Below are 144,179 nucleotides of genomic sequence, written 5' to 3' on the forward strand. Positions count from 1 at the left end.
ACACCTTTGAAATAATTACATTTTATAGCACGGCTGGTAGTATGGTACTTAGATCTGCTGCCTTTATTCCCACAGGTTGCAGGTTCCAATCCCACCTCCAGGTGTATTACCCTTGAGCAAGGCACTTATCCTAAATTGCTCCAGTAAAATCACCTAGATGTATAAATGGGAAAATATTTTAAAGTACCTCAACATGGTAAGTTGCTTTAGAGAAAAGCATCAGGTAAATTAATACATGCAATTTTTTTCACTACTTTGGGCACGACTGCGATCTCCCGTTGTGCAGTCAGGAAACTGGTCCCTGAAGTGCACGTGATGAGCAGGGTTCGAGTTATGGAACCTCAGAATGCAGGTTCAGCGCAGTATTTCAGTGTCGAGGAGAAGGAGATGCTATTGTAAGCTGAGGCTGCTGAAGGCGGCTCCCTTTAAGAACACAACAACAACCTCTCCTGCCCTTTTCCTTCTTCCTCGGGTGTCCCTGAGTGTTAGGGGCAGCAGACAGCGTAATGAAATTACCCAGCTGTATAAAATGGTAAACAGCTGTAGGTACCTTAACGTTATAAGGTGCTTTGGAGAAACGCATTTGCTAAATGAATAAATGTAAATGTTCTCACCCATCCTGCCTTAATAGGATTATGCAAAGCTTTAGGTTGTAACAAAGCACCATCTTTCACCACACACACACACACACACACACACACACACAAACCACTTGTCCTGAGTGAGGTCGCAGTGAGCTGGAGCCTAACCCGGCAATACAGGGCACAAGGCTAGAAGAGGAGGGGACACACCCAGGATGGGACACCACTCCATCACAAGGCACCCCAAGGGGGACTCAAACCCCAGACCCCCCAATGAGCAGGCCCTGAGCAAACCCGCTGCACCACCATGCCCCTCCCCATTCTCCCCCTCACATCCAAATGTCTTTTACCTGAATACGGTATGTACCCCCTTTCAAAAGGCGCAATGCATGCCCTTGTGATCCTGCTATGAAGATCCCCAACCTCAAGTAGTCTCCTTTAGTGGCGCTATCTAGAGAACTGGTGCAGAGATTTAGGCCACATGGAACTGATACGTATGAAGGTTTGTTCGCGAATAACAGAAAAATATAGAACATAAGGAAGAAGCGACAAAAGCAGTGTTCTCTCGAACGCCGACTGTACCTCGATAGGCGTGGATAAGGTGATAAGAGCATAAATAGGATTATGGGTGTACATTCTTCCGCTCCCCTACGGAGACAGAGAGCTAATCTAAGAGAACAGATAAATAAAGGGACATGCGGAGCATGGGAAAAGGTACAATAAACATTGATTGGTTCTGAAAAACAAATTCTGCTGCAGTTTGCAACAAAGCTGATGTCACTTCTGCTGATAAGACCAGGCTCTCATTTTGAACGTGTGCCAGCAACTCCCAGTCCTCCTTTTAGTTTCTTCAAGAAAGTCCCATCCCGTTCTACTTGTGTAAACAATGACGGCCACCGTCATCTGACTTTATTAATGATGCTGCTCGGTACCTGCACGCAAAGAAGCATGGAGGCATGCTTTTTTTGAGCCAGACCTTGGCACCGATACTTGCCTGGATGTACTGGGGGGAGGTACAGCGTGATTCTGGGGGCAAAAGTAAGCCCTTGCCCCTTTCGAGCCGTTGCCACGGCACCGACTCTCCGCCCCTATGAGCAATTCCCATGTGAGCTGACGGAGAGCTTTCACGCGTTAACGATTCGTGCCACGTCCCGGCATTGCGTGCAGACGGTGTTTTCTCGGGCGGTGCCAAGGGTCATGGCCTGTGTGCTGAGGGGACAGAGGGGGGCATGGGCCAGCCATGCATACACCTGCTTTGTGAAATCCGTTGGCGGTTGCTGGAAGCACGCGACTGATAAGCACGGCAGAGCGCACTCACCGCTCACATATCCACAGTTTTCTCCCTTTTCGAGTTGAGAAAAAAAAGACAGCTCACATAGATCAGCATGGTGACATGTTATATCTTTTACATTTATGAGACACTTTTCTCCAAGCAACTTCCAATGAACTCTATGTAGTGTTACCAGCCCACACACCTTATCCACCAAGGTGACTTACACTGCTAGATACACTACTTAGAATGGTTCACTCAGCCATACATCAGTAAAACACACTCTCTCTGTCACTCACACTATGGGTGAACCTGAACAGCATGTCTTTGAAGTGTGGGAGGAAACCAGAGCACCCAAAGACTTACACTGCTAGATACACTACTTACACTGGGTCACTCATCCATACATCAGTGAAACACACTCTCTGTGTCAGTCACACTATGGGTGAACTTGAACAGCATGTCTTTGAACTGTGGGAGGAAACCAGAGCACCTGGAGGAAAGCCATACAGACATGGGGAGAAGATGCAAACTCCACACAGACTGAGCGGGGATCGAACCCACATCCTCTTGCCCCACCCAGGCGCTGTGACACAGCAGCACTACTCGCTGTGTTACTGTGTTGCCCTTTTTCTTTGGTATTAATTCAAAAGTCTCATTTCCTGGAAGTGTGTCTGTTAGGCGTCAAATCACCTATCTAAATTTAAATCCTTTAATTTAACACAGATTTTTTTCTGATGTCATGGTTATTAAGTGGTGGGCTTTCTCCTTGAAATATGGCTGGTTATATGTAGATTGGGTAGTCATTAATATTATTCACCTGATGCTGTTATCCAACGTAATTTTGATCCATTTATACAACTTGGCGTTTTAGTGGAGAAATTCACTGTAAATAACCTTGCTCAAGGGTACTAGGAAAGTAAGGGAACAGGGGGCGCAAACCATAATACAGATTTCAAGTAGGTGCAATTTTTTAGGTGCAATTCTACCTGCCGCTCCTTTTGTCTAATTTATCGCTTTATATACCTTTAGCCAGGTAAAAACAAGGTGAAAAGATGGTAAGACGGCTGCTATTTTGCCGTGCGTTGGCTCTCCTGGAAGCCAGCATGCTTTGAGAAGACAAACACCTGTTCCCTTTTGCGTGCACCTTGTTAAAGAAGAAGAAGCTTCTCCTCTCTGGACCTTGTTATGTATCGAAGTGACGAGGTTTTACCGAAACGAGGGCGGCTCGACTGAGCGAAAAGAAGTGTCCGGAAATGCGTGATTGTCGCGTTTGTGTGCGCAGGGATGTTTTCTCTCAGCTGGTCCCCCTTTGATCACCAAGGTAATGCTCTGAGTAGCCTTGTGTGGTATGACACCCCCTCCCCCAATGTGCACGACATCAGTCTACATGGAAACTTGGCCACGTCGGCGCCTGTCAATCGGCACTGGAATGTCCGCACCTATGTGCATGTCTTTGGGCATACATGTGCACATGTGACTGTGTTTCTGTCTACTTCCACATGCATGTTCGAGCACGCGTGTGTATGTCTGCGTGCTTCTGCCGAGTTCTCTCGTCTCCTCCTGCAGCAGCTCAACATGCCATCTGCCCCAGATAAACTGCTGTCCCCCAAGGTCAGTGCCGCTCCCCATCCATGCGCCCCAGCCCTTGCTTGGGGCAGCCGACACCTCTTCGGGGGGGGCTAATATACAAACCCTCAGCAGCCCTCCTGGTTGCCCTGGCACGGCTCTATGGCACATCGCTCTGACTTGTTCCTCTGCTACTGGGCTGTCTGCCTCTGCATTCCTCTTTGAAAGCATTTCCTTACCTGGCGTGGCTGTCAACATGTTGCATTAAATGTTACTTCAACTTATCATTATGTATATTCTTCGCAGACATCCTACGGTGGTTATGCAGCTCACCATTAACTTACACATTTCACTCCATGCAAAGCCAATCATTTAGATTCAGTGTCATGGACCAAGATAAAGTAGCTACTGCCCTTCTGAGGTTTAAATTTGCCACCTCTAATAGACAAGTTCAGTTTCTGAATGGTGCCGTTTATCCTTCAACCATCGGTCTGACAGTGACGCCAGCTCACTGTGTGCTGCCTCTTCTATGGGCAGTGTGTCTATACTCCTAATGATGGCTGTTTCAGTATTCGATAAGAAATCATTTTCAGGATGATGAGATACGTTAGTCCAGTTAGGAGGCTGGTGGAAGGAACCATACATTCAGGTGGAGCCTGATCATCTCCAGGAACTGGACTGGCTACGAGTGCAGAAGCATGAGGTTTGCAGTGCAGTCACGATATATTACATTCAAATTTATTTATTTAGCACACACTTTTCTCCAAAGCAACTTCCAATGAACTCTATTTAGTGTCATCAGCCCACACACCTTAGTCACTGTGGTGACTTACACTGCTAGATACACTACTTACACTGGGTCACTCATCCATACATCAGTGGAACACACTCTCTATCGCTCACATACTATGGGTGAACCTGAACAGAATGTCTTTGGACTGTGGGAGGAAACCAGAGCACCCAGAGGGCACTCACACAGATGTAGCAGAACATGCAAACTCCACATAGACTAAGTGAGGATCGAACCCAGGTCCTCTTGCACCACCCAGGCACTGTGAGACATCAGCGCTACATGCTGTACCACCGTGCCACCATATTGGAGGTGCACCGGCATACTTCAGCCTTGGTCATGTGGACCAGATCACTTCCCTGCAGCTCTTTCCAACACACTAGATTTGGGAAGAGACCAAGAGGACGCATCAAAGTACAGTAGACCCAATAATTTTGAGGCGTAAACTACCAAAGTCAGCTGCCTGCTGGCTATTAACGGTAACGATGATTACAACCCTGGAAGGACGTCACCGCTGAACTGAAATGACCCCTTTGGAGCTCCGGGAGATAGTGGCGACACTCCTCCCGCTTTTGATGCTTCCTTGATTTCCAGACGGAAGTTTACATTCTCAACATGTCTGAGACAGTTTCGGCACCAGCCCCCTCGGCCAGAGCAAAGACTACAGGTATAGGAATGAAGCCCAAGCGTCTTCAGACCTCCAGGTTCCCAAAATGCTGGAATTTGTCACCAGAGACTAATCTGAGACACTGCCGCCCTGCAGAATGTTTATCAGATTCTATGAAGACTGACCTTTTGAGGCCCAAGTTCTATTCCTTTCTTATTCTGTCCGGTTTATACGGTCACATCGCGCTCTTAATCATCACTGAAAACTATTTCGGAGTTTCCAGCGATCGGAGGTGTCGTCTCCAGCCTTGACAGCCGTGACCGGCACACTTTCCCAGACCTACAGCAGCTTCATGAGACAGAAAAAACAACATAGGCGACTTTTTTCCGCTCAGTGAACATCATGTCCTACTTTCCAGTATTGCTTGCATCAGAGAAAACGGTATTTTTTTAACTGTGTTTGTGATTTATAATAACTTCAAAGGGCCAATCCTGGCTAATAAACCGAGCAGACGCTCCCGGTGGCCGTGGGGAAAACTCCGAGATGTTTTCGTTTTGTGAACGACAGCGTTCCTACGGAGCGTCTTGCACAAGCTCCCTCCATCTCTCCATCTCCCCTGTGTGCAGGTGTCAGCAGCTAGCAGGCGCTGGATGGTGACGACACCCTGGGCCAATTCCTCAGCACCGCCTACAGCGGGGAAAGAGGAGCATCTTCCTCTCGCCTGATCGTTCACATTACCTGACTCCCACACGTAATTCACCGCGCTGTACGCTCGCTCGCTCGCTCGCTCGCTCATCCACCATGGACACATCAAGTGGTTTTCCTGACTTTTCTGGATCACCACTCACGCCAACGTGCCGAATCGTTGCAATGAACGTGTCAGCAGTAGCAAGGTTGGGACCAGGTGTGTTCAACGGCAACGTGAAACAAAACTGGGTGCTTGGAAAAATGATGCTCGCTTTTCTAGGAATGGCTGCTGGCATCTCCTGCAACTGCTATGCTGACGATACCCAGCTGTTCCTCTTTCCGCCAAGAGATAAAGAAATTTCCTTGCGCATCAGGACCTGCCTCTTGGACATCTCTGTATGGCTATCTGATCCCCACCTACAACTCAACCTCTCCAAAACAGAGATTCTTCATCTCCCAGCTGGCCCATCCTCCTGTCAGAATATATCGATCAAACTGAACAACTCACTCATTCAAGAGCCTGGGACCAGTGATTGACTCAAAGCCACAACTCAGACCTGCAGACACATCCTGCATAAGATTCGCAGCATCCATCCCTACCTCACAATAGACTCTACACAACTACTTGTCCAGACCAAGGTGATATCCCACCTGGATACCGCAACTCTCTCCTGTCTGGCCTCCCACCTACTGCCATCAGAGCTCTGCAGTAGATACAGAACGCTGCTGCACGAGTTGTGTTTGACTTGTCGAAGTATTCCCACGTATCTCCTCTCCTTGTCTCTCTGCATTGCCTTCCTGTATGGATGTGTAACACATATTATATGTATATACTGTATATTTTAATCTAATTCTTATTTATTTATTTTTAGTGTTCTTTCTGCCCCTCCCTGGGTGTGTCCCCTCCCTCTCCAGCCTTGCACCCTGTGTTGCCGGGTTAGGTTCCGGTTTGCTGTGACCCCGCTCGGGACAAGCGGTTTCAGACTGTGTGTGTGTGTGTGTGTGTGTGTGTGTGTGTGTGTGTGTGTGTGTGTGTGTGTGTGTGTGTTCTTTCTGCCGCTTTTTTCCAAGGCTGGCCATACAAAAATTTCAATGTATCGTATACAATGACAATAAAGTATCTTATCTGTAGCTGCCCGGATCAAATTTAAGACCATGGTTACAGCAAAACCATCAGATCCGCTCCTCAATATCTGCAACACCTGACCATTCGCTACACCCCAACCTCCACCTCTGCCCACTTGGTGGGCCCACACACAAATGGTCCAAAATAAAAAGTACAAAGGTCTTTGGCTTTGGCTCCGATTTGGTGGAATTACCTTCCCCTCTCACTCGGAATTGCTGAATCTCTGTATACATTTGAAAAGGGGCTCAGAACTCAACTCTTTCAGACTCACTTCTCCCCTGACCCCTTAATGCATTATAAACACATAAATATTTATGTTGAATAATTTCGTGATTAGAAATTGGAGAATAATGGATGAACCTTTATGCAGGTAAATGAATAAATGTAAATGTAATGTAAATACTGTCTGTACCTGCCACACCCACGCCATCACCATAATCAGATACACCTGGACCTGGCAGGATATAAGGCAGAAACAAACAGAGAAGGAGGTGGAACCTTGTTCGCTGACACAGCTCACTTGTTTGAGTCATCCTGCTCCTCGCTTCTCATCCTTGTTCCCAGTCCACCCACCCGAGTCCTTCTCCCGTGACCTCTACCTTCCTGTGTTCTGATCCGTGTTTTTGTGTTTGACCTGTTGCCTGTATTCACCGACCACGATTCTGGATTTCCTGGTTAACGACGTTTGCAGTACGAAGACCCACGCCTGTCCCCGACCATGGTTCCTGTCCTGTCCCTAAATAAACTCCTGTGTACTCTGCAATTGAGTCCGCCTTCTACTTCCGGACGAAAACATGGCAGAAAGTTCTGCGAACGGAACGGACTCAGCGGAGATCGATCGCGTCAAGAGGGCACTCGTTGCACAAGGTAACCGTTTAGGGTCGATGGAGCAAACCTTAAATAGCCTCGTGGAGGCTTTCCAGTCCGTAGTCGGAACAATGCAGGAGCAAGGTATGCTCGCTGCGGTGGAGACCGCCCCCGCAACCGCCTCCAGACCAGAGCAGCTGCCGGCAACACCACCGTCTCCGCTGTCCCAGCATCCACCGCCTCAAGACCCGCGTCTCCTGCCACCTGCCCGCTTCGAAGGTGACTCCACTCGCTGCGCGGGTTTTTTGATGCAATGTGAGCTGGTTTTTTCTAGCCTGCCTCAGGTGTACGGCACTAGCCTAAGCCGTATTACTTATATCATGTCTCTCCTTGCCAGCCGCGCATTAGACTGGGCCACGGCCACTTGGGGGTATAATTCACAGTCGACCTATGAAGACTTTAAGACCCGGTTTCAAGCCGTGTTTGGGCTACCCCGTCAGATGACAGCATAAGTGGAAAAACTGTTCGAGATCAGACAGGGGGAACGAATGGTGGCCGACTACCCCATCGAGTTCCGCACCTTAGCCGCCCGCAGTGATTGGGGCAAGTCAGCACTCCTGGCTAGTTTTCGCAGAGGTTTAGACCCTCGCATACGGAAAGAGATGGCGTTCCGAGGAGACAAATGGACCCTGGATCAGTTCATTGACACTGCAGTGGCCGTCGACAACGCCGTGCGCACCAAAGAACCACGGCACCGCGCCACCCCGGAGCAAACCAGCAACGAGTGCAGCACCGCGGAGCCCATGCAGCTAGGACGGGGACGCCTGTCTCCCACTGAATGAAGGCGGAGATTCCAAGAAGCCCTGTGCCTGTATTGCGGGGAACCCGGACACCGTCGTCTTCAGTGTCCCGTCCGTCCCCGAGCCCAGGTGAGTGGGATCCTCCACTGTGACCGTATGACTGTACCCATCACCTTGTCTTGGGGAGTGGGTAGCCTGTCCATACAGGCTTTGGTCGATTCTGGGGCAGCAGGCAGCTTTATAGACATTAATTTCGCCCAGTACCACAAGATTCCTGTAGAAAAATGTCCCCAGCGCCTTAAGATTAATGCGTTAGATGGACAACCCCTAGGTAAAGGGTTTGTACACTCCCAGACAGCCCCACTTCAGATGATCGGGGCTTGCCACCATGAAATAATAGTTTTATCTGATCTCCACCCCTGAGGTTCCGGTGATTCTGGGATTTCCCTGGTTAGCATGTCATAACCCCGTCTTTGATTGGAGCACCGGAGACCTCACTTCATGGGGAACTCAGTGTGAGGGGAAAATGCCTGAGGTTACCTTGCAGGGCCACCTCCATTGAGGGAAACAAATCTGCACGGCCTGCCCAGGTACCCCCCCCGAGTACCAAGATCTGGCTACAGTTTTCAGCCGCAGTCGTGCCGCCGAGCTACCTAGTCACCACCCGTGGGACTGTGCAATTGATCTGTTACCAGGTACCACACCACCCCGTAGTCGTGTTTATCCCCTGTCACGGCCTGAGCAGCAGGCGCTTCAACAATACATCACAGAGGCGCTCGCCTCCGGTATCATCCGACCCTCCACTTCTCCTGCCTCCGCCGGTTTCTTTTTTGTGGAGAAAAAGGACGGGGGTTTGCGACCATTCATAGACTATCGGGGCCTAAATTGCATCACTATCAGGTATCCTCATCCGATGCCATTGATCACAGCCGCTCTAGAACAAGTTCGTGATGCAAAATGGTTCACAAAACTAGACTTAAGGAGTGCATACAACCTGATACGTATCCGAGAAGGAGATGAGTGGAAGACCGCGTTTAGTACGACCATGGGGCATTATGAGTACCGGGTCATGCCTTTTGGGCTTGCCAATGCACCGAGTGTATTTCAGGCCTTTGTCAATCATGTGCTGGGGGACCTGGTACTTTGTGGGGTGCTCGTATACCTGGATGACATCTTGATTTTTTTTTCCAAGGATTTTAACAGTTATATTCAGTTGGTTAGACGGGTTTTACGGCGCCTGCTACAGAACCGATTGTATGTCAAGCTGGAAAAGTGCGAGTTCCACCGACAGAGAATCTCCTTCCTTGGTTTCATACTGACCCCGGATGGAGTCGCCATAGATCCGGGTAAGGTACGTGCATTGTTAGAATGGCCGTGTCCGACCACTACAAAGGCCTTACAACGATTCCTAGGGTTTGCCAACTTCAACCGCCGGTTCATAAGAAATTTCAGTTTGATTGCTGCCCCGCTAACTGCATTAACAGCAACGAAATCATACAGACTCCCATGGAACCCAGAGGCTCAACAGGCATTCGATGAGCTCAAACGCAGCTTCACCTCAGCGCCCATCTTACACCAACCAGATCCTGAACTCCCATTCATCGTGGAGGTGGATGCATCAGAGACTGGGGTAGGCGCTGTGCTTTCTCAACGCCAGGGTAAGCCGGAGAAAATGTACCCTTGCGTCTTCTTCTCTAGGAAATTGTCTCCTGCTGAACGCAACTATGACATCGGGAATCGGGAGCTGTTAGCCATGAAGTTGGCATTAGAAGAATGGCATCACTGGTTGGAAGGTGCAAAACATCCCTTTCTGATATTAACAGATCACAAGAACCTCGAGTACCTGCAGAGTGCCTGACGCGTAAACTCTCGGCAGTCCAGGTGGGTGCTCTTTTTTGCTCGGTTTAATTTCACAGTGACCTACAGGCCCGGGACGAAAAACACCAAAGCGGATGCTCTCTCGCACCCTGCATGAGGAAAGACCACCCCCTGGTGAACCTGACTACATCCTGCCCAGGACCTGTGTGGTGGGGCCCGTACTATGGGATGTCAGCCAAGGACAGCAACCAGATCTGTCCACTGTGCCTCCCAGAGGACTGGTGGGTAAGCAATATGTTCCCCCAGGGAGACGAAAGATGCTGCTCCAATGGGCACACAATCACGATTCTGGATTTCCTGGTTAACGACGTTTGCAGTACGAAGACCCACGCCGGTCCCTGACCACGGTTCCTGTCCTGTCCCTAAATAAACTCCTGTGTACTCCGCAATTGAGTCTGCCTTCTACTTCCAGATGAAAACATGACAGTACCTTTGGTAACCTTATGTCTTTGACTTTCAGACAGACTCTGTGGGAATGAAATCTACGTGAAGGGACTGAAAATTTGCTTTATTTCTAAAGAAATAACTAATTTTCGCTCACTGTGAGGTCAGAAACACGAATTAAAACGTTTTTTTCTGAATGTAAAATATATGAATATAAATGACATCCCATAAAAACACCGAAACAAAATTCGCAAACCCGAGTTCATGAAAACACGTACCTTCAATTTAACTTGATTCCATGCGCACATTGATGAAAGTACCGAGAGACTTGAAGACGTGTGCTGAAAATATTCTTGTGCTTAATTACATCCTGGGACTGGTGTCACAGCCCTATTTGAAAAGAGCAAATAATTTTGTCATCAATGTTGCGATTATTCCCTTTTCTTCACCTGCAAGTGTCTCATGATTTGCATGTCCCTGGATTCATTATGTGTTTTCTGCTCTCAGAATGATACAAATTTTTCCTGTATGTTTGGTTTCAAATTGCAACACCTTAACCCCAAAGCCAGCGGGTATCAGTGCGGTGGATCAGACCTCCTCTGCATTTCCATTTTTGGCCTCTCTGCTCTGTCTTCATTCTCTTCCACACAGATTTTTCAGCCACCACCCAGCCAGCTGGCACAGAACAAAAGTACAAGAAGAGAGCACTGACATTGACTTATGCTGTTTGTTTTACACTAACTACTCATCACGGGGGGAGAGGGGGAGCAGCGGGTTTGGCCAGGGCCTGCTCTCCAGTGGGGTTGGAGCTCGAGTCCCACTTGGGGTGCCTTGTGATGGACTGGCGTCTGCGGGTATGTCCTCCACCAGCCTTGCATCCTGTGTTGCCGGGTTAGACTCCGGCTCACTGCAACCCCGCTCGGGACAAGCGGCTTCAGACAATGTGTTTCCAACTACTCATCACTATTTCTCTGTGTCAAAACGATCTGTCATCTCACTGATGTTTCTTCTTCTTAATTTATTTAGTAGAAGCTGACAGACCTTTGTAATTTTAAGTGTGTTTTGCTAAATGCAATGCCGCGTTTGTTCTGCCGGCTAAATGAGATATTTTGTGGAATTCAATGAAAAACCAATGTTTTTTGAGCTGTAAAATGATCCCTTTTAAATGCGATTAGGGTTAAGTTGTATTATTGGGGGAGGATAGTAGTTAGTGCCATTGTCTTCCACTCATAGGTTCTGGGTTTGAATTTTTTGTTCCTTCTGTAATACCTTTAATCAAAGAACTTCACACACACACACACACACACACAGTGGCTGAAGTCACTCATCCCAAGCAGAGTCACGGTGAGCCAAAGCCTAACCCAGCAACACAGGGCAGAAGGGGGAAGGGACACACCCAGGACAGGGTGCCAGTCCATCACAAGGCACATTAAGCAGGACTTGAACCCCAGACCCACCAAAGAGCAGGACCCAGCCAAACCTGCTGTGCCACCATATCACCGCTCCCTTGGGCCCCCTCAAGGAACTTCAGCTACCCTCAATTGCTCCAGTATAAATCACCGAGCTGCATAAATGGGTAAATAACTGTCCGGTGGACAAAACTCACATTGTAAGTCACTTTGCAGAAAAGCATGAGTAAAATGAATAAAGAACAATTCATCTGAGACTCGTACTTTCTGAAAGCGGGAGCCTGTGTTTCACAGTGACTGCTCTGTTTGCACAAGGCTGCAGAGTTCCACAGATACCAGACGTTGAAAACAACCCAGTATTGCAACAGCCCAGAGCTGACAGCGTTGGCTGATGGGATACCAGACCCTAAGCCCTGCATCAGTTTGCTGGATGGAAGTAGACAATGGTGGAAGTGGTTGGGGGGGATGGGGTCACTCATCCCAGGTCTGAGACAGAGTCAGCACGAAGCTAGGGTCTGTGGAGGTGAGAGTAGGATAGAAAAAATGTGCCAGATGATACTGCTAGCAATGCGACAGAGAGGGTCCTAACTGGAGGACCCTACGCCATACCGCTCTGCCCTCCATCTGCTTACCTGCCAGCTGCTTTAACTCTACACCTGTCAACTGATGAGTGTGGCGGCCAGAATCAGACCAAATACTTGCATAGGTCTAAGAAAACAGCAGCACCCTGGTATAGAAGATCCTCAACCCCCCTCTTCATTTTGGTTATATCACTGAGTTTCTAATGAACATAACCATGCATGGCTTACCCTCTATGCTACAACCCACAGGGCCTTGCGAACAAACCCAAGCCTGGTTATTTGCACACACACACTGGCTGAAGCCATTTGTCCCAAGTGGGGTTGTGGTGAAGCGGCGCCTAACCCGGCAACAGAGGGCGTAAGGCCGGAGGGGGAGGGGACACAAGTCCATCGCAAGGCACCCCAAGCAGGACTCGAACCCCAGACCCACCAGGGAGCAGGACCCAGCCAAACCCATTGCGCCACGACACCCCCCCGAGCCTGTTTAGCCTAAGGAAAGTTATCTAAGCTAGATATCTTCCAGGAGACCGAGAGTGACATGGCCAGCACGCATCCTTTAGAACTGTAATTAATGCCAGTCGTGCTACTACATGTATCAAAAGAACCAAGCAGTACGACTGCACAGAATAAAAAGAACAACTAACCAACTATCCACCCCCCCCCGACTCACTGCCCACTGTTCTTTAGAAAAGAACCCGGTGCTGCTGGGGTTTCTCAGCTTTCCCCCCCAAGTGTTTCCCACATCAGGGTGGATCATGTTGCTTGGGAACAGCCCTCCCACATGTGCTTCATGTGGCTTGTGTCCAAAACACAGCTCCTATCGCTTTATATGACACTTAATTGGACCGCTGTGTGCCACGGATTACCTGTCGTTACAGGACAACTTACTGCAACTGCTACTGATTATACGGGTTTCGGCACGCCTGCGGAACTCGCGCCCGTCTGCAACGTTAAACTGCTTGTTTATATGGACAACATTATTAATTGAAATTTATGAATGTATTACTTTGATTATAGTTGTTTTGATTTTTGGATGGACCACAAGGCCTATCGTGAATGAATGTCCAAGGCTTTAGGTGAAATGCAATGGTAATTATGAAATCGGGGAAAAAAAACTTTAAAAATCCTCGCTTTCTAACCCATAATTTTACACAATGCATTCATGTGCTGTAGGTAGAAATGACTTTCATTTATTGGAAAACATGTAGCTGAGGGAAAAAACAGAAAAATAAAGATCATACAGCAAATATTGTTGCTCAACTCAGATATTGACAAATATCAGGTAATACTAAGAGACCAATAAATTATGCTGACAGATTATACTGGCAGTGGCTTAAATGCAAAATTTGCAAGAGTACAGAAAAGTAAAATGAGTTTTTACATGAAATAGCATAAAAAACTCATTTAAAACTGAAATGTATTGCAGAACCAATTTTTATCAGTGGTGCCAATGAAGAAAACAATCGTGAGAAGGATGCTCGCCAGGAGAAAGGTGGATGGAGGAGACAGATATCAGCAGAGATGTAAGAACCATCCTCACCCAAGCCAAGTGGCCTTCAGGTCTGCAGGCAATGCTCTTCCAAAAACGTGTGTGACACCTACTCCCTTGACCCGTACAGTGAGCAGCTTATAAAGTAGGGAAGCAAGGTGGCAGTGCAGAGGCTTCATGCCTAAGGCCTGGGGAGTTTACAGAATGCTTGAACCGTCCTTCTTCCGAGTGCTATCACGATACTTATAGAGCTCTGCTTAGACTTAGACTTAGATCCTCCCACGCTGTTCGGCGCATTGGGCAGAAAGCGCTCTCCATCGTACTCGATCAATTGCAGCAGCCTCGGCTTCATCCCATGACAGGTTGATGGCCGTAAGGTCTTCAACGAAGGTCTTTTTCCATATGATCTTTGGACGTCCTGGTTTTTGCTTCTTCTTATATGAAATCCAGTTCATGGCTGTCCTTGGGAGTCGGGTTAGTGGTTGGCGTAAGATATGACCGAGCTCTGCTAATCCAACATAAATTCCTGAAAGGTTGTTGGCTGACCTCCATTATTTTTATATGTCTGTTGTATAGCAGATGTAGTAGCCTATGAACGCACTGGTTTTTTTTGTTTGCCTGATATACGTAAATCAAAATGTAAACGTTCTGTTAGCTGACAATAGCTGATAACATATCCATAACGTATATAATGAGTAGGCTTTTTGTTTAATGCGAAGACTAATCAGCGACGAGACAAGTGAGCATATTCAGAAGACATGGCAGTACCATAGTTGGTCACATATTTTGTCCATTCTCTTGAAGATGCAGAAGGAAAAATGGTCCATGTCCACTTTTTTGAACAAATTTCAAAATTGGTGCCATCGAGTTAACGACACTGAAACACATATGAAGAATATTGCAAAATGGAAAAGCGATCAATGTCCATGCAATATAATTATAGTCAAAGATGACAGAGTAATTAAAGTCTGTAGGTTAAGAACAAAGTGATCAATTTGCTGGTGTTTTCAATATGGTGCACGGCCGTGAGGAAAGTTGCTTCGTTGTGATCGGTTGCTTAACTTCAATTTAGTAAGTGTTTAAATCTGAACCTTCTAGTACAGATGGACTATTTTGGTAGACTACCTAAACAGTCAATGACACATTTTTATTTATTTATTTATTTACCAGACACTTTTCTCCAAAGCGACTTCCAGTGAACTCTGTGTAGTGTTATCAGCCCACACACCTTAGTCACTGTGGTGACTTACACTGCTAGATACACTACTTACACTGGGTCACTCATCCATACATCAGTGCAACACACTCTCTCTGTCACTCACATACTATGGGGGAACCTCAACAGCATGTCTTTGGACTGTGGGAGGAAACCAGAGCACCTAGAGGTAACCCACACAGACACAGGGAGAACATGCAAACTCCACAGACTGAGCGAGGATTGAACCCAGACCATGCCAATCCAATATTCAGTTAAATTCAACTTATTTTTATAGCGTGCCCCTCTCACACAGTGACACAGAACGCTGAACAAAGGCGTAAAACAATGAAACAAATAAACCCATCGACTATACACTAGAGCACATTACCCATGCAGCTATTACAGCTATAAGTATGCTAAGCGAGAAAAAGAACCTCTGGGGGCCCAAGTGCCAGTGGTTGTACACACCTCCTGGGAATTCTAGATTAAAAAAGACTTTTAAGTCAATTTACAACTAATAACCTTGTAGCTGAGTGTTAACTTGATGCCCCAGTCCACATATGTACGTCTTTTCCATCATGGCAGGGAATCATCAGCTTCAGTCAGCATGGGGTGATGGTATGAGTATTGGCTGCCCTCCTCAAGTCTTATCATAGGAAAACAATGCTCAACAACATAAAAAATTATAAAATGATGATGTGCAGTTTCGTTGAACGCCCTTCACTCTCTTATTTGCCACATTCTAACTTCATAACACAAGTTGATTCGTGGAACCACGGTGAGTTTCTTATAGTTTGAATAAGTTTAGTTTTTGGTACAACCGCAGAATCTAAGGCGAATTTCTCCACTGAATTATATCCAAAAACCATGTGATCTGTATTTGTGCTCGTTCCAAAATCAGATTTGCTCATGCAATTGATAAATTTCGCAGTTCTGTTTTCGTCAATATGTTGGACGATTTTGGTCTTACTATTGGCAAGATTTTGGTCAAGCGACACCGGCACGTGATCAGGGGTGAAGAAGTAATGACTGGAAATAGTCTCGTCTAAAGGAATAATATTTATTTAATCAACATGTACACTCAGTGGCAGGTAAATACTTTCTGAAGGCACTGTATTTAGCTCCACAGTACACAGAATGCATTATTTCAAAAGATAAGGTTACTGTGTTTAAATTGTATGCTTTGACACACAGAGTTCAGAACAGACTCGATTTGTACAGATTGTGAGTGCTTATTTATTTTAGCTACTAATTTCTTGGATTGGATTGTTGCTGGATTGTTTTGTGTTCAGTCTCATGTGAAAGTCAATTTCTCCTTTCCCCTTGATGCCTAGGCATTTGCACATATGTGGTTTGGATTTGAAGTGGCTCTTTTGCTTTTGGATAGGTCTACTGGCCAAAGCAAATAGCAGCATATGACTGAAAAAAGAAACCTTTCTGATATGTCATATTTCTTCTTTCATGCATAGATGATGATTTCAGCTGGGTATGTACAATATTTATATGCACAGTACATACGTACAGTATTTGTGTGTGCGACTGACACTAACCTGACTGAACTACCACGATCTATGTGTTGTCATACATAGCAAAAGTAGAAAAGAGCAAAAAAATATCCGGTATGAGGAAACAGGGTTATCGATGACACCACAGCAGCCCTTTAATTGCCGGATTTGGCTCCTTGTTGCCAAGCAATATAACCATATTGGGCTTGGTACAAGGGAAGAAAGAGCTGCCAATGGACATATTGCTGATCCAGTGCAAAACATAAATTACGGAAGTTCTCGAAGGTCAGATTGATCAGGTTTTGCAATACTGACTGCTTTAATGTAGAGCATGCCAATGATTCTTTGATTAAAGACATACTTTCCAAGTGGAAAACCAAATTTTCACTTTTCATTCCATTTCATTTTCCATCCCATTTTCATAAACATAATAATCAGTATCAATTTCCTGGATACTGATTATAAGCTCGAGGAGGTCATGCGCAAAAGGACTCAGAATCTCCGCCCCAAGCTGTTGTCAACATTACATTTCTGTCATGGGTCTCAAATATGTACAGCCTTTGTTTCATTTTGAGCCTTCAGAAATCTTCACATTGGGCAGCAACACATGGTACTTACACTTTTGTACCACAGACCATGGGCAAAGCCATTATTTTTTTAGACACAGCTCTGAACACCAGCAAATAAATTGTGATGAAAGAGCCTCTGTCCTATTATGCTAAACAATCTTGGTGGGCCAAAGGACAATGGACTTAATTGTTACTTCAGAAAAACAAAATATAAAAAAATACAGTATGAAAGGCACTGTCTGTATGAAATGTGCAGAATAGCTCTGCATTTTGGTCTCCATGTCACATACCAACTGAAGGGTTGGGGGTCAGATGTCTACACACTCAAGTCAGAGTGTACATACCAAGGGTGTTATTAGGTGCAGAAGCTGCTTTATATATCAATATATAACGATATATCTTTGGCCACATCAAGCAAGGCTCTTAATCTTCTGGGGAAAGGGTAACAGCAGAACTTGAATAACCTACATGCAGAATCCAGGCCAAACAGCTGGTTATTCACTGATGAATTTGTTCTATGTTTTCATGTAGTTTTCAGTACATTTTTTCCATTTTTGGCATAAGCATTATATTAAGAATTTTTGTTTCTGATTAGCAGATGTTATTCCACAATACGGTCCAACGGCATCATAGCTTGACTTGGCTTGTTTTAATACCACGCTTGCAGGCATCCCTTGGAAGAACCCAAAAATGACAACACAAAGTTTTCATGAATATTTAGCATTACAAACAGCACATTTTTTTTTTCACTCCGAGCTCTGTAAATCACAGCGCAAAAAAGGCTTTGTGATTTACTAACTGCAAATGAATCCTGGTCCTTTGTACATTTATCCTTCTGGTGCTAACCCATTTTTTTGCCCTCACTTATTTTCAAGAGCCTGACATTGTATCATCAGATGAAAAGCGACAAATCACAATCGATTCATGGGAAACGCGAGCCATCCAAGCTTCAGAAGGGTCAGTGAGGAGCTGCTGAGACATCAGCAGATGCTTCTAAGGACACACTCATTGAGTGCCACTTAGACTAAAAAGAGAACCAGCACACTCAATGTACAAAGAGTTCTTAAGAAGTGTGAGATTCAGAGAATTGTCTTTATGTCCCTTGTCAGTATTGTTGGAACGTCTTAGGTCTGTGCAAACACACAATTAAAAAGCCTTCGGTATGTCGCTGACATAGAAAGAAAAAGCGGAGATGAACAATTTGGATTACAAGTGCTTTGTACTGAGGCTTTTGCTCAGTTTGTAATTCCAGGATGATCACAGAGACATGCCAATGTGCCTGGGACCCTGAGCAAAGACACACTGCTGAGTTGTGTGTTTAGAGGTGTTTTGTTAATGGTGATGAGGCGGCCCACAAGTGGACAGAGGGCACACGCTCACATAAGTTTACGAGAAGCTGTGCGTTCAAGGCGCTACCCCTGTCCTTTACAGCTCCTCTCTGTCAGCTATGGATGAAGAAACATAGCAACAGAAGGTTTCCTGGTCAGGAGCTGGACCTTCTTCCCATTTTAGAGATAATATTCTGCAAACAATAAATGCATTTAAGGATATGTGCAAGTCTTTTTTCTCTTTTGATGACAATCCATTTCTGTCAAGCACTGTGCATGTGCCTCCAAACATCAAGTGTTGAACATGAGCTCCTCTTGCCCCGACTCCCATTCCTCCAGATCAGTGTCCCCGTGAAGAGGGGGTGGAGCATCCAGCGAGATGTCACGATGTTTTCCAAACACGTGCTCCTGCAGCTCAATTATGTCGATGCGGATGTCTGCCATCAGCAGGAGCAGAAAGTCAAAGGAGCCAGGGGGTCCCTAGAGAGAGGAAGAGGATAAAATTAAGTGTGGAGTGGACTGCAGAAGCCAAGGACCCGGGGTCCTGGTGGTAATGCTTACCGGTGGGCCACTTGGTCCAGGAGGGCCCCGTTCTCCCTGTGGATGACAGATAGACAACATTAAAAACCCATGCAGAGGCTACACTGTCAGTTTCTTCTTTTGGAAGACCTAGGACAAGAGGTCCTTTGAGGACACCAAACATGAGGAATGGTCTACAGATACAAGTGCCGTCACCTTCTGCCCATCTCTCCCAGGTGCACCTGGAGGACCCTGTAGAGGAGAACAGCAGAAATCAGGGAGAACAGCAGAACGGCAAAAAACGCAACTCAGTTGCGAACTACAGCTGTACCCTCCAAGGTTGGATCACGTTGTACTCTTACCCTGAGGAGTCATTTACCCAGACTTACTGGTAACCTAAGAAAGAATGAGCTTCTTGCACCCTTGTACCTGGCACACACTGAAGCTTTTTCAGGGATTCTGTTGATGTACTGAGAGAGTAGAAATGTAAATAGAACGAGTTTGCAGCAATCTCACCACAGGACCCCTCCGGCCCCTCTTGACGTGATCCAGGTCCGGCATTGGCCCTATTGGGCCCATGATCCCTCGTGGGCCCTGAGGACCTGGAAGACCCCTGGGTCCAGGTTCTCCTTTCTCTCCTGGTGCCCCCTGGAGTCCTGTGAGGCACATAGGAGAGGTCAGAGAAAACCACGGAAATCTGTGGTGGGTAACATAGGCAGATGGACAGCAAAGGAAGCAGACATGTACCATGGAGCCCAGGCGGTCCAGGAGCACCAGGAGGGCCAGATATGGCAGAGGCCTCAGGCTCCTTCTGCACCCACCTGGGGTGCAGTTTGTCTCCACTGGCCCTGTCGGGTGACAGTGGCTGCAAAACAAAGAGATTGAGGGGAAATATCACCGCATTCACTGTATCTGCTGTAACAGAATGACCACATATTCTGCACCACATGCTGCTGTGCACTCTTGTCTAATAGTGAGGTCTTTTAGGTCAGTAACTATGGGAAATTTCAACGCTCTCCTTCAACATCGTTCATGCTTTCGTTGTGTTCTGATGTACTTTTATTTGCCTATTTCCAGAGGTGTCCCTCAGGTTACCTGCGACTTTTTTTAACCATCATTTTTGACACTCACGTCTTGTCTGCACCTAACTGTGGCCTGTGAAGTAACGCCCCACCTACACGTAGCACTGCAGTCTACTACTGCCAATGGTGCAGTCAGCCGCACCTGTCCTGGAGTTGAGGGGTTCTCTAGTTGCAACCGGAGCTGGACCAGGCTATCCCTCATGCTGGCAATGTCCTGGCACGTCAGTGAGCAGGATCCACCCGTCATTGTCCGCTCTGATTTCCCTGGGGAGCTAGATGAGGATACTGAGAAGACAGGATGGTGGTTAGACAGGGAAGCGGAGCAGTTCAACAAAGGATCTTGAAATTACAGGTGGTCAGTTTGACACCTGTTAATACAGAGCTAAAGCTTTCACATTTAACCATTTAAATTACACAGGGGCTCCTCACTGTTGTGATGGGGCACACATGAGCGCCGGTTAGGGGCCAGCATGTAACCACGGTGACAGTGACACTGGAAGCTGCCCGGCATGTTCTCGCAGCGCTGCTCGCACACGGCTCCGCCGGACTCCTCACACTCATCCACATCTGCGGGATCAACATGAGGCCAGGGAGCCCTCATCCGTGACGACAAACAGGGTAAAGTACAGCAGTGCGAACGATCACAGCACACAACCTGCAAGGAGTCTCTATGGAGGGCTTTGTGTTACCGGGCCCTGGAGGTAGGAGACAAGAACTGACCGATGCAGTAGGGGTGCCGGTGCTTCCGGTGTCTCTCCCTGTCAAAGCGGAACCCTGGGTAGCAGGTGCAGACAATGTGTCCGAAGTTGTCGGTGCACTGCTGCTCGCATGGGGATCCTGCGCACACATCCACACCTAGGGGACAGTCAGAGGGCTCTGCACAGTCGTGCCTCCTATCACTCGGCCTCGTATATCAGTTAATCAAAGATCGGTTTCTTCTTCATGCAAACTAGCTTCCCTCCTTCCTTCCAACCTCTCCACAATTATCTATGGGTCTGCAGAGTTTTACTTACACTGGATGGAAGGATTAATACTGGAATCTTTGAACCACATTGCAATAAAGTGTTTTTCAGTCACCAAGGTTTTCAAAATTGAAGACACTTTACTTCCACCCGTGAAATTATAACCAGAAAGAATAAATAGATTAACTGTATATAAACTGACAAGTCCCACAAGGCTAAATATGTTTCCTTCATCTATATCTCAGCCAAAGACAGTGGTGTGATAAATCGGGTGTATTTTTTACCTACTTTCGGGTATGCACTGGCCCATCACAAACCTGTACCCTTTACAGCATCTCCTCCTGGAAAAGACAGAGTTTCAGCTGTCAGATCAGTGTCAACCAACCAGTCACACCCAAGAGGCATGAAAACCAGCACACTGATGAGACTCAGACAGTTAGTCAGTCCACAGAACCAACAGATGCAGTGATGTGGGAGCAGCTGGTACAGTAGCAGTTAGAGCCGTTGCCTTCGGCTCCAAAGGCTGCATGTTCAAATCACTCCTCCATGGGTAGCACCCTTGAGGAAGGTACTTACCTTAAATTACTCCAGTAACATTACCAAGGTGTATAAATGGGTAAATAATGCTGAGTAGCTTAACACGATAAGTTTCTTTGGAGAAAAGTCTCAGCCAAATCTGAATTAATAAAGTGTCATTTTCTCCTGGCAGTGACTTTGCACTAATTTCTCAGACGTGTTGCAGCCAAAATCCCACAGCAGTAGCTCTACTCCTGATATGCGAAACCACAACCTGTCAGTCACATATTACACTTTTTCAGCGGTAGCCTGCCTGTTCCTTGCAGGGGGGGGGAACAGTGCCCCCTGTAGGCAGCTCTGGGGTGGTCCCACAACATCCTGGCTTGGCGGTCCACGACCATCCGCCGAGCTTATTAACAGCCAATGGCGCATAAAGCATGAAGTTCTTCAAAGCTGTCCAAGCACTGCAGGACATGCGAGTGCATTTCTTCACTTTTCACGTGCCAGTAAAAGCCGCCCCTTCTGGGCAGAAGTGAGGAATTTGTTTCTTGGGCTAATCCTAGGCATTTGTTTTTGTGTGGGGGAGGGAAGTGGACCCTTCAGGCCAGACGACCAGACAGGATTGTTTCTGCTGATCCGGCTCATGTGACATCCGATCGACTTTGTGCGCTCCCCTCCGCCGGTCTCAGGTGGCTCAACGCCACAGACAGCCCACCCCCATGCCCCGGTCAGCTCCCCCCTCCAAGGGCCTGTGCGTGGAGGCCTAGACTGCCAAACCGTGGCCAAGATCAGCACAGAAGTGGTCCAGCAAATGTCAGATGAGACATGAAGGCCCGAGCCAGAGCTCAGATCACCTTACAAGCTTATGTGTTTTTGCAGGGGTGCCCCACTGGGAGGGGCACTTCGGGGCTTTTCCCCCGTTATGGTTTCTTGCCTGTAGCTCTGTGACTTACCCGAACGTGAACTGCTGAAACGGAAAAGAGCGGTGGGGCATCAAGTGGAGCCCTCAGAGTCTGTTAGCGTATGCAACTGGGATTATTGGGGATGAAGTTCCACAAACAGACCTAAAGTTAGAGCTCTGAGCTCTTCATGCTAAAAAAATAAAACAGAGAAGTTGTAATGTCCTTCACTATAAAACTCAGAAATGCAGAATCTCTTCTATTTATGGGCGACATTTACATTTCTGTCATTACTGAGGAAGGCCAACTCTTTGCATTCCCATGCAAGCAAATATCAGGGTGGAGAAGTGAAATCAATCAATAGCCTTGTTTTGCCACACTTTTCATTTCTTCTTTTCTCACAGCACTTTCCATCATCTCCCACCGCTGTTGGTGCTATCTGGGTGTCACTGGACATCAGCTGGTTCCAGTCACATGAAGACTCCCAGTGCATCCTGGTTGGGGCCCTGGCCAACTGCAGAGCTGCATGGTTTCTAGAGCATTCCGTGTAAGTGAGACAGAGTGAACACAACAAAGATATAGCGGTCCGGGCTGGTGAGTGATAAATTCTCAGCCCAGGAAATGAGACAGAGGGTCGTTTAGATGGGATGTTTCAGTTCAGATCCCAGCCAACTACTGGTGCTTGAGGTAATGAGCTGAGAAAGGAGGAGGACTCCTGTCCAAAAGCTTGAAAGCTCTGTTTTCCAAAGAACATTTTAAAACTCAAGTTCTGGCAACAGCCTGTTTATGTATGACTGTTCATTTTTTTTTATTGATCTTTTTTCCACACACACACAAAAAAACAGAACGCATCTGGTCCTCCGCACTTCAAACAGCATGCCCATGAAAAATTAATTTTGTTAGATGTTGTTTGCTATCATTTTAAACTCTCGCTGTGCCAATAACAAAAAAGGAACAATTTAATTATGTCATGCCAAGAAAAATGAGAAGAAAATACTCACATGTGTATGTATAAATAGGAATTACTGGTTTTGAAGGGTCAAAATAGGTTTTAATTAGACTTTTACTCAACAGAAGGAAGCAACAGCCATACAAATAGTGTGCTTTTTTTTTTAAATGCTGGATACTAGTGGGATGGATGTTACGATCACCTTTTGTGCGGTAAATGACCAAGCTTATGACACAGCAGCTACCTCTGAAACACTCATGTCCTCATAGTCACTCGTTGGGTGTAAGAGTTGAGTCAGCTGGTACACGGCCATTCTGCACATCCTCCCTGAGTCATAAGGAAACACATGGTGTGGGGGAGTGTGTCCGTCTCGTCCAAGTGTTGTGGCTGCAGTGAAAAAAAAAAAATCCTGCACAGTATTCCTGACAGATGACACCATGATATGTTCCATATTTGTACTTGAATGTCACTTAGAGGCTAAACCACAAAGGAGCCCTGGAAGACCTAATACAGACACAGAGTCCTTGAATAATAAAAAATAAAATGGGACCCAAGCGTTTGGACCCTGTTACCCATCTTGCAGCCTAAGCGGTGAAATCAAAGCCAGCCCCCCACCTGCTTTTGAGCATTTTGTTCCCTAGATCTTCTAAAGTTATTAGAACGATCCAAAGACAATGAAAACTGTTGTATGACTCTGTGAGACCTGCTGGATGCCTTTGTCAACTTTTTCTATAAGTCATAGTTGTAATGTTGAAGCACCCCCCCCAAGTCCAAGGGTTATACACTAATTCCTGCCACTCAAATCAACCTGAACTGGAGCCACTTTGTTTGACCAAAACTGTGTGTCTCCTCCCGAGGGAAGGATATGAACGTCTTTTCCAGACAAGGTGAGCTTAGATCAAAAGATTCTCATGTGAAACTGCAGTCTGGAACCTCCCCAGTTTCCTTCTACCTCTCCTGTGCTCGGTGATGTGTACTTTACCATATACTGAGCCACTGACTGCTCATGCAGTGCTAATGAAAGAGGAGATCGAGACCCTGAGAACCCACGGAAACGTGATCAGGAAGAGGCACAGTTGGGGCAGACATCCTGGTCTCAACAGCGAAAGGTGCAAATTGCAGGTAGCAGGCATTCCGTTCACAGCCTTGAGTAATGGACAGGGAGCCAGAGTTACTGAACTTGGGACCAGGAGGTTTCAAGTTTAAAACCCATCAAACACACTGCCCTTTAGCATAAACTTGGGCCCTTTTAAACAGTACTGTTTCCAGAACCTTTTCCAGCAGGCTTCAATGGATTGTGTGCATGGCTGTCCAGTCTGAAGTAGCATAAAAACCATTTTCTTCAGCACCTGCTTTGCCCAGGTGAAATCTATCTTTGTAAAAAGACCAGGATAAGGAGCTCAGTATAGCATAGCTGATATATGAAAAGTTTTAGTTCCACTGTTGCTTATGACCAGACGTGCAGTTAGCATAATGCTGGAACCCTCAGCAGGTCTACTGGAAACAGGATTCTGAACAAAGGCTCTTTATTATAAACATACATGTCATTAGTAGCATCCTTGACAAAAAACACAACAGACAATACGAGAAAGGCTTCTCAAACACACGTCCGTCCCCCATGCTTCTCTGTACCTGTCTATTCCCTACAATGGTTGGAGACCCCTCACTGGGCTCCCCAGAATCCCTCAGGCGCAAACCCAGGACACATGGTGAGACAGCCAATCAGAGCAGAACGCACGACAGAACACACAACACCATGTACAGGCACAGACACTAAGACCACTATGTACACTAACTTACATAGGTCCTCCTCGCAGCCATTACAATAAAATGACAATGCATTGTCTGTATCTTCTACCAAGGTGCATCTCTGAGAATTTTCTGAGGATTTTTCTCGTTTGTGGGAAAATCTGGAGGGGTGATGCCAGATTCAACTCCCGCATGCATACATCCTCCAAAAAGTCCACCTCAGCAGACGATTCATCATGTCAAACAACAACAAACTGATGGGTGATGGCACTTTTTCGTGAGTGGTTGATGGCTATAAAGGCCCCAGCTGCATATATCCTGGGACAAAAATGGAGGGAAAAACAGATCTTGGAACATCTCAAGGAAATGAAGGTGAAAACCCTAAAAGTAGGAACATATTTTCTGTCTCAAAGGGTATGGAGATCTGCAACTCAGCTGACTCACACACTTGGGCCAGTATGTTGTTGCGTGGGGTATCAGCTGGGGAGAGGGGCTGTACCGTTCCTGGACCAGGGCCGCCTGGCTACCACTCTATTACAATAACAGTTTTGAAAGTCCGAGCGAAGGAAAGAAAGGTTTTCTCATTTTCTTCACAAAAATCTGAACTTAACGTCAGGTCTTTCCTCCCTCCAGAGGATCTGAAGACACTTGGACGCATTTGTGAGGCTGTCGCGCTTACTCATAACATGTGGATTTGAAACAAAACTTTTTTTTTTTTTTACCATTACTCAGCTAGCCACAGCAATCAGAGTCACAAGGAGTGTTTTTACTGACATAAGATTGTGTAACTCTAAAAAAGTGGAACCGGAGTCGATCCTCCTAAAATCTATATGTTACACCCTGGTCGCAAGTCATTCACCACTGCATTAGCTGCTTTCGACAGCTAGAAAATCAACAGAAAGAGGGACTTAGAAAAGACAATAAACCAGATAAAATGTTTGTAGTCATTGCTCCACCGACTTTTACAACCCCTCGAGCTCCTGATGTTTTTTGGCAGGATTATAAATTCCACCAAAATTAAACGGCGCTGAACCCGGCGAGAGAAACGAGAGACTGCGACGTGACACACACCTGCAGCCGGAACGATGTCCGATTCGGATTTTTACAACTCCCGTTTACAGTTCGCCGTGCTGCCATCGGTTAACGCACCGCCCTGTTTCTGATGGTACTTTGTGCGGTCCAAGCTGTATCCTGTGTTGTTTATCAGTTCTCTCTGTCTCCGGGTAACGGGACACGGGGCCTGTTTATAGCACAGAACCACAAACGAGGCCAAGCATCTGCAGCCTCGCGAAGGAGTTCACGGGTGTGTCGACGAGGCAGAACCCTTCGCAAACACAGCTGAAAGTGGTTGTGGTTATGGATCCACTGGCTCAGGAATCATTACATGCTTTTTGCCCCACGGTACCCAGTAGGATGTGGCCGCTCTGCGGTGAAAATACGATTCACACAAAATGCGAGAGACAAAACAATTGTGTGTGTGTGTGTGTGTGTGTGTGCTGGAATTATGGCAGCGAAAGCTGAAATGGAGATTGTGTGAACAGTTTCTCTGCCTTGAACAAAAAACCACAAATGAGGAATGAAAGCAGCGCTTGCAGTTTTCTTCCCAGAAGAAGAATGTGTGAAGGTCCCTCCTCTGTCTCCCTGTTGGACCCAGTGTCATCTGTGCCAGGCCAGAGGTTTGTGGAGGGAGGAACTTCTCTCACGGATGCACTTCCCCCATAATGACTCTCCCCCACTTCAAATTAGGTGTGATGCTTCGAGATACTCACTCACCGGACGTCGGGAAGTTAGTCGTTCACCAAAACGTGAACGTTTTCGATTCTGTAGGGGTCACATGTTCTCTTGACATGGAGGTAAAGAGTGCTGGTCCACAGTGTTCACTGGAGATAGTACTGGCAGGTCTGAAGACTGCTGCACGTTACCTGAGACAGGTGCCATTGTGACCCCCAGGCCTGGCACAGGAATACTCCTCCGTCACAATCTTGCTCTCCGGACACTCCTCCCCTTCGCTGTAAAATGAAATTCGGGGAAAATATCAAAATACACACACACAATGGAACTTCTGATACCACCGAACTCCACTGTCTACGTGTGTTTGATGCAAAAAAGACGAGCGCATGCGTCTTTGACAGGTTTCGCTTTTACGTCCACTGCGTTGTCCGTGCCGTTTTCCCCACGACCTGATTTGGATTGGAATCACAACTGTCCATCAACATTAATCCAGGAGTCATGTGCCTGATTCGCTGGACCACGAAAGGTGGAGCTTCCCAGATATTGAAAAGACGCCTCCCGGGGGCCATGGAGCAGCTTGCTCATGGTTGACGAAGAATTCTAGTTTGTTCTTCCTGTTCATCTTCTTGTTGGAATTTTGATATTTTTGCTTCTTTCTGTACTGCTTGTACACCTGTTTGGTTGTTTGTTGTGTTCTTTAGATAGTGTAAAAGTAGTGTAGTTAGGAAGGTGGCGGAAGAGTTTGTGTTGGGTTTTGACCTCTTTTTTTTGTCCGGGTTGGAGTTAGGAAATGGTTGGTCTACAAGGGTTAGGGTTAGTTGCATCCTGTCCACTTTAACTGCCCTTTCACCAGAACGTTAAACACACACTCCCGTTCATTCACCTTATTTGTTGTCTCGTCAATTCATAATTCGGTACGAAAACTGTGCGTTATACCCGTCCGCACCCTTAGACGACCTTGGGGTCGTAACATCACTTTCGCACGTTTCACAAGTTACAGCAGATATCTGTCTCAGGCATGATTTCGACAGCTCAATATTACGTCAATCAATGCCAGATAAACTCAGTTCAAAGCGCTGTAACGCAAAAAATTGAACCATTAAAATGAAATGCCCCCTCGGACACCTTTAAACAGATCATTTGGTTTGCTTATGTTCTGGCCCAGTGAAGTAAATGTATTTAATATGTTCCAGTAACACAGATTGCTGGAGGACATATGGTTATGTGAAACACTTCAGTTCCAGCATTGGTTTAGTAGCAGCCAATGCAGTTGTATGTAAAATGTTCTGTTTTATGCGGTGGTATATGGTAAAAGTACCCTGTATACTGTATAGACTGTACGACCCCAATGTTGTCTTCATGGCTCATTAGTAATCAGAAATATTCTCCACTTGTTTGGATTTTCAACTTCACATTCTCCCCAAATGCAGCTTACCAAAGTTTACGTGCAGAAACATACTTTGCTGGTTTATTTCTGGTAATTTTTATTTTAAAAAAAAAAAAAAAAGTTCATCCTTTCATTACCCAAATGGTAAACCTCAGCATAACAGCTTATGCAACTGTGCAAAATGCAATAAAATTGCTGTTCAGATTTCTTTTTTAACGATGCACAAAATTAAACACACATTTGTACTGCTTTGGTTTTAAGCAAACAGAGGATTTTTGTTGTCATGTGGATGTTTTTGTTTGTTTTTTTTTTAATTCTACTTGGAACAGGTTGGGTTTTTTTTCCACACTTGCATGTATAGTTCTGCGCTTCTAAGTACAGCAACACATGGCCACGTACAGGTAGCAGACAAAAGCAAACCCCAGGGCTCAGGGCCAGGTAACATACAGTCTGCATCTTAAGTACGGTATCAAACGTCATCTTTCGGACAGGTGGTGCAGTAGTCAGAGCTGTTGCTCTGCAATCTGGATATTCATGGTTTAAATCTCTCTGCCCTTGAACTGAAACAGTGCATTTGCATGGATTCATTTAGTTGATGCTTTTCATGAAAGCAACTTACACTGTTAAAGTACTTAACACTTATTCACCAATAGCTGGGTAATTTAGGGTAGGTACCTTGCTCAAGAGAATTGAAGTTGGAAGTGGGAGTCGAACCTGAGACCGATGAGTCCAAAGGCAGCAGCTGTAACCACTACACTACCACGTACCCCATAAAACAAAACACCCTGTAGTATAAACTGGTAAATCAATGTCTAACACTGCAAATTTATTTGGACAAAGACATCAGCTGTTAACAAAAATGTGAAAGACGATGTAGTAATGTAGTAATTTACTGGGATGCGATTTTCAGTCCGAGGGGAAAAATACATGATCATATGAGCAACGGGTGGAAAAGCATTACTCTTGGTTTTGCTGGTACACAAATGACTGTGTTTTACATGTGAACCATGTGCTGATGATGCAGCAGGACCGGTGTACAGATCTTCCACCTGAACTCACAGCCGTCCGAGTCCTTACGGTGCGGACTGCACACATGGATGGAAGCGCAGCCTTCGGCTGTACCACGTTTAACGTGCGGGCCTATGTTTGGAGCGGGAAAAAAAACTGTACGTCTGAAATACAGTTGTGGGCGGCGTGGTCTCACAGCGTCTGGGTGGTGCGAGAGGACGTGGGTTCGATACCCACTCAGTCTGTGTGGAGTTTGCATGTTCTTCCAGCATCTGTGGGGGTTTCCTCTGAGTGCTCTGGTTTCCTCCCACACTCCAAAGACATGCTGTTCAGGTTCTCCCATAGTGTGTAAGTGACAGAGAGAGTGTGTTCCACTGATGTATGGATGAGTAACCCACTGTAAGTAGTGTATTTAGCAGTGTAGGACTTTGGGTGCTCTGGTTTCCTCCCACAGTCCAAAGACATGCTGTGCAGGTTCACCTATATAGTGTGTGAGTGACAGTGTGCTCCACTGATGTATGGATGAGTGACCCAGTGTAAGTAGTGTATCTAGCAGTGTAAGTCACCATGGTGAAGGTGTGTGGGCTCATAACACTAGAGTTCATTGGAAGTAGTTGCTTTGAGAAAAGTGTCTGTTAAAAATTAAATGTAAATGCGGTATGTTTTGAAGTAAAACGGAGATTTCGGGAAAACTCTAAACTCCCCTTCGGAGAATCGGATTTTTCTAAGTGTCTGCTTTTGTATTTTCCCCGAACAGCTTTTATTAAAAACATGAGATTAGACATTAGTCACTTTTCAACATATCAGATCATCTCTTCGTTTCAGCCAGTGACCCCCGGGCCGAACACGGATAATGACATTATTATGTGTAATATTTCCGACTCACCTCCCGAGTTTCACTTCGTCCCAAGTTACCGCGGTAATCCGAGTGAAATCCGGGGCAAAAGAAAGATACGTTACGAACAGCTCCAAAAGCTTCGCGCTCCTCATGCCTCCTACCAGCCCAGGTTTCTCTGCTCTGTCGCCCAGGTCGTTCTTCCAGATAAAATCTGACTTGTCACGACACTTAAATCATGAGCCCCCCCCTCCTCCTCCTCCTCCTCCTCTTCCCTCCGCTGCTGGATTTTTTTGCGCGCAACCCCGCCACGCGCAGATCTCGCGCCACAGCCTCGCGCTGCCCAGCCAGGTGCCTTCTTCACGACATCTCACGCGGGGGAGCTGCGTCCGATTCCTGCAGATAGAAAGGGAAAAAAAAAAAAAACCCACGACAGCGTCAGAAAGCTTCAGCGCATCCCTCTGTGTCTCAGAATCAGAAGCCACGACGTTAAAACCGTGATTCTCGACGCGTCCATATCTGCACGTGCCTCCATCCGGCGCTTCTGGGAGAAGCTGCCTTCTGTTCAGTTTAGGACGCGTTCAGCTGGTGCACCTAAACGCACCGTTTCTCTGATGTCCTTATTGGACATTTCCACTAGTCCTCTTTCTCCTCCCCCTCTTGTTTTTCAAACCTTATGAAAAGCAAAATTCTCAGCTTTTGCTTTGAAAACTGCTCTTCTTAGTAACTGGACTCCACCTCAGTATATTTACATTTGTTTACCAGATGCTTTTTTCCAAACGGACTTCCAATGAACTCTATGTAGTGTTATGAGCCCACACACCTTATTCACCTTATTCACCAAGGTGACTTACACTGCTAGATACACTACTTACACTGGGTCACTCATCCATACATCAGCAGAACCCTAAAATGTATTTTACAATAAAATGCAAAATAAAACAATAAAAACAGCTCATATATAATAAAGACTACATGACAGAACACAGCTTCAGACCCCCTTCTTGCTTTTTTTTTTTTTTTTTTCTACCCACTCTTCTACCTGCACCTGAAGCCCACCTTCTCCCTCACAGGCTTTCTCTTGTCACTCTGAGCCTCCCCACTCCCCACAATGGTTAGGAAGTCACCCAATTACCTTCCCAGAATCCCCCAGTGGCAAACATAGCATCAGTAACATGACGACCAATCAGAACTGAACACAGGACTACATACGGGAATGGATATGAACTATTTACATTGGTTTACATCAGCTCCCCTCAGCACCATTACAATACCATGTACTCAACCCGCAATAATCTAAATTCATTCTGTAAAATACTTGTATTGTCTTCTTCCTCAGTAACAACGGTCAAATAACATGTTGATTTTGAGGGGAACAGTTACATAACCTTTATGTCAGCACATGACTCATGCAAGAAACGGACGGTTCTGATGCACTAAATATGCAAAATACAGAGGCATTTGTGAATTAAAGGTGTTTACAGGACAGGAGGGATGAACACAGATCATCCAATGTCCAATGTACCATTTACCAGTAAAAAGCTAGTAGAGATGGCCCTCGACTTACGATGGGGTTACGTTCCGATAAATCCATCGTAGGTCGAAAATTTTGTGAGTCAAAAATGTGTTTTATACACCTAACCTACCGAACATCATCATTTCTTATCCTTTAAGATGGTCGAGATCATCAGTTGCGAAAGTCCAAGTTCACCTGTGATGGCCATTACGGGCTTGCTGTCTTCAACAAAGTCAAAGTGGCTTTATTGTCATTTCAACCATATACAGCTGCTACAGTGTACAGAGAAATGAAACAACGTTCCTCCAGGGCCATGGTGCTACACAAAACAACACAAACCTACTTAGACAGGACTACATAAAGTGCATGTGTGCAAGACGTGCGCAAAACAGCACAAGACAGTACGGTCGTTACTAAACAATAAACACAGTAAAAAACAGAAGATATTACAAGATAATAATGAATATTATAGACAAGACATAAACATAGTAACTAGAGTTTCCCCTCAAGAGTAATTGCCTTCCTCTTCTTATTCTCGCCAGTAGCAGGAGACACAGATGGGCGTTTCTGTGACATTAAGGATGCACAAAACACAACGTTGATACAAGGGGGTATTATTATTATTATTATTATTATTTTTTATAGAGCGCTCTTCTCACGCAGTGACACAGAGCGCTTTAACACAGGCATAAAGCAAGAAAAATTGATACAAACAAAGAAGACCGTCAACCAATGGCTACCAAAATGAAGAATTTATTATAGAGCTATAAATATACCTACTGGCCACCGGGGAAAGGAACAAAAACTCCCAACTGAAGGTTGAGGGAGAAAAAAACCTCTGGGGGTCCACGGGCCAGTCGTTGCCCACCCCTCCTTTTTATCTATATAGCTACCGCGTGGCGGACTGGGAGATGCGGATCACTGCCGCTGCCCAGCATCGTGAGAGAGTATTGCACCGCACCTTGCTTCCCTGGGGAAAAAAAAAAATCAAAATTCAAAATTCAAAGTATGGTTTCTACTGAATGTCTATCGCCAACTCACCATCATAAAGTTGAAAAATTGTAATTTGAACAATTGCAAGTTGAGGAGCATCTGTACAATACTGCATTACTCTATTAGCTTATTAGCCTTAGCTGAGGCCTTTTTCACAAGCTAAACAGAGTAGCTATCTGATAACTAGCTGGCTATCAGGCTGGGTTTTCATGGTAATTCATGGTGAGCACCTTGCTCAAGAGTCGTTGGGGTTAGTTTTATTCCAAGAATCTTCAGGTTTTACAAGTCCATGTCCTTATCCTTATTATTACCGTACCTGCTGAGTAAAACCAAATCGCTGTAGCATTATGAGAAATACTGAGTTTTGGATTTACTTGGCAAAGTGACATTGCAAGCCGAAGCACAACAGTTCTGTGGTTGTGTTGCAGTTTTGGGTTGCTTGGCTTTTGTGACAAACGCATGTTTTCAATCATCCCTCCCCCCAACGGAGAGCATCGCCCTCTTTCCTGCTCGCTTTGTTTTTTCAGTCCCACAGAAACGAATAAATGCACTACATGGAGCCGTTATTGTGGAATCGCAGGGTAGTCCAATTGTTTCAAATGGTGGTATATCATTCTTTATTGTTGTTACCACATGATCCAGGACTCATTTTTAGAATTTTTAGAAGAGGTCTCACAGAATACACCTCGTCTTTTGGTTTTCTGTACATACAAATTATTCAGATTACTTCTGGAAGAAATGTTTCCTTGGAGGGCTGTAGTCACACATTGTTGTACAATCAGTTTACTTTTTCAGTTTCAGTTGCTTCAAGCTTGTCCAGGGTTCTTAACAAAATATTGTCTAATGTCTACACAGATGTTTATTTTTTATCATCACACTGATCTCTTGCAAGAGCCTGGTTTTAAACCACCTTAGCAATTCGAAGCTACAACTTGATCTATTATTCTGTACAGTAGGTAAGGAGGAAGAAGGCCCACAGTAAGTAAGTGAGACCGATTGAAAGCTCCACAGATTACTCACAATGGTAGTATGGTCACTTAACATATATATATTTTTTTGTTAGAAGACACTGACAAACACTGACAAAAGCCATTTATTACAAGGTCAATATTGCAGCTTTTTTGGGTTGAACGCACAAGTACATTTATTCATTCAGCTGATACTCTTCTTCGCAGTGACTTACGGTGTTAAGCTACTTACAGATATTTACCCATTTATACAGCTGAGTAATTTTAGTGGAGAAATTTATGGTAAGTACATTGCTCAAGGGTACTATAGTCAAAGGTGGGATTCAAACATGCAACCTTTGGGTTCAAAAGCAGCAACTCTAACCATTATGGCACCAGCTGTCCCATCTGTAAAAGTCAAAATGAAAGTGAAAGAGTGTACTCAATGACAGCTCATGTAGATGATTATTTTCTGGCATAGAACCTCTCTTTCTCCACCCAGTTTGTGATATTTAGACACACATTATTTACTGTAACACCATTATTTGGTGTCAGCGGTCTGAAATTTGGGCGCAGAGATGTGTCTGAAATGAGGGCATTTGTCAAACCTGGAGACCAGAGAGGCTATTAAATACAACCTGCACATTTCTATTATTTATAAGAAAATCAAAACAAATGCAATGTTTCCCTTGATGGATTTGTTTGATATAAGTGAATTCCAGAGAGTTTAAGCAGTTGTTTCATGAAGCCTGCAAATGGAACAGAATCTGAAGTGTGATTTAGACAGTTTTTGGCACGCCATGCTGCCGTTTTGCCTGTGGCCTCCAACTGGACCCCAAAGATTTGATGAGGCACATAGTGATTTATGGGCATTTATTGCCAGAAGGTGTATTGAGTTTGACAGCAAATCTGGCCACTGCACCAAGCAATGTTCTCTGGAATGGTCAGAAAGTGGAAGTAGTGGGTGCTTCATAATACAGTGTGGAGTCTTTGGTGATAACGCTGATACTTCTGATACTTTGCAAAAATGAGACTCAAAGTTCTCTTGAGGACAAACACCTCACAGAGTAAATTCCTCAAATCACAGAGGTAGAAATGTGGCACCATCCCATACCTAGCTCACTGAAACACATGTAAATGCTGTAGCCATTCTGTGAATGTGTAATATAAGGACCGGCGTTACTGAAGAGCATTCTGTTCGAGTGGGAACAGATAATCATTGTAAATACTTGGGGATTATGGGAGTTGTGGAAAAAATGTAAAATATTTCTTCAACCGCCATGTGGGTTTTCTGTAGCTTTCTATAGAATCTGAAGTTTTCTGACTACAGATTCAGATAAGTATATGAAATATTGACACTATTCAAAATTCTGAAGGTTTAAGTTTAGCCTGTATAGTCACAGATGTCACATGTTTCCGTCAGCGTTTCCATGTGTCTCTAAGACAGCACCTACTTTGTTGGACCTGCAGCATTGTCTTTTCCTCACTTTGAATGTGCTATGAAGGATACTACAGCTGAAGATCGATATTTTAAATATAAGAATGACACTGGATCGGGAGAGGGAGGCCTCCTCGAACACCTTGCTGCTCATCTAGACCCTTCCGAGTGCTCAGGGCGAAGTAGCAGGTTCAACGAGATCTACACTAGGAAAGTTAGCTCTCACAGAGAGTCTGGAAAGGGGGGAGTCTCTAGAGGGTGAGAAGGACCCAGAACTCAAACAGCTCCACTTGTTCGAGGAAGTTAGTGTTTCACTCGAGTCGCCCTCCTTCAACTCATTCCTCCCATCCCTTTCTGACATGGTTCATAATTCATATTCTCTATATTTTCCTCAAAGAGAGAAGAAGTGCAGATGATGTGGCCAAAAAAAGTCATCTTTCAGCATATGGAACATGTTTGATTGTGAACCTGGTATTCCTAGAAGAAGCTTTGTCTTGGAGATTTCATGTTGCTGACAGTGAAATGAACTGTGGATTATAAACACAACAAGCATTAAAGGACATTAAGGACAGTAACTTCCAGGAGAGTAAATGTAAACAGACTTCACGACTGAGACGTCCAGAGGATGTACAGATATTTTGAAAACAATATCTTCATCAGATCATTGCTTTTTGACGAGGAAAGGAGATTCCTGGCTGATATCAACGAGAATCTCAATATCCCAGCAGAGCGAATTGCACTACTAGATAAGTGAAAACAATTCAACGTAATTGAAACCAGTCTGCTGAAATGCTCTCTCCTCCTCCCCCACCACCACCCCCTGCAGTTCAGAGTTGGATAAGGACACGGAGGAGAGTAATGGGCTGCTTTTAGAGCTATGACACCCAGATCACCTTCTTTCTTAATACTCAAGTGATTCACACCCTGCAGAAAAATGTAATCGGACAAAACTGTGGACTCATCTCTCTGGTAGCACCATGAGCAGAGCAGCTCAAAACGTATCACTTATCACTCAAAACGTAGTTTGAACTTATCAGCCCCAACGTACCGCAGCAGTGCTGCAACCAAAGACCCCTGTGAGAGAAGGGGGAGACTGCTGAGCAGAGGAGTGAATGTGCTTGAGAACGCATTAATCACGGCATTGTCTCTCACAGGCATTGTTAACATCACACTTCATACAAAACACAACAGTGCAGGGGGGTGGAATGTATGACAGGGCAGGGCTAAACAATAGAGCTTGTTCTCCTCTACGGAGAAGCACAGCCAAGATGTGAAATGAGCTGTCGGCTGAAATGAACTGACAATTAAGCGCACTCCTGTCTGAAGTTTATGATGTAGCAACGATTTCTAAGCCATCATAAGATCTCATCTCAGGGAAACTATGATAGAGTAGAGAACTCAATAATTTACCAAAAAAGGAGAATATAATGTAAAAATTTCAGATTAATAAGCACAGCCACTGTTGTGTTGTACGGTTAGGAGTTCAGTTCTTTAATAATTACCATCCATCATCAACAACAGCAGCCGCTGCCACCACTTATCCCAATCAGGGTTGCGGTGAGCCAGAGACTACCTGGGCAACACAACGCGCAAGGCCAAGGAGAGGGGACACATGCAGGACGGGACAGGACGGGACACCAGTCTGTCGCAAGGCACCCTAAGCAGGGATCGAACCCCAGACCCACCACACAGCAGGCACCAGCTGAACCTGCCGAACCACCACGCCTCCCTTAATAATTACCATAGTTATTAAATAATTATCAAGTTCCAGCTGCTGCTGCTTCTCTGCCAGCCGTTGTTTAGCCTCTACACCTGCGGAGCCATTATTCTCCACTGAAGTCTGGCAGAGGGTCCTCGGCATTGCTGGTCAGAAGGAGGAGGAGGATTTTCCATTTGCTGTAGTCTGTAAACTACACATCCATATAACACCTTCCACTGCAAAACATTGCAGGAATCAGACTATAAATCCTAAAGAAACTTGCTAAGATACCAGTTTGACCTATCCATCATTTCCTCCCCCTTCTCAGCGTGTTCTTAAGTAAGTGCCGTCCTGCTTACTTTGACATAGATGGCTCTGCCTCACACAAGCCTGTCTGGTGGTGCTGACTGAGCTAAAGGAGCTGCACCAGGGGCTCAATGGGTCGACCCTTAGGCAACACAAGCTGAGTGAGGCCCACAGTCAAGCACAGCAAGCCAATCTGGTGAGCAGAAGGACAAGCAGACACAATGACAACTGGGGACTCTTGGCGTTTGACCTTTTAACCTTAACCGCTTTTTCAAATCGCCTTCCTCTCTGTCTGAGTGTTAGAGAGCCTTTAATCCTTTGTCCCCCCAGTAGAAAGACCTAATGTCCTTTGAAATGCTGAGGCTAGAGGAAAGACCTGAAGGTCAAGCTGTCAGGGGCTTCATCTGACAAGTAACACCTCCTACTCGTACCTTCAGCTTTGTATTTATGACGTGCATCTTGCAGATATGTCAGTTACAGTTAAACAGCATGAGAGCATAGATTTACACAGAAGGACATCTCACTGAAGCAATTTCAGGATGAGTACCAAGTACAAGGTCACAACATGGGACATGAACCTACACTGTATTGTTAACTGTGACAGAGTTGAGTGCAACTGCTCTGTCATCACAGGACAAGGTTGAGCTCCATCAGAGGGTCCAGGGCCTGGAGCTGCAGTTGGACTGAACCCTGTCCTGTTGGTGATGTATTTTATACTGGGTCATTCTTGGTTCATGTTTGAGCAGCTGATAAGCGTTCAATGTAAATTTACACCATCTGTGACATTTCTGTTTGGACACTTTTCTGGAATGAAAGGCTGACATTGGAACTCTGGGAGGTGCGAGAGAGGCTGGAGTTAGTGTCACCAAACCTGCACCAGTTGAAGGCGGAGAGAATCATCCATAACAGTCAGATTTCAGCCCTGGAGATGGAATTCATCAAGCTGATTAGAGAGGAGGAGGAGCTGCTGGCTGTTGCACAGCAGCACAGCTGAAGGAAATGTGCTAGGAACTCAGGTAAGAGCCAGAACAGCTGCCAGCAGGAGGAAGAAGAATGAAAGATGAAGTTGGATGAAGACATGGTGCAGGATCAGCTCTGTTTGTGCTGTTTGCAAATACAAGGCACCTAGAGATTTAACATAAGACACTGAACCATTTTCCAGTGATTAAACCAATTTTAAATGTTTGGCTTGAAAATCCACTAACTTTACAATTTCTCATGTTTCACCTTTTTATGAATTTGGCCCACTTCTGTGTCCCTTTAGTTCCTGATTTTCTGTATGGCACCATTTTATGGATTCAAAGGAGAGAGAGACAATACATAGCAAGTGGCCGCAATGCACAGTACCTCTCAGTATATCTGCCCAGTTCTCAAGGGCAGATAACAAAAGATCTGAATAACTGTGGGGTGTCGCCAAGGTGTTTTTGAAGGCTGTAATGCTTTATTGCCCTTGCTGAATGTGAACTGATTTCCTCTTCCTGAACTCTGCCAAGACCCATACACATGACTTCACTTTCGTTTGCATCTCAGTCTTTTTATCAGTTCATTTTGTAATTGTGTCAAGTATGATCAAATCATTTGGCAGAAGGTTAAAGCAGATGATGTGTGAGATGAGGACATCATGCCTTACAATGGTTTACTTGATGGATCTTTGAGGAGTTCAGAACCCTTGGGATTGTTTGGGAGGCCAATCAATCAATCACTCTCAGCTTTCTTCATTCTTCTGTTAACATTTTACTTTGTTCAGTATAATCCATACATATAACTAGTTAATCCATTGAATGTTAAGATTTAGTGCTGAACATGGTTAATTTCACATTATGACAAAGCCAAGGTCAAAGTATGCCTTTTGTGGATAATTTTTCTTCCTGTAGCATCTTTTGGTGACAAAACAGAAAACCATTGTTTAGCTGTTATCCTTTGTTTTCTAAAAGAATAGAGGAAAACTGTCATAAGTGTCTATGTTGTCTTGTCTCAGTGCAGACAGAAAATCCCAGAAGACCCTTCAACAAGAAAACCAAGCTCTCCAGACCAAGCACCAAACCCTGAAGGCGAGAATCATAGAGAAGGAAAAGGAGCTGCAGTTACACTGGAATGAGAGGTGACAGGAGATGACCATGGTATTGCAGTCCTCCCCAGAGGAGCTGGAGAATATCCAGCAGCAGCAGCCAACTGCCAACAAAGTATGGCCCATTTGTGTAGTAGAGCGGCAGTTCAGGAGAACTTCAGTACAAATGATCTTTTCTGTAAGCCTGCTGAGTGGTGGTGGAGTTATCTTTTCGTCCAGTTCATAAATTTGGCTGACATAATGCACTACAAGTACTGGGACTCTCCAGGATTTGGTTCAGTGTCTGATAATATACTCTGTTTGGTTCCAGAAGAAGTGCAACTGACTCAAGAGGTGGAGAAGAACAAGTGAGTGGATCCATCTAAAGTTTTTACATTCCTCTCACACAGATAAGACTAGTGGCATTTCCAGTTAGTAATATACTTGCAAAATATCTGCTGCTACGTTGACGCAGGTGAATGGGGATGATTTAAATCTCCCAAAATCAACCTGGAAAGAAGAGTTACATAAGGTGAGTTGTATTTTTTTACAGGATGGAGACCCAGATGCTGCTGCAGCAGAAGACGGATACAGATGCAGCACTAAATAGAAAAAAGGTGGGGTCACAGCCCTCTGTCCTTTCCCTCTTGATGGGCACAAAACAGAAAGACCAGAAAAAACTGTGAACTTCGGTAAAAGTCAGGTGCAAGGAGAAAATGAGACACTACCTCCTTTCTAGCTTTTCTGTATCCATACCTGAGTGGGTGTGTCCATGCAGAGGGAGGGTGGCACTCCGGACCGGGTGGCACTGGATGCCTGGAGGCAGCAGCTGCACTTAGAAAGAAGCAGACGCCAGATCCTTTTACGCAGACAGAGAAGGAGCTGTGTCTGGCTGACACTCTTGCACCACTGTGGTTACCATGGGCAAAGGTCAGGCCACTCAGTATTGTATGGTCCTATGAGATAAGACATCTTTGGGAGTCCAAAGCAATATAGTTGAAAATTGTTCAGCTTGTATTGGTGAAAGTCACTAGGGTGTTATTACAGTTCAATGCCAAGTGGTACATAAAGAATATTTATTCCTGAAATTTGTCCAGAGATTTAATTGTGGAGTTGAAGATGTTCTATCAGATGTAGACACATAAAACTGCATCTTTATTCCATCTAAATTGGTCATTTTCATTAATCTTAAAGGGTGGACTTTTGAGTCATTTCCATTTCTTCCATCACTATTAGATGTTCACACGCTGGATGGGGCAGTGTTATCCAGAAGAGACCTGCCTTCAGTCAGTTGCATTAGGCTTTCGTCTCAATTAACGCAGATGATTAAGTCCATTCATGTTGTTAATGGTGACATACCAAAAGGTACACAAGGCACAATATTACATTCACTCATTAGAGTCATTTTTTTTGGACCACTGCCCTTTTTGAATGAAGCGGGGAACTTGAATACATGGCACGGGAGCAGTGTGTTACTGCCAGGTGTAGACAGAATCAATATACCAATCAGTGATCTGATTAGCCTGAGAGGATTTGAAAACCAAATGCTTACTTCTTTAGCATCCTCCTGTCATGCGGAACCGAGGATGTGGGGGCAGCTGGACCCAAGTGCAGGATTGGTTGTCAGGAACGAAGGGATCAGGCAAGTTCTTGTTGTCGGGGACGGGCGAAGAGTCGTTTGATCGGCGGTCAGAGTGAGGATCCAAGGACGTGGTCAGGGGATGAACTGAAGGGTCGAAAGCCAGGAAGCAGAGACAGGAAGCAAGGGACGAGGAAGAACTAGACATAGCATAGGAGGGACGGTTGTCTCAGTGAGATTCCTCAATTGTACGGGAGCTGAGGAGGGTGTTTTAAAGGCAAGCGTTCAGTCAGGTGCTTGATTTGTGTCCAGTGCTGTCGATTGTGGTGCAGGTGTGGCCATGATACCTCCCTTGATTTAAAACAATTATTCAGTGAACAAAGGGGGGTGCGGTGGCGCAGTGGGTTGGACCACAGTCCTGCTCTCCGGTGGGTCTGGGGTTCAAGTCCTGCTTGGGGTGCCTTGCGATGGACTGGCGTCCCGTCCTGGGTGTGTCCCCTTCCCCCTCTGGCCTTACGCCCTGTGTTGCCGTGTAGGCTCCGGTTCCCCCGTGACCCTGTATGGGATGAGCGGTTCTGAAAATGTGTGTGTGTGTGTGTGTGTGTGTGTGTATTCAGTGAACAGCTATTTACTAGCAAAGGCTCTGAAGTATTTACCAGTACTCTTCTTGAAAGCTCTTTGCGAGGGACACTATGACTCTTAAATTCAGATCTTCCCTTGTACAGATTTTTGCCAAGCTCTTGTTTATCACTGGAATTTCAGCTCTGAAACATAACCAGTGTTTCAACAGTCATGTCTGGGGTTTTAGATTTAAGGTAAGTGAATAAGACCTTTAAAGTGTCAGAGCATCTGAGGTCCATCTCAAAAGTACGATGAATGTGGTTTGGCTGCAGATCTGAAACCGTGAAACCCATGAAATTTCCCCCTTTGAATGGCAGCACATTTCCTGTGAAATCATACCAACTTCATGTTTCTTTTTGTTCCTGAAACAATGTTAAATTGAACTTGAGGAACTAGTAAAACTAGTAGACAGAGCATGGAGCTTTATTGTTGGTCTCATCTCGTTTCAGATGTCACTGGAAGGATGGAGAAGTGATTTGGTGGTGGAGTCTTCCAGGTGAGTAAGGAGATGAAGACTTCTACATCTCAAGCTGCACTACAGAAGTGCTTCGACACCACGGACTGGACTATTTTCAGAGAAGCAGCAACCTATGACCATTACACAGACATTCAAGAGTTCGCCAAGACAGTGATTGCCTACATCAGGAAATGCATCGATGATGTCACTGTCACCAAAACCATCACCATGCAGGCTAATCAGAAACCATGGCTGACGGGAGGTCCACACACTGCTGAGAACCCGGGATGCTGCCTTCAGATCAGGGGACCGGGCAGCGCTAAGAACAGCCAAGACTAACCTGTCCAGCGGCATCAGGCGTAACCAAGCGCCGGTACACAAACAGGATCAACGAATACTTCAGCAACAATATACAACATAGACACATGGTGTCTGTGGCAGGGAATCCAGATCGTTACGAATTATGAGACCCCACCACAGGCCTGCGCCAGCAACAGCTCTCTGCCAGATCAACTCAACAAATTCTACACATGCTTTAACACGCTGAATACACTGGCACAGAATACACCACCAACAGCTGACGACCAGGTCCTGCATCTGTCCATAGTCAGTGTGAAGAGATGCCTAAGTAGGATCAAGCCCTGCGAGGCTGCTGGCCTGGACAACATACCTGGCCGTGTTCTGAAGGACTGTGCAGAAGCGCTTAAAGATGTCCTCACAAACATCTTCAACATTTCACTGGGTCAAGCAACCACTATAACACCAGTGCCAAAGAAGTCATCTGCGTCCTGTCTGAATGACTACCACCCCATCGCACTGACCCCCATCTCTGCTTAAACCTCACTTAAATTGGAGTCCATCCCAAGTACAGCTGATGTCTTTCTTTAATACATTCCTCATCAACCTACGTCAGGTCACATTAACCCTCTTTTCCAAACAATTATTACACAAAAACTCACTCTTTTGCTTTACGACTTGTAAATCTATTTACATTTCTATTTATTGTACATTTCTATTTATTGTTTTTATTTTAGTAGTTAGTATTGTGAATTGTACTGTAGTAGTAACAGCTATTCTGTGGCTAGGAAAATGATCCAGAATAGATTAAACATGATGCCCAAAAAAGACATAATAAAGCAGGAGTGAAAGTATGAGGTCATTTGGTTATGTCCCTCACGCAGTTGTACATTTACATTGATTCATTCAAACTTGGTCTAAGGCAGCTTACGTTTTATATCGCCGGTTAATTTGTACTGGAGTACTTTGGGATAAGAGCTCACTCAAGTGAACTACAGGAAGAGGTGCTCAAAAGCTCAAAGATTCTACAGGAAGAGATGTGAATTGGACCTGGGTGCTTTGGTCCAACGGCAGCAGCTCTTATCACTATGACATCCATCTTCAACACAGCTGTGTCATGTCATGTTTTATGAAAAAATGTTCGGCAATACTAATTCTTTTGTAAATCTTAACTCCTCTCACTTTCAATGTGTTGACAGAGAATATGATTATGATTCCCCAACGGTGGCCCAGGGGATGACACAAACTAGTAAGGATGGTTACTTATCTTTATGTGTTTCCATGGCTTATAGACATTATACGTATGTTAATTCCCTTAGCCAATTAATTCTCTTAGCCAATCCTCTTAACCTTTAGCAGACTTTCTAGTCATCAAGACAATGCACAAACAGCAGTATCTACTACCTTACCATTGTATCATAGTTGCGAATGAACATAAAGAAACTTAACATTATGCATTTCCCAGGCTCGGTCTTTCACACATTCACAACCCACTGCCTGGGGTCTGTGTGGGTTTCAAGCTCTATGTGGTTTCTGCCAGAGGGACGGTTCATCCGTCACCACCTCTCCTCCATCTCCCACAGTGCTGATAACCCCGTGAACCGGAGGGGACTGTTGCTTGTATCAACTTAGGAATGTCTTGTCATTGACATAGTTCCAAGCTGATGCTATAGTGCTTAAGAAAGGAGAGCAGGAAAAAAGAAAAAGATCCCATTCATTTTTCCACAACACTAAAAAGTATGACACCATTATAATCAGAGCCAGTGTTTAGTGCATAAAGAGAAATTCCGGGTAAATCTGACAGTGGAACTATGGGCACATATTAAGAGATATGCATCAACTCACAGGCAGGAAATTCAGACGGATGGGTAGCTTTTTTAAACAATGTATAACGCCCATTACACACCCTTGATCGATATGGACTTAAGTTGTGCAGGATTTTTGGTCCTCAGGGAGACACCAGATGCAGTTTTTTCACGCTTTTCATCAAGTTCCAGTATATAATTCATAGCTGTCACAAATCAATTTCGGGTACCTGTACCGTTCAGAAGATCGCCACTGGTCTGTTGGATTTTACCAAAGCATATGGCAGCTATCAGTCCTTTAGGTTACTCTGTTAAATAAGTAGGTTTAAAGCATGTGGGAACAACTATTTAATTTTTGAGAGCATCGGAAGCCTTTTCATCATGGCCAAAATTGTGTTACATTCTAGTTGAAACCAAGTTGGTCCAAATTCGGCCCCAGCACACAATGAATCTATAACACTTAGAGGTATTTTCTAATGAAGAAATGTAATTAACTAAAAAATAAGGTGGGGGCATGGTGGTGCAGCGGGTTTCACCTGTGCCTGCTCTCTGGTGGGTCTGGGGTTCGAGTCCCACTTCGGGTGGCCTCCGATGGACTGGTGTCCTGTTCTGGGTGTGTCCCTTCCCCTCCAGCCTCATGCCCTTTGTTGCAACGTTAGACTCTGGTTCGCCGTGACCCCTCTCGAGAAAAGCGGTTTCAACCTGTGTGTGTGTGTGTGTGTGTGAGAAAGTACAAACGGTGGCACCTGCCTCTTTCCTAATGTATCTAGATAGGCAGCCGAACCCTACGTGTTGGATATGTAGGACACGTGACGTGCTTATCTGTCTACTTTATTCCCCAAGACAACACAGTAAAGTCAATAAACAATGAATCTCACAACATTAATCCAAAGAAAAAATGGCTAAGAAATGTCAAGTAACAGAGTCAATGAGCCAAACACCAGCCAAGCACAAGCACCATGAAACTAAAGTCTGGGGTTCACTTGGTAAATGGTTGGGTTATTTATGGGGGCGGAGCCTGGAGGTGATTGGTCCAAATGACAACAGGACTGACAATAAGAATGATGATGGACAGGGAGGAAAACCAATGGCGGAGAACCGGTCTGTACAGGAAGCAAAAATACACAAACACAGGAAGGACTAACAAATCACACCGAAAGCCTGTACAGGGGCATAACACTGTAACTGTGGCTTTCTGGACCTTATTGTTGCTCCACTCCATTTTTCTTATCTTTCCATCATCTCATTCCTGCCTTCTGTCACTACTCCCACCCCATGGTCCATCACATTCATCACATTCTCTGCCAGAAGGAAAAATCTCTCCTGCTCTTTACCCCTCTATGCTGCTTTCCTGACCTCCCTCCAACCCACTGCAAATTCTCAGATTTGAATACAAATGACAGCACCAGCCTTCTCCTTTCAACCCCATCCTGCTCTCTTCACTCTTTATCCTTCCAGACAGGCATGTTGCACTTCCTGCCCTTGGTTATTGGATACATTTTGTACTGACAAAACCAAACACTGTGCTGGAGAATGGGAGAAGGGAAAATGTAAAAAATCACAGACTAAACAGTTTATAAGAAGCTGTTTACATACAGACGGTCCCCGATTTACAATGGGGTTATGTTCCGATAAACCCATCGTATGTCGAAAATATCATATGTTGAAAATGCATTTAATACACCTAACCTGCGGAACATCATAGCCTAGCATATGTGTGATGGCCATTACGGGCTTGCTACCTTCGTATTGGGCAATTATCTTGAGTTTCTCCTCTAGAGTAATTGCCCTTCTCTTCTTCTTCCCATCAGTAGCAGGAGACACAGATGGGCGTTTTGTAGACATGATGGATGCACAAAACGCAACGTAGACATCGGGGGGGATATCCAAAAAAAATACTGGCAACACTGAACACTGTAGAGTATCGACTGTATACACTAGTGAGCGTGTGGCAAACTGGGAGATGTGGATCGCTGCCGTTGCCCAGCATCATAAGAGAGTATTGTACTGCATATCGCTTTCCCGGGAAAAAATCAAAAATCAAAATTCAAAATTCGAAGTATGGTTTTCACTGAATGCGTATCGTTACCGCACCATCGTAAAGTCGAAAAATCATAAGCTGGGGACCCTCTGCACTTTCACTCAGTAAAGACTACTTCCATCCAAAGTAAAGAGATGGGCAACCCATTATCCCCACTTCGTTTTCACAGCTACATCTTTCCTACTCTGGACAACCCCCACCTCTTTTTTTAGAGAAAAAGTCAATTCTATCACTATCAAGTTTTTGCCATCCATCCATCCATCCCAGGACTCTAAAGAAGGCCTTATTCTCATTTCTTGCACAGTGAAGTCTCTGTTTTCCTTCTTTCACACTGAGCCACCACCTGCTCCCTTGATCCCATCCCTCGTCTCTGACAGTCCACTTCCCCACAGCTTATTTTATTTTCTCAATCTCCTCCAGTTGCTTCCCATCTGTCTTTAAAACTGCCCACATCTCACTGCTATGATATATCTTGCACCCAAACTCAGTCCAGCAATTCAGGCTAGTTTCTCTTTTCCATTTTCTCTCAGAAAATCTAGCGTGCAGCCTGCAACCAGCTCACCGTATTCCTTGCCCAGAATGCTCTCCTTGACAGCTATTTCTGAATTCAAGATCGACCATACCACCGAGAGTGGAATGGTGCCCCCCTTGCAGTGTCTGAAGCTCCCTAGCTGATCACAGATGTCCTACTTATTTTGGGGCATACTCCTTGACCTCTCTGAAGCATCTGGTACCATTAACCACCAAATCCTGCTTTCCTGTCTAGACCAACTTGGAATGAAAGGATCAGTACTGAAAGATCATCTATCAGTTAGATAAGTAGATGGTTTGGTGTGGCTCTCTGTCTTTTCCTCAGTTTCTCTTAAGTTATCTTCCTCAAGGCCCAGTACTGGCTCCTTTACTCTTCAGCATTCATCCAGCTTCCCTTCATTGCTATTAGTTTCCAAGAATTCTGCCATCACTGCTATGATGATGAAACTCATAGACTGAGATCTACTCTCCAAGACTCCAAGACTGGGACCTTCCATTTCCCAGTGGGTCCATTCACCTCTTGGCATCAGCGTAACTCCCAATACATTGTTGCCATAACCCAGTCCTACAGATACCTCCTCCAAGATGCACAGGATCTGCCCTCATCTCACAACACACTCCTCACAACTCCTGGTCCAGGCCATTGTGATATGCCACTGCAATGACCTATCTTTCTCTACTATCGAATCTCTTCCACCTTTCAAAAAGGGAATCAAAAACACAACTCTTTCAGACCCACTTCTCACTTGCTGTCATGTCTGCTCCAAAAACTTGAATCACACCTTCTGTCGTGATAATCTTTATATTTCTTATAAATTCTAAATGCGCCTACTGGGTACTGGACAAACTTTGCTTCGCCACCTTCGTAACTACACTACCTCTACACTGTCACAAACAAAGAAAAAAGCAAATATATCAAAGCACAAACAAGAAGGTAAACGGAAAGACCAAGAGCACCATCAAAATCACGCTGTAACAGGTTGTTAACCAACAAGCAACTCCCCAATGGCCTCCAGGAAGTATCCTTTCAATATCCGAGAAGTCCCGCCTTTCATGGACCAGCAAATCAAGTCCATCACTCCTGGACTGGACCTGATGGACAGGTGTGACTCCAATCCAAGTCAGGGAGTGCGGAAAACAAAAAAGAAAACAAGATGGACACCCGCTGTGGACATAACTCGGAAATTAAAAAAAATTCCCGTAATTCAGTTTGAGTATGAAACATGTAGATTGTATTTTGATGCTTTATACAAGTGTACGTGAAGGCGTTCTTTGACTAGTTGATGTAAACTGGAAGAGCAGCCTGCGTGTGTGTGTCCGCGACTTCCCTCGGCAGCGTGACCAACAAAGTTCCAAGATGAACGATGACTGTCAAAGATAACTCATTAATATTATTATTATTACAGCAACAACTGCGTTATCATCATCATTATTATTATAGTTTTATATAGGGGAGATTAACACATGTGTGTAAGTGCACCATTACAGAGGTTCACCCTCCTCTGAGACGTACGTCGCTTTGGAGAAAAGCAACTGCTAAATGAATAAATGTATATAAATATAAATGTAGCCGGGGATGAGTTATCATGGGCATTTAAAAACAGGACCAGTGTGAAACCACATGACTTTTCCCATTTTATACATGCTTTGTTGAAAATTTAGATTAATTGAAGTTTAAAACCACAATTGCTGTAAACATTCAGTAGAAGTCTCTTTGGAAGAATATATATAGTTCCACAGTGTGGTCTTCTCCAGCTGTGGTACTGTTTGTTTAATGCAATTTAATGTTATTTACACAGACACACACACACAACACTGTCTGTAGCCACTTGTCCCAAGTGGGGTCACAGCGAGCCGGAGCCTAACCCGGCAACACAGGGAGCAAGGCTGGAGGGGGAGGGGACACACTCAGGCCGGGACGCCAGTCCGTCACAAGGCAACCCAAGCAGGACTCAAACCCCAGACCCACCGGAGAGAAAGACCCAGCCAAACCCACTGCACCACTGTGCTCCCCTAATGCTATTTAATTGAATTTAATGTAAATCAGATTTCCTGCAGACATGGGGTCTCAAAAGGTTATCGTGGCTCTACACAAGGTCATACACATACTTAGTACGAGTCTAATGTGAGGAAGAGGATGCCAGTAGAAAGTAGGTCTGGGAGAGGATTTGAAGATGCAGAAGGAAGAATGCTCAAGCTCCATTAATATTAATTACAAGAAAGACACATTTTTTAAATTTAAGACTCAATGAATCATACTCATGTAAAAACCTTATGGCAAAGACCTAGAAATGGGTGTCAGACTATCATGAAATAACTGATATCCTCTTGATCCATGGTACTGGTGTCACTGGCTTTGTTCAAACATGGTCGTATAGGTTTGCTCAAAAACCTACATTTAATACTTCAAATTGAAGGCCACAGTGTGTGGGATGAAATCCATTTAATTGATAAGCTGAATAAGCTGAGGAATACTGCAGTTCTGATGCTTTAGAAAGAAACTCTCACAATTAGGTTTAAGCAGCTGGCTAGAGAGCTGGGAAGAATTAGTGGCATGGTGGCAAAGTGAGTAGTGCTGCTGTTTCTCAGCACCTGGGTGGTGTGTGAGGATGTGGGTTTGATCCCCACTCAGTCTGTATGGAGTCTGCATGTTCTCCCTGTGTCTGTGTGGGTTTTCTCCGGGTGCTCTGGTTTCCTCCCACAGTTGAAAGACATCAGGTTCCCCCATAGTGTGTGAGTGACAGATTGAGAGAGTGTGTTCCACTGATGTAGGGATGAGTGACCTAGTGTATCTAGCAGTGTAAGTTACCCTGGTGAATAAGGTGTGTGGGCTCATAACACTACATTGGAAGTTGCTTTGGAGAACAGTGTCTGCTAAATAAATGTAAATAAAGCCTGCAAGTGCATAAAATCCATCATGTTACACCTCAAAATGAAGGGTATAACCTGCAGAGTCATGAACAATTTCAACTTAAGCTGGGATGCCTCATTTATGAAGGGTTAATAATCATTTTGTGTAATTCTATGTATCTACATACCCCTGCTGAAAATAGATCATTTACACAACATTCTTCAGTTCTGACTATTCAGTAATGTGTTTCATTGTAGCCTTATTTACTTTTCTCTGAAACTAAGCAATACGATAAGGTCGAAGATTAGAAACACTGTTCTATCATTGTTTTATATGTTCTAGTGTCAATACACTGCAACTTTTTGAAACTGATGACTCGCAGCACATTTTAAATGTTGACTGTTCAATAAGGTGTTCAGTTGAAATATTCTGTGTTTTACAGGTATAACCTGTAGAGTCAAAAACTATCATAACGTCAGCTATTGAATTCCATGGCCTTTAGGAAAGATCATGGCAGAACCCTCAACACTTGGTTCCAGCTAGCAGTACACAAAGAACATTTATTTAAAGACCAAAACTGCTCCAAACCCTGCGTTTAGTACTTCAAACCGAAAGACTCAATCTCTAGATTAAAAAAAAATAAATAAAAAAATAAAAATTAAAAAATCTTGATCAGGAGGAATATTGCATTTATGAAATTTTAAGAAAACAGTTCTCGTGGTTAGCGTCCAACAGTTGGGAGCAGAGCTGCCATGAATTAAACCCGTTAAAAAACCCACCACCATAAAATTCCACGTTAAACCTCAAAATGAAAGGAACAACCTGTAAAGTCAAAAGCAATGTTGACGTAAGCTTTAGGATGCTGTATTTAGGAAAGATCGTCTCAGAACCCCCACCACTTGAACCCAGGTGGTGACACATAAAGAATATTTTACATTATTTTAATACTAATATTGCATCAGACCCTACAGTTAATGCTTGAAATCGAAGGTTACAATCTCTAGAATTAAATCCATTTCACTGATCAGCTGAGGACTACTGCAATGAATTTTTAGAGATAAACCGATGACAGTCAGGGTCCAGCAGTTGGCTACAGAGTTACAAAGAATGAAGCCTCTTTTTAAGCCTGCAACTGTATAAAATCCCACATATTATCAGAATCAGAATCAGAACGAGCTTTATTGCCAAGTATGTTTGCACATACAAGGAATTTATCTTGGTGACAGAAACTTCCACAGCACAGGCAGAATGACAGTGACAAGACAGATGAGAAGATAGAGTATGTGAATAAGGGATAAAAAATATATAAAAATATAAAGTACCCAATATACAAAAATAGTCACTAGATACAAATGCAAGGGAGTGTGAGAGATATGATGTGATAAATAGTTATAAATATAAATAGCGTTGTGTATTGCACTGGTTTACTCTCGGGGGGGGGGGGGATTTAGCTGTTCATGAGGTAGATGGCCTGAGGAAAGAAGCTTTTCTTGTGCCTGGCTGCCCTGGTGCTCGGTGCTCTGTAGCGTCGGCCAGATGGCAAAGGTTCGAAGAGGAAGTGACCTGGATGCGAGGGGTCTAGAATGATTTTGCTAGCCCTTTTACTGACTCTGGACGAGTGCAGTTCTTGGAGAGCTGGGGGGGTGTGCCGATTCTTCCAGCAGTCCGAACTATCTGCTGTAATCTTCTGATGTTCGATTTCATAGCTGAGCCGAACCAGACAGTTATAGAGGTGCGGAGGACAGACTCGATGACTGCGGAGTAGAATTGCATCAGTAGCTCCTGTGGCAGGTTGAACTTCCTCAGCTGGCGAAGGAAGTACAACCTCTGCTGGGCCTTCTTCACAATGGAGTCTATGTAGGGCTCCCACTTCAGGTCCTGTGAGATGGTGGTGCCCAGGAACCGGAATGACTCCACTGTTGCCACAGTGCTGTTCATGATGGTGAGTGGGGATAATGCTGAGGTGTTTCTCCTGAAGTCTACGATCATCTCCACTGTTTTGAGCGTGTTCAGCTCTAGGTTGTTATGACTGCACCAGACAGCCAGCTCTTGGACCTCCTGTCTGTAAGCAGACTCGTCACCATCCCGGATGAGGCCGACGAGCGTGGTGTCGTCTGCGAACTTCAGGAGTTTGACAGAGGGGTCTTTAGCGGTGCAGTCGTTGGTGTACAGGGAGAAGAGCAGTGGGGAGAGCACACATCCCTGGGGGGCGCCAGTACTGACTGTGCGAGTATTGGATGAGAATTTTCCCAGCCTCACTATCTGCTGCCTGTCTGTCAGGAAGTTGGTGATCCACCGACAGATGGAGGTGGGCACAGAGAGTTGGGTTAATTTGGACAGGAGGAGGTGTGGGATGATGGTGTTGAAGGCTGAGCTGAAGTCCACGAACAGGATTCTCGCATAAGTCCCTGGTTTGTCCAGATGTTGCAGGATGTAGTGCAGTCCCATGTTGACTGCATCATCCGCAGACCTGTTTGCTCGATAAGCAAACTGCAGGGGGTCCAGCAAGGGTCCAGTGATGTCCTTCAGGTAGGCCAACACCAGTCTTTCAAATGACTTCATGACCACAGACGTTAAGGCGACAGGTCTGTAGCCATTAAGTCCTGTGATTATTACACTCAAAATGATAGGTATAACACGTAGAGTCAAACGCAATTTTGACTAAAGCCGTGGGACACTTCATTTATGAAAGATCATTTCAGAACCCTCAAGACTTGGACAACAGTGGACTCTCCTTATACAATATTCTTTCCCCCCTTTTCCATAAAGGAATGCATTTCTGTTTATTTTATGCTTAATACATTACAGTTAATTTATTCATTTTTTTAAATAACATATTACATTTATTCATTTAGCTGAAACACTTAAATGCTTGTAATTCAGGATAAGCATCTTGCCCCATGGTACTGCAGCTAGAGGTGATATTCGAACCTCCGACACTGGGGTCCAAAGGCAGCAGCTCTAATCGCTATGCTACCAACTGCCCCCAGCCCTTAAAGGACTGGACTCTTCACAGGCAGTAGCTAATAGTGTTAGCATTTTTCTTCTGTTCACTCATGTGTGAATATTCATTAGAGGAACTGTACTACGGAAAGACCGCTATTAAGAAAGAATCACTGAAGCCAGCAGAAATCTTCTTTAAAACATCCTAAGACTGATGTCAGACCCCTGCGATGCTCCACTGGGTCAGGCCTGTGAACATCAGTCGCCCCCTTCTGGTCAGTTATTGACACTACCCCCCACATCTGGGTGGACCAAGTGTCCGGCTGCGAGGAGAAGGCCTACCACGTACATCTGCTCACTGCATCACTGTAAAGGTCGGAACCACTGGCAATGCTAACAGCTCCAATGCACAGATTTAAATAATATATTCATAATCCAGCTTCCTTAATATAACCAAGGCTCCTTTTCCGAGATTTCAGATTTATGGGCAAATCTAATTTGTACATTCAAGTTTGCATAACAGGCCATCAACTTGTATTTACAAGAAATATCCATCCATCCATCCATTGTCAAAATACCTTACGAGAACAAATTTCTATTCTTAATTTATACCTTGGTGATGGTGAGCACCGAACACGGTGAGCAACCTTCCCTCTGTGCTGGACGATGCTTCTCCCGATGTCTTGTTGGCGCATGCCTGCACACACCAGCAACTCAGAGTCTCCTGACTTATCATCATCTGTAATAATAAGAAACCCTAAAGAGAAACATTTTTTCCAATATTTTCCTCTGGGACAGGAAGGCATTTTTACTTGGAAGTGTTTTAAGTAGTCGAAACCACAACATAAAGCTTGAAACTTGAAGTGATGTAACAAAATTCTCATGAAAAGCAATATGAGTATGGATGTCTTTATGGGATTTAATTTACTGTTCTACTTTTGCAAATAATGCTTTCCTAATAGTTAAGCAGAAAGGGACTGCAAGCATAATAATAAATGCATTATAGTAATTACACTGAAATGCCTCATTAGGAGGGGTGGTGCAGTGGGTTAGACCGGGTCCTGCTCTCTGGTGGGTCTGGGGTTCAAATCCTGCTTGGAGTGCCTTGTGACAGAGTGGTGTCCTGTCCTGGGTGTGTCCCCTCCCCATCCAGCCTTATGCCCTGTGTTGCTGGGTTAGGCTCCAGTTCCCTGTGACCCCATACAGGACAAGTGACTCAGAAAGTGTGTGTGTCTTATTAGGTAGTTACATTGATAATAATCTTACAGCACAATTAAAAGCAGCGCCTCAAAGTGCTTCACGGTAAAGACGAAAGATTCATGGTTACTACTCTAAACCAATATAAAAAAAATCTGCATTTTAAGAAATACACCAGTACAACAGTGATAAAAAGAGCGCTGCTGCCTCACAGCACCTGGGTGGTGCAAGAGGACGTGGGTTCGATCCCCACTCAGTCTGCGTGGAGTTTGCATGTTCTCCCCATGTCTGTGTGGGTTTCCTCCCACAGTCCAAAGAGATGCTGTTCAGGTTCCCCATAGTGCGTGAGTGACAGACAGAGAGAGTGTGTTCCACTGATTTATGGATGAGTGACCCAGTGTAAGTAGTGTATCTAGCAGTGTAAGTCTTCAGGTGCTCTGGTTTCCTCCCACAGTCCGAAGACATGCTCTTCAGGTTCCCCATAGTGCGTGAGTGACAGACAGAGAGAGTGTGTTCCACTGATTTATGGATGAGTGACCCAGTGTAAGTAGTGTATCTAGCAGTGTAAGTCACTATAGTGAATAAGGTGTGTTGCCTGATAACATGACAGAGTTTTTTGGAAGTCGCTTTGGACAAAAGCATCTGCTAAATAAGTGTAAAAATAAAACTGAAATGAACTTCATTTAAAAAAAAATGCTGCAGTGAAAGAACAACACAATCCGTCCATTATTTATTACCCCTTGTGCAATTCAGTTTTGTGGTTGTCCAGGGGTCTATCCCAGTAACAGAGTGAGAGGCAGGGCGCAGCCTGGATAGATGTCTCTCCATCATATATGCACATAAAAAGGGAAACCTGGAGTCACCAATTCACATGAAACCGATCTCTGAACTGCGACAGGAAACCAGAGCACCTGGAGGAAACACAAATATGCGCAGAACATGCAAACTCCACTGTCAGCCTGTATGTGGTTTGTTCCCACATTTGAAAGATGGGAATTGAGCCATTTAAGTGGTTTTCCTTTGGGGATTTTGATGCTGACATTCTGGAGCTCCTTAGTGAATTGATAGTGAGCAGGTGACACAAAAGGGTGGTGCGAGAGGACTCGAGTTACTGCCACTTGTTTTCAATCTATGTGGACTTTGCACATCCTAAGATTCACAGCCTTTGCAGACAAAAAAAATGACAGCGCATGTGTAGCCAGTACTATTTAGGATGGACAACCCACACAGAACCAGACTGTTGTCTCCAATGAAATTCCTTATGCGGTATTCCATAAAGAGGAAGAGAATGAAAGTGGAAAAAAATTGGCCAGCTTTGGTATAAAAGAGTTCAGAGTCCTGAAGAAATTTCAATAAATGGCAAAACCATAACAGAACTAGAATTAAAACATGCAATGATAAAGAGAAAAATGAAAATGTTAAACTCAGAAAAATACATACAGCATATTTACACATATATCCATGTGCTATCATTGCTGACCATCACGCTGCCTTGTTTGCACAATGTTTTTAAACCGGCATTTTAAGGTATCAGTTAATATTAACATACATTTCTACGACAGCTCTACTGTTACATATTCATGTTTAACTCACCAATAGCGGTATGAATGAATACAAGGTAACTTCATTCCATTGTGACACATCATTGTTGAGCAGAGGGAAATTCTGCCCGGTCACAATCTAAGTGCTGCCTTAGTTGTAATGATGACCGTGGTCCCCGACAGCAGTGAAAGGCATATTTTTCCACTGCAAATGCTGGCAAGTCCATCACATTTATTGTGAGCAGGTGCAAAAAGTGTGCATGAAAAATGTCGACATTTCGTGGTAAATATGAAGCCTCTATTATTAAGGGCGTACAATATTAGGTAGTATTCAATTCAATTCAGTCCATTCTTATAGAGCACTTTAACAGAGGTATAAGGCAAGAAAAACAGATACAAACAAAGAAGACAGTCAACTAATGGCAACCATAATGAAGAACTTATTATAGAGCTTTAAGCATACCTACTGACCATCGGGGAAAGGAACAAAAACTCCCAAATGAAGGTTGAGGGAGGGGAGAAAAAAAAAAAAAAAAAAACCCCTGGGGGTCCATGGGCCTGTGGTTGCCCACCTCTCCTAGGCATTCTAGAAAGTAACAATTGTAAGCTAGTTTGTAACAAATAATAATGATAATGTTGCTAAATGGCATCTTGGATCCCCAGCCCGGCATGGAACGTCTCGTTCGTCATGGCAGATGAACATCATCCTCAGTATCGGAAAAAACAGGGTGACAAGACTGTGTTTGGGGGAAAAAAATATGACAACAATGATTGGAATATTTTATTGTTAACATTTCTGGAACATTCATATCCCAAGCAGGGTCACGGTGAGCCGGAGTCTAACCCAGCAACATAGGGCGCAAGGCTAGAGGGGGAGGAGACACAGCCAGGACGGGACACCAGTCCATCGCAAGGCACCCCCAGCGGGACTCGAACCCCAGACCCAGAGAGCGGGACCTGGCCAAACCTGCTGCGCTGCTGCACCCCCCACAGCATGTAGACATTTGCAGATAAATAGAAAAACTTGAGGCATTTGAGCCAAATAAAATTAGGTCACATTGTACATACAGTGACACGTTGGCTGGGAGCGTCAGGAAGAGAAGCACCTGTGGTTCATTAGCGAGCTTAACACTGTTCCTTTGGTGCCCCCACGTCACATGCATACAGCGTTTGAGGACATGAACCCAGTTTTGCGGGTATTTTTACAGTGTGGGATCGACGCAGACTGATGGAGGCATGGACGTGACGGTGCCAGGTTGAGTTTGCAGTTGCAGCAGGATCAAAGCCAAATTTGCAGCCAAAGCCTGGGTCAAAGGCTGGTTCGTGATCAAAGCAGGAGCAAAATGAAGTTTGTGGTTGAGGTCAAAACCAAGGATTGAGATAGGAGACCAGATCGTGGATCTGGTGCGGGAAGGGTGTGTTTTCTAACAAGATTCCGCAAGGTTAGCAGTTGGACCGCGCTCTTTTTATACCCTGATTTGGTGAATTGACTGGACACAGATGCTTGGGGCAGTTAGTCTCCAGCAAGTGCCACTGCTGGTCAGTCCAAGAGTTGTTCCCAGGGCTTGTGACACAAGGGAAGATATTTACACATTCATTTAGCTGATGCTTTTCTCCAAAGCAACTTGTTACTTTACAATTATTTACCCATTTATACAGCTGGGTGATTTTTACTGGAAAAATTTAGGGTAAGTACCATGCTCAAGGATACTACAGCTGGAGGTGGGTTTTGAACCTGCAACCTTTGGATCCAAAGGCAGCAGCTCTAACTAGTACCAGGTGCCCCGTAAGGCGATGTATGTATGCGAGGTCTAGCAGCGAGGTGGCGGAACTGGCCCCAGTGGCATCCAGGTGGGTACCGGGAGGGTTTTCTGATATTAAAATAACCTCAGATGTACTAGACTGTCAGCTGTACTTGGGGTAATTTTAAATTACAAGGACAAGTGGACAGAGATGCTGTTCAGATAACCGTAAAACCTGTTTTTTTCTTTCTTGGATGGTAGCGTCTGCCAAGCAAAGATTTACTTGTAATGGGATTCTGTGGACATTGTTCAGATTTACTTTACTGCCTCTGAGGAGGACTAAAACTCCCCAAGACGTAGAGTTGAAGAAAGCAAGAACTGTTACAACAGTTTAAATTAACCAATAAAATAAAGTTTATGAATGTCCAGCCAAAAGCACCCTGGGTGATAAGTAGCCCAAGTATCGCAGTGAGACACTACACCTGCGTCCCTTGTGTCACACGAGCCTCGACCCCAATTCAGTAGCGGTGCTGGTGTCCCGTCTCCACTGCATGCAAGATGGACAATGCAAAAATGTCTTTTCATGGGGTCACAATGACCAGCCTGTCTCTCTCTTTTTTTACATAATAGAATTTCATGTTAAAATACTGTATTTTGCTTCAATATTCCCACCTTCCCTGTAAAAAAAAATTATATCTATATTAGTGTACCCTTGCCACTGAGGAAGGGGTACTGGGCACTGGGTTGCAGGTTGGTCAAAGGCAGGCAGGTGAGACTGTGCAGACAGAAGGTGTTAAACTGGGAAAGGAAAAGTCATGGGGGGCAACAACCAAGGGTTAAGTGGCCAGCAGGTAGAGAAGCTGGGGTGAGGGATACGGTAGATAATGATTTGGTATTTTGAGTAAGTTGAAAGGGTCAAGGGAGAGTAAGTTGGATAGATTGGGGGAAGTTATTTACAGCTATGGGGTAGAGCGATTTGGGATAATGCAGGCAAGGAGGAAGGAGCAGATGGGCGTTGTGAAGTCAAGGCGGCAGGTAGAAATAGAGAGGCTTGTGCTGGAGAGGAGGCAGCTTAAAAGGAGATGGAGGCGAACTGAGGAGGTAGATAGGGAGGGTATTTGTGGCTTGCAGGCTGGTATAAAGAGTAGATTGGCTGTATTAAGAAGGGCAGAGACTCTTAGGAGGAGGAAGAAGAAAGAGTGGGCCAGGGTGGCGTTTTTCAGAGATCCATTCAAGTTTGTGAAGGCTCTGTTTGGTAAGGAGAAGTCTGGGATGTTAAGGGTAGAGAAGCAGGAGCTGGATGGTTATCTGCGCGAGGTGTACTCTAGCCCACCACCACCACCATGCTCTTCACCAGAGTTGCTGGTGGACATCCCTCCTGTAGGGGAGATAAAGTGGGAAATGGATGTGTGCCCTCCAAGGTAGGGAGAGGTGCAAGATGTAGTGCGGCGGGCAAGGGCCTCTTTGGCTCCTGGCACAAATAGGGTACCGTACCGGGTGTTTAAATGTGCTCCGGGTGTGCTAAAAATTCTGCGGAGACTGATGGCTGTTGTGTGGAAGAAGGGGGTAATTCCCAAGTCATGGCGGAGGGCAGGTGGAATTTTTATTCTTAAGAAAAAGGAGGCAGTTGGGGTAGGCCAGTTTAGGGCTATCAGCCTTTTGAATGTTGAAGGGAAGATTTTCTTTAGTGTTGTGGCAAGGAGGTTAGTAGCATACTCGAAAGCCAACAGGCTCACTGATACCTCCATACAGAAAGCAGGGCTTCCAGGATGCTTGGAGCACACCAGTATGATTTGGCATCAGATTCAGTCTGCCAAGAAGGAGAGAGATCTCCAGGTGGTGTTCTTGGATTTAGCAGACTTATGGGTTGGTTCCGCACAGTTTGTTGCGGGAGGCGATTAGGTTTTTTAAGGTTCCTGAAAGTGTTACGAGGATAGTGAAAGCCTACTTTGCGGATATTCAGTTTTGATTTAGTACGGAAACCTATACAACATTGGCTTTCACAATGGAAGTTATTATAAGGACTTCCAAATGGGTTGTTGGTGGTGAGAGGCTGTGGGATGGGACGTGCCTACCCCCATTAGAGAATTTATGGATGATGTGACAACCGTTACGGCTACAGCTCCTTGTACGTGTGTGTGTGTACTTACATTTACTTAGATGCTTTTCTCCAAAAGTCACTTCCAATGAACTATGTAGTGTAATCAGCCCACCCACCTTATTCACCAGGGTGACTTACACTGCTAGATACACTACTTGCAATGGGTCACTCATCCATACATCAGTGGAAAACAAACAAACACAAAACACACACACACACAATGGGTGAGCCTGAACAGCAAGTCTTTGGACTGTGGGAGAAAACCCACACAGACAGGGAGAAAACATGCAAACTCCACAGACCGAGCAGGGATCGAACCCACGTCCTCTCGCACCACCCAGGTGCTGTGGGACAGCAGCGCTACTTGCTGTGCCACCCATCCATCCTTGCAACTACTGACCCATTTACACAGCTGGGTAATTTTACTGGAGCACTTTAGGGTAAGTACCTTGCTCAACGTTACTACAGCTGGAGGTGGGATTCAAACCCACGACCACTGGGTGAAAACACAGCAGTTGTAACCACGATGCCAGCTGTCCTGCCTGCCACAAACCCAAAACACTAATCAAATTAAATTTACAAAAGTGTGCCTCAACTGAGGTGTGAAACCTTTAATCATGGCATGTTTTTCCATACACCCTGGACTAGATATCCATCATGATGACATACTGCTGTTGAGTTTCTGCTCTCAAGTGTCAGGCTAGAGAGAATATGGACTTTACTGTTGAGTCCGTCAGCGCAAAGTCCATCGCTTTGACATCTAGGTCTACACAGCACTATTCTGAAGTGCAGCTCAGCTGGGGCCACATCTCTACATCAGCACACGTTCAATTTCTGGGTAAACAGAACGCTCTCCGTGGGTTATTGTTGCTTTGATCTCACGATTTCGCCCGCTGCCGTTTTCCTTTCAGTTCTCCACCTGTTCTCCGAGCTTAGCTGTCATTACCTATTCACCTGCACAGGATGACATTATCACTTGTTTTGTAACCGAATACAATGAAAGCCATTGGCACAATGTTAACCACAAGACCACTTATGTTCTTTTGTAAAAATTGTTTATAGGAAACAAAACGTACACCCCCGAGAAAAAAAAGTACCGTTACACTCCCTCTTCGGGGTATTTTCCAGCTCTGCAGGTGGCCACGTTTCATAACAAATGTAGGCGCAATAGCCTCACAAATTCATCTGTGTAAATGTTTGACCCTGAAGCTGTTCATAAGAGCACAGGTTTCCAGATATGGAAACATTACCGGACGGTACATTTTAAATTTTTAAAAATAAAAGCGACCAGTGACCTTGCACCCTGGGCTGACATTCAGTATGCATGACCTCAATGGGTTGGGGCTGGATCTGGACATGAGCTCATGAAAATGTGAAGAACACAAAATGAGTACAAGACATTTCCTAACCCTAAGGGAAAACCTCACAAGTGTAAATGACCCCACAGAGAGCAGGTCAGAATTCAGTCAGGTCACCAGTGTTTACACTTGAGTATAATCAGAATCAGAATAATGTACCCTTGAGTATGATGACAGTGATATTTAGCAACAGTGAATGGCACATTTCACTGTTGGTGAGCGCATAAGTTTCCAGCAAGTGAAAAAAGCTGCAATACGAATGTAGAAATTTGACACCTCCATTACTATGGCGATACAATATTTAATAGGTAATTAGGTAGGACTGTAAATACGGGAAATGTAATAAGACAGGAAATGGCTTAGGGAAGAGCACCTTGTTCTGTTCAATCGCCAGCAGAAGATACGTGGGAGCTCTAGCAGTGAGGTGCAGCAGTGCCACTCAAGGTGGGAGGACGATTGAATTAGGGTGCAGGGGGTCTTCAAGGAAGTCTTTGTCCAAGGCCTGTCGTATGTCGGGAGCTACCCGCAGACGGAGGAAGGCTGTCAAAGTTGTTACTGAGGCTCCAGAGGGGGAGTCTAGAGGGCTGTGGATCAGAAGAGGTGAGTCGTGGACTCAAGGCAGTGCTACCTGGACACAGGATGGAGTCTGATCAACCCTGGCTGGGTCATCTGGGTGAGGATGCATGACTTCAAGACCTGCAACACCCAGTGACCCTAGATTATCTCACTGGCATTTCGCACAGGCGCTTCACAACATTTATGGTATGAGAGAATATAACAAAAAAGCAAGTTAGAAATCATTTTTGTTAAAACATATTGGCATTATCATTGTCACACAAATAAAAAACTTCGGAACTATATATAAACATGCACAAATGCGGGAGACTCCCACTACCTTCCTTTGGTTCTTGGTTTTGGAGCTGCATTTCACCACTGCAAGTCAGACCTGGGAAGCACGGGCAGTGCGATCCACATTCAGCAAATTTGGTGTGAGCGGAAATGATCTTTCACAGCAGGAATCTGCAACCTGTTGCCCAGTGCAGTCCAGACAGACCGTACACAAACATTAACACACACCACACAGGAGGAGAGTCTGATATAAAGCCAAACTTTATCATGACACACATGGTTATAACCCTGAGAACCACTTCCTCATACAACAAATGAACAAAAACTGAGTGTCAAAAGTGCTCCACTTTTAAATACACTTCACAATCAGCACAAACCGGTCAGACAAGCATCCGTACGTATCGGTTTTTGGATTTACATAAAGAGGTAATATTAATAATTATAATATAAAAATATCCACAGAGTCCAGACTGATTTCTGTAATGAAGCATTTTACACTAACACAGAACTATCTGATATGAGGTATTCAGTGAGGTATTTGACCATTTGCATATGTACCTGTTTCACAAGCATCAGGTTATATTGTTGTACTTAATAAAGCTATTCATAAAAATCAAAGCCATCACACACACACAAAGTTTCATAGAACATCATCAGCCTTTCTGTTACCTACATGTTGTCATTATGGGGGGGGGAAAAAAAAAAAAAAAAAAAAGCAAAAAAAGGAAACGGACAGAACCCAATAAAAGCCGAACCCACATAAAAAGCCGGTGACAGGCTGCCTTGGCACTGCGCTTGCTGTTCAAGAGCGCTGTGCTGCACAGCGTACGTCACCATTTCACATTCCACTGCATTAAAAATTTACCCGTCAGTCAATCCCGAGGACAAACTGCACTGATCTACGTGGTCCGATGGCTTTCGTGCCATGTGAGAGGAGGGGACAGTTGGCACCTGGCACTACCTGAGAAGTCCACATGGACACTGCAACCCCCCCACCCCTGCCTCAGCCGACCGCTCAAGAGCGGTGTGGCCCCAGTCAACATTGCTGCTGTTCCCTGAGAGTTAACCACCTTTAGAGAGAGAGAATCGTTTAGCCGCCAGTTATGAAAACAGGCTTCTTCACTGAAAGGTAAAAAGCCAAAAGTGGGCTTGAGTCTGCATTTGGCCACAGTTCCACTGAGCACAGGTGCTACAATACAAGTCAGCAATAGTTTTTAGCAGTCATCTCTCTTCCCAACATTTACACACTTTGCACAGATATTATGTTGACCCCAAACTCAAATCAGAAGTTAACCATCAGCCCCACAATTGACTGAGAACACTGTAGTAGCTTGATGGTTAATGTTTCTGGACACATTCTGCCCTTGCTGTTATTGCTATGACCTCGGCACTCCCCGCCCCCGACACACACAAAGACAAGAGAGCTCAGTGGCGACAGGCCCCCCAGGCTGTGCAATCACTAACAAAACTCTGAGATGAGCTGTTCTGGGACTGTGAAGAGCAAGGTAACAATACGTCAACTTCCTTATGCCTCAGTCTTGGAGGAAAAGGGGGAGAAAATTAACAACACACTTAACACCCTACTAACCACATGACAGGGAAACAAATACCAAAAAGCATGAATCATATAAAGAAGTGACATTTACTTTTTTTTAGCTTCATGTAACAAACTCTCCTATAATTCTTCCAGTATATACTATGCACTGCATGTTTCCAACATGATCACTGCAGGGTGGAAAATATCTTGCGAAAGGTGCACAAGAAATTAGGTTTGTGGCCTAAAGACCTCACCACAAACAGAATGACAGGCTCCACCCATCCTGACACATGTTCCAATCAATCCTGCAGATGAAGGCAGTTCTGCATACATGGCTGCAGAAAAACTAAACACACCAAGGGCCAAGAAGGGCTGCGCTGAGAAAACAAAGCTGTGACAACAAGTGGACAAATTGAGGCTTTTCTGCTGCCGAGCGCTTCAGTGCAGTGTCAGTCTCAAAGCCAAACATAGGTCCAGCACAGCAGCATGACCTAAGAACCCCATTTGGAAAGCACGGAAGCCCAACAACACTAAGGCATCAACACGCGTGAAACTGACCCAACAATAGAAAGAAAAAGGCTATTTGGTGGCCTACTTCAGAAAAATTAGCTTAACCCCAGTGCAGCAGATCTTTCCCCAACAAAAACAGTGACATGAGTGTAGACAAGAGACCTGAGGTGTAGAACTGGACTCATCTTTGGTCTTCACCTGTTCAACAGTGTTGACTTTGACATAGCTGATTGCAGAGTACAGACCCACATACAAGACAGAACATGGATATAAATGGAAATGGGGAAGGAAAGAGGAGAGAGAAAAAAAAAGAAAGACACCAGTGAAGAATTAGCAACACGTCCTTGACAATTACATCCAACGTGGAGTCCAGTACTCTGGATTTGAGTCCATACGAACAGTGGCTTAGAGAAAATCAAGTCCAGTTACACAAAGATAAGGAGGATTACAATATCTGCAGCAGGTTCCTTGCATTTCTTGGACAAAATATCCATTAGCGCAAAAAAAAAAAAAAAAAAAAAAAAAAAAAAAAAAAGCCTGCAGAGACTCTTTGGCAATTCCTGAGACTGAGACTTTTCCACTATGGGAAGGCCAGCGATACGTCAGAAAGGTATCGATAGTGGGTCACATAACCCTCCAGTCCTGCTTTGTGGACAACATGCAGAGGATGTTCTTTGTTTTGTTTCTGTTGAAAAACGATTTACACCGATTTGACACTGCAGGACAGGTTAACAGGATGTCTGGATCACTGTATAGTCCTGAGCTCCAAAGACAGACAGGTATCCCTTTTGCCACAACTGAAGTGGTGATGGACGACCCTTCCGCAAATCCCACAATGCCCCTCTACATCCATCCCTGTCACAATGACTGAACGAGGAAAACTGCTTATGTGCAGAACACATTTTGGCCCATCTTGGAACTTATGACACTTCCTTATTAACGTCTGACAATCCCAAGAGGGAGGTTACACTTGATGCGACAATAGTGCCGTTTGACCTCTAGTGAGAATAGAGCACACAGGCAGCTGCGGATCTCAATCAAGGCCAAACGCATCAAAAGAAATTCCTTAAACAGCCAAAACCATCCAATCAGAAGAATATGAGCATGAGGATGTTACACAGGCTTCCCTGGTATAAGAATAATTAGTTCCTGAAGATCTACTTTTAAAATTAACTCGCTAGTTCTTGGTTCTTGTTAAGTTAAATGGAGGAAAACATACAATCCTCAGCAACTTTCACCTGTACATTTACATTTATTCATTTAGCTGATGCTTTTCTCCAAAGCAACTTACAATGTTAAGGTTACAATTATTTACCCATTTATACAGCTGGGTAATTTTTACTGGAGCAATTCAGAGTAAGTACCTTGGCTCAAGGGTACTACAGCTGGAGTAAAACTCAAACCTGTGACCTTTGGGTCCAAAGGCAGTTCTAACCACTATGCTACCAGCTGTCCCACATGTAAGGTGGTAAAAAGTGCTGCAGCTCTGCTGTAGCAGCTATAACATGCGACGCTTGTCCCGATGACACCAAAGGAGCCTGGCTGCAGTTTGGATGGACAAGTCTGATGAGATTCATGCCGGGACAGTGTTTGTGTACACACAGCATGCAGCTAGTCTGCCTAGAGTGCTCATACGTCAAAATGTGCTGAACTGCTGTCTTATCTTTTAGACGTGGAGAAAAGATAACTGAAATCTAAGTCGAGATCATCAGAATGGCTCTGGAACAGCCAAATTCCGTACTTGGCCATTGAAAGTTACCTTAAGACCTATACTGTCATAAATACAGGGGGTGGGACTGTGGTGGACTGAAGCGTTGAGTTTATTTAAAGAAACACAAAACGGAGGGAAGGGATCACCGAGCACGAAGCTGTTGTATCACAAAGCTGGCAGTGTGTTACACACATTCTTGTGCATAACAAAATTGCTTTTGTTCATTATGTGCTTTGATTATCTGCTTTTTAATGCAATATGCACAGATTATTATTAGTAGTTGTAGTAGTAGACTACCTACCCAGGAAATTCTCAAAATTACTGAACAGCACTTGTTATCCCTCTCTGCCAGGCTATGTTTAAGGTATCATTTTCGATAAAATAGTGCAGCGTATCATACGTCATTCAGAATGATATTGTCTTTCAAGAGAATTCTATGCATCACATCAATATTTTTTTAAGCTCGTCTTCGCAACTGACATGTGCAGGAGAAGCCCAGCATTGTGCAGGGAGGGAACTCTCATCTGGTGCAAAGTAACCAAGGTGTGTATTTGGAATGGCTCCTACGTCATATCTTAATAAAACTGATGGGTCATTATGCAAATTTTGCATCCAGATTACTTTTGTCCATAACTTTGAACTCTTATAATACGTAACTGTTATACAAGGGAAACCTGTACTTTAAACTGAAATGTGAATTAGCATGCAGTGAAAACATTTCATCTTACTTGAATGCATGAGTTCAAGTTTCCAAAACAATGTATACATAAATGTCTGAGTACATCCTGTCAATTTTTTAATATAGTGGAGGTCTTATGCCGTACTTGACAGGGAACAGCAATAAAAGATTCCTCTCACCAACAAAACATAACTTAATATAAAAAGTAACCTAGTCATTCAATCACGACTACACTACAGCTCTTGAGGTATAGATAGTTGTATTTTCAAACCACTCTTGATTTCCTGACTTGAGGTAAAAGGTAAAGAATATACTAAATTGCAAATTCAAGTGAACAAATGGCAATAGACATAAGTAAAATTCACAATAAAAATCTTCAAGCTCAGCTTTGACTACCTGCCAGACCTAGCTGTACCATGAGACTGTAGTGGGTTTTTGCATGTCCTGTCTATTTGTGGATTGTTCAGGTGTCTGTCCATTTATACGTATGACAGCATGAACTACGAGAACGTCCCCCCCTCATGGGTATGAATTTGCACGTGCAGGTACAGCCAGTTGAACCCAGCAGGTGGTAATGAGGTATTTGTTGTGCAACAGTTTGGTTTTTCCATTGATCAAAAGTGATCAGTGAAAATGTCCTGCTTCCCTGCTGTAGCCCAGCAACTTGTGGCCAGGCTTAGGTGGGGCCAGAAGGCTAGCTGGTCCGCCATTACGGTGAGCCGCTGGTAGAGGGCTCAGCAGAACTGGGCCCCTTGGAGGAGGATGAGGAGAGGCTGGGGCTGTGGGTTGACGAGAGGACACCCAACCCTCCGCTGGGGACAGAAGGGGTAGCTGTGGCAGACATGTTAACAGCTGCTGCAGATCGCTGGGCAAAAAGCATTCCTACAGGAAGAACAGAGCAGGACTAGTAATGCACACACATTCAGAGCCAAAATTTACAGAAGAGCACAAATGCTGAGACAAAGGTCTGACTCAGCTGTAAAAACATTCCATCAAAAGAGGATCTCAGAGGGCCACAGAACAGACTGACAACTGAGAAAGGGAGAGGAAACACTTACTCCAGTAGAAATAATATCAGCTATGTGGGGTGGGTCGGGTCGTGATGTACGCTTACCTGAGTAAACTGTGCCATTGAGCTCGACAGACACGGTGATGCTGGACGCACTGCTGCAAGTGATGCTCAGAGCCAGGTCCTGCTTGTCCTCTAGAGGGAGACGACGAGACAGAGTGAGCTTTTGTTCGATGTGACACCACACTGGACAGGAGAAGGGGGTTGGGGAAGTGAGACGCAAAGGAAACGGTGTAGGATTCATGGGACTGACCGCGGCTGCTGCCCAGGTTGAGGCCCATGGGCACCTGCGATGCCATGGCTAGCAGATTACGCTGGAAGGCCTGCTGCATGAGCCGATGTTGCTCCTCAGCCAGCCGTGCCACCTTGCGCTCGGGCCCCTCACTCGCTTCCAGCTTCTCGCGCAGCTGGTCCAACGCAGCAGCCCTCGCTAATTGCGGCTGGCCTAATGCCATGGCCATTGGCAGCCGGCTGGGTAGCACAGAGGGGGAGACCTCCTCTGCCACAAGCAGGTACAAACACAGGCAACATATCATTTCCGGATGGGTAAATTGCTTTAGAGAAGTTAAGAATCACACATCTGCAACTATTTCGCTTTCTCCTAATGTAATAGACAAATTGTATTTCTCTGAGATGTACGTCGCTTTGGAGAAAAGAGTCTGCTAAATGAATAAACGTAACACAAACTGGTCAAGCGGAAATACAACTGCACGAAGAGGCAGCGCACAAGCCAGCTTTAGATGAGTTTAACATCTGACTGACCGTTACTAACCCTGTAGGGAGCAGGAAATGTTGGGCTTCCTGGACAAGCTTCCTGTTCAAGTTAAAGCCTCTGAGGCTACAAACCTCAAGAGCTAACAGAAGCCCACTTTTAATGAGGACGTGAACAAATGAACAGATACACCACCATGGGTTACTTTACCACACACAGGCTGAACGGGTGTGTAAGCAACTGGACGGATAACACGCTTTTCTACTTTACCATACACAGGACGGGTCAAATCTAGTCCTGGAATAAAGTGCACTTTCTTCTGTAATAGTTATCCTGGAAACATAGTAAAATGTCTAGCCCACATTTTTAAATTAGTCCAATGGGGGGCAATCTCTAAAAAGCAACACACAATGGCTCCTCCCTTTTATCATTACCAATTCATTCAGCTGAAGCTTTTCTCCAAGTCGGCTTCCAGTATTAAGATACTTGTACTTAAACATCATTTTTACAGGAGCAATTCCAGATAAGTACCCAGCTCAAGGGAACTACAGATGGAGCAAGCTTTGAACCTCTGAGGGTGGCAGTAAAAATAAGCAAGCGCATTCATCCGTTCATCCATAAATAGCTGTTTGCAAGGATGTATGGCAGGGTATTACCCTGGATGGAACACCAGAACAGTGAATTTTTATTAAAAAAAAAAAAAAAAAAAAAAAAAAAAAAAAAAAAAACACAACCTCTTACTAAATTAACAATTAAAGCTCCTCTACAATTATTTATAGGTTATGGTTAGGAAAAATCTTAAGATACAGATAAATAAAAACACTATTGTCATTTTTAACAACCGACATTACAATAAAAAAGCCTTCTCGCTACAAACTATTCAAAGTATAATATAGATGGATTAGTTCCAGAAAAACATGCAAGACTAGTCATTTTATTACTAATTATCAGTTAACAACAGCTGAGAACACCAGGCATGAGCTGTAAACACCATGGAAGGCAGACAGAATAAGGAGGTCCCACAATGCTATTCTGCCCCATCAACTAATGTTTGGGTCCAGAAACGCAGGACACTTTCACTCCAGAGAAATTTTACATAACAAAACAGTGAAGAAAATGCCATTTTAAAAAACTATATTTGAAAACTTGTAACGAACATTCGTGACACGAGGATCCAACATATTTTAAGCTGCATTAAAAAAAAATGTAACTATATCAAAAAAAGAGCAGAGATTAATTAATGAGTAAAACACTTAAGGAGGGAATATAGCCATTAGATAGACAAGTTCAGCATGTCCAACTCTGTTTAATACAGCTCATGACACTGGACATATATATCGTCCTGTTGAATGTCTGCTATGTGTTGGAGCGGCAATAACCTCAAAAACAGAAATGAACCTCCCCAAAGGCCACAATGTCATTTGCTGCGTGGTTCACTTGTGGACTTGAGCACAAGGCAAAAACACGAGCATGGTTTTGACTGCTACGGATTTCCTGAGAGAGCTGCTGACTGGAAAACCTTGCACTCACCTGCCGCTTTCTTAAGCGCAGGGCCTGGAGAGGCCTGCAGGCCATTGAGCCCGGTTGATGTCCCGCCACCCAGTGAAGACAGGTGCATTTTGGGCGATGAGAGGATGTGGGGTGCAGTGCTGGGGGAGGAAGAGAAGCGGTACAGGCTGGCACTGTAGCCCGGACGGCGACCCTCACGGCGATTACTGTCGATGGCAGCCTGCAGCTCCCCTGGAGAGCTGAGACCTTTCTTCTCACACTCATAGGGGTACAAGTACTTCATGTACCTGCACGCATAACAAAGGCAGATGTGCACATGCAGAGGCACCCAGGTACATGCACATACAGATACACACACAGGTCAAGTTCTATAAAATATGAACTCAAGGTATAACATGCTTGAGATGCACGTTCAGCATTTTAAAAACAACAAAAAAAAAAAAACAGCAGTCAAAGTCCTACAGTAAATGACTAATGACTACTGTGAAAACATCTACAGATTAGAGGGCATGTTGGTTTTACATGAAATCATCCTTACTGTGTGCGCAGTGTAAAGGCGGCACTGGTGATAGAGGTGGGCAAGTTGAGGCCTTTGGTAATCTCCCTCCAGATCTTCTTGTTGATGACCTCCACCAGACCACCCTTCTCTGTCACCAGCTTATAGAGCATGTAGAGGTCCAGAACCTGCTTGGCCATGATAGGGATACGGTTCACTGGGGTTCCTGGTGCAGAAAGATAAAATGGCTCCATTTACTCTCTGCAGAAGTCAGAGAAAGTGTCAGCACAAGCAATGCGGCTGGATATGAACCTTTACCAGAGTGCCATCCACTGTCAGTCCCAGGAGAAGCTGGAGTGTGCAGTTCCTCCGGGGAGATATGTACATGTACTTGAGCACTGACCTGCCTCGACAAGCGCAACAACCACTTTATTGCGGGAGCTCCCACGAAACAGAACCAAGATACTCCAACCTTACAGTGACAATGTATCTGCAGAAGTACAAGAGTCTACGCTGAAGCAAATCACACCAGAAGGACACTTGGGTGGTGTGAAATGCAGCAGGCTAGGCAATAGCGGGTGGAAAGAGTGGTCAGAATTAATAAGCACTCCATACAGCTTGCTACTCTGGCACTGGATTGCTAATCCCTTGGCAATTTAGGACGGGGTGGGATTTAAGGAGGCGGTAGGCCTATATAATGAAGTCCATATACAGGATTGACTGCAGTAAATCCACACAGCCCTACAACTCTGGCCAATATACATCTGCATGTGTTGAAATGTTTTTTTTTTCCCCCCCTCATAATGCCAGCCAATTCAATGTCAACCTCACATGGGTTGCCCCTAACCTGGAATAAAACCAATGAATGTGTTTTTCAAATAGCGGTAAAGTCAGGTTGAGATTCACCCAAATCATAGGTGTTAATTTAGTGCTGACCCATGCCCTGCTGCCTACAATTACGACCGTTTATTTTATGTACAGCTACCCACCAGGCTTCTCTGGACTCCCATCAGTATCCTTATGTAGAAGAGTTGTGATTTACTAGTAACAAAAATAATATGGACAGCAAATACATATGACAAATCCATCTCTACCTACTGTCAACTTGTGTCCTAAGCAACACGGTCACCTGACACAGCACCAGCTATTCATTCCCTTTGATGGTACTTCATAACACACGTCCATATTTCACTCATTAACTATGTTTGCATTAGTGGCATCGAAACGACGGGGGGGCGAACCACACACACACACACACACACACACACACACACACAACAGATGTTACTGCATCAGGCTGAAACACAAAAGAACACAAATCAAGCGAGAAAGTTTTAACCAAATCAGGCTTTAAGTCAGAGGTGGAAATGTCTGCAGCACTAAAGACCTCAGCAACGTTGAAAAAGAGCTGTCATTATCTTGTTTGCAAAGCAAAACCCTTTCGTCTTGTTAACAAATAAGGAGAGAACCAAATGAGGAGATAAGTGATTATTCTAATTCTTGGAAATGGTTTACCGGAACTCCCAGTCCAGCTCCGGTACATTCCTAACTTGAGCGCTTGAACACGGAGACAAGCTCCGTATTCTCTGCCGCACAGGATAAAGTCAGTAAGTAGCTGATGGCACCAGGAAAAACACAATTCAGACAGATTGTCAGTCGCCATGAACGTCCATTAGTGCAAAGATGTGAAATGTGATCAGGACAGTTACACTATTTGACACCAATGAGAGCAAAAGGTGACGACACACAGCAATGGCACAAGCCTGTTAAACGCAGCAGATGGGTTTAAATAGGAGAACTACGTGGGATTTCCGGAAGGCCAAACAGATCCCGAACACACCGGGAGGCTGAGGAAAGGACTGCCTTGAGAAACTATGGTTATTTAATGCGGTGCTGGACATCCGTTGCACATCAAACAATTAGAATGAGTGGTGAGGGCAGGGGTCAGCTCTGGGTTATTGATGTATGAATTAAAGTGCGGGTCAGCAGGAAGCACAGCACAGAGACGCGTTCAAAAAAGAAGCACTCGTCCCTCGGCACAAAGGGGGGAAGCGTACCCACAAACGGGGAAAGCAAACTATCCTGAATGTTATCTTTGAGTGGAACTGCAGGCTGAGAACGAGTGCTGTCGATCTCCATTTGAACGAGCATCTCATGGAGTAGAGAGAAATTGCTTTAATAATAATAATAAAAAAAACTCAGCCGTTTACTGCAGAATGGAGAAAGCAGATCGCTGATAATGATCCATTGATCAGTTAAAACCACTAAGTGGCCCCTGGCAGAGGAGATGGTTTATTGCACCTCATGTGCAGTCGGTTCAAAGGAGTATTACAGTTACAAATCTAATGCAAACTACCCTTATTACTGTTATGTAAGACAATACCCAAACTGCTGTGACAGGGTAAGATCTGGCTATATTTGCCACTCAACCCAGTCACTAGCGTTAGCTTAGCTCAAGATGTGACAATGTATACAAAGATGTGACGGCTGCTCCGTGACCTGGCAGCACCGGCACCTCAGCTGGTTCTAATAACACGGTTCCACATAAACTTGCAATGGCATTGGCTCTCTAAGTTCAGAACTCGCGCCATTGGCCACTGTCATGCTGCTGAAATGGACTAATTGGCCATATCCCCTGCGGGACGAGGCCATTTCAGGCAAAGTGATTAATGGTCCGGTGGGTCAGAGGTCACGAGGGTGGGCAGTGGTTCTAGTGAGGCCATCTGAGCCACTCCCACAGTCCCAACTGAAGTTGGAAGGAGGAACGGTCTGCCGCCGGCAGCCTGACTGGAAGACGGGCGTCAGTCTCGTCTCCACACGTTGGGAGCGGTGCATCGCAGCTCCAGCAGCCATCAGACTGTACTTTCAGAGCTGCTCCAGGAGCTTAGAAAGGAACTAAACAGCGAGCGGAAGAAGCAGGACCAACGCAACAGGAACACTACAGCCTGGCATCTTCAAACTCTACATTGCTTCACCCCTCGCCCCACCCCCGCTGCGATTCCAAAATACTCTTCCTCCCTGTAAAAAAAAAAAAAAAAACAAAAGGGGGGGGGGGGGGTCATTACATCTGACCCCTGACCTATTTTTAGAGCAAAACAGCTGCCCACATTAAAGCATTCTCTAATAAATCAATGGTGCTGGCCCTGATGCTTGGGGGGGAGCAAATTAAATATTGCTGATTTCACATTACTGGCATTCTTTGCATAATTACAAGCCGGAGAATACGAGTGCTGGATGGATGTCGTATGGCCAGCGTGTAAGGAGCAGAAGCAGGAAACGAAAGGCTGCGCATACAGTGGCACCCTGTGCAGATAAGGCTCTGCAGCAAACCCCACCCAGAAAACTGGGGCATCACGATGACTTAACCCTATAGCAGTCAGGACCAATAAATAACCACGCAAATGACGACACCATAGTATGAGGCAAAAACAAAACCCTACAAGATTGCTCAGTTTAACAGCATAATGCTAGAAAGCAGGGCTTTTCAATGACTCATTACGGACAGGGAGCAGTCGCTATTGGGAAACGCAACGGAGGTCCAACTGCACAGCCAAACTGCTCAGCTGCTGGTGCAACATCCTGCGCCGACCAGAGCAAATAGTCCCATGTTAACTTGAGGTCATGGCTATAAACCAGCCTCTGACCTCAAACTACACAGCTTGTAAAGCCTTCTGTGCGTGTTGCTCTGTGCTCCTCTCATCTTCATACGAGGACATATTCACATAAATGGCTTCTACGTTCACTCTCATCCCGGCTGTGGGTTTTCTGTGTGGCATTTCCACGGACTGGCAACTCATCTGAGGTGTACCCCAAGTGGCCTTGCGCCCGGTGTCTCTAGGATAGGCTCCTGATTGCCACGACCCTGCATTGCACAAGTGATTAATGAAAGTGATCCAGTGAATAAATTGAGAAACCTTTCCATTGCTGCACTTTTCTGATTGCTTTACTACACAAAGCAGCCAGATGCTGAAGAATGCTTCACAATATTATATAATGAATCTTTCAGCTCTATATAGAAGGTTGTGGCGATGACACATTCTTCTGTCCCACCTGTGTCCATAAGTCAAAAACCTAGTGTATAAAAATACTCTATCCCTCAGATGACAAGGTCCCGCAAAACAAAACCGTATGCCTTTTTACATACAAAGGGTTTTTTTAATTCAGTACAATGCGCATCTTTATCTGTCGTTTTACTTTCACAAGTTATTTTTATTCAGCACAGAGGCTTGCTTATATCAAACATTCCGGGGCAGACACACACACTTAGAGGAGCTGTGAGAACCATGGGTTTCAAAATGAAGAACTAAAGTTCGAACCCCTGAGCTGTACTCATGAGAAAGGTATCTACCCTCCATGTCCCAGAAACATTATACAGCTTTATCCTTAAGTACATCATTTTAAATAGCTTAGTGTACAATCCTCACATTGTAAGGAACTTGGAGAAATCTAAATAAATGATTTGGAGGGGGATACAGACAGACAGACAGACAGACAGACAGACAGACCAAGGCGTTATGACTGCAGCTCACAGTAGTCACTGCAGTTCTCTTAACATGGAAGATTAACCTTCATAAATTGTCAATATTTGGTTAAACATACCATGTATGCAACTACAGGTTATTCTTGTGTGGAAATCACACATGTTCACCCACATATTACTGGTGCCTTCTTACAGATGCTTGGTTTTTAATATCACGCCAAATAAAACCCACAGAAAACTGAATGATATGCAAAAGTTATGCTGACACAGTAATAAAAACACACTAGCAGTCTGGTACCCAAGGGGAGGGGGCGGGGGTACGAAGGAGTTGTGTGTCCTTTACAAGCTGACACGCACAAGACTGATGCGCAGTGGCTGTTGAAGCTCCTGATCTAGTTCTAGACACCAGACATCAGCCGGAAGGTAAAGGGCAGTTGCTGCTTTTGGGAGGTATCTGCCTACATCCAAGTGTAACAGAGCACTTCCGCTGAACACCCGAGTGCTTTTTACCTCGACTCCTGCTTGATTAATTGAGTAAAAGAGATGGTGAAAAGAGAATGAAATGGAACACCACCCTGCTGCGAGAGGGGTCACCTGAATAAAGAAGGGGGGTGAAGGAAAAGGGAGGAGCTAGCAAAAACTGAGAGACCCCCCCCCCCCCCCCCCCCGCGCCCCCACCAGTAACCCAAGCTGGCTGTCCCCAGAGGTTAAACAGGTCCTGACTAATCTGACCCTAATCACCACCCTGTCCATCAGACAGAGGGACAAACTGAGGCCACAGGAGAGGTCTGAAGAGGCGGAAGTGCAAAGTGGACGGGAAAATCCGGGGACCTCTGCTCTCCAAACGGCAATTTCCACTAGAGTTCAGTTCTGCTCTTCCCAACCTGCCCCCTCACCCTCCAACGAGTGGCACCCCTTTCAGCTCCAGGAAACCACTTCCCTCTTTCACTTCTTATTCGCCTTTAGATTAGACTGCAGGGACAAGCAGGTGAGCAGCCGATGTGTTGGACAGACCAGACGAAGACTGGAAAAACCATCGGATGTGTATGGGTGTGGACGCGGTATTTGGAAATACAGTTACAAATCAGAATTACTCCCCATCATCAGTAATGTTCCAGCTGAAATTATGGTGGTATAAAACTGTCAATTTGTTTTGCAAAAAAGAACACTTAGTGCTGGACGGAATCCAGATTTACTCTTTGTGAGCTTCGTGCAGTTTCTTCACCGTATTACTGCAATCACAAATTAATGACGCTCAAAAACACTGAGAAAGTGTACGATCCGTTTGTTTGAAGGGATTTGTCTTCAAGACTGAAAACATCATTCGTGGCACAGAGCTCTTTGAAAGAGGGAAATTCACTTATTTCAAAATGCACAACCAGGTGCAGCCAACATAGCCGTTTACAAACAACGGTCTCTACCCCATCCAAGACATTCAGAGAAAGAAAGCCAAACTTGATTAATCAAACCACACACACACACCATCTGAACCGCTTGTCCCATACGGGGTTGTGGGGAACTGGAGCCTAACCTGGCAACACAAGGCTGGAGGGGGAGGGAACACACCCAGGACAGGACGCCAGTCTGTCACAAGGCACCCCAAGCGGGACTTGAACCCCAGACCCACTGGAGAGCAGGACCTGGTCCAGCCCACTGTGCCACCACACCTCCTTAAACTAAAGGACCCCCCCCCCAAAAAAAAAAAAAAAAAAAAAAAAAAATGTAAGTGCCTTGGTGGATTATCCATGTGTTCTTATTGCTTACAAAAGGAAATTAAAGTAAAACGTCCAATTTGGCTCCACCTTCGCTATTTAGAAACAAGTCATGACTTATTTAATTGCTTCATTTAGTATTTTAACAAAGGAGAATTCCTGGGTCTGGAAAGCCTATACACTGACTTGCCTAAAATAGTCCGGCCATGTTGACCAAGGACTTCAATAAAAGCTGGAACGTTCATCATCACGTTCGCACTGAATGGTGGCAGGATCCTGTGTCAGTGACCATGGGCAGCTGGACTAAGTCTGAAATGAGTTCCAAACAGAATTAACACTAATGTACTGTCGTTGAAAGCAAGGCAATTCTGTGCTGACTGTCTTATTCTAATGTTTTAACAAGCAACTGTAACTGCTGGTATTAGACCTGCTGACCATACTTTAACCTGGCAGATCTGTCCTGATTGAACTCCCCCATTTGCATTTCATTCGCAGCTTTACAGAGGAACGAGTTTCAACCTGGTAGTGACTGCATCATGGGGATGGGCTAAGTGTCACCGAGAGGGTAAATATAGACTTCTCCCCTCCAGGCGCAGAAAGTGCCTCATTGACAGGGTGTCTGGGGGGGTGGGGGGGAGAGGGGAATCTTCCCCTGGGCTCAAGCACCTACACCCCCCACCGCTTCCTTCAGGATTGCTCCATGCAGAAATCAATACACCCACAGATCGACAGATACAGTCATCAGCTCACGAGCGTGGTTTTTCGGTCCTTCTGGGCTAATCAATAAGCCAATGGAAAACTGCTCTGTGGGACAGCAGCTCAGGGTACAGCCACAGAAGGTGGGCTCCCGGAGGGCAGAAACCCTAGTGTGCAGTTTGCAGACCCTCAAAGGGCAAAAAAAAATCGTTGGTAAGAAACCTTGAAACAAAGCTCTAAGTCAAGCAAAAGTTCCCATCACTTCTGTGATGATTTTGCGTGAATCCAGTGACAGACAAGATAAGCAAAAACATTCACGGAAAAACTCGGAAGCATTTTCACTTAAATATACGGCACGTTCCTGGAATGAGTTTCTTTGCAGATTCCTATGAGATTACAAGCACAACATTGATCCTGGGAACGAGACTGCTAACCTATACTTACCAACTTCACATAGTGTCACCAGTGAAAAATGGATTCAAAGAAAATTTCCAAGCTCTAGATCAACCCCTCATCTTCTGAGCACAGACTTAATACGTGATGATTAAGGTCTTCGCTGCTTTGCAAGAAAGCAAATCCCTTCATAGTACATCTGTAATTAAGGTGAAAACAAAACCCACTAATCACAAAATCTGGAAGACTAAGGTAGTTATGTTGACAGTTATTTAGAAATGGAAATAATGTATGTGACATAGAGCACACCACCAAAATGCAAAATAAAAAGTCCAGCGTAAGAAACTTAAAATGAATTATCCCTAAGAGCTGGGGAAAAAACTATGAAAAACACTAAGCCAAGTCTCCCTTAGGCAAATTACAAGCCAGCTGCTTAGTACCCTCTGCCTGTGATGAAAAGGAGCAGAGGTGACATGTCCACACAAAAGAATGGTTCAAAATTTAGAGTGGCAAGTAATTTTCAAGCCAAAGGATAAAAGTTGCAGTCTTGGTTCAAGTCCACAAATCAAGAAGTACTTAAAGGCTGGTCTTGTATATTCAAGTGTGGAAGTAAAGGCCTTTTCCTGCCCAACCCTCCACATCTCCATCAGGTTCCACTGTTGACGGAGCACCACTTTTCAGGGGGATGGGAGCACCAGCAGAGCATTTCCTCCAGCTCATCACCCCCAACCAACAACTCCTGTCTTTTCATCTCAGCTGCCTCAAACCTCTCCCCCTATTCACAGACATGCAGTGGTATCCATCTCCATGTCTGCTGTCCATCAAGCTTCCCATATCAAAGGCTGGGCCCTGAGTTTAGGGGCTCATTAATCTTCCTCAGAAAAACAGGAGGCCCTAACCCTGCTCTACAGCCACACCCCCCCCCAAATTCTCCACCTTGCCCCATGTTTTAAGGTGTGTGTCAGCTCCTCAGCCCCTATCCTCTTACTGCTATCGAGTTTCAATGCCAGTCACTGCGTGACATTAAAGTGGGGAAAGCTGCTCAGGGAGTGTCATTGCTTTTGCTGCAACTACAAAATACAACCCAAGTAATTATATTAAAGTGCTGAGTATTGGTCTTTTATCAACATAAATAAAAAGGCAGCCAGAAGCACAAACATATGAACTGATGCAGAGTGCTCTAATATAAAAGACCCAGATTATAATCATTAAAAAATTGAACATGAAATAAAACGGCAATCTAATTCACTATTCTAGTCTTTGAAGAGAATCTGCAGTCAATCTCCAAAGGCCACAAGAGAGAAGAGAGCAGTCAACCTGTCTTGACTATAGCAAGGGTGCCATGTGGTCTTGTTTATGATACAGCAACACATCAGTGTCCCCAGGCCCTCCAGCAGCCCTGGGTTCATTGATCCTACAAACACCATCTTGGTTACCCCAGGGTGCCTGGGGCATCTCAGCGGTGCAGCCCTCTTCTGGAACCTCACGCAAGCCATGGCTTCCCAATAGCTTGAAGACACAGAGCCTGTTAATGACTATTGCAAAACCATCCAAGCAAGCTACTTATAGTACATCTGAGGTACAGGAAATAAGTAACTATACATGCATGTGAATACTGAGAAATGGCCTGTACACTGTGATTAGAAACTTTACAACATGCTTCCATGATTGAAATGTCACATGCACACACAATATGCAAATTAGCAGTACCAGCAGGCCTTTTAACTAGTGTCATTTCCTAGTCAGATGTTCCTGAAAAGTCAGCAGCCCAGCCCCCCCCCGCCAAACTACTGCTCAGCTTCATCTACAGAAAAGAAAGATGGTACTACCGACAAACTGTGGGATTGGCCAAACTCCCTGAGATGACTCCCCTTGAGTCTGAACTAGCATCACTGCTGAGGACAGGGAGAGACTGATTTAAAGGGATAATCCAATGACTCCAAGAAATGTGAGGTTCCTCTCTGCCCCAATTCATCCTACCCAGCTCCATTTTCAACATCACACTCAGCAAGTCCATCACATGAGAAGCAGTAATTACTACCAGTAGGCAGTGCTGACAGGCATTTGGCCATTCCTGTTTTTTTTAAGAGGCTCTAATAGAGTGTCCGTGGGATGCGGTGGCACAGAGGGTTGGTCCGGGTCCTGCTCTTCAGTGGATCTGAGGGTTCGAGTCCCGCTTGGGGTGCCTTGCGACGGACTGGCGTCCTGTTCTGGGTGTGTCCACCCCCCCTCCGGCCTTACACCCTGCGTACCGGGTTAGGCTCCGGTTCCTTGTGCCCCGCCTGGGGGCGAGCAGTTCGGACAGACGGAATAGCGTGTCCGTAGTCTTGCTTTCAGCCCTCCCATGCCAACGCTGCTGCTGTCTCGGGGGAAACTAAAGGACATTGAAGGTAGGGCTCCACGAGATAAATATGAACCCATCTACTGATCTCAACTTCTGGAGAAGATGAATAGCTTTAATAAACATGTGTTCAGAGTGTCACTTGGTATCAGACACTTGAAATGTCAAAGACTTTACAGGGAGTGCCATTTTTAATTTATATAAGTGCAACATTTCAATCTTATTTTCCATTAGTGTTGCTATTGGATGTGTGTGGAAAATGATAAACCTCAGTTGCATATTTCTCACATTTTGATATGACCCATAACTGGCACCTTTATAGAAAGGGCTTGTGTTGGTGTGTTGTCCCAAACAGCTGGGGAAATTCCTCAGGGCTGAGTGCGCTTACTCACATATTAACGCAGCGTTTGCCAGCTGTTAAGAACACAAAGGATGAAACCGGTTTCTCTGTCCTGGAATCATGTACACATGCTGGAGGACGGAGGCTTAGTTTGTGCTGAGCCTCAGCATCATGTCATCTCAGACATGATAGCCTGTGGAAGTTTGTGGAGTCAAATCCTATGTTTCTGCGATTAAGGCCTTGATTAAGAAGACGGCAGAGGTCAGCTTGGTGGCATTTAGTAGTGACAGGAGGAGGGAAGGCAACACTGTCTTTGGACTGGATCTTAATTGGGAGGGATGTTTACTGTGACAGAGCACAGCCAGGTAGCCCAGGATGGTCTGGAATGAGAATTAAAGAGGATTACGCCACTGAGCCAAATGTCTTGATCTGTGGAGGTTTAACCTGTGTTTCAACCTGCGGTTCTTAGCTAAGCAGCACCTGGCCTCTCCACTCTGACAGTACAAATGTTTCTTAAAGTTCACTTTTAAAAATAATCTCTCATTCAGACCCTGCCCATTCAGTCCTCTTCTAGACTCACACTTCAAACAAGGAAAGTTTGAATGAAGAATCACTATCAGATCGTGAAATATACAGTATACACCGTTTATACCAAGGGCCTACTTATTAATCTGCTTATACTTGCTGTTTATTTGGAGATTAAATATACATGAGGCAAGAACCTCTACAAAATGCCAAAACAAAGTTTAAATAATAAATTAAATAAAGAAAGCAAGAGGACTGACGAAAGACACTTAGTAAACAAAAATAAACTAAACAAAAACAGTAAACCAAGTAACTGAAAGGAGTCGTGGAAAGCAGCAGTTAGCCCAGCAGCTAAAAGCCCAAAAGACCCATCTGTAGGGCCTCCGACGTAAGACCAGTAGATGATCTGCCGACATGTGTCTTCCAGATGTCGAGGAGCAGGACAGGGTGTGCCGGTGAGGGGGCCGACCCAAATCACAGGGGTCCCATCGTTAACAGGCCTCAATGAGTAATGAGAGACCTAGCAGAACGTAGGCCGAACCCTGCTGCCTGTCACTGCCATGCAGCTCATTGCTGCTGTGACCAAACACCTCACAGTCTTAACAGCAAAGCACTACGTCCGTCAACAGTCGTACCGGTTGTGTTTTTGCAGCAGTTCCAACCCAACACATTTACCCACAAGACTCCCTTCGTTTCAGAGGGAGCTCAAAGGAACAGATTTTTTTTATAGCACATCTGTCCAGTAGACTGTTTGAACAACTACACAATGACATTTTCCAACATGGTAACTCACATACTCCTCCAATTCAAAAACCCAACCTTTATTTCTGGCCAACAGTAAACCGAGGGGGGGGTTAGTGCTATGCTAGGGTAATCAATGTAAATCATCATACATTTCAGTGTGAGAGAGGAACTTTGAGGCACACGACCACTTCTGTAACCGCTGTGCTACCTGATTCTTACATGTTTAGCGGGTGACTCAACACGCTAGTAAACTATTGTCACAGCAGGATGTGGTTTTTTTTTTTACTACATGTATTACAGAACAAATTGGGGCAAAAGGAATTTGTACTCTCACATGGAGCAGCAAGCAATGATTCATTAGCTCAACTGGGAACCCGGACAGCGTGCTGCAGGTTCACAGGTCTGAGAATTTAAATTAGAGTCACACAAAAGTCCAGAGTAGTCACACCACGAGTATCTGTCATGTTACTGATGCACCGCAACTGATTGGTTTACCAGCCTTTGTCATGGTTAATGCCGTGGAACACTTTAAAGAGGACTGACAAGGCAACTATATCCTTCTGAGCTCAGATCTCTTCAATTTTAAAATGGGGAAGAAAAAAAAAAAACCCTTGTACTCAAACCCTGGTCAAACATATCCCCATAATAAGAACTTTAGTCAATTTCTCCAGTTCTTTCTCTCAAGAACAGTTTGCCAGGATTTACCCTATTAGTTATTTTTACAAAGCGACTCAGAATGACGGCTGGAACCAATCATATGGCAGCGGGATTCCGAACGGTCCTCTGATTAGAAGACAAGGATAGTCAAACAGGAAGCCGCACTCTCGCCCTGTTTGCATCTGAGGGGTTGTGGTCTGAACAGGATCGTTGTGCTTGCTGATGAGAACCAGGAGTGCTGTTATGCCACACTTACCTCTTTTCTGCATGTAGCTGAACAGGTCATCCAGAAACTCTTTGCGTTTTGGATCATTGTCAAGCTCATACAACTGTGGAGAAAGCATGAGGGGAAGGAGTAACTTTTTATATCCAGCATTTGTTCGCAAACAATTTATATTTTTATGCCTTTTTCAATAATGTTATTTTCTGTAAACGATTTTAAAGCAGTTCATCTAGCAAAGTCCATAACTAACTTCAAGCATACGGGGTATAACAGAACAGTGCAGTTGCAATTGCTTTGTGTCCATCATGTCCCCTATAATGCCTTCTTGAAGGCAAAAATTCAAAATGAAAATCTGACCTAGGTTAAACTTTGTTGCACTAAATGTATTTTTTTATTTTTTTTTTTTAAATACAGGGAATGCATTGGTGCTACACATATGTAACATTAGGCACTCGATTAGACCCCCCCGGTTCATCGCATGCATCTACTCTGTGCAGGATGCCCACCTTTGCAAAGTCTCTGGATGCTTCTCCTCTTCCTCTAACCCCATCCACTTCGTCTGTCCAGGCTCCGCTGTCGCTCTGAAAGGGGAGGGATGGAAGGAGGATACAGGGTAAACTGGAGCTAAATCACACGTACCACACCTGTTCTTTGACAGATTCCCCCCCCCAGAGGTTGTCGACCGGGTCTCTAACCCTAACCCAACACAAATACAAGACCAGCCAACTGCACTGGGAACACATGGCAGACTTAATACTATGTGTACATGCTCGTGTGTACACTTGCATGTCTACGAGTTGCAATGATCTACATACCAAAGACAGCTGCTGGCTACACAGTCAGCAGAGTTGAGTAGTACAAACCTGTCCATAGCCAAATCTAAACTTGCAGCAAGTACACATAGCCTGTGCTCATGCTGCAGCCTCCCCACCCCATGTTCAGTCCCTCTTAACGACATCGCCGGGAACTCTGGGTTTCAGTTGTGTCAGGCCTCTAGAGCTGCTCAGAGTCAAATCACAGGACTTTACACTGGATGCAGGTGGTAGGGATCAGAGTATGAAGTACAGCGGCCACATTTGCACACCTATTGCCATTAGCTCAGAGTTCACCTCAGCTCCCTCTGGTCGCCAATCGTACTTTCTACTGGTCTAATCCTTAAAAGGATCAGTTATGAACAGGAAGACATCCTGTTGCAGAAAGCATTATTTTCTTCTTTCACAACTTATGACATTAACACATGTGGTGCTTGTGGGTGCCAATGTGCCAAATTAGTTGAGATGCGGTACACATGCTTGCCTTGCACCCCCCCCCGAAAAGGAGGGAAAGAAAAAAAAAAAAAAAAAAAAAAAAAGCCACCTTCATTCCAGCAAGCGCTTATCCGAGCCCTGCTATAGATCCGCAAAGCCCCACTCTGAAAAGTGGGCCGTGCTTTTGTCGTCACCTGCTCTCCAACCCCCTATGGATAATGCAGTTAGCAGGTTTATTGGCCAGGCTGCCGGACGGGTAATCACGTTATGACCATACACGAATAGCTGGCCGGAGGCCAATTAGGGATGAAAATAAACCATCTGTGCCGCTGAGTTGTTGTGAGGAAACAGAAAAGGCTCCATCTTCCATCAAAACACACACTGACAAAACAGCAAGTCACATCTGAGAATAAAGGGTTGTTCTCAATAAAGCTTGGAGTCCCACATGTTTCACATCAAGTCAAGGAGCTTGACACCACCCTGCCAAGTTCACAGTGAGATTATGGCACTGCCAGAGTGTGCTTCAATCTCAGGCCTTGACACCCAGGCAGGATTAAAGGTTGTGCTGATGGATGAATTCATCCACCGTCAAAACCCAGGCCAATAACTACAGGTCTTGCACATCCATGAGAAACACTGTGTGCGCACACACCAATTCAGAGATGGTCACCACAAAACCACTCAGAAGCATCAACTTAAACTGCATTTCCAAATTGTTCCTTTCATTTGAAGATTCTGAACCAAAGTGCATGCAGGCTAGTAGCAATAAATATATATATAAAAAAAAACTGACCTGTTTATACATTAGCTGCTGTATCTTTAGAGAAAAATAAGTCTTTGTAGCCAGACCATATTTGAATGTCAGAAATGACAGAAAATCATATGCCACAATTTATAATTAAAAAAAGTTCAGTTTTATCAATGCCTTAACGTGAGCTGCATAACAATGTGCACCTAACCTGGTGCACAATATGCCATTATAAGTAGTTATTGCAGGAAGGCTCAGAGTGTGCAGTACTTGAGCCATTCGCTGTCAGAGACTGAAGAAAGCTCCACTTCCATTAAGAGTGGTCGAACACAGGAAGTCATTGCTGCCGGCTGATCCCCAGTGCCTATTCCTTCAGCCGCGCCGATCGATAGCTGTGGATGTGCAAAACAAGAGCTTCGGTGAAATTTCACAGGATAAGAAAACCTCAGTGGTGAAAACAGGGAAACATACTGTGTGAGTATTTTCACATTTAAACAGCAGAGAAAGAATAACTGCATTCAAAAAGGATTAAAAAGCTTACATTTTTACCAATACATTTATTTTGCCCTTTACTTAGCTGGTGGCACCAACAGGTCCAAAACTAGCAGCATAAAAGCCAACGAGTTCTCTACATGTCAACAAGAAGCCCTCCATTGTTCAAAGGCATATTAAAAAAAAAAAAAAAAGACGACAAAGATATCTTTTGAAATATCATACAATTTTCTCTCCCCTCCCCACTGAAATCCAAATCCACAATTGCAAGTTGGACGTCTACTGATGATCCCCCACACAACCGCATTCTGGCGCATATTCCACAACTCTGTGGGCACGTAATGGTCATAATGGAGTGTCTTTCCCCTCCCTTCTCTGTCCACCCCTTACTAATCTTTCTCTGCTAAATTGCAAGTTGTCAGATAGCGAGGGGAGCCTCCCAGTGCAGACGTGGGTAGTGGCCATTTAATTATACTCGAGTTTTTCCTCCGGAACAAGCATGTCTCAACAAAGAGCACCATTAGTCACGGCAATAGCTGCTATGAAGATGAGCCTTATTATTTCAAAGCACTCTAATAGCAGGGAGAAAGAAAGTTTGGACGAGCCGTTTAAAGACAAAGAAGAAATTTAATGGATAACCAAAATACATTACATTTTTTGCATTAATTGAGCAATGCACTCCTGGCATTTCAGAGAATTCATTAACATGGTGAACTCCAAATGACAATAAAGTGTGTGTAACCTGTTAAACTCTGCGATCTCCCCTACATAACAAAAGGTTAGTGTCTCTCCGATAGCAAAATTACACTTTTAATAGTGCCCTTAACGTCCTGGATTAAAATAATGAAATACGCTTAAGTTCCACAACTGTTCCAGCATGACGCTAGTAAAATCCAGTTCTTAGTGTGGATAAAAAGGAACCCAACCACATGAGGGAGAGTTAAGAGCATGGAGCTGCTTTCAATCTGTAATCCAGATGAAATAATTGGGCTTTAAACTCTTGGGATGGCTTCCAACTGTCTGACTCGTGGAATAATTCATATAGCTTCTTAGCACACTGTGGGGCAATGAGCAGATAGGACCTTTCATCCAATAAAGCTGGTGTGGGATCTCATGTACCACAACAACCAAAACGGGGAGTGGGGGGGTGGTTAATCTCCTGTCCGAGCACTACACCAGTAATTGTGCTGGATGGAATGGCCTCATGCACATTGTTACCTCCTATCAGTTGCATATCAATTGCAAAACCTCTGTGTCAAAATCAGAGAGAAATAAATGGAACTTACTTTGACATTACAGTCCACAGCAGTACTTCTCGGTCCTTTTACTAGGCACTCAGACTACCCTGAGTTGCGATGTCACGTATGAGAAGAGAATGTGGAAGTATTTACTCTGGAAGAAGATGGACATTGTCATCTGTCTGTCCAAGGAGACCTCAGAGGTCTGATCTAGGCTGAAAGCAGCTCCAGTACCTTTAACAGCAGCAACACAGTACATAAACTGATGTGATGATCAAGAAGCTAGACTAAATCCACTTGACAATGGAGTTGAGAGTTACGGAATGAAAACAGTACAACAGTGACTTTGCTCCAGCAGTAAACAGAATGAGACAGAGGACTGAAGGTCAACGCAGACCTCAAGGGGCTGGAATCCGGGCTGTGGCTCGCTTGAGACCATGCCAAGAGCGAAGCCTTGGAGACACAGAAGATCAGAAGGTAACAAGGGGCACTGACCAAGTGACTCACCCTCCTTGTGCTCCAACTACACTTTTTCTTGACAAGAGGAGGGAGACAGGACAAAGTGAGGACCCAAAGACAGGAGCACATAGTCATATCACTGCAAGGAGTCAATTCAAACACAGTGGCAGCCCTGCTCGTCAAACAAAACTGGATGCATTTGTACTTTTAAAGTTTCTTTTAGCAAGACATCACATTCCTCAGGCTGAGAGCACCTCCCCCACTCTTCAACTTGGAGCGCACATGTGTGTGGGCAAGCACACGCATACACATGCAGGGTGCATCACCTCCTTTGATTAATGGCAAATTTCCAATGTAAATTCTCACACGTGTTTAGAGTTAGAGTAACAAGTATGAGTGAAATGTGAATGTTTCAGAGCTGGGTGTTACTCCTGTCACTGCTTTACATTCTACCATTGGCTTTTTTGTTTATTTATTTGCACAATAAACTTCAGCTCATTACCAGGCCAATGGCAATTAACCAGCACAGCGTTCCAACATTGGAGAAGTCATTAATAATTAAAGCACTACAGCTGAAAGTAGTAACTGTACAACTCTGAGCTCAGAGCGGAAACATAGCCGGTTTGGAAACGGATGCATAAATCTTTTAAAATTTACCCACATTATGATCACGTGTTGGGGCGTATAACTGCTCACGTCCATATCAGAACAGGCCTTTTTGTTTGGCCCACATCCAGGCGAGCGCATGCCTGTTCCACGTTAGCTGCTATTGTGCCACGTGTCTCAGCGACACCCTCCCTACAGAGAGATGCGCCGCACAAAGACCTGGCTGCCAGAGGACCATCTGCCACAAACGCTGGCTATGCACTGGAACTGCTCACCTTGAGTGAAAACAAAACTGTATGGAGACAGGCGAGACAAGTGAAGCATCTGCAAAACATCACTGGGACTACCAAGTAGTAAGATACAAGTATTCTGTCACTTTAAGGTCATTAAGTGAATTAAAAAAAGTTTGCCCCCTTTCCTGGGTTTGCTCATGGCAGCATACCACGGTGGTTCTGGTGCAAGTTCACGGACGGGTCAAGTGGTCACTGCAAACGGCTGAGGCGTCCAGTACAGAAAGCACCGAAGGTGCCGAGGAAGAATGCCGATAATGCCGGCAGGCTTCGAGAACTCGACTAGGTGTGGGGGTGGGGTACAACAACAGACGCACAAAACACCCATATGTTATTTCACATTAGTCGTTTGCAGGCATTTTAGCCAAAGCGGCTTACAGAAACAAATTTCTTTTTAGCCATTGTTAGCTCTGACTCCGTTATACATTTACGAGAAGCAGTTCAAGAGCACAAAAGCAGTTCTTTCTGCCACAACGGCTAGGCATTGGTCAGCAGGGGAGGGGAGTCTGCATGGGCTGCAGAAGCAGACACTGCCTTAAAATATAAACGGAAGGGATTATGATCTTAAAACGATGGTTTTAATACAGACCTTAATTACCAATTGTGATACTTGAAGAAAACAAAAGGAGATCCTTACAACAAACAATTACTATAAGCATTCATGAGTCTGAATGTTAAGCATGTTCAGTACGAGCTTCGGTCATGCTCTCACATCCAGTTAAGGTGTGCAGGGTCGCAGTTTCAAAGAGGGACACACACCCTGTCCTGGGTACAGATGACCGGCGAATACAGCTTCGTGAGAGGCACACCGACCAGTAGGGTGCGCAAACATGTCTGGTGACAGGAAGCCTCAGAGGTGCAACAGCTCACACCCTGCACCTGCGATTCATTCGGTGATCAGATATGGTCTAACAGCTTAGAGGGTGAACTAGTCCCCAAAACCCTCATCATGCATATCCTTGGGTAATGTCAATAATACTTTAGTAAATTTCCAAGTGTATAATTCTGCAATGAGTACAATATTCCCCATTTAAAAAGTTACAAAGGCATCCAGTGGTCCCCTGGAAATGCATTTTTCACAAGTTCTGCACTGGCAGCCACAACACACAGGGTCAGAGGAATGGACTACAGCAGGGCTTTTCCGTCAATCTCCAGCCGCACCTCCACGCCACCCCTCTCCTTTGCATCCCTCCTTACTCTTACAGCCACGCTGACAGTGAACAAAAACAATCCGCTGCAGCAGTTTGCTTCCACCCCCATAGAGGGCCGATCCCGAGCCATGGGAATTCTTGCTGTTTAAAGAGGGGAACTCTAATTCTGTCTGGAATGTTTCCTTTGGGTGAGGCAGAGCGATACAGAAGATCCCTCACCCCTCCTCAGTCGGCGTGTGCCCACCCCCTCAACTCGTCCCTGCCACTGAGAGGAGATCACTCTCAACTGCATGGTCTTCCTCACCTTGTGATAAAAGACAATGCAAAAGGCAGAAAAAAAAAAAAGTTACACACCAGAAGTCATGCAGGCATCTTCATACTGTGCATTACGTGCGTTGGGCAGAGCGAAAAACAACCGCTTTTAACAAAGCAGCGAGGACACACCGCAAACTGAAAATGATAGCCATCTCTTTGTGGGAGAGGATTCTCAATGTTTACTTGAGCACTGATAGCAAACACCCCGACCTCTCCTGCCCCCGCCACGCTGGCTGAGAGCTGCTAATGAGGCAAAACCAAGAACCAGAAGGCACCCAGCTGCACCCATGGAAATTAAAGCAAAGCAGAATAGGGAAACAAATGCATTACAAAATGTGAAATGCAACCTTAACAATATGGTAAAAAGAAGCTGTATGTTCAACCTTTTAGTAAAGGTTGTGCTCACTATGCACCACAAGGTAAAAAGCAACATACAAACCAATGAACAGGTGCCATTTTAAATATTTTCAGCATGAAGTTTTGAAGTCAGAAAACTCTTAAAAAGGGAGAGTGAGAAGTTTACCCAAAGAGTGTTTATCCAGCCATTTAAAAGATCACAGGAGGGGGGGGGGGAAAGAGTTTCATATGCATCCTTCTGTATTCCTGTTAAAATGCAATTCCAGTCTTTGATGAAAATATGGAAACCATGCTGATCGTTCTTATACGTTTGGAAAGGAAATGAGAGTTATTGCTATGGTCTCCTTGCACAGATATGTTGTTGACTTAACTGCCTAAACTATTTCCAGTAAAAAGTCAGTGTTCGTTCCACTTCATAATTTCAGAAGATTCGGTCACCTTTCTGGAACTTCACAACTACATTAGTACCCCGCTTAAGTCTCCTTTTCCCCCTTCCTATTTCACAAGTCCACCTAGTTCACATTTCCTTTTGCAGTATAAGGTCAAGATCACGCTTCTCATGTGAGAGAAGACCGCTTCCCTCTGTTGCAGTGACTCCTTTGTGTTAATTTAAAAATAAAAAAGGGCAAAAGAAATTACTTATTTCTTCTTATGAATTCAGATTTGAAGTATGCAAAAATTATACATTTCATTAGCACTACAGGGAGGTTCTTAACCCTCTCTAGGACACATATCCCTTTAAAAAAAAAAAAAAAACACTCCATCCTAGAAAAATGTCCAAAAATAAATTTGAGATATTGCACTCTATTGTGCTGAAAATAAATCTTTACACAGAAACTCAATTTTTATAGCTGGTAATGCTTTGACGTTTAAGTTTACTCAGTGTTACTTTCAAAGAAATCCACACACCCAGAAACTCATCCAAGGACCCCGTAAGAGGTCTACGCACTGAAAGTTAACTGTTGCCCTGCAGTAATAGTGAATCGTGCAAATACTTCAACCAAAAGGCAGGACAATGTTACCCCAATAAACTCCTCCATTGTTGAGAGAGAAAGTGGTCATGTGACTGAGCCACTCGGCCAAATAAAGCTGATCAATAGTGTGCCTACCGCTGCTCTCCATCCTATAAAGCACTGCCTTCCTGCAGAGCTGACTGGACCTTTTGTTCACCATTTTACAGCCTTTTTTTTTTTTTTTAATAAATGCCTGCATTTGATTGGCCTTTTGGGGCAAGACTGTTTTACTGAGGCCCTTCAAATGACATTCAATGGAAGTTTTTCGGCCAACTGGTCCCTACACTTCACGACAGGCGGATGTTTAAGCGTTCATGACAAATATCTGCTTTAAAATGTATTATCTGACGTGGGAGAACCTCCGCGCTTGGATTTTCTGGAGGTTAACAAAAGCACCAAAACAGAGGTGTGACTTTGCATTGCTGTGAATTTTACTCAGCGTGCTGTAAGGTGTATTGGCCTGTTGGAGGCATGAGTGCTCCGCAGCTCTCCAGTTGGGTCTATCCTGGCCATGGCTTCAGTTCACACGAATCAATGACAAAAGAGGCTAGACAGGACCCTTGGAAGCTGTCCTCAGAAATTCCCGAGCAGAAGCGATCGGTGAATTTGCCACTCGATAAGACGGAACACAAAGTTGGAGTGTTGAAGCTTGGGAGGGGGGCAGGAACACAAGTGAACGGTGTGCAAAGTGCCACGGGGAAAGAGGGCGCACCTGTGTCACGAAAGACTGCCTCAAATCCCCCCCTTCCCTTTCCTGTGTGAGAGAATGTCACGGTGGAAACAACTCACATTTCTTCTATTCATTGGGCATGACAGTCAGCAGCTCCTCCAACAGATGCTTTGATTGCATCTGTTAAGATTTTTCCATTCCAAACAGAAACGCACTATAGTGGCAACTAAGGTTTTGCTTGTTCTCACGCTCAATTTGTAAGATATACAGAAAGGCAATCAGTGCCTTTCTAAAAGCTCACCATAACCCTGATCGATTGCTTGCTCCTGATGAGCTTCACACACACTCCGGCGCCCTGCGCCGAGGCGTTGCTGGGTGACACCTAAATTATGCAACAGCGGTCAACAAATACACCCTGACACACGAGCGACGCCTTGGGCCTAGCATAGTAGTGAACACGGTACAATCACTGGCCTCATCATCATTAGTCCAGAGTGTTTTGGACTCAGCACGACAAGTGTCATATTTCAAAGAATTTCACGCATACAATCATTACCACGTTTGTTATATATATTTCCATATGTTATATGACCCACATTCGAGTCCTTGCTCTCGATCTGGGCTTCAAACCCTGACCTGTAAAAGCGACCTTGTCCCCTTGACTCATCTCATGAAAACACAGTGAGATATGATGAACACAAAAGAGAAAAGATTTCAGACCTCATGCTGGCAAGGAGCCACTGCCTCTGGACTTGGAGGACACAGGTCTGAATCCCATCTTCTGCTGTGGCACCTAACAATGTGATTACTCTAAATTGTCCCAGTAAAAACTAACCAGTTCTAAATGGGTAAATCGTAGCACATCGCTTTGAAGAGCAGCGGTAGCTAAATTAATTGCAAGTATGTGAATGTAAGGGCACGTTTTTCCTTCTGCTCCACAAGCAGGTCGAGTCCATCGGTGCCATTGCTGACATAAACATACGGCACAACATCCACCCAGACTGATTAGAAATCCATTTATCATGACGGGATTAGTGCGCCGTGAGGTGGGAGGCCCAGCGGTTCATGGGAGAACGGTCCCACATGGCCTTGGGGGGGGGGGACAAAAGCTTGAGGTCAGGTAACCGGCCAGCCCTGTGCTGCTGAGGGCCTGGCTGGGTCCTTGGGCTGAGAAACAGGCAGACCCACCCTCACAATCTCTCGAGCAGCCCCCATTGTCTGTCCTCTTGTCCAACAATCATTTACTCCGCCGTTCAGAGCAGGGCGAGGTCAGGAAACATACATCAATGACAGAGGGACGCTCCCCCACAACGATGTGGTTCTACGACAGAAACCTTACAAAAAAAGCCATCGTGGCACGTCAACAGTACTCCGCACCCTGTGTTTACGAACAACTGCAAGGCCTTCGGTTCTAAATATGATCCGCAAAACACACACACACACACACACACACACACACACACACACACACACACACACACACACACACACGGCAGGTCAGCGCAAGTTAACACATTGGACTTGCGTGACCTTCTTGTGGGACTTAACTGAGGGGAAAAAGTCAAGAGGTACGGCCACGCACTAAATGTTGTCCTCGTACAACTTGGCATTTGCGGCATCTCCTCTCCTTATCGAGGCCCTTATCCCGACATTCCTATTAAACTATGTTTAACCCGGCACCTTGAGCAACACAACCTGAAACTGAGATGAGCGTCATTAAACGCCCAAGGCCAGTAAGGAGAGATAAAGGACAGGAAATCAAAATGGCTGACAAACTGTTTTCACAATCCTCCCCCCCACTCCTGTCCAACCTCCACACTGCCACCCCCCACCAACACCAACTCTGTGAAAAGAGCCACGTTGCAAAGCAGGAGACCTTGGCACAAGGGACCGTGACATTTCAGCAGGTCACACCCCAATGAGCACAAGCCAGATGTTTGTCAAGCTGCCTTGAGCTTGTCTGAAGGCGCTTGCTGTCCACCTCAAAGTCCACTGTTCAAGTAGAAAGTCTGTTTTAAATCCATAAGGTCTGCAAACGGACACAAAGTTCCCATTTAATAAACGATTATGGGATTCATATGGATGGATGTAAAATTTCCAGAATCGATTCCCAAGATCAGAGCTATTGTGCCCTTTGCTCGGCAGTGCAACAACACAAAAGTTTTCAATATGAGTTGAGGGTAAAAATCCTGCAAAGGAGTAAAACTGCCAACTTGCAACAATTAACATTGTACTCACTACAGTACTACAACATCAAATACTGCACAGTTTAAGCAACCCGGCTGCTGCAATGTGTTGGGGGGACCTTGAGAACTCCACTCTTCAGCACGGCTACGCACTGCTATCCCGCGCAGGTCCACTGTCGTGCCCCTGATGCCCTGCCGACTCGCCTTCAGCCGCTGCAGTATCCTGGATCTAGGCCAAGCCGCCGAGTGCTCAACAGAAACAAGGGTAAAAAGCGACGGCGGCGGATGGAGGATGCCTCTCCTGGGTTGGCAGCTGACCAGAGCACACTTCAGAGCTGGGTTTTTTTGGCTGCGGAAACGGCACTCTCCCGCGAGAATCAAACACGCGGTGTGATGATGTGGTGTGACACGAGCACACTGTGCAGGAGATTATGCTTTCGCTCTCTCTCCCCAGGGCAAGAATAAGGGGCCCAGAAGCACAAACAATGGAGGACAATTAGACAGAAATAACTTTGCTTTCACTCCATGAGGACGTGTGCGAGGTGACGGGGCAGCTTATTAAATGCACAAAAACATTTCCACTTCTGAAGGCTGAGGGCCAACCCTCTCAGACATGTAGTCCTTTGATGTAGTGAAACATGTATAATTTGGAAAGACTGACATAGGAATGTCAAAGTAGAAAAATTATATTTAACCGCAAAAATTGGAAACAACTGAGCAGCAGCTTTGCGGGGGGGTAACAAAACATAAGTGGATGCGAGTGTACCTGCTTGAACGGGTCATCGTAACTCCAGTCTGCCTGCCCATTGGGTGATGTGGAAAAATGGCGCCTCGTTGGAGATGCTCCGTCTTCTGGCTCCTGCTTCACCCTGACCGGAGGTGAGGGAGCGGGCTGGGCTCCACCTGCCGAAGGGTACGGACGGGGACGGGACGTGCCCTGCTGGAGGGCCAGGGTCTGCTTGCGCAGATACTCCAGGGCACTGCCTCCACCCGCCCTGTCCTCTTCGCTGCCTTCCCCAGCCTCCATCAATTCTTCCTCCCCCTCCTCCGAGCCCGATTCGGAGTCCCGGCCTCGGCCGTCTTCATCCTCCCGCTCGGAATCCACGCTGCTCTGGTTGGAGACCCTGGTCTGGGGCCCCAAAGCTGAGACCCCACCTGGCAGGGCCTTGGCCAGGAAGCCAGTCCCCAGCGGGGTCCCCGAAGTACTGGCTGCAGCCAGGATAGCTTGCTGAGCTGCCATTTGTTGCGCATATATGATGTGGGCCTCACGCAAGTGTCGCTCCTTGCGCTCCATCTCCAGTCGAGCCTGCTGCTGTCGCTGGAGCTGCTCCATCACCGCCTCCAGCTTTACTCCGGCCATGCCGCCCTGTGGGTAACCCCCTCCCAGCCCACCTTCCTGCGACAAGCTGGGCTGAGAAGGGAAAGAACAGAGAAGGAAAAAATGAGTCCCATGGAGGTCCGTGTATGTTGCGTTAATTTGTTTTTTGATTCGAAATTGAAAAATGCGAGTTAGGTCCATGTACGTTGCAGAAAAAGGAGAAAACCAGCTTTGTTTCTGAGCACACAAAAAACAAAAATGGGACTTGTCTATTAATTTTCTCTTTTCATTTAATCATACAAAGCGTAGAAATCAAAATCTCACAATACCACATATGACAAATGCCCTGAAGTGCACAATATGTCCAAACAAACAAGTAGCCTAACCCCAGAACTAGACCCTAGAATTTCACTGTGCTTTTAACAGCTGCGTTTAATCAGTAATAAGATTAAGAAGTCGTACCTGAAAAATCCTGCCTATTTTCTCAGTGAAAATGTCATTCTCCCTTAGTGTCACTCTTGCTGCTTTTGAAAAGCACATAGTGATCCATATTAACTTAAGAATAACTCGGAGCGAAGCCAGCATGTTCCATGAAGCCACTGATAGATTATGCACTGTTTCAATTAGTTTACATGCAGGTTGTTCAAGAATAGCACAAAATGAAAACTCAAAGTCAAAAAATAAGAGGGCAAGAAACTATAAATGGGGCATATTTAAAATATTTTACATTTTGAGCAAAAAATGGTTGTTAAAGTTGATTCAAAATTTGTTTTTCATTTTTTAAAACAAGGCATATTTGCTTAATTTGCATTTTGTTCTTCAATTTTGAATTAAAAAAATGAATGAACGCAACATACACTGACTTATGTCCTTACTGACTGCTGTTCTAAACACTGCATCACACTGTCTCTTACGTGGCTGTAAAATGAAACCTCTCTCACACATACACACACAGTACAAGATATCTGGTCAACAACACACACTTCCCTCTGACAAAGCATACACAAACAACAGATGAAACACTGCTAAAAATCCAGAGACTCCCTGTATGTGAAACCACTAGGCTTCAAGGCAAACAATGGGCTTTAAGTTAATTTAAACGCACATGTCTATTTCTCCGATAAGCCAGATGCAGATGCTCTCTGGTTTTCTTTTCATACAGCACAGGGAAAAATACAAGCATTTACACATTTTTTTGTGATTTCAGCTACGTTTAAATTAAAACTTATACGTAGCTAGAACCACGGATTCACCCACAACCTGGGAAAAAACTGACACCCAACCAAAAAATATTTAATTCATAGGGTTATTACTGTTACCAGAAACACAATTAAAGCAACACATCCATAGCCACATATGATTTAAGCAATATCCACAACTAATACATAAAGCATTAATGTTCCTTGTTATGAGGATAAGATATTCCAGTTCACCATTAGAAAATGATACTAATACTATACATTTCATAGCAAAAGGTCTTAAAGTGGAGAAAAGTTGGCCATAACATGGTAGATAAGTCAGAAACTGGAAATGTCAGAACAGGCTACAGGTATGACTTCAATGAAATGAGAACTGCTGGGAAAATTATACTAAAAATGTGAACAAAAGTGTAACATGGGACTTACAAACAACTGAATCTCAATAATGTTGCTGACAAAATTAAACAATTCCCTTAGTTTTGGCCAGATGCAGCAACCTTAATAAAAAAAAAAAAAAAAAACCAGCAGAAGGATATTCACCTGACAGCTCAGACAACAGAATAATAATTACAACAAAGAAAAAAGGCTGAATACCTCAGACATGAAAAGAAAAGAAAAAAAAAAGAATTTAAGGCTGGAAGAAATATTACTTGGCCAAAAATACAATTTCTGTTTAAAACATCATATGTAGTACCTTCATGCAAGGTATTTACCCTGATTTTTCCCCAGTAAAAACACCAAACTGTAAACGGGCAAAGTTCTGTAAGTCACGTGAGATAAAAGCCTCGGGCGAGTAAGGAATTTATAAAAACCAATAATGTATTGAAAAGACAAGTGTTTTTCTGACTTTGCTAAACCAAAGTGACACAAAAGCACCTCTCGACCAAAATGTTTTTTTCAGTATTCCTGCCCCCTCATTGGCTCAGAGAGTCGCACCCTCCCCTCTACTGCCAAAAATGATTCATCGTGTATAATCCTGTTGACTCAGCGCAGTACAATGAAAGTGTGGTATCTACCCCAGCTTTTCTCCAAAATCCCAATCTGGCGTCAGATTGCTCTTATTTGTCAACTCACCACATCTTCTAATTACCGGTAGCACATCTGAAGGGAGTTTCTCAGCAATAGCTTAATACTGGGTTATGTTCATTCATGAGAAGAGCAAGGGACCGAGAAAAAAAAAAAAAAAAAAAAAAAAGAGGGAAAAACTCTTAATAGTAATGTAGCAGAGGACAGTGTCCATCTCTTTACCACCATTACAATAACTAACTTCCTCTACAGTGCATCTTACGATATTTGATCAAATAAATTGATACTTGAAGGTTAAATGGCACTATATTGCCAAGAATGGTACTTAGAGAGTCTAACAATTATTTGCACTTTTAATGGTTAAATAAAACCCTGAGCCCCAGTAATAGTGGCACCTCTCAGATGTTCACCATTTACTGTGGTGTGAACGGTAAACAGCCTTCAGTGTCCTATTACTTGTGGTAACACAAAGGTCACATTTCGGGGCAGGAGGACCGCTGGACCGGGGCCTGAGGAGCCGGTGGTGTCCGGAAGAGCTCATCTTAAGGAACATCCCAAAGACACAAAGGAGACACTGTCCTCTGGTCCGGACACAAAGTGTCCACATGCAAGGAAAAATGGTAGCAACTGCCAGAACTGCAGGCAATGTGGCCTCTACAAATGTCCAAACCGGGACCTAAAACTGTGTACTTAACTAGAAAGATTAATTTCAATAGATCAGTTTTTGTCAGAAAAAGCCCTCTAAATAAATTATTTATACACACACACACACACACACACACACGTAATGTATGACACTTGACTTAAGTTAAGGTTTTGTTTACTGATTTTCCGGTGATTTTAAAACATTTGATTTGCAGTCAGTACACCTTCAGAGTTTAAAATAAAAAGAAAACCTTGAAAAAAATGCAACATAACGCACTAATTCCACCGTGTGGTACATCATGGACACACTGCAGTCACACACACTCACTCACTCACGGGGGGTGTGTGTGTGTTTTCAGACACCGCCGGCGGAGCTGGAGTGCCACGTTTTCCTAAATTCACAACATTCGTGTGTTTTTTTCCAACCATAAACAGCCAACAAAGCATGGGAGGGGGGGGGAAAGAGACAGAAAGGTGTTGTTTAAGAGCCCGAACTCCGCCGCACGCGCCTGAGCGCGCGGCCCCAGAGCTCGCCTCAGCCGGAGCACAACTCGGCCGGCGCCGCTCCGCTCAGTCCTGTACCGCCGCACTTTCAACACCAAATATCGCTCTCGGCGCGCGCGCTACACGAACTCTTTACAACGTCACTCACTCCCTGCGGAGCCCTCGCAGCTCTGAAGTGTCAGGACTGTGTGGAGATGATACGACTCGCGACGCAGAGGTGCTGCACGCCGCTCGCGCAGGTCCTTAAGAAGGCTCGAGAAACGGCGGTTTGTCCGTCTCTTTCCACACAGGACTCTGCCTCAGGGCGGACTCACCATTTGCGCCTTGCTGCTGCTGCCGCCGGAGTTGTCCACCATGCCTCCCGTCGGTGCTCCCCCACTTCTCTGCCCTCCTGCCTTCTCCGGAGCAAGCACACACGAAAGCGCTGCGCGCGCTCCCAGCCGGCCCTTTCCAAAATGCACCCCCTCTTTTTTTTTTTTTTTTTTTTTTTCTTCCTCTTCCCCCCCTCTTTTTTAAAATCCAAAGGCACGCGGAGAACGTGCGCGCGGGGGGGGGGCTTCACACCCAAAAACAGGAACGAAGGCAGCTGTATAATAAACGTTGAAAAAGGGCTACCAGCGAAAGGAGCGCGACTTCATCTCCAGAACGACTTGGCCCTGGGCTTCCCTGCGCGACACGACACGTCACGTCACGTCAGCTCGCGACGCTTCGCTTCGCTTCACTTTACTCCCCCCTCGACTCACCTCCACTGGACTCCCCCGCCCCAGCGCGCGCCCAAGGACCGCCCCCGACAGCAACAAGTCACTGAGTGAGTTGCAGAGCGCGCGAATCGTGGCGACGTCATGCAAATCAAGCACAGCACGAATAATTACCATGATATGCAAATCATACAGTGCACGATTGTTGGCAATTTCCCCGAAATGGTACAGTATTGGAGCGCTTACCTCCGTCCGTTCATCACCGATTACCGCTTGTCCAGTGCAGGGTTACGGTGGTCAGGAGCCCATCCCAGTTGTAAAGGTGCGTAGTATATTATACTGGAACAGCGATAACTTAAGGGGAGCAGACATAGTTCAATATAAGTAGTTATCATTAGTGTCCTACTACTGTACATAGGCTTGTGTTTTGTTCTGATTGGTATTTGTATCAAGTATAGTTTTCCACAGCGGAGAATGTTTTCGAGTCCACCAGGTCACCCTAAGCCCCCATTGCCCGCACAATGGTTAGGGGTCTCCCCTTGAACTCCCCAGAATTCCCCCCCGTAACAAACTATGCATAATCAATACAAGGACCAATCAGAACAGAACACAAGACTATGTAGAATAAAAGACACTAATGACAACTATTTACACCGAACTATATCAGCTCCCCTCAGCGCTGTTACAATACATTTGTCAAATATGCATTTAATGTATCTTATTAAGTATCTATTCATGTTCATCTTTTTTCTACGCGTTCATTTTATTATTTAGAGTGGCGGTTTAACTTGCAGGTAACTGGTACATTACCTATCAGTAACCTACTTTAAAAATTGTAACAATATAATTAGTATATGTAAAACCGCATAAGGATTGCTTTCAAAGTTTGCTACGTACTTCAAATGTGTGAAATATTATCAAATTTCATGTCGACATAATAGAACGATTAACGGTTCTTATTTTTAAACAGTTAAAACCTGCTTCGAATCGATGGAAACATTTTGATTGTGGACAAACATTATGTCAGTGTAATTAATAGTAATTTGATATCGTGCCACATACTAAGCGCATGCATGATGTCACTACTGTTGCTCCTGTTACAAGAAAAATGATGTATCTTAAACTGAGTGTCTGGCAGCAGCGCCATCTCTCATTAAAAGGGTGAGTTCCAAAAAAAAAAAAGAGTAAACATCCAGTTTTCACTTGCAGGGTATTTTTATTAGAGTAATTCAAATTAAGCACCTTGTTCAAGGAAGTGGGATTCGAACGTGCGTCCTCCGGCTGCAAAAACATTTCTAACTGCTACGCCACCTGCTTATTGATCATGGAATCTCCCATGTTATTTCTTGATCTAGTTTGTTTCTATTGTTTTTTTTTTTTTTAAGTATTGATACTATTACACGCAAGGAAAACGTGATATTTCTGGATTTGTTTAAGCACGTGTAATTTAAAGCTTCTTTCCTCCAGGAAAACGCGGTATTTTCAGCGGTTCGGCGATAACGACTGTCATTAGACTGCCCCCTGCTGGTCGAAAACGCTATTGCACGTACCGATCTGTTTTGTCACACCAGTCGCACCTTGTTTCTTACCACGTCTCGCTGTAAGACATTTCCCTCGCAGAGACTACAGAATGCGTTTATAGTTTCTTATTTTTCGAAAATGCTGTACTGGTACATATTGTTTATACAGTAACGAAAAGGACGTGTTTTTGGTGTGTGGGATTTGCTGCGCTACAGAAATCGAGCGCATTATTGATTAGACAATAAACAAAAAATATATTGACAGGCAAGAATGAGAAAAAAATCTTTACGCCAGTGTGAATATTGTCAATTTGCTGAGCATGCAGAAAACATACTGCATTAAATTTACATTTTATATACACACAGACTGGCTGAAACCGGTTCTCTCGAGGGTGGTCGTGGCAAACCAGAGCCTAACCCGGCAACACAGGGCACAAGGCTGGAGGAGGAGGGGAGACACCCCCGACAAGATGCCAGTCCATCACAAGGCACCCCAAGCAAGACTGGCACCCCAGAGCTACCAGACAGCAACCCAGCCAAACCCGCTGAGCTACCGCATCCCCCCTTTTATATACACACACATACATATAAATACACACACTTTTCTCCAAAGAGTAAGCTCTGAATAAACAAGTGCATTTTACCAACAGATGGTGTGTTATAGATGCAGAGATGCACAACTGTGAAGGCAGTTTGTCCTGTAACACTTTCTGCTGCACATTATAGAATTCATAGGAAATATATAAGCCATTGTGACTTAGGTAATGCAGCCATACAGGGCAGGTAGAACTGGAAGGAAGCAGGTTCAAAAAAAGACATACTTTGAGACTCATTTTGAATGTTGAAAGCGATTCAGACATTCTGTGGGAGAAAATGAGCTTATTCCACTACAGTGGAGCCAAAACTGAAAACCTATGGACTTTTGATTCCATTAAGAAATTACATGATCCAAAACAGGGGTATAATGCGTAACAAAAATACCGCAGGACAAGTTACTAGACAAGTTTTCAAGAGACAAAGGACGTGAGCAAACCTCTGGTAAAGACACAGTCCTTTATTACGGCTTCATAATTATTTATACACATCTGGACAGAACAAAGGCCAAATTTTTCACAGGAACATCAGGAAAAAAAGGCTGACACTTCAGTAAAGCCACAAGCAAGAGTGCTTCTGAGATCAGCAGTCCTCCCGAAGACCTAAAAGGATAGGGAGTGGAGAGAGACCAATGGAGAGAGGAAGGGGGGGAGGGGGGCAACGACACATAAATAGGCAAACTAAAGCTACATTAAATGTTAGCTAAAATACATTCAAGTTTGTAAATAAGAGAAATCTCTTTGGAAAATAAAACCATTTGAGCAAGAATAGGAAACAAAGTAAATACTTAGACTAGCAGAATTCAAGAAAAAAAACAAGCTATTTTAAGTATGTCAGATTTAATTACCACCCTCAGTATTGCAGCACGAAATGTCACATGACAATCTAAGACATTAGCTTCACAAATCTAAATGTATGAAGTAACACTAGTACGTTTGTGTGCCAAAAGGTGTGTATATCAACCACACATTTTACATATGTGAACATACCGACCAAAATGTGGACGTTTATGCCTTGTCAATGCCAAGTTCCTCAGGTGTAGGAATGCCCAGCTCTTCCAGCGTGGGCCTCAGTTCTTGGATCACATAGGGGTAAATTTCTTTGTGAGGACCAGCTTTGTCCTGCAGCAGACACCCAAAAGCAAAAAAAGCACCAATATTTAAATTGAATTTAAATCCAGGCTTGAACGTAGCCAGCAAAGAGAAATTGCTTGTTAAATCAAAACAAAAACAGACAAGATGTACTCATTTGAGGAGAATCCCTTCACTATAATGCAGGATGACATTAAATTGTTAATGTTTATATTAAGATACTTTTACCAATCTGTAAGAACTATACTTCAGCGAAGTGATTTCTAGTTACACAACAAACTAAGATTAGGGCAGGGCATCCTCCAGGTTTACAGGGCACAGGTTCTCTTGCATAATCAGAACACTAGTGATGAGAGGAATGGAAGGCATTCAAACAGCAGCACAAAACCCCCGTCAACGTCAATTAAAGAGATTTCTTGCCTTGGTCACTTCAAGGATGCGGACGGCGCTGGCAAAGTCATCTAGTCTCCTGCACGCTCGCAGTGCTGCATCCAGAATCTTTGGCTCGGGTACGAGGTCGTAACCCACCAGAGTGTTCACACCTGAAACGGAACAGCACGTTTTCAGCCCCTCGCCACAATCTCAACTCGCGGTCCGTGCACAGGGCAGCACAGCCGTCATTCTCACCCTTCCTCAGCTCCCAAGCATCGATGTCGGGTTTGTTGAAGTAGGTGACCCAGCGGGCATCAAACTCCTCGTCGGTCTCCTGCACGACATGGGAGTAGGAGCGGGATGCCACGGGGGCTGATGGGAGAGGAAAAGCAGGAAAGGGAGTTTTCCAGGAGCAAGACAGGTGCTAGATTACAGCCAGCACATTTACAACTAAGTTTAACTCACGTATGGATTCTAAAACCAAGACCCAAAATACCTGATATCAAAATAACCACTTATTTTATTGAAATGGGGGGGAAAAAAAAAACCCTCCCTGAATTTCCCCACAGTCTCGACTATACACAGTGCACTATGATTATTAGCTACTGGAAAAAATACCCAAAAACAAACACACGTTTCGAGTTCAGGAAGAAGCGCAGAGTGATGCAGCTCCACACTCGAGTCATTTCCTCATATCATATATGGCAACCGATCCGACTGTCGTCCTAACAGCTTTTTCTTCCTCCCCTTGCATAAAAATTACCATGATTAAAACTACGCCGAGGAGCTACAATAACGACACACACGAAAAGGAAAACGAAGAGGAGGACTGAGTGAGTGCAGTAACACAAGAAGGTGCGGAGAGGACTAGGCCGCAGAGCCTCACTCGAGCAGCGGGTCATTACAAGGACATCATCGGAACCGCCTTCAAATCCGACAGAACACACGGCTCCGGGGCTGAATTTACACACCGAAACGTCTCTCCCCGATTTCGATGTTTATTCCTACAAACTTTCCCAACGGACGAGCTGCTGATAGGTCCGTCTGAGAGTAAAAACAAGGTTAGCTTAGCGCGTTAGCTTAGCCGCGGGAGGATTTTTAACGCTGAAAGGAATAAAACTGCAGCGAAGATATTCAGACAAGTTACAGGATATGGTTAAAACGCGTATTTTTGCCATGTGATGAAGCAACGACCCGTGCAGTAGTAGGCATTTCGAGCCATTTAGGTTATTAGCTGCCCGGCCGGCGTTTCCTGGCTTGTCGACCGCTGGACTGGCAGCGAGCGGACACTTGACCGGTTGGATGTACATCTCCAAAACAGTATTTCAACAGAAAACCTCTGGCTATCGACCAGCCCACGAAACCAGATCATCCAGGTTATGAAGAGCTCGTCTGAGCGGCAGGCAGAGCGCCGTCCTTTTCAGCCACATACATACACAGGCTAGCTTCACAGACGACACGACAGCCCCCACGTACGAGTTTCTGGCACAAAATCATGTCGACAGCCCTGCAGAGGTCGGTGTTAACCTCACCGGTGAAGCAAGGCTGTACCCGTGCCGCACTCCGGATCCCGGAGATCGACCGTGAGAGCGCGGCTCGAAGCATAGTGTGGAACAGCGAGAGAAGCGGCCGACCTGCAACTTTTGTATGAGCTCTGGAGAAGGGCACCGGGACGGACGAGGCACTGCGCATGCGTTCCGCCGCCCGACGGCGGACGACCTGCAGAACTCGACGTGCGTCGTAAAACTTGTAAAAAAGGCGCATCACCTTTAGTGGGGAAGAGTGTGATTTGTTTCATAATAAAAAAAAACCTTTAGTGGGGAAGGAGGGGGAACTACCGCACTGGCTCCTCAACTGACGAACACAATTGGAATCGGAAATCTGTTCGCAACACGTTTCGTTTGCAATTCCAAAGTCACTTTTACAACTTGAGTCATAATCAATAAAACCGCCTGTCTTGACACTTTCGGCTTTGTTATCGCTGCTTTGATCTCCATGGTAACGGGACGCTATTTTTGCTGGAAAGGGCTACGTGACATGTCTTGTGCTACTGAATATTCCTGATTTTCATGATGGTACAGGAAGGTATGGAAGCAGTTTAGCATTTTCTTCATCCGTGCATACCCTTGGCTTGTGAACACGGAAGAAGCACATGGAAACATCCACACACCGGGAGCCCGATTCTAATCCACACTTAAAGGCGCAAGCTCAGCCACTGGGAGGCGCTCGGGTTCCCCGCTGCGCCACCCTACCTCGGCTCACACTGTGACAATGACCCACAGTGAGTAACAGCAGAGCGCAGCAGTTATAATGAGGCAGTTCCACGTTCCTACCTCTCTCAAGACATTTTAGTGACATTTGTAGGTTGGGTTCTGTTTTGGAAAATAGAAATATAAAGAGAATATGCAATTTTTGTTAACAAAAGTAAAAATTCTCAAATATCTTAGCTGCACCATTGGTAACCTAGGAAACAGAAGAATACAGAAGCCATGCAATAAGGAGCCCTGTATTCCTTCACCCATTTACAATACATTTATTCCAACTTCCAATAAACTCTATGCAGTGTTATCAGCCCACACACCTTATTCACCATGGTGACTTACACTGCTAGATACACTACTTACACTGGGTCACTCATCCATACATCAGTGCAACACACTCTCTCTGTCACTCACACACTATGGGGAACCCGAACAGCATGTCTTTGGACTCTGGGAGGAAACCAGAGCACCCACAGGAAACCCACACAGACACAGGGAGAACATGCAAACTCCACACAAACTGAGTGGGGATCAAACCCACATCCTCTCGCACCATCCAGGTGCTGTGAGACAGCAGTGCTACTCACTGTGCCACCATACTGCCCATTTGTGTCCTTTTGTGACCATGCCTGAATTTAAGACAACTTTACCTTTGTCGATGAGTTACTAAACCTGCAGAGGGTTGGCGTTTCATTCAGAATCAAAAGTTACAGTAAAGAAAATTAATAAGAGAATTTTTAAAATACAAGTTTTCTTATGATCATAAAAAAAATGTAAAAGATAATTTGGTACCATACATCTCTTTCGCGGCACAGAACTGTTAGTTTTCTACAGTAATTAGAAGAGTTTGTTGTAGCTTCCTGTTACTGTTGTCAATAAAAATATTTTGAAATATCAGTGGTGATTTTAACTTAAATACATTTGGGTACCAGTTGATAATATGTTGCAGAAGACCAAGGAAAATTAGCAACACTCAGGCCACATTAATGATGTTTTCCATTATTTCTCACGGTGGAAAATAACAAACTGTACTTTAGAATCACGCGTCTGCATCTAAGTGTCTCTTTCTGCTAAAATAAAGAACACATTGTGTTTTCTATGAGATGCACATCGCTTTTGAAGAAAGCATCTGCTAAATGAATAAATATAAATAGGAAAATGACCCCACTTTACATTGCTTTGTCATAAAAAATATTTTTTTGGTTTATTTTTGTATTGCAGAGTGGAGACCCCCTATACATTATGCCATTTCCTAATTTTTAAGAATAAATCTCTAAAGGGGAATTATCAGCTGAAACTCTTCTGGTTTGCAGCCAGCATCCAGCGTAGGCGTCAGAGAGACGCAACCTATTCCTGAAGCTCGTTCTCGGACATGGTGACAATACACATAAGGTTCCATGTAAACAATGAAAAGAATAACCTGACTTTCTTCCTTTCAGCAGAAATGCAGCAGATTGTCTGTCTCCTGGAACGATAATCCGCAAATAAGCGGGATGTGTAATTTGGGTCTGTTGCGCAGGAAAGTGAACATTCTGAGTTAAAACTGTCAGAGCGCAGGCTAAATATGGGACAGAACACATCTTTGGTCATCTCAGCCCATTACTCATTATCATTATGTACCTTTTCAATATGTGTGAAACCATTTTGTTGTGCTGTGATCTACAAACTGCTGTAGTATTTTAAATGTTTTCACATTGCATGCATTCATTTTGCAGACACTTCTCTCCAAACTGACTTCCAATGAACTCTATGTAGTGTTATCAGCCCACACATCTTATTCACCAAGGTGACTTGCACTGCTGAATACACTACTTACACTGGGTAACTCCTCCATACATCAGGTAACACACTCTCTCTGTCACTCACACACTGTGGGTGAACTTGAACAGTATGTTTTGGAGTGTGGGAGGAAACCAGAGCACCCGAAGACTTACACTGCTAGATACACTACTTACAAGGGGTCACTCATCCATACATCAGTGCAACACACTCTCTCTGTCACTCATACACTACGGGGGAACCTGAGCAGCATGTCTTAGAACTATGGGAGGAAACCAGAGCACCCAGAATAAACCCACGCAGACATGGGGAGAACATGCAAACTCCACACAGACTGAGCGGGGATCAAACCCACATCCTCTCACATCACCCAGGTGGTGTAAGACAGCAGCAGTACTCGCTGTGCCACCCTGCCTCCCGTTTTATTATTTACAGTGTGGGTTATGAACATAAACCTTAATGCAAGGTCATCTTTATAAGGCAAAAAAACTGTGTTCCTGGTTATACACTTGTGCCCCATATTGCACCACCATGTTAATCATAACTCTGAATTTTTGATGTTTTGGTAAATTCAATTGTTTGTTTCACTGGTGGGGGGTGCGGTGGTGCAGTGGTGCAGTGGGTTGGACCCGGTCCTGCTCTCCAGTAGGTCTAGGGTTTGAATCCCGCTTTGGGGTGCCTTGCGATGGACTGGCGTCCCGTCCTGGGTGTGTCCCCTCCTCCTCCGGCTTTACGCCCTGTGTTGCCAGGTAGGCTCTGGTTCCCCGCAACCCTGTATGGGACAAGCGGTTCAGAAGGTGCGTGTGTGTGTGTGTGTGTGTTTCACCTAAAGTGACTTTTAAAACCAGTTCCTTGAAAAGTGCAGATTGTGTCTGTTTTGACAGGTTTTTTTTTCCAACTTTATTCAATACCATAACAACAAAATTAAATTCCAACATTCCACATCACAAAAAATCATTCTCACATTCCATTTTAAAGACATTTCTCTACATAAACATGACAGAGCTTACTTCTCCAGACATCTTATTTCACTAATACAAAGAGAAATTAAACAACAAATATGAACATCCATTTTGGCAAAAGGAACCTGAGACTTTAAAACCCTTCACCAAAAAGAGATTTAAATACAAGATTTAAAAGACATGTATACCACAGCGACAAAAAAAGTACCCAGGCACCCATGTAAAAACCCCTACATTCTGATTTTGCTCTGTCAATAAAAACCATAAAAAGATTTGACAGGTTTTTACTGAAAAAATTCATGCCAGTAGTACCTCTACTTGGACTTGAACACTGGGGCTCCTGAAGCTGCTCTGGTTTCCTTCAGCACTCAAAACCCATGGTGTTCGGAGAAAGTGGTGATTTTTGCCGTTTTCCTTGGTGTCTCAGAGAGTGTTACCCTCCGCACGGATAGACCCAAGGTTGCTGCAGGTCTGATGAGACAAAGAGGTTACAGGAGAAGACATTTCACATTGTAGTCTCTCAATTGCCTTTAGAGTGTGTGTGCGTGTGTGTGTGTGTGTGTGTGTGTGTGATTACCTTACAAAGGCCTCGTGTCCCGTCCATTGCTGACTGTCTCACCTTTGGCCCTAAGCTTCTTGGGACTGGCTGTGACCCCCTTCAGCCTGCATGGGGTAAAGGGACTGGAGACTGGTTGGGGATGGAGGGATGGTGACTACTGGAAGGGTAGTTGCACGTTTGTGCCTCGGACCACCAGGGGGAACCATTGATTAATGTTTTTTGGACCCATCGTCCAAGGGCGATTTATGACGCAGTTTTATGTTGGGCTGCACGACCAATATAAGGACAGCTGCCCTCAAGCCCTAGAGTTACATTAGAACTTTAAACCTAATTAAATCTGAACTTTTAAATGTTTCTTTGTTTTCTAAAATCTCGTGTACCCCTATGCAAATTGTTTCAGAATAACTCAGAATATATTGTTTGTACGACCGTATACATCTCTATCCATCTCTGTATTGTTTACGTTTATTTTTGCACGAGGAAATGCTATAAAATCGGGAAGACGAGCTGACTGTGGTACTAATGTCATTTCATTCTCAAGCTTTTTTTGTTGAGTGTTCATGTTATATTAGTTTCCTGAATATTTGAATACTATACACACACACACATTTTCAGAACCGCTTGTCCCATACGGGGTCACGGGGAACCGGAGCCTAACCCGGCAACTCAGGGCGTAAGGCTGGAGGGGGAGGGGACACACCCAGGACGGGACGCCAGTCCATCGCAAGGCACCCCAAGCGGGACTCGAACCCCAGACCCACCGGAGAGCAGGACTGTGGTCCAACCCACTGCGCCACCGCACCCCCACCTTGAATACTATAAAATGCATATATTCTTAGGAAAAATACTAGCTTTCCTTTTGCCCACTAAAGCGCCTATATTCCCTTTCTACAATCTTTATTACTCACATTTATAAAATGAAATCTGGCTTTAAAGAAAAGGTGGTATTGCTAAAGTTCATCCCGAGGCAGGTTATCTTACCCCGCTTCGTTTCATTTCATTTACTCCTAGCAGATACGCGATTATCTAGTATTATTGATTATTGATTAAGTGATAGATTGAGTCCTTCCCAAATACACGGAGCTGTGTCCTTTCATACTTCACTTTCGTTCACTCCGATTACGTTGCTTTTTCTGGTACAACAGGACAGAGTAGCGTTTTTTACAGTGCAAAAACATTTTCTTCACTGATGCTTAATAATGCACTTATAATTTATCTTAGCAATCTACCCTGTTTAATTTTCCTTTCCCTCAGTGTAATTACACATCAGCTGTTATCTCCCTTTTTCTGAGAAATAAAATTGAGAGCAGAGATGGAGCGTGTGCCCCGTTTGAATGAGAAGAGTTATGGGTCACCTGGATAACACCTGCAGAAAATATTGGGGGAATAAATATTTAATCTAACAGGTTAATAGATAAGGGCTGCTGAAAAATAAAAAAATGACAATTTTTCGAGATAAGAAAATAGGAAACCATCTGTCTGGTGAGAGATAGTGAAGTCCCAAGCCACCTAAGACCTGCTTTCATCAGCTGTATGGGGAAAATAGTGGAGAATGAGAACGCCGTTCAAAATGGATTTCCTCTGACTCTGTGTACAGAACCTCCGTGGTTTATGTTGAAATGAAAAGAGAAACCTGGAGGAAAAAAAAGAATTATCTAAAAGGGCTCGAGATGTGCTCATTTTTCTGCCTTTCATCTCAAGAAAAGTTATGGGTTTGAGAAAAATAAATAAGACAGAACAATGAGGAATATTTATATTGCAGCAAAACAGAGCGGTTATTTACAAGTCTGACCTTTGAGTTATGCATGTGTTCCCATCTAAAGTCAATTACAGGTGATTAAATTATTGAATTTACTCGGTAGATGTGTAAGATTTGATTAATTTTGAAATAAAAAAGGGCAGCAGGCAATATGGGTGCTGAAGGAACGGAAGAGAAAGTTTGCCAGTCCATGTGTCAGGAAGCGTACTGCTCCATTGCCTTGAGGAAGGTGCCTAAAATAGCCTCTGTAAAAATATCAGACTGTATAAATGGATTAATTGTGAGTTATGTAAGTCGCATTGGATAAAAGAATATGGTAGGCAACTAAATAAAGGCTGTCACTGGCCTTTTCTGTAGGCGATCTGATGCGACGTTTCCTGAACCGGAGAACTACCGTGGTTAATTTAGGACTGAATTTTCCTTCATTCTGAATGTTTAAGGTGAACATTAACATTGTGGCCATGTATTAATTAAAATCACACATGCAAAGGATCAGGAGCAGTTGCTGAATAAAAAGAAAGTTCAAGTGCAAACAGAGAAGTACAGAACAGTCTACGCCGTTGCAGACGTTGTACAACTGTCACGTCCATGCCCACAACTCAACCAACAGCACCTGACTCTGGTCCAGCACCTGACTAACTGCTCACCCTTTAAAAGACCCTCCTCAGCTCCCATACCTTTTGCAGAATCTCGTCAGAGACAACCGCCCTCCTTTGTGACATCCAGTGCACATTCAACACTTGTTCTCCATTCTCATCTTCCGGTTTTCATCCCTTCGCTTTGTTTCCTAACCACGTCCACGGATCTTTGTTCCAACGCCAACCGCAAACCGACCAACCTTTCGCTTCGTCCCCTGACCTCGTCCATGGATCCTCGCTCTGACTCCGATCGCCGATCGACCGACCAGTCGCCTGTCCCCGACTCCAAGAACTTGCCTTATCTCCTGAATCCAGACGAACGACTCCGCACTTGGGTCCTGCCATCATGGTTCTCTCGGCCCCACATGACAACAACGCAGTACAATTCACTGGTATGCACAGAACAAGCCAGCATTCATTTCATCTTGAGCTCTAGGTGTATGTCAAGTTGAATGCAGTGGACAATAGTCCAATTCGTGTGGTGATGGACAGGCTGTTGTACCATAGAGCATCACTCTGTACCCTGTTTTCCTTGCCTTACATACGTGCATTTAGACAGTGTTGTTGTGGGGACCTGGATCCTACCGAGCATCATTCCCTTCCTCTGTACCACTTCCAGTTCTGCTTAGACACATAATCCATGCAACACAACACCACACTGTTGTGAAGAGAATAGAACATTCTGGGTACGTCTGTGTGTCGTCCTCACATACACCGGCGTTCCACCGTATCTCTCCTCTTCAGCTGCAATGGCGACTTCTGCCCAGTCAAATAAGCTTTGACACGGTGCCTCCTCTCAGACACAGAGGCTGTTGAGTTTAATGCTCCTTCTTACATTTGACATCTGATCAAAAGCCCTCAAAGCTGGTCACCGTTGACCATGGAGCATGTCGGCGGCACATAAACTTTTACTACCCTTCCGGAAAGCTCCGGGAAAAGCAGCTTTGTTTAATCTCTGGTCTTTGTGCAGTTTATGAATTTTTTCCCCTCATCATCCTGCTTCTGTTCTTCTTTGACGTGTGTTGAGACCTCAGGGAAGAAAGTTAATTACCAGGTCTGCGGTGGACTGAAAACGGCTGATAGAATGGCATGCACAAAAAACTACGATTATCACTTGTTAATTATAGTGGGGAACGTACGGATCGACGTTCTGCGGCAACTCGGGGGCTCGGAAGAAGATAGGCAGGGCAAATCACGCGTTGCCAACCGCACTTGGCAAGGAGCAGAATCATCTCGAAAGAAACTGATAGCAGGAGCACATTGGTTCAGTAACTTAGAATGAGATTCATTCAAATTAAGAAAAAAAGTCATTTCAGTGCCATTGTGTGGCTTTTCAATTGATGGCCCCTTTCCTTGCTATGCATTTGGTAGAGTCCTTCTAACCGCCGGCTATCTATGAAATGTGTTCTTCCACATCGCCTTTATGAAAACTGTACCTGTGGCCACGAATCTCAGCACTGACCCCTGTCCTGATCGATGCATCTCTCTGCTGTTTTTCCACCCTGGAGCTTTTCAGACAGACTTAAAATTCTGGCAGTTGGTTGTGTGAATCCACACATTTGGGCATCCTGTAGTGTAGAATAATGGAGGCTGCACCATCCAATTTCATATTTCCCCCCCGGAGCAAGTTACCATTCAAAGAGGCCTTGCCACTATGTTTTATTTCTCAAAAGCGTGTTTTACTACGTGTTGCGCAGAGCAGTAACGCGTTTATGGTCGGGTTCTCACATTCTTGCTAAAAATTTTGTTCAGAACCTCAGACTAGTCTGGATGGTCTCTTTCAAATCAGTGTTTTGTAGAACAAATCCCAGCTTTATCACATTCCACATGGTATGATTTCTATTCGAACCGAGATCTGGCATGAAAACCTCATAGCATGTTAGTATAAAAGTAGAATAAGACCTTTTGAAAATATACTCCAACTAACAGGACATTGTTCTTCACAGTAATTTATTTGAAATTATGCAAGGTAGAAACAAAAGTTCTCTACTATATTTATTTGTGATTTCTATCAGTATATTTACTCTTAATATTTGTTGTTACCTACTTGAACTAAACAAGTGCAGCACAGCCACATACACATCAATATATATTGAAAGTGTTTAAATTATACGCACGGAAATGAGCCTTGCTAAGCTGTCAAACTGTCAACATCTTCGACATCATAAAGCAGGCGCTCTATGAATACCGAACCACTTTGATAAAATGAGACACAGCAAAGAGCTGTTCATTGTGAGCTACTTTGGACCCACGTGAAGACAGAGAAATGTTTGAAAAAAGCAACAGAAGTAGGCAGGCAATGAGTTCTCATTTAGATGCACTTAACTCTTGCTGTTCGTTCGCAGACGAATGTATTGTGATTCGTTTCTTCCCTCGAGTTTTGGAACCTTGATCAGAGTGTGTGAGACAGGGCAGTCGGTTCTGCGTCTTCTGGGCGATCCGACACGCTGCACGCTCTCCGACAGAGAGACCGCCCTCTTATACACATGGCTTCTTGGAAATGGGCTGCTCTGGGTCTGGAAGAAGGCCGAAACCTCTTTTGCTCGGAGGGTCCCCGTCTTCCTTCTCCCGTTGGGGTGCCGCTACACCCCACAGGCCCATGGGGGCTTCAGGAGGCTGGTAGCCGGGCTCCTGGGGGTCCAGCGGGTCTTTGGAGAGAAGGATGCTGATGGCAGGGACGGTCCTGTGCACAGTGACCTCGGGGGTGCCTCCTTCACGGTTCTCCCATACCTCACGCACACTCTTGTAGCGCACCTTGGTCAGCTGGTGCAAGCCGCCCAGCCGTCGCTTCAGGATCTCAGCGCAAGTGATGGTTTTGGTGACGGCGCGACCCGAGCCAACGAACACCACCTGCCTCAGGCCGCTCTGCTCTGCCCCCTCCCCCTGCATGCGTGCCATGGCAAATCCCATCAGGTTGCGAATCTTGCTGCCCTCTTTAACCCTCATCTCCAGCACCCCTTCAGGCAGCCCTGGGAAGGGGCTTGGGCTGGTCTCCTCTGTACGGCACACCCTCTTGAAGGTACCCTGCCCTGGCTTGGGAGGGCTGGATGGAAGCACCTGCGAAGACAAGGGTGCAGGCGTTGGCTGCGAACCAAGAACTTCACACCCGGATGGAGGCTGAGCGCTGTAAGTCTTCCCCTGAAAGAGGCGGAACATGTCAGGCACCACGCCGACCTCCATCGCGGCCTGGCTTGTCTCATCTGCCGCTTGCACTGCAATCTGGATGCGTCCCTTTGACCTACTCCCTCGTTGTCATCCACTAACAGCCTCTAGCCTGTAATCAAAGAGCACTTTAGTGCACAGTCCAGATCGTGCTCCCCCACATTTTCCCTTCTCCACAAACTGCGACTTGGTGAGAAACTCTTCCCAGATGACACCGTGCAGAAGTAGTATGGCATCAGGGTAAGAGTGCTTCTGTAGCAGCAGATCCTTTTTAGAAGCCTTCAGTGTATAAATGCATTTTGAGGTCAAGGAGGGCTGCCAAGATTCTCCCAGGGGCCTCCAGAATGCTGTCTAGGTGTGAGATTCAAAAAGTTTGGTTTGATAAAAACGAGAAGAATATGGAGCTTTGAGTCAGAGGTGTTCAGTAGAGTTTAAAACTTGCAGAATCTCTCAGCAAGACTGTGTTTGAATGACACCTCAGGTTCTCGCTAACAAGGAAAACGGCGGCAGGGAAAAAGAACGATGGGAGTGCTGACAAAAATTGCATGCTTGCACCAGAGATATCTTGCATGTCTTCAAGTTCCAAACTTTGAAAGCAAAAAACTGCCGCCTCGTTCCTTTTGCTTTGCTCTTCTGCTCAACGCAATTACTTTTTCCCCCCGACTCAAAAAGAGGGCAAGTAATTGCGATGCCTTCACCCCCAAGCGCCCTTCTGCTGGTCGAATGGTCTAGTTGCTCCAAGCGTAAAGCCCTGTGCTTTCAGGGGAGCTCCTCAGCGAGAAGCTCAGCAGGAGCTCGGCCTCCCTGACTCATGCTCAGCTGGGGGTACGCTAGCCTGCCAGGGGTACGAGCCTCGCTCGCACTGCCTGACTCTGTCTCAGCTGCCCAGCAAGTCTGAACCACACACAAAGTGTGTGAGGGACAGCTGCTGCCTCACAAACGGTCGGTTGTTGGAGGGTCTACGTGGTTGAGGGAGAGAGAGCGGCAGGGAACGGCCCTCTTAAAGGCACAGGGTGCAAATTCACATTTACTGTACAGGTGAGGCCATCCGTTTTGGCTTGGGTGATGGAACCCCATCAAACACTGAAACGCTGTCATGAGAAGGAAGTGAAAACAAAGATTTTTCCTAATATTTGCTAACTCAGCTTTTACATATTTTCACGTACTGTTTGATTGCTGGAGGGTGCGGTGAAGCGGTGGAGTGGTGGGTTTGGACAGGGGTTGCTCTCCGGTGGGCCTGGGGTTCAAGTCCTGCTTGGGGTGTCTTGTGGCGGACTGGCGTCTCGTCCTGGGTGTGTCCCCTCCCCCTCCAGCCTTGTGCCCTGTGTTGCTGGGTTAGGCTCCAGCTTGGGACAAGTGGTTTTAGACTGTGTGTGTGTGTGTGTTTGACTGCTGTCATGGACAGCTTTCAGCATGGTTAAAGTGCAGAACTGGACTCTGCAGCTCTATACCACAAGTGCACAAACTGTGTAGTCCCAACAAGAACTGGACCCTCAGCCTGTGAGCACAGCTCATCCTATGAACATTAGCAATGTTGATAGTGTTGTCAGTGCTCACCAAAATTCACAAACACCAGACAGGAGCTGTAAACACAGTGGATGTAAAGGTGGTCCAAAAGCCATACCTTCTTTTAGTGTATTTTACTGCCATTTATCTGCTCAGCGTGTAAATGCAGGTCCCATCCACTCTGCTGCAAAAAGACATTTTTAGGAAATTTACATTTACATGTATTTATTTAGCAGATGCTTTTCTCCAAAGCAACTTCCAACGAACTCTATGTAGTGTTATCAGCCCACAAGTCAGGTGCAATACAAATACTTCTCCATGTTAAGCTGACCTCTATAAGCGTACCTTCACAGTAGTTACAGGATCAAGACCATTAGAGTTTTAACTCCTAAAACTATCAGCAAAATGCTTTAAACTACAAATGGGGGGTCCTTATATTTCTATTAAAGCAGGGAACTTAGCAAATTCCCACTTTTTAAAAACACATGTGAACATTTTAAAACTACACACTCCTTGTTTGTTCCACCTATTGTCTTTATTTTCCTCTGAGCATTGAACTTATCATTTGATTGGTGTAATGTGAAAAATGCCATATGGTGCATCGGAACGAACTGTTTCCAGAAAACCCCATTCCTGGAGATACTTATAGAGCAAACTCGCAGCAGGAATTTATTTTCCGTGGGTATATGGCACGCTGAAGACTCGGGGAAGACTGGCCTGTTAGATCACAAACACACAGTCATCCACACCTCTCATCCCCACAGACTGCTGCAGGCGCAGCACCAGAGCTGCTGGAAGACAGGAACATTTGTTTTCATCACTGACTGACAGCCACTTAAACGGCTGAAGACAACCCAGCCATGCTGAAACCAGGAGCTGAGGAGCCTTTCAAAGACTCTTCCGCTGCTCTGAACTCACCGCTCTTTCCCCATTGCTGACATTTAACATGCTCCTTTGTGAAGAATTGCTGCTCAAATTTAAATGTTTCTGGGGAAAATGTTTTTGGCCTTGCAGCTGCTGAAGGAAACCTCAGGAGGAAATTCTTAAGGGGAAGAATGCGTTCTGGAAAGTTCTAGGTTTAGAAGAAGCCTGAATATAGCGGTCATACAAGTAAAAATGGACTCTTAGAACATAACACATCCAATGGTGCACATCTTGTTATTCCCATCCTATGAACTGGCTTCAGGGTTAGGGTTAGGGTTAGGGTTAAGGATAGGGATAGGGTTAGGGTTAGGGATAGGGATAGGGTTAGGGTTAGGGTTAGGGATAGGGTTAGGGACAGGGATAGGGTTAGGGATAAGGATAGGGTTAGAGTTAAGGATAGAGTTAGGGTTAGGGACAGGGAGAGGGATAAGGATAAGGATAGGGTTAGAGTTAGGGATAGGGTTAGGAATAGGGATAGGGATAGGTTTAGGGATAGTGTTAGGGTTAGGGATAGGGATAGGGTTAGGGTTAGGGATAGGGTTATAGGAATAGAGTTAGGGTTAGGGATAGGGTTATTGGAATAGAGCTAGGGTTAGGGTTAGGGAAAGGGATAGGATTAGGGACAGGGATAGGGTTAGGGATAAGGATAGGGTTAGAGTTAGGAATAGGGTTAGGGATAGAGTTAGGGATAGGGTAAGGGATAGGGTTATTGTTAGGGATAGGGATATAGGAATAGGAATAGGGATAGGGACAGGGATAAGGATAGGGTTAGAGTTAGGGATAGAGTTAGGAATAGGGTTAGGGATGGGTTTAGGGATAGTGTTAGGGATAGGGATAGAGTTAGGGTTAGGGATAGGGTTATAGGAATAGAGTTAGGCTTAGGGTTAGGGATAGGGATAGGGATAGCATAAGGGACAGGGATAGGGTTAGGGATAAGAATAGGGTTAGAGTTAGGGATAGGGTTATGAATAGGGTTAGGGATAGGGATAGGTTTAGGGATAGAGTTAGGGTTAGGGATAGGGTCATAGGAATAGAGTTAGGGTTAGGGTTATATCATCATTGTATCATGATTATACCAGCACAAAGTGGGATTTTCAACAGCGGTGTCCGGGAGCCACAGTTTGACATTAGAGGTTGCGGAGGTGAGGGAGGGGTCAGAGCAGATGAGGAAGACAGTTGTCTCCTTCTCCATTATTCTCTCCTCTCAGCACAGCCCCCTGCCCCCTACCACCCACACACACACACACACACACACACACACACACACACACACACACACACACACTCACCTCGTTTTCCCCTTTCACTGCGTTTCCAGTCTGTTGAGTGCGTTTATAACAGTGTGAGGGACCGGGATGCCTCTGCGACTGTTCCCATCTGCCAGAGCTTGTTCGCCCCTGCAGGAGACGCAGCCGCTATTGCAGTGCGCCTCCCCCCTGCGCAGGGAAAGCCAGGGAGCGGGAAACAACATGAAGTGATTATTCTGCTCTTTGGGTGCAATTAACCCAATCTGTCAGAACGCGATGCAGAGCTGCCTAAGGGGGGGAGAGAGGGAGAGTAAAAAAAGACAGCAAAGCGGGGAGAGAGACAGAGAGACAGAGAGAAAGCATTACAGAAAGATATGATTGTCACTGAGCGTTCGTGTTTGACGATCAAGCTCTCGGCAGATTTAACTCCAAGCTATTGCTTTTCACTTCAGGGTGTTTCACGCGGTATTTCACGCATCTCGTGCTTCACTATAAAGGCTAAAGGTATATTGGTGCAAATTTTTTGGGGGGAAGTTGGAAAACAGAAATTATTTCTTTTTGGCCTAATATTTAAAAAAGCACATCTTTAAAAAAGAATATTCCATTCCACAAAGCCATTGCATTTTGCCTTATTGCTGGACAGCAGTATGACAACAGTCTACGTGGATATATTATGTAAAATAGTTTGTGATGGTTGGCTTAGGTTGTACTGCTATATTTAATGGATAATATTGATTAAGAAATGACTCTGCTGTCCATATTCGAGGTGCTGTCCCATTTAAACGTGGAGAGTGTAAATGCGTGACCGAACAGACTTTGTTCAAGGCCGCCGTTCCCCTCGGAGCAACGGCTGCCTGCGGCCGAGAGGTTCCGCTCCACAAACTCGCAACCTGCTTTCACGGGAAAACGGCTCAAACGACCTGCGCGGGAGCAAGCCAAACATAAAATCTGGCTTCAGCGGCAATTTCTGGAATCCCGGTGGAATGAAATGCAACAGAATGCACGTTGTATGAAAAACAAGAGAACACGGCGATGTAAAAGGAGGCGGTACGGCTTCATCGCGACCCCTCTCGGCTGCCTTTCCAACGGCTCCTCACTCGCTGTGCGGAGCGCGGATGGAAACGGGGCTCCGGGTGTCGCTCGGAGCCGTGTCTCTCTTTCCCGTCACGCCGACTTATGGGGCACCGAGCGTTGCGCTCTAACCGTGGAGGCGGATTTATACCGTGTCATCCACCGAGAAAAAAAAAAACTACTATTATTGTAGGCATTAGAGCAAATTACCACTTTAGCATCTTTTGCATTAAGATTTTGCATAAGACTTGGATTTTACCGACACAGTCTGTAAAGAAGGGAAAAAGCGTCGAAAGGAGCCGCGCAGCCGAAGACGGATAACCGTGAGACGGCTCTTCACATCATCTCGACCCCGGCAAAGTGCTTCAGCTGCGACTTTACAATTACACTTTTGGTGCTAGCTGTAGATTAGCAGCCCTCCCCAAACTACCCAAAATATTATTTAAACTATTTGCTTCTACCCATTCGCCAAGATTTGTGATTTTTTTCATGCCACGTTTGATGAGCCCCGATTACTAGTTTTATTTTAAACAGCCACACGCACCACTTCTGATCACCAAGGCCTGTCAGAAAGTGTGCTTCAGGCACATTGTAATGGATTCTTCTGAGCTGTTTTTTATGAATTAAATGAAAAGAGATTAACTCTCTTGGTAAAATTAATGCATACATCGGGCGAAAAGCACCCAGGGGAAATTAACAGAAAATTGAAAGCTCGGAATGAGATGGTGTATCTCGATTTAAAAACATTTAAGGCAATTCAGGCCAAGAAAGAGGAACCGGCGTCGCCGACTGAGTAAACAAACAAGGCGACGCAAAGGAGAGAGCAGCCCTCGCGCTGAGCGAGAACAGCTGAGCGCAGCTGGGGGGGCGAGACAGGGCTCTCCATCTTCGGCACTAAATACATCATTCTGCAGGACCAAATGGGGTAAGGAGGGCACTTATCCCGTGCTGCGCCCTGATGGCACCGAGCCGTGCCTTGCAATACAAAACAGACTAGGAATGTGCGCGCGTTGGCTTGCAGACGGTTTAGAGCGCAAACGGGGTGCGGCCCGTGCCGTCTCGTGGACGTGGGCCGGCGTCCTGCGTGCGACACCGAGCACGCGCACGCATCAACACCCCGGGACTCGTTCAAAGGTCCAGGACAGATCTGTCAGCGTAAAACCTGTCCTCACAATGGACCCGTAATTGCAGGAATTTAATTGCCTGCAAATGGTCCGTTCCCCGCGTTTGCCAGAAGTGAAGAGCGCAGTGTTTAGAACCAGGGAAAAAAATTAAGTATTAATCTTGTAGCAGCAATTATCATAATGCACGAGAGCTGCTATCACCATTATTCTCCGGCGTGAAGCTTGTCCTACAAAATCTGTGCTTTATATCCACTGGAATTTTCCATTGAGAGTCTGTCTGTAGGAAAAAAAAAATGTACATCCAACTGCATGAAAAAACTAAATGGGGGTAAAATAAAGAAAAAGGAAAACATTGATAAAAATCGAGGCGTTCATCGGAAGTGGGTGGAAGCTGATAGGACATGCAAACATTTTTAATCGGAAGCTCCATTGACTGTCTTATCTCACCACATTTCCCGTTTACTTGTCTAGAGTAGACAAACCCCTATACTGAAAAAACAGGGTGTGAAAAAACACAGATAAGAATAAAATTGACATTGGGAACAATGCTGTCCTTCAGCACCAGTTTGTAACCGGCCTTAGGCAGACGCCCAAGTCCATCAAGTTTTGACTTGAAGGACTTGTCCACTCTCATAGAGCGAGAGGAAGATGAGCACACACGTGTGTTTTCATAAACTCGTATGTGGAGGAGACCGAGGGGGTACATATGAAGGTGACACACGTCTCCTCCACATAAGCCACAACCCAGTCCTGCAGATACATCCTGCATAACATCTGCAGGATGCGTCCTTATTTCATAATTGACTCTGCACAACTACTTGTCCAGACCAAGGTGATATCCCACCTGGATACTGCAGCTATCTCCTGTCTGGCCTCCCACCTACTGCCATCAAACCTCTACAGCTGATACAGAACGTTGTTGCACGAGTTGTGTTCGACTTGCCAAAGCGTTCCCATGTATCTCCTCTACTCGTTTCTCTGCATTGGCTTCCAATAGCTGCCCGGATAAAATTAATGACCCTTGTTCTTGCCTACAAATGCATCAACAGAACTGCTCCCAGCTATCTACATTTATTTATTTAGCAGACGCTTCTCTCCAAAGCAACTACCAGTGAACTCGTCTACTTCTGCTCACTTAGTGGTCCCGCGCACGAAAGGTAAAGCATGGAGATTCTCGGTTCTGGTTCCAATGTGGTGGAATAACCTTCCCCTCTCACTCAGAACTGCTGAAACTCTGTCCGATCTCTGAAAACTCACCTTTTTCGCATTCAGTTCGCCCAAAATCTCTCAAGCTCATGTATGATGTAAATGTTCATGCACCGTAACTTTTTGATCATCCCCAGATAAGTCTTTACACAGTCGCTACTCCTGTTTTGTATGTAAATGTTAGTGTGCAGCAGCAGGTGTGGTGGCGCAGTGGGTTGGACCAGGTCCTGCTCTCCAGTGGGTCTGGGGTTCGAGTCTCGCTTGGGGTGTCTTGCAATGGACTGGTGTCCCGTCCTGGGTGTGTCCCCTCTGGCCTTACGCCCTGCATTGCTGGGTTAGGCTCTGGCTCCTCGTGATCCTGTATGGGACAAGCGGTTCAGAAAATGTGTGTTTGTGTGCCTCATATAAAAATTTGTAGGAATGTTATCAGGATTCATCTATCCTGTGTTTCGTGCATCAAGTGGAAAGTAAACTAGGTTTACTTAAGAATTACGTCTGCAACTATGTCTCTTTTGCCTAATGTAATGCGCAAATTATATTTTCTACAAGATGTATGTCGCTTTGGAGAAAAGCATCTGCTAAATGAATAAATGTAAATGTACATGTAGATTTCAATGCATTTCGAGACATTTCAGTCCCTGGACTCATGAACCTTGCTTCAGCACCAAGGCTGTTCAAAGTTGTTTGTACCAATGACCAGTCTGACTGCTAGCTGTCGTGATTTAGTCACATTCTTGGCCCAACTGGAGATGAAATCAGACTCTTCTGAAGACTCCGCAGAAATTCCATTATAAAAGAGATTAAGGTGTGTGTGACGAAAATATACGCAATTAACAACTTCATTGGAAACGAGTCCGTTTTCAGGAATGAATTAAATGTGGGCCGGGAGAGTATTCAAAGCTTCTTTTCAGAGAGCGGTTTTTATTGAATAGTCCCACCTTTCACGCAGTTTTGCTGATGGAGTCGAAAACCATTTCACACATTTAAATAAAGCAGGCATAATATTGGAAAACCGTCAGTCTGAATTGAGCTCCCAAGAAATGTCTCAGGAAATTTCTATAAGTTTTGACACAGAAATGAACAAGCAATGTGTCGAGAAGGCGAGGGAAAAAAAAAAAAACAACTATCTGGAAGTCTTACCCAGAACCTATTAGGAATAAACAGCTTTTAATATGCCTTCACTGCACCTTTCTCACTATTTGTTAGCCAGCAAAACAACACTCACACTCACACACACACACACACACACTGGCTGAAACCACTTGTCCCAAGCGGGGTCGCGGTGAGCCGGAGCCTAACCCAGCAACATTGGGCGTAAGGCTGGAGGGGAAGGGGACACACCCAGGACGGGACGCCAGTCCATCACAAGGCACTCCAAACGGGACTCCAACCTCAGACCCACCAGAGAGCGGGACCCGGCCAAACCCGTTGCGCCACCCCCCAAACATTTTTCCTGCACATTTTCAGATGTCAGTGCAATATTGCTCTAAAAACATTTTCTTTATAAACATTTTCCAATTATTCCTTTATAGCAACTGCAGAACTATCCATGCAGCCCAAATTGCACTGTGCATACGTGGTTTCTCCATTGATTCTGTGCCGCAACACACTTGGAGCCGCACTAAAATGCTCCGTGAACTACTGGGGACTCCCGACTTTCCATGACAAGCATCCTGCCAGAGGGAGAGTAAACTTGCTAATTTGGGCCCTGAACGGGTCTCTGGCAGGGCGAGGGCGCCCACAGGAGTGTCTCCTCACATCAAGCTGCATTGTGGAGCCCTGACAGGTGGAGCCTGGAACAGTGAGAAGCGGGGGCTCTTGCGGAGACAGGCGCGATTACCCCTGTCACCAGCTCACAGAGCGGAGATGGCGGTCGATTTGCTGGGCCCAGGTGCTGTGAAAGATCTTCTGTTCCATCAGTGCCATCTCTCTTTGTGCTGTGGTGCGGGGGGGGTTGGACGATTTACATATTTTTAAGCCATTTACTTGAGCAAATAACTGTCGCTGCATTCAATTGGTTTATTCTGCTGGATCTTTGTGTTTTCCTCATGTGTCTATTTATACAGTCCTTCATTATAACCTTATTTATTGTGTAGGTTCACTCACGCAAAAAACAAATTAGGAAGCAGTTATTGAAAGCAATGCTGTCTTTGAGTGTCACATATAGACTTCCTTGTGCGGGTGATGCTGACCATGTGAGCTCAGCATGAAAACATGATTTGGTGCAAAATCCTGCAAGAGGTGATCCCAGGCTGGGTTAGGATGCCCGGTTCTGGTGCTACAGGTGCATTGCTCCACTGTTCAGTTATCAGCAAAAATAGCTGGTGGGAAAACATTTGAAGAAAAACTGGAATGTGGCTCTTGAGGAACATGGTGGTCTTTCTCCGCTCTGTTTCCTGGCCCTGATGTTGGAAAGCTGAGGAGGTGCCCATGTGACAATGTGAAGCTCCCATAACAAAAACCATTCTCTGACTGATGAACCGGTGGCAGCTGCAGGGCGGGTTTTCCAAAGGCCCAGATCGTACTGTTGCCCAGAACAAGTGCGATTGCTGGTTTGCAGCGGCTGCAGCCTGCATGGACAACGAAGCGCGCCGCCCAGGGACCACATACAGTTCAGCACCAGCTGCAGAAAACGTCAGGAATTCCACCACACCACTGCAGAAAATCCTCATAACTTTAGACCTCAGTAGCAGGTCGTGCCTCTAGCTATAGAGCACCTAAACTGTGGAATAGTCTACCAGTTACAATCGGAAATGTCCCATCTGTCCAAGCCTTTAAATCCAGACTGAAGACCTACACGTTCACTCAGGCATATCATTACGAAATTTAATTCCACTTAGCGGCGTTTATGTTTTTCCCACCTCTGTGCCAGAACATATTAAAGTTATTTCTTTTAGTCATAAATGACTAACGATTTCTTCTTGTTGAACATTGTTTCCCTAGAGTAAGAGCTGAGGAGGCCGGCCGGCCGTTACAGGAGCACCCCATGCCGACCGAAGACGATGACCAAGCATCATGATGGACGAGACGTACTTTGCTGAACTGGGAAATCAAGCTTCCATACAGCAACGATGCCATTATTACCTGTAAACTCTCTTAGAAGTCTTATTTAATCTGGAATACCCAGGAAGGGTTGGGCAGCTGTTGGCACTTGGACCCCGAGATTTTTTTCGTCTCCCTCGACTTTCAGTTGGGAGTTTTTTGTTCCTTTCCTCCGTGGCCAGTAGACGTACTTATAACTCTACAAAAGCACTGAAAATGTATTACGCCAGTCTGTACTCAACTGTCTTCTTTGTTTCCTTGTCTGAGTATTTGTTTCTTTGCCTTATGCCTGTGTTCAAGCGCTCTGTGTCACTGCGTGAGACGATCGCTCTATAAAAATAAATTGAATCGAATTGCCTTTCATTTTTATCCACCGTAGAGGACATTTTTTACATTAATCTCCAAAACTGTACATGCTCCAACGCTGAACTTGAATGCATCTTATAGAGGACAATCTATGCTTTCTGATGACACTGCAAGTCATTTGTCTTTTCAGGCGATGCTTGGGCGACCTCCCAGAAGTGCTAGAAATGAATCCAAAAACTTTTTTGCTGCCTCTCAGGTGGATAAGGATCATTTCAAAAACAAACACATGATGCTGCAGTAATGCGGTCGGTGACCCTGCTCCCTCTCGTCGTACGTAGCACCTATCTTACCTATTACGCCATGCATGTTTCGTCAAAGACTGTTCGAATGGAAGCGTGAGCAATCTTGCACAAAAGAGCCTTTAATGGGAAAAAGACGCACCCATGAGGCTAGCTCAGTTTGATCATCCAGGTGAGGGTGAGGCTACCGCGCTCTGGGACGCATTCATCTGCTGAAATCTCAGCACAGCGCCAGCAGAACCGTGGGCTGGTTACGCCCTTCAGCCGAGATTAAACGCAGCGCTCACATCTCTTCTCCTCTCGCCTCTCAGAAAGCGCACGTACTCACCCTGAATCGCTCCGGTAAAATTACCCAGCTCTATGCATCCATACATGGTAAATAATTTTAAGGAGCTTAACATTGTAAGTGTCTTTGGAGAAAAGCATCAGCTAAATCAATAAATGGAAATGCGTGGCGAAACTGGCCTGTTGGTGAGCTGGGGTTACCTCTCGCAGGTAGAGGTGAAGAACGTGAACTTGTACCCCCGAGGTTGCTGTGTGAGCCCCGCTACAGGTGCAGTGCCCCTCACTCAAGCGCTTCAGTAAAAACGGGTTCAATTCTGGAGCTGTTTTGGATAAAGGGATCATCAGCAGTAGCGACTCTTTGCACTGATCTTTCCAAGGACATTTTCCCTGTAATGCAGCGTGTGAAGCAGCGGCTTCAGGCGTTTAACAGAAGTGACCTCATCCTGCACGGAGGAGTCCGGTCACCTCAGGACCCAAGCGGAGCGAGGCGTGAGGGGGCCAGGAGGACGTCTGCGAGGCGATGCGGGACAGGCTCAAAGCCACTTTTGGCGACCGTACAAACTGCTTTGTGCGAAGCCGTCAAGGGTCGGGACCGGAGAGCTGAGTCCACGCCGGGGGGTGTGTGTAATCACGCCTTCATAGCTGGGTTTTGACCGCTTTCAAGGGAGGCACACCTACCGTGGGGATGATGAGCAGACAGCACGATTGCTGCTCGAACCGCTGTTCAGGCACAAAAGAGATATAATACTAATAACACAAAGTAGAGGAAAAATACAGCCAGCTCAAAATGAGCCTTTCGAGCTGGAGTTCTGAGAGAGCCGTACAGTTCGGCGTCCCTGGAGGTGGATCCGAAACAGGCCGTTTTGGAACCGGACACGTCTGGCGTTCCCGGTCCAGTATGGCCGGAGGCCGAAAAGCAGATACCGAAGACCCGTTTGCCGTATCCCCGTTGTTTACTGAGTCAGCAGCACCCTGGAGGAAACTCACACCTTATCACTGACCGCAACCTGCTCCCTAATCTAATATCTCAAAAAGATAAAGTCCAAAACGTGTTTCGGGTTTAATGAAAGTCCCCATTGCTTCCAAAAGGCCTTTTTGCTGCAGGGATACCAACAGACCAGGGTGTGTCTCATACATTGATTTATGCCCTTATTTTTAAGCCTAAATAAATTCTCCATTCAAAATAATCGCGCTCACGGCAGCCTTGAAACCAGAGCTGGAGCCGAAATTGACGTGGTTCCGATAGCGATGGAAAACCCGCGCGAGAGGAGCACGGCTGACATCGTCTCGTGATGCACGTGTCCATCACGCGCGCGCACACCTCCAAGCCCCGAGCTTCACGTGCAAAAGGAGCGCTGGAAAGGCAGCCACGTATGTGCTTTAAAGAAAGAAAAAGGCAATTTCCAGTTTGAACACACACACACACACACATTTTCGGAACCGCTTGTCCCAAGCGGGGTCGCGGTGAACCAGAGCCTAACCCAGCAACACAGGGCATAAGGCTGTGGGGGAGGAGACACACCCAGGATGGGATGCCAGTCCATCGCAGGACACCCCAAGCGGGACTCGAACCCCAGACCCACCAGAGAGCAGGACCCCCTGTTTGAATCAGTCACCGTTATTTGTGGTATTTTTGCTTTTAGTGGAACGGACACACTGAGCTCACAGCCCTCTCTGTTACACTGCTGGGCACTTAGCAAATGAGTTCAGGGTCAAAACCTCACTCAAGGGTCCAACGTCAGTGTGGGATCGGGGATTCAATTCACTTCCGGCCATAACTACGGAAGAGACAGTCGGCAAAGGCAAAGATACTAATATTAATAACTGAAAATTAAAAGAGCATACGAAACACGCTCCTCCTCTGACCATTTGTTTTCTCAGCGGATATTTTCGCTGTGACTCCTTATCGTGGAACTACTTTTGATTATTATTATCATTAGAGCATTCGGTTATTGTTACTGCATAAACTGTGCACAGGAGGCATTTTAATTGCCTCGTTTTCACCGCGGGATTTCATTTTGCTGAGACAGCACTGCCGTGGTACCCTTGACCTAAAAAATTCCTACACATCCGATAGCTTTTCTGTGAATGTGCTTAGTAAGTAATAAGAGCGAAACGTTGCAGTGTGTCGTCATTCCCCGCAAGGCCCGACGCTGAGCGGCAAACTTTCCCAGGCGCTCTGTCTGCACGAGTCACCGCGCAGCTCCCTGTCCTGATGATCGCAGTCCCTATTACAAGACCCCCCCCCACCCCCCGCCCCCCGGATGAGAGGCTCGCCAAATTAAACAAAGGAGCGTTCTTTGAAGAGCGCAGGGTCCCTCGCAGCGAGAGCCGCCGCGGCTTCCCGCCGTTCTTTGACACAATACCTCTCCCGAGACAGGAAGCGGCTGGAAACGCCCCTCCTGGCGCAGACAAAACGCGCCCCCCCCCAACCCCCACCCTCGACGCTGCTGCAGGTGAACAATAACGCTGTTATCAGAGAGAGGCACGCGACGACCGCTGTGTGCGCGCTCGCGTGGCGATTAAGGTTTGGCCTCGGCATCCTTGGCATCCCGGGGAGCGCTTCTCTGAAAGGCGGGGGCATCTAGTGGCTAATAATTCTCAGTATTAGCGAATACATTTCCTTTCATTCTGGTACCTGGGTAACATTCATACGACTGGAACAAAGAGGAACCTCATTACGACTGCAGCATCTTGTTCTGACAGTCGTGTTATCGACGCTTCCTACGGTCACAGACGATTTCCGCGAACAAAAGCAGCCCGGTGCGTGAGGCCTGTGTCGGGCACAGATTAGTGCGGCCATCGCCCCGAGCCGCCCTCGCATAGCGGCCGCTGGCAGGTGGACCCCGGCCTCCCCGGATCACTTTTCAGGACGAGCCCAAAAATTGGCCAGAGTGGAGTGGTGTTGTTGTGGCAACGGGAGGTTGTAGTCCGGGCAACGGCAGCTAGACGCACTCAGTGGCTGAGCGACTGTGACTCGGACACGATAACAGCGGCTCGCACAAGTGCTTTTGCTCCAACGGAGAATAATAAGCACCATCACACCGCAACACAAATCAGCGGTAAACAACAACACGGCACCGCTCCGTCAGGTACTTCCACACAAATTAAATACCAGAGGCTTGTCAGTTTGTCTTTTTTCTCATTTGTTGCACTTATATTGTGCTACAAAAAACAATATCAGGACTTATAACTTGAGTATGTCTGGTAAAATACAGGAAAGTAGATGTTCCCATAAGGAGCAGGTGCTTCTAACTGAGCTCCAAATATTTAAAACACTTTGAAATGCAATTTTTATACGCGGCACTTAGGCAGTCAGAGGGTGACAAGTCAAGCGTGAGGGATGTGACACCTCCCTTGTTATTCTTAGGGGGCTGAAATGGTTCACGGTCTAAAGTCTGTTTCTGTGTGTGTGTGTGTGGAGTGATACAGTCAAAGGAGCCAGCTGTGGGACACATGTGGGCACTCTGGGAACATGGCTTTTCTGCCTGATCGCACACTAACAAAGCACGCTCGCACGGGCACACGCACCGCAACGCACTCGGATGCACACGGACACACAAAATTGCCACGTCGGTTGTGCATCCTCACACGTCGCACACACATTCGCACAACTTGCAGATCACTGACACGTGATGCGAACGGGCAAGGACGTTCTGCTACGGTGGGCGGGGCCGTTCGCAGCCATTACGAGGAGACGTCGTCATCGATACGAACCTGAGAAGGAGCGGTTAAAGACACGGCAGTCCATCTCCCATCTGTCCTTCCTCATTAAGCAGCGGAGCACAGTTCACAGGTATCATTGCTCCTGACGCCCTGCAACACATCAGTCTCCTTCTATTAGGCTGCTGATCACACAGCTGGATCACTGGGCTCCACTGTCCAGCACACACAGCGAAACTTGTCCTTTTCGCACCCAGCATTTTTGACAAGTGGTCACATCATCTGTGCGGTGATTTTTTAAGGGAAAATGTGACTCCCTGTAATGATCAGGACCCAGACCCTCACTCCACACCCAATGATAATTAATTCTCATCAGGCCAGTCCATCTGCCAGAAAACACACACACACACACACACACACACACACACACACTGTCTAAACCGCTTGTCCCATTCAGGGTCACGGGGAGCCGGAGCCTAACCCGGCAACACAGGGCGTAAGGCTGGAGGGGGAGGGGACACACCCAGGGCGGGACGCCAGTCCATTGCAAGGGTTGAGGTCAAGCAGGACTTGAACCCCAGACCCACCGGAGAGCAGGACCCAGTCCAACTCACTGCATCACCACACCCCCCTGCCAGAAAACACCTGCTTTTATATTTCATTTCTCTTATTAAAAAAAAAAAAAACTGTTAAGACTCCTTCTACATGTTTGGCTTGGTATGGACTAGGATGCAAAGGAGTCAAACGCAAAATGTTAAGGTGATGAAAACATATATCCATTTTTTTTTTAAAGAAGGGTTTATTGTGGGGAAGGTGATAATACGGTGACTATGCACAAGTGGGTTGTACACAGCGGTGGCCCAAGTGGGAAAAAAGCTCGACCCACTGCGACATGAGAAAAGCGAAGGACCACGTACCTTAAACACAGAAAAGCAAAGTCCATTTCCTACGTGCTCCAAGCTAAACTAACAAAACCTTATAAACAGGACACCATTTCGTATGTACATACACAGGTACAAAGTGTGTGAGCAATGGCCACGGGAATAAACAAGCAAACAAATAAAATACATAATAAACAAATAACCAAAACAAGTGCCGAAAGAGCTCCACCATCCTCTTTGTAGGAATGGTTATTTACTGAAGTAAGATGTCAAGACAGGAACTTGGTCTCCCTTTTTTCCAGCTGCATCCAACTTGCCCAGCCATCCTATTTCGGAGAAAGAGCAAGCGAGCAAACAAAAACAAACAAACAAACAAACAAACCCAGGGCCATGACGGAATCCTACGTATTTCCCTTTGACAGCCCTATATATTTATCTTTCCTGCTTGTTTGCGTTAATTAAACTGATCTCCACTAACAATGCCTGGTGCACATTTGGTTACCTCGTGTTTATGGAGAAACCTTGTTTATTCTCGTGTTTATCTTGTTTTTAGGCTCCGGTTCAAGACTGCGGCTTCGTTTCGCTCACATCCAACACTGACTCCCATTTTCTCTTTAAATGCGCATTATTAAGAGGAAGGGAATGTAAAAGACAAGTGAGTTTTGCTGTATGTACTGGTGCAAAAAAATAAAGAAATAAATCACACGCTGCAGTTAATTATAAAGTCCCACCTCACTATGGGCACAACAGAAGGGCGCCTCCATTTCGAGGCTGGTCTTTGCTGCCCTCTGGCGGACAGAATGTGTATCGCCTTTCCTCACGACGGCGCCACACCAGTCTTTTCTTGCTTTTTCACGTCACCACTTTATACACGGGACGCCCTCACCGAAGGCGAGTTACGGTGTAAACCAAGCTGCTGAATTATTTCGGCGCTTATACAGCGAGGTCGCTTTTACCTCATCGATGTATGTTAAGCCCGCGCTTTTCCACCCGAGCGCGAGCTCGATTTAAACCCGCCTTCGTTCGTTCCCTCCATCTGCAGCCAGCGGCAGCGGCCCGAACCACGACACTCAGCTTTTCGCAGTCTATTCACCGCCTCTATTAAACACACATTAAACACACTGTCATACACTTTAGCAAATGCACTAAATCACTCGATAATAATTTTTACGACCTAAAAGAAAGCAGTTACAAAGTGAAATTGAACGCCTGCCCGCGGAACCTCTATTAGAAAGGAGACACAAAAGTAAAGCTGAAGACAGCGGAACTTCCGCTGAATGGTGAGAAAATGATGTGCGCGCAGGTGGCCGCAAGGGGGCGCACTAATATAAACATTTTTGGGTGCCCCCCCCCCCTTCTGAGTAGGTGATTCATTCTTGGTAGAAATATCCAACCATTCAACAAATGCCTGTGGAACACCCTCCGGAATGCTGACCTGTGACTGTAGTGACAGCTGATGAAAAAGTTCCGGCAGTTTGCCCCCCCCCCCAACCTCGGAACCTTAACCACGGCCTGTGGAGGCATTTGTAGTTTCTTTGTGTCGACATATGAAGGAGCGAGAAGAGAGACACAGCTGTGACATTCGGGAGACTCTCCACAGAAGGCTGCTCTTGTTCTGGCGTGTTGCCCGTCTTGCACGCCGTGGACAAACGGGTCGAGACCAAAGAACCCCCTGGGGACAGCTGGTCATGGAGAGCTTGGAGCTGTTCCCTTCGGACCCACAGGTCCCAGGTTCAAATCCCTCCTCCAGCTGCAGTGCTCTTGAACAAGGTACTTAACCTGAGTAGCTCCAGTAAAATGAGCTGTACCTGTAAATGACCGTAGGTCGATTAATGTGCGCCACTTTGGCGAGGAGGAAAACGGAAGTACTTTTATTAGTGTTTTGAAGCCCAAGACAAAGCTGACAGTCACGGCAGGAGAGTAGATACCAGGAAGAATAACGAAGACGGAGAGACGGTGAAATGGTCCAAAGTGTCCTGAGCCATGAAGGCATTTAAAGGGCGCTATTATACACGTCAAGTTTAATCACGTTCAGCCAAACTCCCAGAGGCGAGCTCTTCGTAAAACTGCGCGCAACATTCGAAACTAGCACGCTAATGTAAAAACACAGAATTTATGAGCTGCATATTTCACATATCAGTATTTAGATTGGATGCAGACATATTTTATTCATTTATTTATTTTATTCTGAAATCAATTTTCCCTCTCTGTGTCTCCCTTGGCAACAGGTTATAATCCATGGTTACGAGAGGTGTTGCTAGGTTACGTTGCTGAGATACGGACCCCATCTCGAGCGTGGCTACGTGGGAGGCTAGAGGGTCCTTCATAACGGCACGGACACACGGGGCTTTAAAAAAGGTATGTAATTGCAACAATACAAGTGTAAAAACATGAACGCATTTAATAGACCTTGTTAAATGTTAAGTCGGCCTCTCGTCCCCGTTTTAGCTCGAGGAGAAAGACGGGCAGAAGGGAAATAACAGATATAATGACATATAATGCAGAAGTGTCCCATTGATACGAACCGGACAAACAATAGAGGCGAAGTGCTGTTTCCAGCACTCGTGATAAAGTTGACCAATCAGCACACGCTCATGGCTCTACTCGTTAATAAAAATCTCGAGAGACACGATTAAGGAGACACTTTCGTCAGCTACCCAACTTGCCATTGACTCTGGTGCTCTGATAACGATGAACACGTAGATGCTGGTTACTGTATATAGTGGTTTAATGAAGAGTTTATCACCCCCGACCGCCCCCCACACCTCCACACACACCCCGCCTCCTCCCTGCCGTCCTTTGCTCACACCCGTTGTTCCCCTCACGCCCTTGAAACACAGAGTCTGGCTAAAAATACCCCAGACAGCTCAGGCCACTGCGCGCCGCCTGCAGGGAGCACTGGATCGGTAATGACTGGACTCCGCACTGTTTCCACAGCCCGAAGCAAGGAATTCTGGGACGGAAGTTCGGCTTTCTCCCGGCCTGACGGTACATCCGCTCCTCCCAGCTGCGAACGGTACCGCGGTACAAACGGGGAGCACTGCGGTGCGAGCCAGGATGACTGTGAAGTTGTGCTCCTCGATGCCTGCAAAGCTCCAGAGAAAGGGGTTTGGCGGGGGGAGGAGGGGGGGTGCAGCAGGCAGCGACGGCATCGTATGAAGCAGAGAAATAGGAGCAGGCGTGTTCTTCATCCACCCGAGGGAGTTCTGACGTGAGTCCCTGGGGGGGGACGTGTGTCTGTGGGGTGCAGCAACACTATGTGTTCCCCGGGAGACGCCTTCCACAAGTTCTCAGTCTGCTGATGATGCGAAAAGGCAAATGTAAGAGGGTGTGATGACACTTGCCAGGCCTCGCTGACAGTCACCGGCTAAGGGTCCCCGCGCTCCCGCAGGTGTGCAAGACAGGAGGCCCCCCTCGCGTAGGCCTCTGCTCCTCCTGCCAGCTGTTCTGCTCGACCGAAGCACTTGCTGCGATGTTGGGCTGAGATCCTGGCCGCGCTGGCGCTCTCCCCGATTTGTCCGCAAGGTTATCGGTTTGACATCACACCCGGCGCTGGGCGCCCGTCCTGCCTCATCTTTAGTACGAGATTAGCACGTGGCACATGTCCAAGCAAAGCACTGACACGCTTTAAATGTTTCCACGAGGCGGAACGTCAGGAGTGCGCTAAGTGTACGGACACACACACGCGCACAAACAATAAAGACAGGAAAAGGGTATCAAATGCATCATGCTGTGGTTTTTAAACGATGGTATAGCTCTTTATTTTCGCCACGGATAATATTCTCCGTTGCTTTATCGATGCGCAAGTTCTTGACGTGAAAAGATGTGTATTCCTGTACTTGAGCGTTGTCACGGAAATGGCGAAGACGTGCGGGGGGTGGGGCTGTGGGCAGGATAGAATGACTTCCCTAATTGGTCTCAATTCCAAATTGAAATGCAATTAAAATGCATCAGTAGCTGGTGGTGCCACAATTACCCCATGCAAATTGCATGACGAATGGAAGCGTCGGGCGCAATTGCGTCTGGTAAAAAATGCATTGATTTTGCAGGAGTAATGTCAATTTCAATCATCTTGCCCTCACGCTTCACGCCGCGCACGCCGAGGATTTGTCACTGTTAACCGCGCCCCCCCCTTAAAGACATAAACCATCTGTTCGCTATGGTGGAATCTGTGACGAATTGACCTGGGGTACAACACACTGATGCATATTTATTGGACGCTTTCAAAAAAAAAAAAAAGAAAAAAAAAAAGAAAGAGCCTTGAAAAATTAACCGCACAAGAGCATTTATCCTTGCGCTGTCCAGGATTCATCGCTCATGTCGCGCTCTTAAATTGGAATTACCAAAATGTCAGTTGACATATGTGAACTTTTCCGCAATAGCCGCTCGCCGCGCGAAACAAGGCTGTGAAAGAATGCGAGGGACAGCGAGGCCCAACACGCGGCGTCCCTTTCGTTTGGCCTTTCGACGGCTCTTTAAAGGTTGCCTGTCTTTGGTACAACTGAAAGGTTCAACGGTTCATATGTGTTGCGTGTTGCCTTCCACTGTAGTCATAGCAACAGGTTAATAAGTAGCCTCTCTGATCTCCCAGTGTTGCGGTTCAAGTTGCTAAGAGACGCTGTGTGTTTGGGTGTGGATAACAACGGTGCTGCCTTGCGCCGTTAAGATCATGACAAGCAAAGTGGCATCGCTGACCGATACAGTATGTTCCTGCGAGAAAGTGAATCATCTGAATGGGGCAGAGATTTCGATTCACCTCCCCTGTCCAACGAAGGCACTTTCTCCTCCCTACATTGAGCCCATGTGACGCGTTTCTCACGTTCCCGTGGATGCGTTTCGTTCTTATTATCGTCTGCTACTTTCCTAAGAAACAACTTCCAGTTTTACTTATTCGTAAAACCGAATCGGTTACTTGAGCGGTATGAGAGAACAGCTGCAGCTCTCCGCCCAGGAGTGGAACCAACAACCAACAGGATACAAGAAAAAGCCCGGAACGACGGTGCTACCAGCAGCTTCCTTTCGAGGAGGAGAGAAAGAGAGATCAGAAGCGCTCCCCCTCTTTATTTGCACACTCAATCTGTGTATTCTCTGTGTGTATCTCACACACATACACATGCGCACACACACACACTCTCTCTCTCTCGCTCTCCTTCCCCACTTCCCCAGGTTTAATCAATGCTCCGTAATTTGGGTCGATATCATCACCGCCTGCGCACTCTGCGCCTGTCCACTCGCCGTGAAAATCTAACCCTCAACAACAAAACACTCTGTAAGACACGGCTTGCTCTATTTCGCTTTTGATTAGATATCGATTACATTTTTGTAATATATAATAGGAGCAAAAGCAAATTTGCTTACCCGGGTCGGTTTAAGATTGCCGTTTACTCAGAATGTCTGGTGATGGGCGGTTAATGCCTGCTGAGAGCGAGGGGGGACAAGGAGAGGGGGGAATGAAAATCGGTGCCCTTTGTCTCTCCAGACGCTTAAGAAATGAACAAAAAAAGGATAAATTGATTCATTCCCTCCTGGCTGATGAGAATAACAGATGGTCTGATGCAAAGAGTGTGTCGCTGCCGACTTCGGGGTTCAGCGCCGCAACAATACGCCATTATGAGCAAATAGGAATTTCCAGGACAAATCAAAGGGGACTTCTGCAAGTAGGACAAGGGGCTGCTATTGACGTTTTTCGAGCGCTTTTGTCCCGCTCAGAAAGCAGCGGGGAAAACGCGGGAACAGACACCGAGGCGTGTGTTTGCTCCCGTGCGGAGAGAAAATAGACAGGGATCCCGGAGAAGGTGGAACAGAAATGCTCTTCGGCGTTGACACTGATGGGCGCAATAACCCGTACCTTGTCATTACATTCCTTTTTAGCTCTATAGCGCAGAGCAATATGGAGCATTTACCGCGACTCTCTTTTCCCGTTCCTCGGTAAATCACACGCCATTGCCGGGAACCACGGAATGGACCCCCTGTGACCCTCTCAGAGCCGCTTCCTCCAGCCGGTGACCCACTGGCAGCTACTCTACTTTGATTCCACCATAAAGTGGCGCTTTGCAAGGCCCACGCTTCTAGCCGAAGAGAGGCTCGGCATCTGCTCCCCATCGTCTCCAGGAAGACCTCGCGTCCCACTGAAATTCCTCACATTAGTTTGTGCTTATGCCGCTCTTGGCTCAACAATGTCTTTAAGCCTCGGACAGGTTCCCGTGACCTCTATAAAAAAGGACAGGGTGCGGGCATATTTTTAGCACGCCGGTGTAATCCATGATTGACAGGGTTATCAGAGGTGAGACCTACAATAATGCGACGCACAAGAGCACCGGCAGGTCCACTTATATCTGAGTCTAACATCTGTTCCCAGAGCTGTTGTGTTCAGCATGTGGGCTCATACTGTACGTCTGTAAGCAATCCTTAGCTCAGCTTATTTCAGCCACGCCAATTAGATGAGGAGAAAATCCAAGCCATGTTCACTTTCCCCTGCTACCCCCAACTCCCCGTTCATGGCGTGCCTTGTTATCGCGTTATGGAGCGGCCTCATCGCTTCTCACACCCGGAACGTGTGTCTTCCTCACACTACGCTGGGGCCCTCCTGCTGCCACTGGAACAAACAAGATGGTTTGACCAAGCTTCCAGCAGCAATTCTACGCACACCGCCAGCGGCCGTACCGTTTGAGACACTCAGCTTTTAAATTAATTTTCCCAGTGGCCTTCGTCCGGTATGTCTCTCTGTCCTGAAAGGCTCTGTCCCACAGATGCAACATAAAAGGTCATGTCGGAGGTCCTGCCTCCCTCAGTTACCCTAGAAAGAAAAGTTTCCTCTGTTTTTTGGTGATTTTTGAACGGATGCTTGTCTCCAGGAGACAGACCCCGAAACAAGCGCTCACTGGGGTAGGGACGCCGATAGACTCTGGCGGTAATTCACTTGGCACCTTTCTCGGGAGCGGCGCGCAGCTTGGCATCAAGACTTTGAGCTCATTGTCAGAGACATAGATGTAATCGATAAGGGAATTATAAAAGTTCTGCTCGAGTCTCCCCATCAGCCATCTCCTTTTCTTCCTCCGTTTACAGGTTCAAAATCACCGTGTGCCATTAAAACAAAAGCCACCGCAGTAGGAAGGATGAAAGTCGCTTTCGAGGAAAGCCGCCGCTCTGTTTAGAAGTTAAGACACCGGTTGTCTTTCAGAATTATAGCAGCTATAATAATTTAATGACTAACTCAGTCACTTGCCATTTGGTGAAGTTCTGCCTTACAAAATGAGACACCGTGCAGTTCTGCTCAGGAATCGATAAAAAAGCATGTCGTCTTCAGGGCCGAGCCTTGGCGTAGGTGAGAGCTTTGGGCTCAGAGGCCACCAGGGGGGGTCTTCGGTTCAGAATGCGATGTATCAGTGCAGCTCATCATATTTTTTTTAATTTAAAACCTCAACATTCTTGGCACAATACAGCTCCAACATAATTGGCAGCATTTGGGGGTAGAGGTTGAATGACACCTGGAAAAGGAGAAAGTTTTTAGATGATGGGCGATGCAAGGTTTTACTCGTTTATTTGCACTGAAGAAAACGAATGAGAGTCAGTTGACGGTAAATAGCTTAAAGCACTGATATGCACGATGTCTTCCAAAGGAATCTGTTTGACGAAGAACAAGGACACCAAATCAGCACTGTGTAAATCTGCGCTTGTATTTTTTGTAATGAGCCACCGAAAAGGGGTGTCCAACCCTTTTCGGTCAAGGGTCACCATCATTATTGCAAAATGGTCCAAGGATCTCATGTTTAAAATTATAGTCAGTGACAAATTCAGTCTTAAAAGTCTAAACTGAGAAAATCCTGTTTAGTTTTTTGTATTTAGTTTAGGTGCGGTATGTGATCACGTGTGTGTCTCGCAACAACATCAAATGATTCAATAAAATAGCATTTATGGTGGGTATAGTAGTATATATTAATAATTTTAAAGTGCTCTTGTGTCCCTCGGGCTGCATCTTAGAAACCTTAAATCTAAAAGATACAACTAACTTATGGTATTTTAGCCATCTATTATACTGATGTTTGGTGTTATAACCTTTGTCAGCTTGTTATGACTAATGAAAAGACATTTAAAATGTCTCGATCTGTCATTTTTTGAGTAAGCCTTATTTGCTAGCTTGTTACTTATAGAGTGGAAAACGGCAATTAACTTATCACCGTGCGGTAAATATTCTGCTGACAAACCTCGATGTTTAAAAGTCTCAGTGAATTGCTTGTGTCAGGTGTTACTGGGAGTCATTCAGTAATTGGTTAATTATGTCTTTAAATTGGACTGGCAGTGTTATCAAACACATTCCTTTATTAAACACACAGCAAACTATTAAACACACTGTTGATGCAAACTATATTTAACGGACACATTTAAAAATGGTCACGCTAACTAATTATGCAGCAAGCCATATTCTGACGAATACAGTTGACCCTTGAACAACACTGGGGTTAGGGGTGCCGACCCCCCCGCGCAGTCAAAAATCCACGTATAACTGTTGACTCCCCAAAAACTTAACTACTAATAGCCTACTGTTGACTAGAAGCTAAGGGGGCACGATAGTGCAGTGGGTTGGACCGGGTCCTGGTCTCTGGTGGGTCTGAGGTTCGAGCCCTGCTTGGGGTGCCTTGTGATGGACTGGCGTCCTGTCCTGGGTGTGTCCCCTCCCCCTCCAGCCTTGCACCCTGTGTTGCCGGGTTAGGCTCTTGTTCCCTGCGACCCCGTGTGGGGCAAGTGGTAACAGGTGGTGTGTGTGTGTGACCGGAAGTCTTACTGATAACATAAACAGTTGATTAACATGTATTACATACTGTATTCTTACAATAAAGTAAGCTAGAGAGAAAAAAAGTTGAGAAAATCATAAGGAAAAGAATACATTTACTGTACTGTATTTATTGATACTGTAAGTTACATCATCTGTCTGTCAGTACCTACAACAGTATTGTCTTATATGAAACAAAACACTGTAGATGTTACACGTATTACGTGTATATTTTACGGTAGTAAATGATAAAATAGACTACTGTCCACATATACTTTCTGCATTCATGAAATACCTAACTTTTTCTTCATTTTTTCTATATTTCTAGGCTACGTGGTTCGTCTGTGAATTTTTTCAAAATTGTCGCACATTTCCAAAAAAATTATCCAATATATTTATTGAAAAAAAAATCTGCATATATGTGGACCCCAGCAGTTCAAACCTGTGTTGTTCAAGGGTCAACTGTATGAGCAACTTAAGAAACCTAGCTAGACAAATATAATAGCTAATTCCATTTGCTGAGTGTCTTTTATTAGAGTTGCTCCTAAACGTATGCATTTTTGAATAATGAACTTTTTTTTCCACTGATATAAACTTTGCTAAGAGCACACACATTTCACATTTTCAGAACTACTTGTCCCATATGGGGTCGCGGGGAACCGGAGCCTACCCAGTAACACAGGGCGGAAGGCCGGAGGGAGAGGGGACACACCCAGGACGGGACGCCAGTCCATCGCAAGGCACCCCAAGCGGGACTCGAACCCCAGACCCACCAGAGAGCAGGACTGTGGTCCAACCCACTGTGCCACTGCACCCCCTTGCTAAGAGTATTTAATATTTATTTTTCAGAAAAAGAAGCCTGGCATACCTATTCAAATCTCTTGCCAAAGCTTCACCCGATGTGTCGACAGATGGTGATCATGAACATTAAGCACTGCTTTGAGTGGAAGGTTTCAGGTTGATAGAAAAGGCTTTAGCCTGCTTCGTGTCACAAGTCCCCAATACGGAAAGGTTTACTAAAGTGTCAGATGGAATCCATGAGGCCTTTAGGTGCTATAACTAATGAAGACAAGGTCAGCTATCCAAACATCACTTGGTAACTTTTTCAAAAGAGTGGAGAAAGTGGAAAAGAAGGTGAAAAAGCTGTACATGATCCTACAGTTGTGAGAAAAAAAATTCTTTGAACCCTTTGGAATTATCCAGATTTCTGCATGAATGACTCCTGGAATGTGATCTCCTCTTTATCTTCATTCAACAGACACAAGATGTTATGTTCCGTGCACATATATCAACGGCTGTAGACTAGGCCCAGTTTCATCGACCTCACCACCTTACACATAAAGCCCCAGAGAAAATATCAGGCTTTTCCATCATAAATCTCCATGACTCAGGACCAAGTGGCTTCATCTCCTTGCCAAACACCACATGGACTCACAAGGTGCCATCATGGCTATTCCATTGACGTTATCAAGCGGGCACCTCCCTTTGTCTGTGTTTTCGGTGAGTTAGGGCCAGTAAACTTCATGAAGGCTCAACAGTGGAACCTGGCCTCCCAGGCCGACCCCCCCCATCTACACACGTGAGATGCCTACCACCCACAGCAAGCGCATAAGTTGCGCAAATAATAACCATAACTGAAACCATCCTGATCATCAACACCACACGTCCATATGTACTACCGAAAATCTTCCCGTCGATGCAAACCACGTCTTACCTACTTTACCAAACCTCTACTGTTCCCACATGAGCCCGCCACCCACGGTGCTTTGCCTCCGCAACCAAATCCATGTAAGTGAACATCTTCTGTTCAAACATCTCTCCTATAGCATCCTCCAACAGAACTGTTAAGTGTATAAAGTACATAATCCGCTTGCACTCCAAGTAACACCATATTGGGTCATAACATAGTAACCACAATAGCCTGTATCAGCTTGAGTTGTTTGCCCACATCAGCCAGCAACTTCCAGTCCCATGCCTTACCCCATCTACCAAGACAAGTCCGCTGTTGCACCGTATTACTTTCTCCCTTCCGCACAAAACCAATTGTACTATTTACACTACCAATGGGTAACGAATTCACTGCAACACGGTTGCTCTCAAAAACTCCCACTAAACACTTAAGCATCTGATTATAGCGCCAGGTATGGGGCCCCTGTGCCAAACTAACCTTAAAACCAGACAAAATGTGTCTCAGTGTTGCCACACTGCTGTGCAACTTACAACCATCGCCACCAATCCAGTGCTTAACATTCTGCAGAGTTGGAAGCGCGTTGTACGTTGCTGCAGTGATGAATTTAATGTAACTCACCTCCCAAGGCCCACTTGTCTTGCCAGCGTAGCCCTCTACCTTGCAACGCCATCCCACTTCATGCACTCATTCTGCTTTACCTGTGTGACCGCTTTTGCCCACTATGGTTCCTCTTCCTGCTCCTGAACATGCTCAACAACCAACTGCCATTTATCCGTTTCCGGGGCAACACTTCACAACTGCTGCATCTGGCCTGCCCCAAACCCACCCCTCCCTTTCTGCACATGACCAACCACATCTAACAGCTGTACAGCTCCTTTCGCTCCTTTAATGTCTCTAGGATTCCACCGCTTACTCATCCTTACCTGCGGCGCAACTTTCCTCACCATCACATCCTTTGACTTTGCCAATGTCATTTCCAAGCCTACTTTTTCACACATACTCTTCCACCAAACTCGTCACAGGTAGCTTCAGCATGCCCTAACCATGCAACGCTACACTACTTAAACAGTGCGGCAGTTCTATCCAATTCCTTACTGCCTTATTAATAAGTCACACCAGTTTCTCTACCTCCAAAACAGAAAACTCATACACCATAAGCGACAGACTCTTCAACTTACTAGGTTTAACCGTCAGCTTAGCCCATTTCAAATTTTCATTCAGCTTAGACAACGAATGACGAAAGCTGTAACTATCGTCATGTCATCCAGAAATGCTCTAATGGGAGGGAGACGTCTAATGGGATGTTCAGCATAAGTCAAAATAATAAAATGAAGACAGTCTTATTTAACAAGCAACACACTCAATTTACATTTCCATATTTTTATTGAACAAATGGTTTAAACAATTCAGGTAATTTCTGGTAAAAGTATTTGTGCCTCTGGAATAATGACATCTTGAAAAGAGGGTAACTGTCAGTTTTTCTAGTCAATAAGTCAATTTCCAACCAGTTTTCTAAATTTATAAATTTAGATCCATTGCTACTCTCCCCAGGAATGGATGTACTACAAAGATGAGTGCCAGGGCATGCAAACAATCTTCAAACACTGACATAGAAGTCAAGGGTGACAGCTAAGGATCTGCACGCATCTCTTGCACTTGATACTGTGTTCATGAATCTACCAGAAGAAAAACAAACAAGAGTGGTGTTCATGGGGGCTTACACAGATGAAACCACTGCTCTCAAAAAAGCATTGCTGCCTGTCTTAAGCTTGCTGAAGAACACTTTCGAACAATGTTCTAAGGATAGATGAGACAAAAGTTGACCTTTGTGCTACACAGTTTTATGTTTGGAGAAAACAGAACACTACATACCAACACCAAGGCCTCATCCCAACTGTGAAGCATGGTGGAGAGAAAAGAACGCTGTGGGGTTGCTTAGCTGCTTCAGGGCCTAGATAGCTTGCGATCACTGAGGGACCCATGAGATCCAAATTGTGTCAGAAAATTCTACAAAAGAACGTCAGGGTGTTTGTGATCTAAAACTCAAAAAGAAGACGGTTCATTCAGTATGACAATGATCCAAAACACAGGAGTAAACCAACAACAACAAAAGACATTCCACATTTCAGAATAGTGGAATCCTGCCTGCAATCCCATTGAAATGCTGTGGCGTGATCTGAAGCAGCACACCCCAAAATCTTGATGGACTTAAACAGTGTTGTACAGAGTAATTGGACAAAATACCTCATAACTGCTACATGTCTCACCATCAGCTACAGAATGTGTTTGAGGTTATTGCCAATAAAGCAAGAGCCACTGGTTATTAAGTATAGGGGTTCACATACTTTTTACATCCACCTTGATTGTTTAATCCATTTGTCCAGTAAAGACATGTATAATGCTGTATGCGTTGTTTATTAAATAAGACTGTCTATTTTTTATGACTTTGATAAAGATGAGATAACAATTTAGAAAAGGGTCACATTTCAGAAATCCAAATACTTCCAAAAGAAAACAAATGTCTACGCTTCAAAGCAAATAACATGAATAACTTCCATCCATCCATCCATCCATCCATCCATCCATCCATCCATCCATCGTCAACAACTGCTTGTCTCGAGTGGGGTCGCGGTGAGCCGTGCATTATTTTTAAAAATTTCTCATAGTTATGCTTTTATTTCCTGTCATTGTGCTTACATTGGGTATTAGTGAATTTTGTGTAATGTGTGGTGTAAAATAAGGGATCGAGGATCCGCAAGTGAGCTCCAGCACCCTTATCTAGCACTGGGCTATGGTTCTTCATTGGTGTTTCTTACATCATAAATGTTAATACTCTTGCTGGTATGGTATGTGACGAGTTGAAGCCAACTCATAGCGACCTCTCGCGTGGTTTCAAGACAAGTCAAGAGAGGAAACAGAGGTGGGTTGCCAGGTCCTTCCTCTTCATGGCAGAGGAGGCAAACACAGGGAGAAAGACAGGGCCACTGCACCCCAAGCAGGACTCAAACCCCAGACCTGCCATACAGCAAGGCACCGGCCAAACCCACTGTGCAACCGCACCCCCCCAATACTCTTGCTAGGGGAATCAAAATGCACAAAAACAAAAATACTCTAATTCAGTCGCAGTGTCATTGACTGAGGAACATGCATAAGCTGTCCTGGCTCCTCAAAGTCAGGGGCTTTCTTCCGCTTCACTGTTTGGAGTCTGCTAAATTTGAAAGAGAGACAGACTGTGCTGCTCTGCTTATGTCCCTCATCGTCACTTTTGCCTCACTCTGCAGAACACTCTGGGCTACTGACCTTTGCATTTATTCCTTTAGTAGATGTTTTTCTCCAAAGCGATGTACAACTCAGAGTGCAACAAAATGCAACAGATGGACATATACAAATGCACACTTGCAGTTCTTGAAGAAGTCCCTTAGTCCAATACCATGTAGGTTTGTATAGAGTTGATGACAAGCCCCTTGTGACAAGTCTGCTCTATGTCACAGTCGACTTACAAAACTTTTCAAGTAACGAAACAACTCTTGCCCCTAATTAAGTCTGTAAGTCATGGAGAATATCGTACACGTTTGAAAACTGCAGTCAAGAAATCTGGATAGGTTAACAGTTTTGTTTTACCACCAAAATCTTTTACCATCATTTTTACATTAACAGTTGTGCTGTTTTAAGAGAACATTTTAAGATTTCATTATTAATCATATAAAACATTTCCAAAAGCTATCCTGTGATGGACTGGTGTCCTGTCCGGGGTGTATACCCCTCAGCCTTGCACGCAGTGAATTTGGGATAGGTTCTGGACTGTACGATCCTTATCAGGTCAAGTAGGATTTTAAAATTGGATGGATGGAAGTCCGAAAGCAAAACGTAATACTGTTTTAATACATTTGTTGTCGATAATGTAGTCAGCAGCCAAAAGGCCAGCAGCTAATATAGGACAATGCAATTGATGAGTTTGCTTTCAGAGAGTCCATATAAACCGTGAACTACAATAAAACTGTTTCATTAGGTAAAACTATTGTCCGTGAAGCCCTGCAAGTCTCTACCCATTTTCATTACAGCAAATAGTGTTTATTGAGTGGAATTTTTATTTTTTAAATGTGTAGAATTTTATAGACTATTAATATCCAGGTTTGGAGTGGCCACTTTTCAAGCACCTTGTCTCAGGTCTCGGAACACTTAGGTCAAGTCCTGTTTTCCTCATCCTAGATATTTCCGTGGCAACAATATGTTTTTAGAATCCAGGATCTGGTCCAAGATGTTACACACATTAGGGAGTTCCTATTGTAGTACAGTAACTGTAAAGTGCAATCCATGTGTGCGGCTGAATATAAACTCCATCCTCAAAACTTGTCTTGCTGGAATAGGGGGGCATTACAGATGTGAGGGAGAAAAAGGATTGAGATTAACATTGGGGACAAATAATCTTGTCTTTAAAATTCTAAATTTAGAAAGACAGCATGGTGAGAAACAATGAAGAATAAATGACCGTGCTCATTTACTGTTCTACAGGACTGTGCTTTATTTTAGTCTAAGCAGAATATAATGAACTAGAGAACTACAGTTCAGGAGCACTACAGGAGAAATCACTCCTAATCAGGGAAAACAGACCCTTATCAACAGTATTTCAAAGTACAGCTCTGTTTCAGGAAAATAAACATAAAAACTTTGTTTCTTCAAGAAATAAGGATTTAAAAAGGTACATATCTACATAGTTTAACCCAAAAAAGTGAATAAATTAATTAATAAATACAAAGATAAACAATTCTTAAAAAGATGACAGTTTTATATTTAGCTAAGGAAAATAAAATATTTATGAAAAAACAACCCTAGAAGTAATAGTGCAAAGCTGGGAATATGTTGTCTCTTGTAGTTCGTCTTTAGTTCAAGGGATTTTTCCAGTCTTTTGAGTGGTTGGCTAAATGAAAACTGAGGCCTAAAATTCAACAATATCAGTACAATGAAGTTACTGTGCTAAAATTTGGTCCTTATATAAATGAAAAAGGGACAATGACCTCCAGTCCTTATTGGTGTCAGGTGTGGGATTGAGGCAAAGACACTATGCCATCTTCTGGACCACCAGTAATTTAATAATATCACTTCCCCACAGAAGTGCCCAAGAGAGGCAAAAAGATGTTTAACCAGTGAGCCTGGACACCAGCAAATAAATAGGCATTTCCCATGATCAGATTAGTTCTCAGCAGCTTGTAGAGACAGCACTTTCAGAGTGAATGGTCTGTTTAAGGCTGACGTCCCTCTACACGCATCTGTGTTCAGCATCTGGGCCACAAGCAGATCTGACAAGTCTGCGCAACTAAAGCACATTTCTGTATTATTGGCACTCTTATTGGCTTTTATTGTGCTCTGGGACAGGTGCAGACACCACAGCGATAGGCCAAAAATAGGCAAAATAACAAACAAAAGCTGGTGTGTAGTCTGAAGTATCAACAAAAGGAGTGAAAGCATACCTGTTTTTTTTGCTGACAAAACTGATGAAAAATGTGATTTATTTGTGACTTACTGTGTGTGATGTTCCAGATGAACAGCAAATGGATAACGTGAACCTGAAAGCATGTTCTGAAAACAGTGATCACAGTAATGTGCTCCTTGGGTTTCAAAGCACACTGCTGGACTGAAACATGCATCCCAGGTTTCACTCATTTTTCTTTTTCAGAATAAAAAGCTAAGGGGGGAAAAAATCACTATCACTTCTACCATATTTCATTGTGTTAAATGAATTCAGTGGTACTGTGGATCCATCTTTTATGTCTCCCTTTTATGTTTCTTTTCACACTGAGTTTTGAACAATAGTCTTTCCATTCCATATCTCACACATAAGAGCTTGCATCTAAATATTGGAATGCAAAAGCCCTTAAAAATGGTGATTAAACATTTATG

The 144,179-nt window shown here is 45.1% G+C and overlaps 4 protein-coding genes across 7 annotated transcripts; all 4 read right to left on the reverse strand.

The window, feature by feature from the left end:
- Nucleotides 1–16,267: 16,267 nt before the first annotated feature.
- LOC108926354 (collagen and calcium-binding EGF domain-containing protein 1-like) lies at nucleotides 16,268–30,601 on the reverse strand. Of its 3 annotated transcripts, XM_018739021.2 has the most exons (11): nucleotides 30,267–30,601; nucleotides 27,177–27,263; nucleotides 21,430–21,482; nucleotides 20,900–21,034; nucleotides 20,609–20,746; nucleotides 20,322–20,464; nucleotides 19,845–19,962; nucleotides 19,614–19,753; nucleotides 19,314–19,349; nucleotides 19,140–19,175; nucleotides 16,268–19,058 (listed from the first exon to the last, which is right to left on the reverse strand). In XM_018739021.2, exons 1-11 carry the CDS (start codon nucleotides 30,368–30,370, stop codon nucleotides 18,870–18,872), a joined length of 1,179 nt encoding a protein of 392 aa, XP_018594537.1. In that variant the 5' UTR covers nucleotides 30,371–30,601; the 3' UTR covers nucleotides 16,268–18,869. The 3 variants fall into 3 exon arrangements, with proteins under 3 accessions (XP_018594537.1, XP_018594539.1, XP_018594540.1); XM_018739023.2 differs by lacking the exon at nucleotides 30,267–30,601 and having other exon boundaries at nucleotides 27,028–27,253; XM_018739024.2 differs by lacking the exons at nucleotides 27,177–27,263; nucleotides 30,267–30,601 and adding an exon at nucleotides 23,750–25,092.
- A 33,979-nt stretch (nucleotides 30,602–64,580) lies between these two features.
- Nucleotides 64,581–97,656, reverse strand: arid3b (AT-rich interactive domain 3B). Its single transcript, XM_018738805.2, has 9 exons — nucleotides 97,187–97,656; nucleotides 92,947–93,591; nucleotides 81,915–81,989; nucleotides 81,442–81,514; nucleotides 69,340–69,523; nucleotides 68,823–69,088; nucleotides 66,834–67,079; nucleotides 66,626–66,715; nucleotides 64,581–66,393 (listed from the first exon to the last, which is right to left on the reverse strand). Exons 1-9 carry the CDS (start codon nucleotides 97,226–97,228, stop codon nucleotides 66,221–66,223), a joined length of 1,794 nt encoding a protein of 597 aa, XP_018594321.1. The 5' UTR covers nucleotides 97,229–97,656; the 3' UTR covers nucleotides 64,581–66,220.
- Nucleotides 97,657–100,124: 2,468 nt separating this feature from the next.
- On the reverse strand, nucleotides 100,125–102,844 carry cox5aa (cytochrome c oxidase subunit 5Aa). 2 transcript variants are annotated; one of them, XM_018738860.2, is made up of 5 exons: nucleotides 102,680–102,844; nucleotides 101,403–101,519; nucleotides 101,196–101,317; nucleotides 100,678–100,805; nucleotides 100,125–100,286 (listed from the first exon to the last, which is right to left on the reverse strand). In XM_018738860.2, exons 1-4 carry the CDS (start codon nucleotides 102,837–102,839, stop codon nucleotides 100,692–100,694), a joined length of 513 nt encoding a protein of 170 aa, XP_018594376.1. In that variant the 5' UTR covers nucleotides 102,840–102,844; the 3' UTR covers nucleotides 100,125–100,286; nucleotides 100,678–100,691. The 2 variants fall into 2 exon arrangements, with proteins under 2 accessions (XP_018594376.1, XP_018594375.1); XM_018738859.2 differs by having other exon boundaries at nucleotides 100,674–100,805; nucleotides 102,680–102,843.
- Nucleotides 102,845–111,478: 8,634 nt separating this feature from the next.
- LOC108926298 (ribonuclease P protein subunit p25-like protein) lies at nucleotides 111,479–113,178 on the reverse strand. The gene has a single exon (XM_018738899.1). It carries the CDS (start codon nucleotides 112,283–112,285, stop codon nucleotides 111,584–111,586), a length of 702 nt encoding a protein of 233 aa, XP_018594415.1. The 5' UTR covers nucleotides 112,286–113,178; the 3' UTR covers nucleotides 111,479–111,583.
- Nucleotides 113,179–144,179: the final 31,001 nt, after the last annotated feature.

Source organism: Scleropages formosus, chromosome 7 (genome assembly GCF_900964775.1).
Source record: "Scleropages formosus chromosome 7, fSclFor1.1, whole genome shotgun sequence".
Classification (NCBI taxonomy): domain Eukaryota; kingdom Metazoa; phylum Chordata; class Actinopteri; order Osteoglossiformes; family Osteoglossidae; genus Scleropages; species Scleropages formosus.

What these genes read in the sequence shown, in the direction of transcription:
- arid3b (XM_018738805.2), bottom strand. Translation starts at nt 97,228, where the DNA reads ATGGTGGACAACTCCGGCGGCAGCAGCAGCAAGGCGCAAATG. An exon ending in ACGATGACCCGTTCAAGCAG is followed by an intron (nt 81,990 to 92,946) that starts GTACACTCGCAT and finishes CTCCCCTTTCAG; the next exon opens with AGCGACAGCGGAGCCTGGAC. An exon ending in CATCCAGAGACTTTGCAAAG is followed by an intron (nt 81,515 to 81,914) that starts GTGGGCATCCTG and finishes CTTTCTCCACAG; the next exon opens with TTGTATGAGCTTGACAATGA.
- LOC108926354 (XM_018739021.2), bottom strand. Translation starts at nt 30,370, where the DNA reads ATGAGGAGCGCGAAGCTTTTGGAGCTGTTCGTAACGTATCTTTCTTTT. An exon ending in GGGCCAGTGCATACCCGAAA is followed by an intron (nt 21,035 to 21,429) that starts GTAGGTAAAAAA and finishes ACTGTCCCCTAG; the next exon opens with GTGTGGATGTGTGCGCAGGA. An exon ending in GGGGCCGGAGGGGTCCTGTG is followed by an intron (nt 19,350 to 19,613) that starts GTGAGATTGCTG and finishes TCTCCTCTACAG; the next exon opens with GGTCCTCCAGGTGCACCTGG.
- LOC108926298 (XM_018738899.1), bottom strand. Translation starts at nt 112,285, where the DNA reads ATGGAGGTCGGCGTGGTGCCTGACATGTTCCGCCTCTTTCAGGGGAAG.
- cox5aa (XM_018738860.2), bottom strand. Translation starts at nt 102,839, where the DNA reads ATGCGCAGTGCCTCGTCCGTCCCGGTGCCCTTCTCCAGAGCTCATACA. An exon ending in GGTACAGCCTTGCTTCACCG is followed by an intron (nt 101,520 to 102,679) that starts GTGAGGTTAACA and finishes CTCTCCCATCAG; the next exon opens with CCCCCGTGGCATCCCGCTCC. An exon ending in GCATCCTTGAAGTGACCAAG is followed by an intron (nt 100,806 to 101,195) that starts GCAAGAAATCTC and finishes TGTCTGCTGCAG; the next exon opens with GACAAAGCTGGTCCTCACAA.